Source organism: Neodiprion fabricii, chromosome 1, assembly GCF_021155785.1.
Source record: "Neodiprion fabricii isolate iyNeoFabr1 chromosome 1, iyNeoFabr1.1, whole genome shotgun sequence".
NCBI classification, from domain to species: Eukaryota; Metazoa; Arthropoda; class Insecta; order Hymenoptera; family Diprionidae; genus Neodiprion; species Neodiprion fabricii.
This window is the reverse complement of record NC_060239.1, coordinates 4,824,879-4,946,774: the sequence shown is the minus strand read 5'-3', so window position 1 is coordinate 4,946,774 and position 121,896 is coordinate 4,824,879. Positions and strand designations below refer to the sequence as shown.

General features: G+C 39.5%; 1 protein-coding gene, 2 long non-coding RNA genes and 3 other non-coding genes across 6 annotated transcripts; 4 read left to right on the top strand and 2 right to left on the bottom strand.

Annotated features, from left to right (window-relative positions):
* Positions 1–5,079: 5,079 nt before the first annotated feature.
* Positions 5,080–114,725, top strand: LOC124185745 (sestrin-3). The gene is made up of 10 exons (XM_046576814.1): positions 5,080–7,155; positions 7,640–8,705; positions 13,602–13,667; positions 34,307–34,336; positions 107,645–107,815; positions 110,719–110,901; positions 111,402–111,651; positions 111,764–112,026; positions 112,139–112,513; positions 112,717–114,725. Exons 1-10 carry the CDS (start codon positions 6,926–6,928, stop codon positions 112,801–112,803), a joined length of 2,721 nt encoding a protein of 906 aa, XP_046432770.1. The 5' UTR covers positions 5,080–6,925; the 3' UTR covers positions 112,804–114,725.
* Positions 18,993–19,817, bottom strand: LOC124185758. The gene is made up of 2 exons (XR_006871465.1): positions 19,658–19,817; positions 18,993–19,294 (listed from the first exon to the last, which is right to left on the bottom strand). It is a non-coding gene; the product is annotated as an uncharacterized LOC124185758 (long non-coding RNA).
* Positions 19,918–30,304, top strand: LOC124185752. Its single transcript, XR_006871463.1, has 2 exons — positions 19,918–20,188; positions 30,261–30,304. It is a non-coding gene; the product is annotated as an uncharacterized LOC124185752 (long non-coding RNA).
* On the bottom strand, positions 55,122–55,194 carry Trnak-cuu. Its single transcript has one exon. It is a non-coding gene; the product is annotated as a tRNA-Lys (tRNA).
* On the top strand, positions 59,822–59,894 carry Trnak-uuu. The gene has a single exon. It is a non-coding gene; the product is annotated as a tRNA-Lys (tRNA).
* Trnaa-agc lies at positions 80,304–80,376 on the top strand. The gene has a single exon. It is a non-coding gene; the product is annotated as a tRNA-Ala (tRNA).
* Positions 114,726–121,896: the final 7,171 nt, after the last annotated feature.

Below are 121,896 nucleotides of genomic sequence, written 5' to 3'. Positions count from 1 at the left end.
GGGGACGCCGTGGAGGGTAGGAAAAATCTGGTAAAAGAGTATAAAAAATCGCGGACCAAATCCAAGAGGGTGAGGGTCAGACCCCAGTCGCATTGACTCGGAATGCCCCATATGCAAAATAGTTATCTCGAGCCTTGAGACGAATAAACGCCGCCGCAGCAATGATTTAATCGGTATCGTGTCAACGTAACACGGGTGTAACCCATACATTTGTGTATTCACGCCTGCGTGTGTGCGTAATTTATGCATGCATGCGTATATATGTATGTATGTATACATATACATATATATATATATGTATGTATCTTGTTACAGGTTAACCTACAGGGTAAAGAAGTTCCGTGTGTGTCTTCACCTTTTCTCTTTCTTTATCAATACCTAATGCAGAAAAGTGTTTGTCGGTTTCTTCCAACAATTTTTCCATAATTATTCATTGGGTTGTATATTATGTACGCAAATGTACTTTTAGCGTGAAGTATTCAACGACCATCGCAGCGTGATTACGCGATATGCTCGTATAAGATCGTCACACCCTTTGAGTTGTTTTTACTTTTTTTTCTTTTTTTTCTTTTTTTTTTCCTCTAAGAATCCAATGACGATAGAGGCGGAAAGGTCAGTAACGCGTTCTACTTCTCGTACTCCGTTCTATATTCTCCGCAACGTTATACGGCTGCAAATGAACGTTGTCACGAAACATGTACTCACGTATAATTGTCATTCGGTTTTTACGACTATCGCGTGATCTTTCATCGTCGATATTTTTACGCATTCGAATGTGTTATATATATATATATGTATATGTATATATATATATATATACACAATCGATTTTTATATTTAAATGAACGAATCACTCGCGGTTCGTCGAATAAAAGAGTGTCTCAATTTGTTCTGACGGAGGTGGATTTTTTCTAGCTTGTAGTAAAACATTAGTACCACAAAATTTTTATACGGGTAGAGTCGAAGCGCTTTTATTTGTTTCATCGGTGTAATTTCAAGCGAAAACCGAGTTCTAATGAAATCTTGTGCAATTTAATGAAATCCTTTAAAATCTCTGAAATCACAAGAAATTCCATGAAATTTTATAAAATCGCGTGAAATTTTTTGAAACGTTGCAATCCCGAAGTCCGGTGTTTCACGCAAACAAAGTGGTCAACTCTACGTTCAGAAGCTGTGATAAATTATTTTCCCTCGCTCTTAATGAGTGAACGCAGGTTTGGACGTCATTATTCTTGCCAGGGATATTCGATCGCAATCCCCACGTATCCTCACCGGTTTCGATCTTGGATTATTATCACCGATAACCGAGCTCGTCCGCGGGGAAATTTTCACGCACGACGTATAATAAATCAGTGCATGCGTAACGAGCTTTAAAATCGTGTCTCTGGTACATCCTACTTTCCGTATCCTTCGTCTCTCCTTCATATCCGCGCAATCTCGTTAGTTAGATACACCGTATCCGTAGAATGTGTAACGCGTCCCTCCCCAAGGATAAGATGTACTTACGATGGGAAATTCGATCTTGAGGAGAGAAAAGAAAAAAAAAAAAACGATTACATTGTAGATCAGGCATAATGTAAGGGTTGCATTCACTTCTCTCCGTCGATCGGTTTTCTAAGCTTATACCTACATCCGGAGCCAATTGCGGCTATGACTCGAACATGATTAATCGTCATGGATGCAAATTAGGAGATCCTTGCAATCCGTGCAAATGCAGCGCTGCACGAGAGACGTGATATTTATCTATCTATCTATCTATCTATCCATCTATGTATAGGGGGCATGCCACGACACCTCGATCAAGATCCTACGTCGATGTCTCAGATTGGCTTCATAATTTTTCGTATGAAATTACACGACGAGAAACGCGATTATAATATTTTTACTCGAAATATTTCGACCCAGCGTATCTGTAGTACCATGATTTAAAAATTTGACGAAAGAAACTCACTTCTTAATATGTGAAAAAATTGGGAAAAATATTTTATATTTAAAACATTTTTGACAGCTGTTAGAAGATGGAGATTTCGTGACTACGATAGATAAATAAGAGAAAAGAAATGATAATTTAAAGCCTTATTATCGGATTGCATTTTGGTCGCAAGAATGAACATTATCGGAAACTGGTTCTGTTTTTCAAATTTTTAAATCATACCTTACGTACGCTGGGTCGAAAAATTGTTGAAAAAAAATTGCGACCGCGTTTTTCGTCACGCACTTTCATAAAAAAAATATTCCAAAGCCAATCTGAGACATCGACGTAGAATCTTGATCGGGATGTCACGAAATGTCCGACAGGCAATATTTAGCCGAAGTCGAATCCGTCCGTTCGTCGTCCACCTGTATCGAGGTGTATACCTGTATATACACCTTGCGCCTATCGCTTAGTGAAATCAATACCGCAGCAGCTATTGTAAATACGTTACGCACACATAATGGTACAGAGAGACCTATACGTGACGTACGAGTACATGTAGCTATGTATGTAAGGATCGATGACGTAGGAGAATGTGCCTGCAGAAAATGAATCTCTGCCGAAGGTGAATTCGAGGCGATTCGAGTTACCGGATGAGATTTGTTTGTACCTAACGTGTTTCTTTTTATCACGATTGTTCTCCACTTTCGCGCATAAACGTTCGCCATAATACACCTAACGTTATATATCTTGAAAAGTCATTCGTTCGCTTACATGTATTGCATGAATAAAGCAGCACTTTTCTCATCGATCGGCAGGAGATAAATTGACGGATGTAAAGTATGACTGATAAGGGCGTTTGAACTTTAATGTCGCACGCGCACGTACATTTTTGTCGGTTCTTTCATTTAGTGATCGTTCGGTTCACCTTTTTCACACGGAATTTTGTGGCCCTGCGTGAAAGATAGAAAAATAAGTAAAATAACGGAAAATGTCATGGGAATTTACGTATCTAACATAGATTTTTGGACATATCGTCTGTATAGGTATTTTATACTACACGTACAGAAAAATTGTTAAACGCGTTGTTTTGCCGTTTACAAATCGATTGCAACTGTAATATGTATATAATGTATATACCTATATTCAATATTTACACACAACAATTGAGTGTGGATATGAATCAATTAACAGGCGATATTGATTTACGGCTTATAAAAGTTCTTATCACAAGCTGACCCAACACGTTTTCTTCCTTGTTATCAATGCCAAGGCAATATACGTATATAAACTATATACATATTTGTCTAATACCGGATCGTAACGTCACGAGAATGAAAATTGAACGAAGTGTTTACCTAAACATCGATACGCGAATGATGCATCGAATCAATTTTTGATATCCCCCCTCCAATCGCCGCATCTCACTTTGTTTTAATTTTAACACATGCGCGTGTTGTTCTGCAAAGCAGGATTTCTCATCCCCAATATTTCTCGTTCGAACTGCTCGATATATAAGGTATCTACGCGCGCGTGCGTGTTTTAAAAACATACACCTGTACCTCAAAATGCTTGTAAAATTGAAAATCCATATTGGAATATTGACTGTTGGGTTATATTTATAAAACGGCGGGGTTGCTGAATATTGGCAGTTTCGGTTATATATCCTGCAACCCTCGACACCAAGCTCGGCAGATGATAACCTTATAAACACGTACATCACATGCGCGCGCACACACACACACACACACATATATATATATGTATATATATATATATATGCATGAGAGGCGTCCTGATTATAGGTATAACGTACAAGAGAAATCGATAAACCCAGCTGACTTTCCACCCTTTCCTCAGGGCTGTACCGTGTGTGTGTATGCCCGCATACCTATACACACGTATGCATATTCTGAAAATGAAAATGGCGTCAAGGTTATAACGGGCGTACCTACACGCATAGATATCTACACATCCACGTGCATACAGGTATGCGGATAACAATACAATCCGCGGGGGGACGCGGGTCCCGTCTGTTATCGACCGAAACCTTCCTCTCCTCTCCTCTCCTCTCCTCTCCTCTCCGCTCCTCGCCGTCCCGGGGGCAGGTTCAGATTCGATCGCGGTGACGTCGGTGCCGTTATCTCTTCTTCCCCTGGCAATATCACTGGCGCGCGCATCGCGCGACCCCCGATACCGACGAACATACCATCCACCCCCTACCCGGGCTCTCGGCGATACGTGCGGACGTGAAAACGTGTCCGTGACGGGGCGTGAAACACCCCCCGTGAACCTTAACCTTGGTCACCTTGGCCTAGGCCGAGGACGGCGAGGAGGATCGATTCCGAGGGTGCTCCGCCAACCCCCCCGGCACCCTCATACGCTCCTGCAATTATAATATATCGTACGTGCATAGGTGGGCGCGTTGACGCAATGTCGCAGATTTCACTCGAATGCACGCCCGTCGCTTCTACCTGACAATAAGATAATTTCGGTCACGCGACACGCGCCTATCGAGTATCGAGTATAGGTTATCTTATACCTATTTCGTTTCAACTTGCTTCAACAATCGTCGTTTACGCGTTGTACGTACCCATGCAATGATACGCACGATGTGTTTAAATACGCGACGTGATTTATCGTCATTCATGAAAAGGGAAGAGAAAAACTTGCAAACCTCTCTTTTCGAATGAGATGTTTTTTTTTTGTTTTTTTTTTTTAAATTTTTTTCTCTTTCTTTATTTTGTCAAGCTTATTAACATTGATCATACGCACTTTCGTCTTGACTTTTACATCGACGACGCTTGTACGCGGTATATGCTAATCGTTCTCTTTGTATTATCTGTTTCAGATATCAACCGTTTCTATACTCCACGTAATATGATAACAGTATAAATAATCCGGATACAACATGTAACGTTGTACGTATAATAATAACAACAACAACAAAAGTATATTAACAACAATATGTATACATATGTATACACACATATTCTTGAATAACAAACAAGTGGCGAAAAGCGTGCGGGGTGTATTGATGTACAACGTACAAATAAAAAAGTAAACGAGCTGAAAGCGTTGGGACGATACTGCAAAAAGGAAGAAAATAACGAATGAGTCGATGATTGGTTAAACAAATAAATAAATAAATAAATAACGACGCAGTGACAAAAAAAAAAAAAGAAGAAAAAAAAACGTAAACGTAAACGCAAAGAGAGTATAAATCTGTAGTATTTGACATGTATTATATTTATATATATAAAAGATCGTATTATTGAAGAGATAATTGTTCGAAGCAAATACATGTGTGCAAGGAAAACAAATATCTACAGCGAATATATATATATATATATACATATACATATACATATGTATATAAGTATATACGGATATTCGTATGAATAGCAATTTTATTTAATTTATTGTTCGAATCGTTGTGTTTGTGCAAAGCCTGTCAAGACTGATCAGGGCCTAGTCTTTTGGGAAGAAATACGATAAAAAAGAAAAAAAAAAATATATATATATATATGTATATATATATATGTACACATATAAATAGCGAAGAGACGATATAAAACGAGTAATGATAACGAATAAAGACGATAAATCGATAGTTGATTGATATATGATATTTTTAAATATTTGTTGAAATTGATGAGTTTTAATTTATTAGGATTTTTCAATTGCCGTTGTTTTCCACTCTCTATAGTATTTTCCATTTCGGTGTGTATTACGGATACCGTTTAGTATTTAGAGATTTTCAATTCTAGTTTTTTTAATTCCTACTCTCGCACTCGCGAATCTACGCGAAATCTGTAACATCGATATTCTAAAATTATATCTTTGATCTGTAACACCCAAACATATACATATATATTACAGATATAAAGAAATATATAAATATTTAAAAAGAAAAAACAAACAAACAAACATACAATAAAAACCGTAGCAACAAAACAAACATAATATATAATATAATTATATAATTAGAAATTCAACTAATAACAGATAATAAAAAATTCACTTCAGACGTAATTAGTAATCGAGACCAATTCGTATTATACATAGTGGTACCAAATCATCATTTTTGTATCGGAGGGGTGTAAAAATTGAAGTTACGATAAAAAAAAAAAAGAAAAAAATAACCGTAGTAAAGAACGAAACTAATGAAAGTCAACGTATTGCCCTGTGAATAAAAATTCATATACACGAATAGAGAAAATTTTTTAACCATAAATACAAATTATGTTAACGTGTTAGTGATATATAATAATCTGTGGACTAATTCTTGTTATAATTTAAATTTTTTAAATACATACATTTACATACGTATATATATGTGTATGGCTGTGTGATATATGCGAGCGCCTGCGTGTACGGTTTGTGATTCTGTCGGAGCATTGTACGCAAAAAAGTAGACTTTTCTCTTGATTTACGTCGTATATATATATATATATATACACCCATATATATGAACAATATTACTCATTTGATATAACAGTTAACAGTAACAATTCGTATAAATTTGCGTAGCTCCTGTAGAGGTGGCAGCTTGTTGCGGAAGAGTGGAGTTCGTATAATATATTGAAATAAATCGATATATAATAATTTAAAAAAAACGACAACAGTAACAATAATATATACAAAGTAACAATCAAATAATGATATTAACATACATCGTGAATTGCCGAATTAAAAATCGATCTCAAAAGCCTTTGTGAAACAATTAGCAAGACTTTTTACCGTGTGTGATATATTATATATATATTATATAACATATATATATATATAAATATGAAAAATAAATCGTAAATGAAAAATTTAATCGACGAACAAAGATACGATCGATAACCTTACGATATCACAAATCATATATCATTGAAACGCCGGAAATCAACGATAACTCAGTATTCAAACGAAAGAGAAAAGGAAAAAAGAAAAAAAAAAAAAAAACAATAAGAAGACAAAGAAGAAAATATACCCACACACCCAGACGCACACTCCTGCAAAATGTACAAGGATCAGAGTAGCTCGTCTTCGTTGGAAGCAGCGTCGAAAAACGGGGAGGTCGAACTTGTAAGCAGATTTTTAGCCCCGCTATGCGCCAGGGACGAAGCTGCGAGAAATATCGCACTTGCAGCTGCTCGGACGACCGTCGAGGGATGGCTGGGAGGCGTCGGGAGTCCCGACGTCGTCGAGGGCGACGCGAGGACTGCCATTTTCCGATACGAGGATAACACGTTAGTTTTTCACATTTACTTATGTCGGAGTAGTAGATTTAATATCGTCCAACGGGGATGGAAAATCGGTATTCTTGGGCCGAGCGTAAGTTTGCAATTCGAAGACGAATATCGAACGTAAGCGAGGCGAAAAGACCGTCGGATCATACGCTATTTTATTTATTTTTTTAAGCAACCGTAGAAGGTAAGAAATGTAACAATACGAGTATAGCGATTCAACGGATGTAGATCAAGGACGTTAAAGAGGTCCAGAGTCGCAGGCCTGATGTAGCAATTCCCAAGTAACCGACGATGCGTAAAGTCCGTGCGTAAAATGAAATTATCGCGCCAAGTGTGTAAAATAGCGAATTCCAGCCTTGCGCATGCGCCAATTTCGTTTTACCGCACCGATTGCTGTATTTTTCTTTCCTCCTTTTTTTTTTTTTGAAACAAAAAACGTGCGCATTCCGATCTAATTTTTCACACGTCGTTTGCACCTTCGCAGATCGTTGTACGAGACGTTGCAGTTGCAGTCGAACAGCGTGAACGGAAGTAATTCAAAGTCCGATGAAGTTTCAACGGCATCGATACCGATGCGGCAGCTCATCGATCCGTCGTTGCGGTACAATATAATCCGCGACGATTTTCGGACGGAAGAATTTTTCCCCCAAAGCGTGACGGACAACGGTATATACCTGCAAAAGGATACGAACTACGATCCGGGCGACGGTGTGACGTCCTTCGATATTCTTCAAGGAAACAACACCGGGGATCATCACCACCATCATCAGCAGGTGCATCAGGGGGATTCGGAACCCTCGCCGCACCATCACCACGGCGTGAAACCCATCAAGATCAAGGGCGCCAAGCAGAAGGTCGACCAGGACGACGTCGACGTTGGCGCGGGCAAGGTGTACGGGAAGAGTCCTAGATTCGACAACGAGAGTCTGACGGGATTCGGACGCACACCGCCAGCCTCATCGGGCTATCCCAGCGGGCACTTCGACCTCCTCAGCGGCAACTTCGTATCCAAGAACGACAACTTCGTCGCCGGGATAGAGTTCGAGGGTGGGAACGAGAACTCGAACGTTCGCCAGGCCTCCTCCTACCGCAAAAACGCCCAGTTCTACGGAACCGCCGACGAGGTTTTCTTCGACGACGATCCCGTCAAGACCGGCGCTCCGGAGGCCGGTGGCGTAGTATTCAATACCCTCGACGGTTTCGAAGGCAGACGGGGATCCGAGGACCGACGCGAGTCCTCCGGCAGCCTCAGGAAGAGCGTCGAACGAAAGGTCAGCGCCGGACAGATAAAAAGACCCTTGTCCCAGGACGACGACGTCTCCTCGAAGAACGGACCCGGCGCTTTATCCCAACAGCCCGAGGTCACGCCCGGCGACGTCGGCAGGATGCTCAACCTCGGGAACGCTCTCGATGGTCCGAAACTACTCGCTCAGCCCAACAAGTATCTCAGCCTCGTCACTCTTCACTTACCCGTCATTCTGAGGCTCAGCGTCAATTGTCCGTTTCAAAATGTCCGCACCAAGTGTGCCGAGATACTCGAGATGGTCAAGGTGAGTCTTGGTTTTTTTTATTTTTTTTCATATTTTCGTCGCTGGGGCTTTTTTGTTTATTCCTTTTCTTTTCAGAGGGAAAAACCGTCGAGTCGGGAAATCTTATGGCAACGATACTGTTTTTTCAAATCTCGTTTCTGTGACAGTTAATGAGCAGTTTTCTTTTAATACCGATCGATTCGGCGATTCGTTTATTTAATACTTCAATTGGTACCATTGGTCACAATTTTAGTCGGGAATAATCTGGGAGTTTTTTTATTCCGCTACATCCAATTGTCATCGTGGCTACATGCGGTTTTTCTGCTATAATCTGGGATATTTTTCAACATTTCGGTATAAAATCAATCGGTGTAAAGCAAAATACAATCATACGCGTATTTTGAAAACTTGACTTATTAGAGTATTCGGTATGTTTATATCTACTAGGTAGGTATAATGAAATTGCAAAATAGTGATTTATTTTTAGAAGATGAAAAAATAAACAACACCAGCTTCGATTTTCACATTTTCATCTCTATCGGTTTTCAAGCTTTCCGAATCGCGGAGTTTGTACCCTAAAACCTCTTTATTCACACCGTCTTATTGCAAAATAGCAAACATCTAACGCACAGTAGCGTGCATCAAGTTTTCACTTGTCTAAGAAAGGGTTGTAATAACTTTGACGTCAAGATCCAGACTCGAACTCGACGATCGCACATCAGAGGTGATAAACCCAGTGGCTGTTCGGTGTGGTCAATGTTCTTGGAGTCGATTTACAAGTGGGAGTACAAATATATTCGTACAGAAAAACAAAATTCATTCGTTTGAACCTATGACGCACGGGATTTCGTACTCAGTTACTGTCATTATCGTGCATTTAATAATATACCGCGGTATAATAATAGATCTAAAATACATACCCAGGTGATCGAAACAACTGTTACATACGTTTACGAGATGAATAACGGAGAAGCACAGAAAACGTGATTCCAGTTCGGCTCAAACGCGGGCGTTTGGTATCAACGAACGCCTGCAATCCCTGTAATTCGTTTACTTCCATAAATGACAAACTTCGTTGACCCTCTTTTTTTTTTTTAATAACTTGATAATCAATTCCAGCTCAGCAAAATTCGCCGATCGAATAGATAACACGCACAAAAGCAGCCAAGTCTAATTTATCCACATCATTCGAATAATGTGTGGAAAACTTTCATACGTATTTATTAAAAATAAATTTTACGCTCGAAGTCTTTAAATAAAATCAAAGTAAACATTTTTCTTCCGAAGAGCTGCAACGGGAAGTCAGCGTGCAAGTCGCGGTATCTTCCGACTTGTAATTTTGACGCGTTCGTTGATCGGTGGATCGGAAAAACGTAAGTTTAAGGTACGCCAGGGTGAACGATTATTATCGTCATATTTGACGTTGTGTTTATTTTGTCTATCGTGAAATCACGGAGCGAAAATACAAAACTCGCGAGCTCGAACCCGCCGTCTGGTGTTGCGTGTATCCTTATGAATAATTGATGAAGATGAGAGGGGCGCGCTCGAAGATGATGCCCACCGATATCCCAAACTCTTTTCCTCTATCCTTCCACCTCCCCTCGTACGCGTCGTCGTGTTTCTTTCTATCGCAACACCGCGCATAACCGTGTCGTTAATTTATATTTCACAATGCGCGGCGTGTCGTTGTTCGCAAACAATTTGCTACGAGGAGTCGAAGTAGGCGAAGGAGGCGAAGGAGGAGGAGGAGGAGGCGCGTCGAAGACGATCAGGGCACGAGCGATCGAGCCTCGATCACCGTTAGCCGGATCGATCGATTCCTCTCTTCGCCCGCGTGAATCCGTGTCTCTTTGTAATACGCCCGATAGAGTCCGGGCCGCACGTGCGTTACGCACACCGAGCAAGAATAAATCTGAAAAAAAAAGAGAAGGAAGGAGAGATAAAAAAAAAACTTACAGGTGTATGCAATGGTAGGTAGGTAGGTACGCGAGACTCGCGGGGCCTTTTTAACCTGCCGCGAGATCGAAACTCGATCTCTCAATTCGCCATGTTTACCGGTACATTATATATTATACAAATGCCAACGAACGCGAAACCTTGACCGGTGCCTTTTCTATTACTTTCTTTTTTTATGGTTTCTCGAGTCTTATTGTTTGTTTGTCTGTTTGTTTTTTCTCCTTTTCCCTTATTAATTCTTCCGTTCTCTCTTTTCCCTGTGTATAGTATATATACATCATTTTCATTTCTCGTTCTACAATCACGCGTATTATTGGCGTGTGGTAGGTTCGATATGTAGGTATATTATATATATATGTGTGTGTGTGTGTGTGTGTACATAGATACGTAGTCATATGTAGGCGGGTAATCCGATCACGGGACTTCGATCGCAATCGGTGCCTCAAATCGTCCTTGAAATTTCAATATCTGATACATGTATAGAGGGTGTTGCAAAATTCACGCAAGATGTAATTTTGACGGAAAACGCAGGCTTACGATTATTGAAAATTGAATTTTTCTTAACAAACGGCCGCCACGACTCTGCTGGCACGTACGAAATCTGCTTTCGAAATTTTCCACGACCGTTTTGCGTAAATGTGGCTGAATTTTGTTGATACAGCGCTCGATTTCCTCGTTTATGGCGTCGGTGGTCGTGGGCTTGTTCACATAAACCTTACACTTCAAAAAAAATAAAAAAAAAGAAAGTCCAGCGGCATTATTTCAAATTTTCACAAAAATTTCAACAAAATAGTACTCAAGTGCCAGCAAAGTCGCGGCCGTTGGTCATTTGCCCGATATGCCGTTGCCTGCATAACCCAGCGAGTAAACAAAAATTTAATTTTTAGTTACAAGCCTACGTTTTCTATAAAAATTATCACTTGTTGCGTAAATCTTCGGACACCCTGTATATATACGCACACGCATGCACGCACGCATTCGATTTTCAATGCAATTTTTCTACCGTGCAGCGTCTCGTCGCACCTTTCATTTGCCATTTCGAATTTCGCTCAAAGTTTGTGAAATTTTTTTTATCCTCTTTCTTTTTTCGCAACTTCGTTTATTCTTTGTCTTGATTTCTTTCATTTCCCAAGCAACACGAAAACGCGCAAAGAGGAAAGGTTATGAAAAAGACAATATACAACCCCCGTACAATATAATAGGTATTATTATTTACTGCTACTCTCAGTATGCCAACGGTTTTACCGATGATATTGTAATAGAAGTAAAGGAGCTGCACCTACAGGTATAAACGTTGCATGCGTGCTATTTATTACGTGTGTTTCCTCGTCACGGGCTACGGCACGCTTGCAAATTTACATTGGTTGTTTTTCCGCCCGTTTTTCTCGTTGGTTGGTTATTTATTTTTTTTTTTCTTTTTCCTTTTTTATTATCGTCATTGTTTTTATTTTTTTCGTTTTTCTTCTTTCCTTTCCTTTTTTCATCCATGCTTGCGTCGTCGACTCGTGTCAATGACCCGATTACGTTCTTATGTGTGTCAAGAGTGCCATGATTCCGGTATACCTTGTACACCTTGTATACATATTCTATATACATATACATATATACATATATATATATATATGTATAGTAACGATCTAGGCGTTACAGAGAAAATAAACAGGTTCGTTCGTGAGCTAATGAAGCGAATTAACAGGCAGCGAAGTTAAACGACGGGGAAAATGATTTAATTGCAATTCGTGTTTACAGTTTGAGGTCCGTGAAACAGGACTGTTTTTTACAATTTATGCTATGAGTCGACGCAGCAACCTCATTCGTTTGGTAACATGTGAAAGCTTTAAAGCTTCTTTTATCTACGATTACCGACCGCTAGATGAGAAATGGGGGGCTAGACGGGTGATTTCACCCTTTGTAACAATGCGACGCAATATGTGTTATGTATATAATTCACACGGTCATAAAACCAGCTTAGGTATATATGCACACGTTGTGTGTGATTTATAAATTCGTATGTACGTGTAAAATTATATCTATATACATGCGTGTATATAGGTGTGTAATCGCTTTACTTGGCCACGCTATTTCTTATTTTTAGCCAGCGTGCTTAACCTTCATGGTTTTACATGCGCGCGCGATGCGTGCGTATGTATTGTTAATGCATGTATACATACATTATGTATATGCGTGTGTATACGTATGCGTATATAGACACACCCACACGCGAGCCGGCTTTTAAATTGTCAGTCAAAACAACTCTATTGAAATACTTTTTTTTTCTTTATTTCTTTTATTTATTCAATTTTTACACTGGCCAACTGACGTTGCTCGAATGTTGTTTGCGCACTTTACGTCCTGTGTACTATTTTCGAAACTTACCACCAACAACCGCGCGCGATCGCGTCCGATGTATATAAATAACTCGAAAGTTTAAGTTCGATTTTTTATTTTTCCACACTTCGGTTTATTTTTTATTAATTTCATTGCTTTTTCCCTCGTTTCCTTTTCCGTCGAGTCGCGTGATGAACGAACGTTGTTCACAATACGGAAATGGAGAGGGAGGGGGGAAAGAAAAAGAAGAAAAATGCAAACTTCAACGAGACAGCAAGGAAAAGTAACGATTGCCGTTTGACGTTTTTTTTTTTTTTTTTTTCCAACGCTTAGTTTATTACGCGGTGTACAGGATAGAATTATTTAATTTTTGTTGCGATAGTGAATTGATTAAAAAAAAAAAAATATCCCACTTATGAATTGCATTGTCCCTATAAGATAAAGAAACGATATTTGAAAAAAAAGTTTTATACAGATGATACGCAATACCGAATCTCATATTGCAGCAGAAAATTATTAGATTTTTACACTTTTGAGGACAACGTGACGAAAATAATTATTCCTTGTGTGTTAATTGCGATTGATAATCGACCGATTGTTCGCGTTTCATTTTTTGTTCTTTATTGTTTCAAGGAACGAGGACTTCCGGTACCAGAGCCAGCCTTCGACGGACCGAGCGCCTTCGTTCCGACGTCAGAGGTGAGTTTTTAATTCTGTTTGAAATTAAATTTGAGCAAATCATCGAAAGGAGAAACGACTACGGATCGAGAAATGCTTCTGCAGAGAAAGTATTTCAATTTATTTTGTTAAACGATTTGAACGAGATATTCTTGATCTCGGTTAACCGTTCGGCATGTAGCGATTCCTTCCAACATCAATGCGTAGGTTATTGCCGGCGATGAGAAGACCTTTAACAACACCGATATAACGCGCTTTGCAGAAGATCTTCTCAACCAATTAAACGATACGCTATATCTGTATCTGTATCTGTATCTGTATCCGTATCTATATCTATATCTATATCCATGTAATACACATTGAAGAAGTGATGCTGTTCGTAAACAAAATAATTATCGTCGTAAATCGGTCGCCATATCGTCAGAGGCTACGGTATCTGCCGACGGAAAATTCATATTTTATTCGCATTTATTTATTGTTAGTAAAACGGTAACTACATTTGATTGTTAATCTGGATGCGGAATAATTTACGTTTTACATTTTGAATCGCAGTCGCATTTTGCAGGTCGATATTTCAGTTACATCGGGGGAATAAGGAGGATCACGAACGCGGGTTAGATATTTACTTGCCCTTTCGTAACCTTCAATTAACTTTAATTATCAACAATTAGGGGCGGTTATCGTTCGAATCTCGACCTTCGTCGCGCGGCCGCGAACGGTTGGCTTACGTTGGGATCTGTTTTATCATTATAAGTTGTCTTCGACTCTTGTGTTACCGACCTGACACCGTCGGTATATTAATCGGTCTCTTCGTTATCCACTCGCTTATTTCTCAGCTTGAACATTTTCACCACCAGATAGCGCTCGCTATTCTTTCGCGTTTGTTTTTTTCTTTCGCTGCCAGTTATCGTCTGTTGTTTCTCTTTCTAAAATTGGTGCACAATTGTCTCTACAATTATCATAATCTAACATTTTCGCGAACAATCGAAACAAAAAATCAGAATCATACTGTGAACATGGATTGTCAATAATTCTATTAATGTTCAAATTCTCCTCAACGTTGATGCGAAATTGTAAGTATAAAATATAGTAGTAGAAGATTGAATCACGGGTTTGTATACAATAGAATTTTATACTCGCAGAGATTATCACGCACGACTTGATTCGAAAAATTGTCTTCCTTTCGTTTTTTCTCTTCTTTTTTCTGTCCATTCAACCAGTTTCGCTATAATGAATATCGTAATAAAGTGACGATGTGTGTAGTTTTCTACTTTTGAAGAATCATCGTACATCGCATTGATGACGATTGACGAAAAAAGGTAAGTGAAATTACTGTTATTATTATTATTATTATTATTACTATTATTATTCATACTATTAATTTCGGGGTTATGAGATTTTGTATACGTTGTACAAGCGTATTATGTTCAACCGGGGATTAATTTTTTATTTTTTTTTTTTACCATTTGGAAAGAATTTCTTTTTTACCTCGAGATTTAAATTCAATTCTCCCTCAAAACGGGTCAAGGTAAAGAATAACAAAAAAAAAAAAAAAAAAACAAATTGTTCGATAATTTTCTTTACTATGCAACTGCTGTATAGATATGATAAGACACCGGTACGTAATACATATTACATGCCATAGATACATGTATAATCGATCGATCGGATCGACCTTGACGGTAACGTACGCAGGAAACAGTGGCCTTTGTTACATATACGTACGTCGTTTCAAAACCCGCGGACACGAAGAAAAATTAAGACGGAAAACCGCTCCGTTACAACTCAAGTGGGTAAATTTTCACTGGAAAATTTTATTTCAATATTATGTGCATACGTAAAGTTTTATGGTTAGGTACGCGATATTCGCTGATAGTAAATTATTTGAAAGTTTTACGCGTTAGCGGTAAATACACCTTTATTAGTACGCGAGATCAATCAATCAATTCACTCGTCAGTTTAACCTCTCTTCTTTTAATACACGAAATAACATTTTTCATCTCTGTGTATAATTATACTAACACATTATATGACGCAATGTGCCACATCCGCTGTAAACATCAACCTTGTCTTTGTTTTTTGTTTTTACTTTGGTCCTACATTGATACCGAGACGATTTCAGTTCGTCTTAATATTTGCTTCTTTTTTTTTTTGTTTTCTTATCGAATTGTTTTGTGAAACGGCGAAACGATCCAGGCAACAATACGCGTGCGTAATGTTTTCACGCTACTTACGTTAATCTAGTTACAACGGCGCTTATCTGCAAAAGACCCGTGCAAGCATTGGAAAAAATTTTCTCGAATCATATTTGCTGTCGGCAAATCTTTTCAGTTTATTCAACATTCGTTTACAGTGTACATAAAATTGACGGAACAAACTCGCAACAACTTTAATACATACATGTGTACTAGGTATACTTAGGCGTAGAAAACAGCGGAGGCAGTACGAATCGAAAGATAAAGAATTTGTTTGAATTTGATAAGAATAAAATATTATCAGCCGAGACATTTGACCAATGTAAAGTAAACATTATTCCGTTTAATATTCCTATCTTACTGGTGACAGGAATTTTACTATCCCTGTTCCTGTATTATCTAGAATCACCCCACGCAGTTAGTCGTTTACAGTACATTTACACATACCTACGTACAATATTCAAACGCGTTTATCGCCGTTATTAATTATTATAACGATAAAAATTGCGTAACGCAGCTCGATTCGGCTGTTGTAACGAAAATGTCACTTCTATTTTCATTATTTTTTTTATCGTTAGAACGTTCATCGATTAAAAAGTTTGAGAAAGAAAAATCCAAATTCCAATTTTTCTTTCACCGTGTTAAATAACAACGAATCGAAATTACAGCTCGTTGACTCGATTCAAGACTTTAACCGCACGGTATTAAGATACAGCCGTTATATTTCCGAGGGAAGCTTACAACAATGGGCTACTTGACCCAATGAATTTCAATACACGAATTAAACACGTTTCGTGCGGCACAGTTGTATAAACGACTTACGCTGTATATCATATGCGTAGAGAACCTCTGCTGCAGTCGTCGCCATTTTAGAGCAACGAAATAGCCGCCGGGTGTTCGTGAGAGATATAATTATAATAATTGTTATTATAACAGATATAAGGAGCCCTAAATTCCTTTCAATTTTTCTCATTCACGACAAACGAGACTCTCATTCCGCACGTCGACGACGTTTCGAACTTTACCGCAGGCTATTTTATCCTGTCCCATTCGCTTTTTTCTCCACTGCGGTGTACAATCTTGAATTTGTCGTTCTCTACGATTTTTTCGAGATATAACGCGTATCAAGTAATTGTCGAGTATACGAAACGAGGGTAAAATTATCTGACAAATCTATCACCGCTGTATATCTTGTGGAATTATTCTCACATTGCGAGAAAAACGGAAATTTTGAGAAAAAAACAAACAACTTCATTTCTGAAACATGTCGTAAACATGTTTTTTGAGTCAATATTTTTAAAGCGAACGGAATGTACTGTACATATTATTCGTATCAACGAAAAAATCGTGTCCGATACTGCAAAAACATGCAACGAAGCGAATGAGCTGTAAAATATCGCGTTATTCCGTTGAAAATTTGACTTTCTCGAACGTTCGTTTTACGTTATAAACGCGGTACGAGTAATAATACCGAAACGTCGCTTCCTGCCGCAACTTTGTTATCGAAAATAAATGGTCGAATCGATTAACCGTATCCGCCTATGTCTAATTCAACTGCACACAAACGCACAGGCAAAGCCATTTCTAACAATCGAGTTTAATTTACAGGAGAAAAATAATAGTTCGCGTAGAAGGTTAATTTAAACATACACGCATATATATGAGTATAATGAGAGGAAATTGTAGTTTATGTGAAACTGATAGGTTATATTCGCGTATTATCTCAAGAGTATATGTAACATGAAATACCATTTTAAGAAAATTTCATTGAAAAGAACACGAAAATTACGCTGCTGAATCGAACATATTTCTGATCGTGAAAATGCGCCTATTGCAGTACAGACGTTGGAAACGACTTTATTTTTGGGAAACGGAAAAATTTTAATAAATAAATAAACGTATCGCGTGCAACGTTACTCTAAGAATATGGATTATCCGTACGATTGCGCAATGCGTGTAATCAAAAATTCCAAGATGAATCACTCGGAATATCAGGTCTCGGTCGCCTTTGCTTTCGAGATTATCCATCGTCCGTTTCTGCGTGTACGTTGTACGCGTTACATTTTGTAGCTTACTTTTCCGTCCTTTACTCATACGGACTCGTTGGCTCGTGCGTTTCACTTACACAGTGACTCTTACAGCGATTACTGACCACTCTAGAGAGTCGCCCGAAGAATTTCTTGCCTTTACTTTTTTTATTTGTAGAGAAATTCTTTCCCTCAACGGTAAGGTACGTTGTAAAGGTACCTGCGTCCAATACCTTGCGGATAGTTGATCAACCGGCGTACAAAGTTTCGTTTCAAAATCTTTACATTTTTGTACAACGAACGGGTTGATGATATTTTTTTTTCATCATCCTTTCAATTGTATTTTTTATTTTTCCGTGCTCATATATTAACAAATTCTTGTTCAATGTCGCGTAAAAAAAATTACTGCAGATGCTAACGATGTCGTTTCTGATTTCTGGGGAGAAGTATAAGAATATGTAAATTAAAAAGTTAAAAAAATGAAGTCAAAGAAATCGATGAGGCATATGTATTAATACCTTGATTATGCATCGTATTGCTAAATATCGCGAATCCTCGCATCTTTCCTTACCTCCAGACGTACAACGCAAAAACGCTGAGCAATCACAGCTGAGACGGGGGAAGAAAAAGGAAAAAACTGCGGAGAGTCAAGTTTTAGCCACCGCTGTTAGCAATAAAAGTCTGCACAAACCTGTAAATATACGGACGCTGATTGATCGCGGCCTTGATTTATTCCCAATATAATGCGATGATCGTGGTTATACATACGTATAAAGAACAAAGTGTGTATAAACATATATATATATACATATATACAGGTAGTCCTTGAATAATTTTCTACTTTAAATAAGTTTTGAAAAAGCATTCTTATCATAAAATGATAAAAGACCATTTTTTGTAGAGCGTTCAATTCCCTACAAAAATACGTCTGTGAATTTCCCGTACGACGCATCGTTAGCTAGTTATAAAAATCCGAAGGAGCAAAGACCATTTTTCTCATGTTATTCTTATGGAAAGTAGGAAAGTGGGATTCGCGACATCTTAATGTTAATATTAAGAGCTCAAATTTTAAATTATTAGGGTGTTTCAAAAATAAAAAAAATAAAAATTTTCCTTATATTCTCTTCTACTTTCTCTATTTCTCTATATAAATAGCATATACACTGTGTATTCGTACCATTTCTGACTAGCAATTAAATTGCATAATTTGCATCCGATGAATCACGAGACTCGATGAATAAAAAGCCTCGTTGCGATAGGAAAAAAAAAAAGAAAAAAAAAGTTCAACGCTCTGCAGACGCGGCAAGTCGAGTTTGTCCAGCCAGCAGCAAAAAAATGCACGTTTCACTTACGTGCAAATCGTGTAATACAATGCCAGCAACGGAAAACGTCTTCTTATTATACACATACGGTAAATAATGCTGATCTATTAACAGAAGAAAACTTTTGTTACAAGTAGAGATAAGAAAGAAAAAAAAAAAAAAAAATCAATCGCCTCGCCGGCTGCTTACACTATTTCAATGTTACATTACGGTACAGAAAATTCGATGCGTGTGCAGTTTCGACAATAGTGAAATAAAAAGAAATTAAAAATTAAGAAATTAAAAAAAAAAAAAAGAAAAAGAAACCGGATATCAACAATTTTTCTTTAATCGCGCAGCTAGTTTTGTTCGTTCGTAATTATTTTCCCACTTTTCCGCATTCTCGCATCAATACTGTACGCAATATTATCTTCGCAGCCGATAAATTCAGCGGCACGAGTTTCCCCGACGTTTATATCTGTACGTACGTGTTGAAGGAATAAAAAAGAGGCTCGTCTCTGAAAGCAGCCGTTCGCGTGGCCGCGCAAACCGTCTTTGGCCTAATCGCATCTCGGCCCGAAGAGAAACCGGTCAATCACAGCGTGGGCGCGTCAAATTTTATCGTCGCGACGCCGACGTCAACGGATCAAAGGCTGGGGTGGGGGGTAAAGGAGGAGGAGGAGGAGGAGGAGGAGGAGGATGAAGGCGGGAGGGGTTTTGGGGCGGAGAGGGGAGGGGAGTACGCATTTGTCGGTTCGTCCTAGAATCCCATCATTGGCACGCTGAACGCGCACCGCGACGCTTCGTTTCGGTTCGATTCGGTTCCCGACTAGCTTCGTCTTCGTTTTACTTCGTCAAGTTCGTACTGGGGAGGAAGAGGATAAGGATAAGGATAAGGATAAGGATAAGGATAAGGATTCGCATGTCAGCGCTCGTCGACTCAGTGATCTTTGTTGTGATCTCCGTTCTGCCGCCCACGCGACAATCGACACGTTAGTGTTGTAACGTTGTTAATTTCAGTGAGTATATTTTTGCAAGGAAATCGAATCAACTTCTACTCTAATTTTTGGCATCTGCAATTTTTGGGATTTGGGATCAAATTGGAATTAAAAATATTACACGCGTATATTGTATGTATTCAATGGGGATACAAAATTTGAAAGAAAGAAAGAAAAGAAAAAGACAAAACGGCGGGGTGACTGTAATATTATCGTGATCGTCCCTTGAAGCTGAACCGTTGAAACAGTATCGGTTTTCGATGTTTGCGGATTTTGGTATCGATATCTTATTCCAGATCCTCGTTTTGTTTTTTTTTTCTTCGTCCTTGTACTCCCGTTCCTCTTCCATTATTTTTCTCATTCAATTAACGCTCACCGGGATAGGATGTTTATTGAAATCGAAACGCGAATCTTTGCTCCCGCCTTCTCCTTTCGGATCGAATTTCTCTGCGCGTTGGTTATTGTATATAAGAACGCCTTTTGTTTTTTGTTTTTATTTTTTTTTCCAGTTTTGCAGCGAGTTTTTTGACATTGATATTTTCTCACGCTGTTGCTTTTATTGATTCGCACGTTACATCTTTTCCGCGGGAAGCGAAGCTGAATCGAAATTCAAGTTTTTTTTGAAACCGGGTCCAACGTTTCGTGCACGATTTATTTTTTCACCCAAAAACGTTTCACGGTCGTTTTCTTTGTCTTTATCTCCTTATTTTATTCATCGTTTCAAACTTTGAACTCTCTGCAAGCTCTCGAAACTCGCTGACTCAACATCCTGTCGAGTATTAGGTCGGATTTTCTCGCATAAATTGAGTCCTATATATATAATTTTCGTAATGTCTTTTAGGTATTAATATAATGTTGAAAATAATTCAAAGTCAAACTTTTCATCAAACTCTGAGATCCCGGCGTGTGGGCAAAGCTTTTCTATTCGTTTAAAATAAATTAATGTAAAGAAATGATAACCCGCGGTGTAAAAAATATCTGTTGCAAGAGATTTGTCTATTATTATACATATATCGTTGGCACGTGGTGTCAGGGAGTAAATCAGTTCGCAAAACACGTGGGTAGAATCGACCCGGCATCGTCGATTGTATTATTAAGCCTCGTGTCCAAGCAGCAGCTGTTGCGCATCTCGATCAATTCTCTGCGTATGTAATAAGAAACTCGAAGCATCGATCCGCGTGCGAATGAACAGTCACGAAGGATTGTTCTTTGTCAACGCGATGTTAAAATATATCTCACATTAATTATCGTTGAACGCACGTTAAATTCCGTGTGTAACATGTTTGTCCGCATGTTCTTATTGAATTAGAAGAACCTGCGGTTCAACACGTGACAGTAACAACAATAACGATAATTTCGTGTTAATTTCAAGACGTAAAACGGTTTGCATTTTTATTTTTTCCGGCTCCTTCCGCATGAATTTTGTCGTTTTCTGTATTCACGTGGGTACCTTAATATCCAACCGCAAAATATTTCATTAAAAAAAAATACTCCACATGATTTGCGTCGCCGTAAGTTCAGAGTCCGGATAAACGGTGCATTTATGAAAGTACGCACAAGACAAGGTACAAAGTGCAACACGTCGCTGATGCATCGTATGCGCCAATGAAACGATATACGTAGCGCATAAATCAATCGGGAATTACGTTCGATTTACCTGTATAACTGTAAGGTCATCCAGTACTCCTATCCCTTTACCGACCCCGCAAACTCGCCCTTTTTCTTCCTACATTAAATAAACAAACTAACGGAAGGGGTTCAAATTTCTACGATGCATCTCGCTATTGAGTTTAGTTACGAAGAAGTGACGCACCGTCGAAATGTCGACCCTTTCAGTTCGTTCGTTTGTTTGACATAGGAAGAAAAAGGGTGAGTTTACTCGGTCGGTAAAGGTAGGAATACCACGTGACCTTAAAGAAATAAATACGCGGCAGGGCGATAAAATCAATAAAAATTGTTAAAAAAATTTTGGTAAACGTTTTGTCGTTTTAAATGGTTTATCGGGGTGCCGTTAGCAAGGTCGGGAACGATTTCCGGCGACGATGTAAAAGTACAAAAATTCGTTTTTCCGCCAATATCTCGTTTTCTCATAATCGTACGGCCAAAATAGCTCGGTATGAAAATGAAGGTGATAAAAATCTGTACAAAATAATTCTGTAACTTTTTTGTCGCACGATCCACAATTTTGGAGCAATAGTTGCGCGATTTTTGACATATGCGAAAAAAAAAAAAAATAAAAACATCGATTTTTGTCGACCAAGTTCCACTCTTTAAATTACTAAATTACTTGCTGCCCGACCTACGAATTTCGAGTACAAAAAATATTCCCTCGCTCCTATATAATTAGACGTTTGTGATTTTCAACTACTCGATTACGTTCTCATTTCATTATTTTTTTTCTTTCCCGTCAAGGGTGGGGGCTAGTTTTTTCTGTTACTCGATTCTGCTTTACTTTCCTTCGTATTACACACTACGCCGTTCAGTACCGACATTCATAAATTATATCCCTCACGATTCGCGTGACGGAGGCTCATTTTCAAAAAGTACACTTACACATACGCGTTACGTGCGACATAGGTATATTATAAACCTTTGCTTTTGCAAGCGTAGGTTGGTTCTTAGGCTGATTAAAATCGATCGTACAGCTGTTGGCGTTTTGCTCATGGTTTCTTGTTTCGTTAGCACCTCCTCATTTATTCGTTTATTAATTACTCGTATTTTCTTCTATCGTTATTGTGGCTATTTTCAAATTTTAGGATTTTCTCTCTCTCTCTCTCTTTCAACTTCGCATACCTATTTACAGTTATTTCGTTCGTATATATCTTATACAATACACAATACGGGAAAGAACTATAATTTATGATTTTAACAAATTTTCGTATCTTATTATAATATGTTATGTATAATATGTATAAATCGAGTCACGTGATGTTGGCTGTTAAAATTGATATTATGAAAAATTCAAGAGAAATTCGTTTTTCCTGACAACTCGAACGCGGTTTGACTCTTAAAAATCTTCTCTTTTGCGTTACGAGGCTTTTAAACACCCCGATCCATCAATGGCATGTAAATAAATCACTTCACTGTTAATCACGGTTCGGATTGATTACTTTATAAAAGTCGGACACCGTCATTCATTTGTCTCGCGCAATCTTTATTGCACGTGTAAACTCTGCGCGCAATTAGCAATACGTTAAGAAAAAAAAAAGAAAGAAAGAAAAAGAACGTTGAAAAAAAAACGACGACCTAATTGTCTGGAAATTTCATTAATACGTACGTGCGGGGTGTAAATCTTTTAGGAATGGATGCGCGACAATTTCAATCTCCGATCTGTTTTCGCATACCTGCTTTATAATGTTGTTATTTATTGCTCGTAGTGATAATAAGTGATCGAGCGATTATTTATTCCGCAAATCGATCACACAAGGTGTGTTGTCCCCCCACCGTAGATACACGTAACTTATATTTACAACACATCGAGTAATTGCGCATTTATCATCGTAAGATCGATTTATTAATCGTCAGATTACGCGGTTTAAACTTTCGTTCGTCGAACGGTTATTTCCGGTCATTTGAACGTTATCTCATTTTATGTAACGGTACATAACGGATGTCGCGAGTATTGCCAGATTTTATATCGTTTCATTCGTTTGTTTAATCTTTCTTTTTTTTTCTCTCTCTCTTGCACTTTGCAGCATTGCTCGCTTCGCATTTCATGTTTAACAATTAAACAGCTGTTATACACGTGATCTCGGAACAAAGCGCAAAACTAATGCAAACCTATACATGTACACTCTACATATAGAGAGAGATAGCGCGTCGTATAAGAGTCAAGGATAACACATTTTTTTTTTTTATTTATCATACCATATGCTTATATTGTTGCAGAAATTTAGCATAGGAATGAAAAATTTTTTAATAGTTAACCTTAGCTTCACATCGTCAATCTTATACTTATTATTTGTAAATTGTAAACTGCATTTGTCTATACAGATCGTAATATTGTGCATAATTCAGGTATATTTGCAGTAAGTTTTTTTTATTCAATTTCGTCGGTTATACCGCATTATTCTTACATTCGTTCCGCAAAGAATTATAATCTACGAACGCGCTTGAACCAGGTTTACTTACGTACTACGTATCGACACGTGTTTACTCACCTAACGCTATCTCCTAGCGTGTATAATAATATAATAAGGTGATAAGGAATAATAATTCCTTGGTCAGGGTCAAGTTTAATTCGAAATTCCACACGATAAGATGTTCCTTTCAGGGCCAAATCAATTTTCACCTACTCGCTATTGCTGTAACAACGTTTCGCAACATTCCTCGTACGCGTGATTGTAAGTTTCGTTTATACTCTCTACCGCCAACTCAAAGATGTACGAAGGTATGTACGCGTATTTTATAAACTCAGCTAACGGAATATTCCGTCTCGTTACTCTAATGGTTTTTCAATATCTCGACGAGCGACGTTATAAAAACGATCGTCTTCCTCTACGAAACTCCTCGCAGATTTATACATATATACATATATATATATATATATACACACACAAGTATATTTTTCTAATTTACAACATGCAGAGATATTGACGTATACCTACGCGCGTCATATTTTTCCCAAACCTTATGCCTATTCGTGTATAGATTTATAATATTGTTACAAAAGCTGAAATCACCCGCCTTACCCGCCCATTAATGATCTAGTAGTCATCATAGATAATAGAAGTTTACAAACCTCTTATGTCTTTAAAAAGAATAAGGTTGCTGCGTCAACCAACGTTATTGTAAAAACAGTCTTGTTTCAGACTTTAAACTAGAAACACGTTCTCCGCTATTAAAGCTTTTCCATAACATTTTATTTGCGCCTTTAATTGACTCACTAAACAAGCTCGCGAATCCATATTTATTTTGCAACGTCTTAAAACGTCGCAATATATTATACGAATAGAAGGGGTAAAAAACATTTTTCATCGTATCGTAATCGCAACGAGATCTATTTTTCGATCCTATATTCGTGCCTAGTTAAAAAAAAAAAAAAATAACTAAAAAAAAAGTAACGCGTGTATTTTATGAATTAATTTTTTTATTCTCTTTATCTCGATTATACGTCCATTCGGAGTAAACGTATCTTTATTTTCTCGTTAATTCCTTATCGTCAGTCACAAGTTAACCGGATCTGTCCGCGATTTCTATTATTTATAATTTATCGACTAAGCAATTTTTCCTTAATAGTTTTCATTTTCATTTCTCTCTCATCTTTTCGTCTTTTTCGCGACATATTCCATCTCTCCCGACGTCATGTGAACCTATATCTCGCGTGATATGTACAGAGTCTAGCGTTTAAGTGGCCTTATGGATCGATCTTAGACCACTTAACCTCAATAATTACAGACCGTGCACCGTCTATAGATGTAATAATGTACAGGTTTAGTGCGTACATACGTTTGTAACGGTGCTGGCGGTACAACACAACTGTAACGGTAATCGACGATAATGAAAATTATGTGAAAAATACCACTGCCGTATAGAATTTAACATAAATTACATGCGTATTCTGTAAACTGTGTTTTGTCAATTGGGTCGTTGAATCAAAGAATCCATTAGGTGCGTCGGGTAAAACGTCGAAGATTAATCGACAAGCATTTTTTTCTTTTTTCATCTCCACGTTTATTAACAAAGATATATAGACAGTCGAATTAGCGTGACGTCATAATGTTCACATTGTTATCGACCAGATTGTTATAATCGTACAGCAGGAGTATATTGGATTATTATTCAGCAGAGGATAATGATACCGTTTATACGACAATGTTTATTGAAATCTGCGTGTCGGGGTTGCGTGTCTAATTGCGTTACATTTATGTATAAATATATATAAATAAATATATATATATATTGTATAGCTAGGTGAGAAAGAAGAAGAAAAACAAAATTGCAAGTGAAGAAAAATCTAGCAAAAATTTGACGATATTCTTGTCATATATACCTTTATAAATATAATTGTGAGTTTAGAAAAAGAGAGTGAAAAATTTTTCTTATTACATAAATAATAATAATATATAAATATATCTGAGTTGTTCGTATTTAAAGGTGGAAAAATCCGGGAAAGCAAGGCTGCAGTCAATCTTCTCTCGAAGCGACACAAATTCGCGTCTCCACTTCTGCTTTCCCTCCTTCCTTCCCACCTCCCTCGTTTCCTCTCTTCCTCTCCTCTGCATCTGCAAGATCCAATTCACTCGGCTCTCTATTGAGCTCTTTTTGAGACAATCCTATCTCGTTTTGCCACATCGCGCCCTATACACAATACACATACGTACATACGCACATTCATGCGATAGAAGTACATATACATGTATTCAGCAATTCGTGTACTGAGAATAAAATCTTCGAATTTTACTTTTTCACTGTTAAATGGGTAAAAATTTCTTCGAAACCTTTACAATATACGTAGGTACGTAATCGACTTTCTTTTCTAACAGTTTCTCTTAAACATACAATTGCAATTTATATGTGTGAAACATATTTTAAAATCGAGGATGAAAAACGTTACGACGCGAAATTTCGTTCCTTCATTTATTTACCGATTTAATCGCGAGCTATTTCCTTTCAACGAGGACGAATTATATAACCCGTGTATGTATGTATTATACCTCACCCTCCGTAAAGCTCAAAGCTTTACGTCGCAGGTGAGAGAGCCGAGTTTCATATTCGAATATTTTCCTAGTCCGTTGTAGACAGACGGTGAACGTTTAAGCTCTTTAATTAAATTCTTCAGTCCGAAAACAGAACTCTGCAAGCTTCCACGAAGCCCGCTACAGGCAATTCAAGTCTGTAAGTCCTTTTTCTCGAATAGGTTGGATCGTTTCGCGTTACGCGGTGAACGCGAATAAACAAATGTTAATACGCGCTGCAGTTTACAGTTGAACGTACACGCGGTTGGTAGAAATATTGATTTACCGAATAATGTCAACGCGACGGTTACTTTTTTCATTAAAAACGAGACGCGATGATTGTTGTGTTTATTGCATAACTTTTGAATTTTGTCACTTCGTCGGTTGAACGGGGAGTCTTTTTTACAAGTTGCCGCAGGGTATTTGAGGAGAGTCTCGACAGTCTACGCGTATCGTACAATTCACTCCTCGAAATAATGCCTACGCCGGGGCTCTAGACGTGTAATATAATTTCACGTTGAATATCGTTTGAAATTTAAATTCCTTCTCTGATTTAAATAATAATTCGAGCCTGCCAAGCGTTGAACCCGCATCTTTAACCCTCGGGGAAAATTTATACACACCGGCGATATACTTTTTCAAGATGTAAATTCTTATAACAATTCATTCGAGATACGATAATTTTTTTATCCTGCGACGGAATAGAAATATATATTTTCGTTGTGTGTAAATTAATAATTTTTTTTTTATACCACAGACGGCTAAAGTTTATCGTCTTTAGAATTCAATGTTCGATCATTGATTGATAATATTATTCTAATTAAATTATATTAATTTTTATGCTATGCGTCCTGGAAATTTTGTATTTTCTTCCTCACGTGGAAAATTACTCTCCGTGAGAGAATTGAGGGGGTTAGTGTGAAAAGGGTACAAGTGACGAAAAATATGGAATTGATAAAATCACGATAGGTGCGATACGTCTTCTGTATCAAGTGTACGTTACAATTAATTCAACGACGCATCAGCGTTGCTAAACTAACGTTTCCTATATTTTCAAGGTTGCGAAAGTACAGGTGAAAGTATCGTACAATACATGTAACAAAACGCGCATGGAAAGAGGTTGATAATTATTCCGCCTAGGGATACATTCAGGTGTCGTTTTATCGACTCCGTTTCGGTATAACGTCGTTGTTGCAATCTTATTTTTTATTCCTATCGTTTTTCCTCGTACAGCGTATAATACAGTTGCATTAAAGTTAGACGGAGAGAATAAAAGAGCAGATTTCTAATCAAATCTGAAGGAAAAGTGGGAAAATTGTCAAGTTTTTTGCTAAAATATATTTCGTAAAATGTAGAATCTGTCCCTAGAAGCACTGAAAGTCACCGTGTGCATATTCAAATCTGCTAAATTTTCTAGTAAAAAATATAGGTGACGCAGGTATGTTTTTTTCCAAAAATTAGTAAAATCTGTTGTCGTTTTTTTTCTCCTATCCGTGTATTTCTGCGTATTGTCATTTCCACTCTCGCTTCGTCACTTTCATAACTTTTCTCGAGGCAAAAGTTGAGTGTAGTATTTTCGATTACAATATGTACAATGTTACACACAGATAATAAACTGTGCACTGAAAAATGACGCCCCGGCTTGAGCTGCGCGATGATAAAGAAGTATTACCTACTTTTGTTTATTCGTCACGAACCCTCCGACAATGCACGGAGATTATTCTTTGTAATATATGCACAACTTCATTGTATACACATTATTTTCCACTTTTTATTGGGTTCCGAAGATGATTTTTCTCCTCGCACATGTTAATACGTGTCACGTGTAATTACCACGCGTTGCGAGGCGAATTAAACAAAAAAAGACACGAATTTGCAATAAAAATATTTCATCCCGGCGATTTTTTATTATTAAAAAATTAACCACGCGCTTTCTTCATTCTTCACTCTAATTCTTTCTAATTTCCATTATCGTCCGATGGAATTGTACGGGAATCGTTCGTTCGTTTTATTTCGCACAAGATATCATTATGCGGGCGCCCGCGGCCATCCGGCTCCGTAACGAACATACGTTGCCAATTTGAAATTCTAATGATCACGACGTTTTACGTACAGCGAGTACTTTTCCGCAAGGTTTTGCACCTTCGTTTTTATAACGAAGATTCGCCTCCGCTGCACGTCGTGTACGTTGCGGGTATATGTGTAACAGCTGCGGTAAAACGAACGTCAAGCCGGCAGTAACAGAAAATGAAAATAAAATAAATACAACGTAAGAAGCAACCGCAAAAATCGACAACGTCGCGAAACGAACTTTGCTACGTATTCCGAAACTTTTTTACCTTTAGACTTCGCGTTATTCGAATTCCTGTGCTTAATGAATCGCGTTAGAGGCAATAACGCGAGTCATCCAAGTAGTTCGGTTTCACCAAATTTTTACCGCCGTTCGTGCACATTTTCGCATCAGGAACATACGCGCGGATACGTTGTATGTAGCAAAAAGAAGGAAAGCTATAAAATAAGAAGAGAAATGTATCCATACTTATCAATTATTTAAGTCGACGCACTTATTACTCGCGCTTTTTTTTCGTGTAATAACCTACCTCAACCTATAACTAATCAAAGTTGAAACAGACGAAGGAGAAATTACACTCGCAGGGTGGGGATATTCTATTTTAATACAAGTTGCAACCGAGCCACCGCACCGCAGTGTAGATTGATTTTACGAAATTGACGAAAGGTGAACGGAAAGCAAAATCGCTCGATCCCCGTCATTTCTAACTCCTAATTCTCCCTTGGCAAATACCGAGGATGGAATCTCTCTCGTGCTGACGCTGATCGACGACGCTTGTTTATTTTATTCTACTCCATATTGTTGTTATATACGTATACAATATTCCGCTGCTGCCGCAGAGTTGAAAGGTCGTGTAATCGGGTCGGTGAATTGAATGTTTCTCAGCATCAATTTCTACGTTACGCCTGTACGCGTCAATTCCCGATGCGATTGTGTACACGCGTGTATAATACATGTATTAAAATGAGCTTCGACCCGTTATCGCCGTGTAATCTTTAACCCCGGAGCTTTTTATTATACGTTATATATTTTGTATTACTCAGCGTGCGAATCTGCTGCCACTTTATTTGTCGTATGCTAATTACTCTTTGACGTTTGTGAACCTGTACTTTGAGATTTCCTTTCCTTTTTTTTTTTTTTATTTCTCTTCTCTTTTCAACGCACGAAACGATTTCTGTTATTCGAACCGACGAAAAACGTGCTTGATTCTCAGTCCGGTTGAACATGTACACGCTCTTGTAATGTTACAAAAGTTATCTCATGGGTAAAGAATCATCTTATTATTATAGTATAGTTTCGGTAAATACGTTCTAAATCTGACAGTGTGATATGTTTTATTTTTCAGGCAGCGCCGTATCGCCTATAACCGAGATAAAGAAAGACGAAGAAGAAGAAAAAGAGACGATAGGAGGAACGAGCGTCATATTATATGAAAAAAGAAAGTCTGAGCCTTGTAATTATCAGTCATTTATGAAGACTGACTTGTCCATTGTATACTGAGAAAAAATTTCTCCCCCTCTTCACCGTGGTCGAGGAGATCTCTTTTCAACTCCCTGACTTCGATAAGAATATATCAAAAGAAGAAGAAGAAGAAGAAGAACAAGAAGAGGGAACAGGGAATAGAAAAGCGAAAGATAAAAAAAAATTTGAACAACTTACGGAAAATCTTATCTCGAAAGGTTGAGACTGTAAGCTTTGAGGAAATATTTGATAAGCCGAAGGAGAAAAGGTAATTACAACCGTTTCCAGGGATGATTAGCAGAATGCTGCTTCAGGAACCGGGCTGGAAGTTGGACAGAAAGGGTTCTTCTCTTTTTCTACGCAGGGACAGCACTCACCTGAGATCGGGTCGAGTTAGGTTCAGGTGCGACGTTGAAATTCGCGAATTCGAACGGGACGAGGAGCTGATTATTGAGGGCAACGAATCTGCGGAACCGGCTGCAAGCCCATTGGCGATGTGCGCGAGCTGTGTCGCCGCTATTTGCGTCACGGTTATTCTGCCCTGGCTTTTGATCGGGGGTTAACGAAAGGACAGTAAAAGGGGAAGAAGGAAATACGGAGAGAAAAAGAAACGGAAGTGACGGAAAAAGACGAACGACGAAGGAGAAATTTTGAAAATCAGAATTTTTTTATCACGATCCTGCGAAATGCGATGCGAAATTCTCTCGTCGCGGGTTTACGATTGAACGATGTTTCTCTGCGGCCGAAAACTTTTGCGAAGTGATTCGCTGAACAAGGTGATCGGAACTGTATGATTTGCGTACGATTTTCGCCAGGCTGAAAGCACGACGAGCTGTGTTGAAAGCTCATTTTTGAGAATACTTTCAAGTCTATCATTCCTCGGGGCAGCTGGATATATTATAAGCATAAAGCTCTCGCGAAATAACGATAAATCGAATTTATTTCCCTCCCTCTCTATAGGTGGAGAAAATTCTTTGCTTACTCTGCGTGTAATGTAAGGTATATGTTGTACAGGTTTGTTATCTCTCGTATATTCTCTGCAACTTTGCAAACCCTTCTTATTCCCGTTATTGCTTATTGCTCGCTTCGTTCCTCACGAAACGCGTACTTTACTACGAACTTTCAAGCAATGGAAATTGTATTCGTACGCAGGGATGCAGCAATTTTTCTTTTTTTTTTTATTTCCACACGAGGAGGGCTTAGAATTCGCGTATAACTCGTTTTATTTTGACGGTGAATCTTGAAACCGCAAATCGGACAACGTCGATTTCAAGTTTCAAATTCTCGGGGATTCGGAATCCTATCTGATGATAAAATTTACATTTCTCTCTGTGAAATTGTAATTTGTGTTTACGCATATACATTATATACGTATTATACGAATTGCAATTTAGAAGGCGAACCGATCATTATCATTATGAGCGCCTATTTGGCTTCCGGCGTAGCCTCGACGACGGTAAAATAATAACTAAATTTGCCGAAGAAGCATTAAAATGATCGTGTGTCGTGGATCGTGCAAATTCAATTGCCGAATACAGCAATGTGTACGGTAATAATATTGCGAATATTTTGTTGTTATATCGAAGCTAACGTTTTATACCAATGAATGTATAAATATTATACATACGTATGTATAATTAACTTGACGGGAATTTGCAGGGATTTATGGGTATTAATATTACGATAAACGTACTGTAAAATTGTCTCAAGAAAAGTATTTCGTAAATTTATGTATCCGCATATCGAACGTATTAGTTGTTGGATTAAATTTAAGCAATCAAATGACAAGTGTAAATATATTTTTTAATAAAAACTCTGACAATAAGTGTAAATTATTGAATAAATTTAATTTCTCAGGTATAGCTGCATAACATATGTGCACCTGCGTATAATGATCGGTTATCTGTTTTCAGAAATACCGTGTACAGAAATTTTGAAAGCATTTGACTCAATTGTTGAAGAATGTGAAATTTTAATTATCACAAAACATCATATACGAGAAAACTAAAAATCCGATGAAATTAAATGAAAGTCGCACGGAATATTCCAGTTACTATAAAATATTATATATACGTAGGTTAATAATATGCGGAAAGATTCTGTACAGGCGCATACATATGAGTATATGTACTTCCTCTTGCAAAAACTCTCATCTCTGCGCTGCTGCACAAAAATCATTATTATTCACACCGGAAATTATTTTGAAACTGGTTTACGCCGCCCTGAATTCAATTCGCTTCGATTTGGTAATTTTAATTTGTGATCTCGCGGCACACGCGTGCCGATATTGAGGCTTGATGTTTGCACGATCAAAGGATTACGGTATTTTAATGAAAGGTGGAGTTAAAAATGAAAAAAAAAAAAGAAAATTCGAGAAAGGTTCACCAAATTTCGCGTAAAATGAAAATCTTTTGCCTCCATTTCTGTAAATAAATATTCATGCATGTAAAGCGGCTTCACATATTCTACAAAAAAAAAAAAAAAGAAACAAACAGCCGATACAAATGATTTCCGAGTCGTGCAATGATAATTCAAACTTCGCAGTTAGTAAGTTTTCCCTCGTCGGTAAGAACAACGGTTTTTTTGCTTACCGATCGAGGACTTACCGACAAAGTTCGACAGTCTTACTTCGAGATGTCGCTGTTACGGACTTGAAAACAAAGAACGTCCAGAAAAAAAGAAGAGCGGTAAAAAACAACAAACGAAACGACAAAAGCACTCTTGATAACTGCAAGATGATCGACTATCCAAGGTTGCATAAGCCGACTTACAAGTACATATATACCCTCTTATATTGACGTTGCGCGTGTAAATTGACACCCGAGTGTTTGGTGTATGAATACACATTTCAACATAAGTACAATGTTGCAGCTGCTGGGTTGATTGCATAGACTCCTTTCACGCGTTTATTTGTTCAATCGCCCTCCCCCCTTTTCGCCGCCCAACACATTTCTGTACAAATATTTTGTCGCCTGTAACGTCTGAGAATGAAACGTTTTTCATTAAATACAGATTGCGGCAATCAATCGATTTATTATTTTGATTTTGTTTCACCGCGTTTAACAACAAGCCGCATCCCGATATTTAATTAGAATATTGCGATATCGATCGTTTCATGTATCCAAGGCACATTCACCTCGTACGTAGGTTTAGTTGTAACATATTTTAGACACACGAGGAAGCGCTTATATTTCGTATAATTTTTTTTCTTTCTTCTTCCCGCTCATTACTGTACGAAGCCATGTCTATCTGCATAATAGCGTTTGCCTACGATATTCCAATTTATTTATTTAAATGATATTTATAGTACATAGAGACATAGACAGAATGGTGGTCGAACGAAAATTTTCAGACATTTGTCCGCGCTTATAAGCCCCTTCTCTGTTTTACTTACCCTATTTTACCATCTACCATATACTAATATACTTGACGATAATTAATATCGCTTGTTCTCGGAAATAATTGTCGTTTTTGTAGCGTAACATCGTGTAAAGCTTGCGTAGGTGTGGGGAAAATGCAGATATAATTGACTCGCGTCGTTTTGTTTCGTGTGTTTTCTTCTTATTGGATCTTATTTTATTATATTTTTTCTGTCTCCTTTACAACGCGATAAGAGATTGGATTGTTCGCTTGGACTATATTCGTTCGTTCGGTATTTTGAATTTTTATTCTTCTCGTACACAGTGCACAATCAGGGCGAGAAAATTTTAATGTGAGACTCAATTTTACAATTTACAACGCGTCCGTACTTAGCTTTATTCTAATATTATTCTCTAAGATTTTCTCTCTTCAAGCCGTACCTTTTCAAATACCATTTGCACGTAATACGTTGCGATTGTAAATAAAGAAAACTGGTGTAGACGGTAAAATTTTTGATCTTCCACATTTTATCAATCGATCTAACCCTGTGCTTTTTCTTTTGTGTTTCAGCTACCGGATCTGGGAAATCACGATGATAGGGTGAGTGCAAAAAAAAATAAAAAAATATATCAAAATCAAAAATTCCTCTTAACCCAATTACACGTTTTTGCAATGCAACGATCAAACCTTCGCCCGGAAGTTTTGTGAACATTTTTTCTCGCCTTTTAGCAAAGAATCGCGATTATAATCCAACTTTCCGATATTTCTCATCTTTGCCGTCGCAAAATCCCGTCCATAGAATACATAACGCAACACCGACGAGTCTCGAGATTTGATTATCTAAACGAAGCACCGACCCGGTGGATTGAAATTGGATATTACGGGATTATCGTCGATTAATAGGCACACGAGATCCTAGACATCGATACCGCAGCAAACGGCGAAGAAAAAAAATTCAATCACCCGTTTATCTATCGGATACGGAAAACGTCGAACGGGTTATAGAATATGGACAAAAGGCAAAAAAAAAATTTTTTTAAAACATTCACACACATACGGGTTTGCGAATCGATCGATCTTTGCCTGTCATCAACTGTGTTGCACAATGTAAACTTGCGAGACGATTAAACGCATTAGCGTTGATCAAATTCGTCTTATCACAATTATTCATACAATAAATCTCGATAGCAATAATTGCCAGATTGTGTGACAGCGCGTTAGGAAACAGCCGTTAAAATCTAACGAATAAATAAATGAATAAATAAATAAATAAATAAAATTATTTTATAGCGGGCTTCTGCAGTAAAAACAGTTTTGGCGTGGTTATTTTTTTAAATAAATTAACTGTCTGTATTACATAGCCCCTGTTCACCGCCCGAGAGAAGCGAATTGGTTCCAATCCTTCAGGCCAGATAATCGTTAAATTACAAGTTTATCGACTGCACATTTGAATATCGCGTTAAAATAGAGAGAGATAGATATACTCTCTCGAGCTTCGGAAAGTGAACGGTTATAATCCGCTTTTTCGATTCCACAGCTAAGTCATAAGACGATGGAATAAATATAAATGGAAAACAAAGTAAAAAAAAAAAAATGAAAAACAGAGGCTCAGCGAGTATTGATAAATTATATCCACAAAAAAGTTTTAAGTTATGGGGCGCGAGTGAGCGAGCTTTAAGTACCACCGGTCGCTGCTTTATTACAACAGCAATAGATACACTCTGCAATCTAGGTCAATAGATACACGCGTATAATGCGAACCTACGGACACGCGCACGCGCGGGCAGATACGAACATTTTACATAGACGCGTGCAAGTGTATCATAGGTGATAAACGCGTCCGACAATCCATGCGAATTGACACGATATCTATAAGCAGTGAATCGTTGCTAATAACGGGGGAAAAGTTGCGTTTGCAGGCGAGATGATATTCCATACGTGAAAAGTTATTTAAACGCGATGTTTGCTGATTTTCAACGTTTCATATTTATCTCACAAATCTAAGAGCTGCGGTAATGTAATTGTTTGAGAAACGAGACGCACGCTTCTTTGACAAAAGTAACGCATGCCGTATTTTTGGCTGGAATGCACAGCGGTTCTTGATACGCACGTGTATTATCGAGGTTAACGTATCGTGTTATACATTTACGATTTAACCACCTACACATATGCATATTGTTGGTAAGAATTTATCGAACTCGATACGGACGAGGTCGTTACATATACGCTGGGTGAATAACATTGTGGGATGATTTACTTGCGCAGGTGTCTACGGCTGCCGTATGTATTTGATACACGTGTGTATTATACATGCATATGGGTATAGGTATACATATTATAATACGGTATTATACACGCGCTTTTCATTTCATTCAATCAACTCGAAGAATGAGGCATGTATTATATGTATATTGAAAAGACACGCGATTTTTATCTTATTCACGATCGTTAATCAATCGTGTCTTACACTAATCGTGGATTTACGATATACGTATTATACGCGGAAAATAGACATGCGGGTATTTTTACAATGTAGGGTACTGAAAACGGAATAATGAGAGAAGACCTCTGTCCAGTCGTGAAAAAATTGGTCAATCCTGCGAGTTCGTATTAACGAAACGAGAAGAAGGTAGAAAGGGGAAAGAGAAACGAATGCGAAAATTCCGTAAACGCTGTAGATATTGAACCGGAATTAACGAGTCTTTTTCAATTCTTTGACGACGGTTGGAAATATCAAGAGACGATGTTCGATGTTGGGAAAATCGAGATAGGTGGGAAAAGGAGTCCGGAGGAAAAATGGTAGAAGAAGAAACTGATACGTCTGATATTCGTAGTAAATAGGTACAATATTTATACGCGTTACGCAACGCTGTGTTTTTTAGAAGAATAAATTTTCTCTGCTTTCCTCTCCTTCTTTCTCGCTGTTGTTTTATGTGATAATACGTGTATTTTAAGGAAACTGTATTTTTAATTATTTGATAAAGATTTTCGGGGTGAGAGTATGCGTTAAAAAATTGGTCAACATCCTAAATGCGGGAGACCCTGATACGTGTACAAAATTATACACCGTCAAAAGACTCGAGGCGTCGGATTTCTCACGCGCGTCTGTCGTGAAACGAAATGCAAAAGTGGGACACAAATATTTTGGAAACCGTCGCGTGTCCTACGCGGTTTTGTGCCATCTAGCTTGTGCGTCGTCTAGCCGTAGAGTATGAATTCGGTTGCTGCTTATTACGTCTGTGTACATATAACTTATATTATGTACACCTCGCGTTGAATTAATTAGCGTTCGTTTCATTTTTTATGCATTTTTTATCTCGTTTCTTCAAAAACAATTTTCCCAATTTGGGCACGATCAGGTGTGTAAAGTTTGAGGACGACGAGCCGGTTGAATTAAAAAAAAAAAAAAAGAAAAAAAAAACAAAACTTATACACCTGACGAAATATTAATTACAGTAGAGAAGTTGCCTGTAAGATATTACGAAAGACGTTAGAAATCCCTTCGGCATCTCAAATAATCGCAGGTCTGAAGTAAAATTAATATACGTTACTTTCCATCCCCATTCGCTCGTTCATTTCGACTTTCTTCGGTCTTATTCACGCGGTGTTTGTCTCTTTTGCAAAAATTTAAGTTAACAATTAATCGACAAAGTCGGACGAAGAATCGTACCAGCAATTTAACGTAATGGAAAACGGGGGTTTTGTTTTTTTTTTTCTTTTCTTTTCTTTTCTTCTTTTTTTAAAGGTGAGCCGGAATGTCGCTGGTATCATTAGACGTATCGCACGTACAATTATACACACGTATTCAACGAGGGATTTATCATTCATCTCTACACACATGCGTAGAGAATAATACACGTTTATTCCGCAGCCTTGATGTTTAGTGTTGTTTACCGCCCGTAAACACAACTACCGACATTATCCGTGTGTCGCATACCTCTACGTTTCTATTCACGAACGGTGTTCCATGCCTGCGTGCAAACCTCCTATCCAAACGTTGTCGAAATATCGTCGCTTGCACATGTACGGAACATACGTACCTATACTAAAATCCTCGAGATTCCTCGCTCGTCTGAGAGAAACGCGCTTGTTGCGCCCGAATTTGCTCACGTGACACACGCGCACAAACATTCGTCGCATAAATTAGCAAGTGTTATATCGTTGCATATATTTAACTACGCTCTTCGTCGTCGTTTATGGCTGTGTCACCGTGGTAAACAGCAGTGGTGGTCAAGTCACGGATGATCGTGAGAGGAAGGGAAAAAGCAGGGATAATTAAAAACAAAAACAAAAAAAAAGAACATCTTCCTTTTAAGGGTTATTTTTTGTGGGCACGCGCGTGCTCGAATTTAAGAAGCGGCAATTATTCGGAACGCTGATAAACTCGGATGGGGTTTCAAAGCGTACCTAATTGTTTTAAAAGGTCTGCCGTCGGTTCGGTTCGCGTTTTCCTTTCCGTGTTGGTTGTATACATGATTCTTCCGTTTCACATTTTCCGTGCGTAAAATATTCACGTCCAAGCCGGTTTACTTTTGAATATTTTTAGCACACGATTATATTGATTAATTTGAACCCGGTGTGGAAACATTTGTGGGTTAGATGCGAGGGATATAATAACCAGCAGCACCGCTGCCGAGATGCACCGATCATCCGCTCGAATCCAATTATACACGATTTAAGTCAGACAGTCCGATCGAGTTAAGATCACAGCGGCTCTCGGTCGGGTCGAATTTGTCATTATAATTATCCGTTTTTCAATCTGCGCGTATCCTCGACTTTTCGTATTCTCTAATTATACGAGCTGATTTTCACGCTTAATTTATGCTAAAAGAAGTCCGGATCTTTTATGCTTTTTTTTTTTGTTTCATCTCCTTCTCGTGTTATATCGACATACTAATTGCCTATTTCTAATTTTAACGGTAGATTATAAACTATAGGAAAAATGAACGTGAAATATGTTCAAAAATACGTGCATACCTTTTATACGATGATTTCATACTTAAACTGTAAACGTCCGTCTGGTTTGTAATAAATTGTCGCGGTCATTAAAAACTGGAACAAAAAAGTACTTTGGAGACAAATAATGGAAACTTTTTCTTTTCTTGATTTGTTTTCAAATCAACAAAATAAAATTGAAGTCTCCCGCCAGGCAAAGAATCCCTTGAAAATCCGACGTCGTTACACTTGCATATCTCTGGTTAATAATTAATGGTCCCTTCCCTGCAAATTTACGTCATCTTATTAAACACGCGTTTCGATTTAATTTTTGACGCTTTTTCTTTCTTGCAAATTTTCAAACAAGTTCTCACACGTTGCGGATGAGAGCTCCTCGTTACCGCCATGTGGCAATTGAATCCGCTCGAGGAAGGAGAGGCGAAGTTATTACATGTATAGAGAAGAGAAGGCGGCGTGCCGAGTGTATTATGCCCATAAGGTATGCGAAACAATTCAAACGACGGAAAGACCTTCGCGTTTCTATAACCCGCGTTATTTTCGTTCCCAGTCGCATTTATCATACACCCGCACGAGTATCGCTCAAGTGTTTGTGTCATGGTGGCGCCAAAGTGCCAGGAGAGCATTCGACCAAACTCTACGCCTGTTCCCATTACCGATTCAAGGACAAATTTCAGGCCTGATTCATGCCGGGCGGCGAACACGCGTCTTGCGCCAACAATTCGGGGTTCTACTGTACAACGAAAATCGAGAAACTCCGATTTTAGCGGTTTTTTTGAAAATTTTTCCACGTCTTACGAAACAATTTTACTGTTTGCAATTTTTTTTTTTTTTTTCAACGGAAAAATAAAGAAGACAAGAAATCTGGTGTGAAAAAGAAATTCAAAAATCCGGTCTGACGTATGAAAATGTTTCAGCAACCATCTGTGGTAAAGTGACTCCCGCTTCTAATTTTTGTTGACGTTTTTTTCGGAAAAAGCTTGAAAACAGTGATAATGAAAAATTTCGCCCCATTCTGGCTCTGAGCTTAAAAATTTTCACACCTGATACACAATTTGTCAGAATTTCTTCACATATTTAAATTGTGTCGATCAATAACATGGTTGTGGAAAATTGTAGTAAATTGAAATCGCGTCGTTAGAATATGAAAAAACGCCGAGCGCCTTTCAAAGTGAGAATAATCATATAAAAAATCGCGCTCCAAATACGAGAGGTCAAGGATCAGAGCCAGATCGAAATGATACGGACTGCCCTGTGTATAAAAGAATATATAGACGAATGGATAAGACATTTTTTTTCACACTAGTTACATTCATCGCGATTGTTTACGCGACTCGTTTATGCACACATATAATCGTCACCGTACAAATGCGTTTAGTAATGATGCGTATAAGCGTGACGTGCACTCTAATATAATATACGTGTACGTAGCGGATGGGTTAAAAATGCCCCAGAAGAAGAAGAAGATGAAGGGAAAGAGAGAGAAAAATAATGAAAACGATAGATACGGAGACCAGATATATGACCGTAATGTTACGTTAATTAGGTAATTAACCTTGTGAACTTTTCTCTTCTCTTGACGTTACATTATACGTCGGATGTGCCACATATGTATGATATATGTAATAGATGTCATTATTTTGCTGGCCCAGTTCAGCGCGATGATCGCTAACTGATCAATACACTCGATCGATCGTTTCAAATTCCTCTACAATGCATTATACGTATGTACCTATGATACATATGCATTATACAGGAATGGTGCAATGGTGTATGGGTACATATATTATATACGATTGAAACACGTTTCTTACTTCAAGCATATCAATAATTTTACGCTATCAAATCGTTGCCTTTTTTTTCTTTTTATCTCCTCCGTAGAGAATTCTTTTTTTTTTTTTTTTTATTTCTCCACTACGGTGAATTTATCGTCGAATTGGTTGTAATTGACTATCTTTTCGTTTTTGTCGTTTTTTTTTTTTTTTTGTTCCTTTTTTCACAGAGCCGGGGCCGAACTTTTTTCAACCAAGTGCTTGGCTATAAATTGTTCATCGTATCTGTCTAATACAATACGTGTATACCTAATACATGCAGGTACATACAAACATGTATAATTTATTCGTAAGCGTGATTGAGTAAAAATCACGAGAACGCGTCATCGCGCACATTCTGGATTATAGTTCATACGCTGATATCGGCGAGGGTCAAACGGCATTTGAATTTTTGTAAAACAACACCGCTGCAGCATTGGCTGTTGATCGGCTGTGTGCCGCGCGTTAGTTGAGCATTGTTGAATTGCGATTACGGTGTTATTTGTACAAAAATATTATCGGTGGACGAAATAACATCTCCTATGTCCTGTACGCGTGTATGTAACACGTGTAGAGGCAGAAATCACGGCTCGCGCGAGGAGAAACACGAAACTTGGGTCATTGTGAGAAAAATATGGATTTAAAATTGAAAAGAAAAGAAAAAAAAGTAGCCAACTCGAGGGTATAACGCGCAGGTCAGCTGGTTACGTAATCGTTTAAAGCTTGCATACGTGCACGGCTTATATTCCATCGGTTCGACGTATAAACAATCTAACGTCACCAGATACGAAGAGAAGTTACTAATTTTCGTCACAGTTTCGCAATGATAAATTTTCCGTATCAGTTGTGCGAAAAGCGATGTTGTATTTTCAACATTTCCTATCCGCTACCGTATCTCTGAATTCCATCGATGTAGGAAAAGATCCGTTTTCACTTCGGTTAATTTTCACGCCTACGTCGCTGTTTTTTCTACCCTCTCTCTTTAAAATTTGAATGAAAAAAAAAAGAAAAAAGAAAAAAAGAAATACGTACGTGCATATACATATAAATAGAAGCATAGAAGGAAAACGAAAACAACAAACGAAAATAAGTCGGACGTTCGTCCGCGATAACGACGACGATGTTAAGTCGGGGGTATTTGCATCGATCGGGCAATGAGTCAGACCATCGTCTGTATCGCTTAACCAAGGTATGCTGAATTTTTATTAACTCACAGCCGTTGTACGTGTTTATCAACTATACTAGTATACGTTCGTTCCAATACACGCGATTGTTCCATCGTGTTTCCCACGCACACAGAAACTGCGCGTTTTCCTTTTACTTTTGTTTTCATTGAGCAAACGTTACGTTGGTGTGTAATATGCGTTTACAGAACTTGTGCACCGTACCTGGTCTCTGCCTGATTTATAATTAGCCGAGTGAAATAGGACGCGATGATCCTTTCGTCGTTGCAATGTGCTAAACTCCTACGCGAAATATTTAATTAGTAAGATTGGATTCGAGTAAGCAAACTCATATTTACACGTACATATTTACCATGTTGAAGTTGGTAACGTTGACGTAACGAAACGTCGTGGAATAAATAAATCGTTGTACAATTTTAGAACGACTTTTAAGCAACTGGCTTTTCAAAGTATGAACATGTTTTTCTTTTTCACAACTCAGGCTGCGAAGTGTGTAACGGTTTTCTTAAACTTGCATCGTTGAAGTAACCTTACCAACTTCAACCTCGTACATGCACGTTCTGTCTTATTTGCTGTAGCTGATGGGAATCGAACGTAATAGAAAAAAAAATAAATATGACGGTGCGAGATGATTTAAATAGGTTGAAATTCTGACAATAAACAAAGGGAATCTTTGCCTACCGATTATCACGACCTTTTTTCTATACGTACGATAAGCGTCTAGTTCAGTGGCTAAGAATAAACCAAACCTTGGATCGGATCGTCGCGGCCGTTCAGAGTTTTTCTATATTTTCATTTTATTTTCTCACGATATAAAGGAATCCTTTCCCGGAGTACGGTTCTTGATATTCAGCCAATTGCAACCGACGTCGGAGGTGAATAGCGATATATTTTGTTAATTGTTTATTTTCGATCTCGACGTTCGACTTTGCGTTGTTACAACCAACCGGCCGGCCGGGTCGCTGCAAGACGCTTCGCAAGGCTACAACACCGGCTTGCAGGCATATACGTATCGTGTATAAAGCACACATTGTATGTATCTGGAAGCGGATGAATTTGTCAGACGCGCAATTTACCGGCACGTGTCGTAAATACACATGGCTCTACCGATCTGTACGATCGTTGCGTCTCGTTGCGAGAGACGGGGACTGCAAGCTGCGCTTGCGAGACGAGCGCGTGTCGCTGCAAGCTTTGCTAGTGGTTGATCAAATCGACGAAGAAGAAGACGAAGAAAATTTTAATAAAAAGTAAATATTATAATATTAAAATAAAAAAGAATTGCACGAACTATCTATATTTATAAATCTAACAATTTATATCGGTGGAAAGAAATCGCCTTGTTTGTTCGTTTCGCGCGGCAGTTTTCGCATTCATCTCGAACAAGATTATTCAAATCTTTTCCTAGTAATAGAAGAGGATAAAGGATGATATTATCGGGCGGCGGTTCGCTGCAACGGTTCGGTTCGTCGTTGTTACGTGAGAAAACGGTAACGTTACGAAATATCTAAACAGCTCTCTGGTTGTGTGCGTACAACGAGGCATTTACGTACGTACGTATGTATGGGTGGTCACATATTATCACATAGTATCAGTGGTACAGGGCTATCAGCACACCCCGGCAAATTAACCGCACACGGGTCATCGACCCGGCATCGCCGTTGCGGGAGAGGGCGCAACAGGCGTCCTCGTTTCACTTTATACCTATAAATATAATACCGATGTATTTATACGGGGGTCGCAACAAGTAAACCCGCTGCACCGCGGATATAAGCGACGGGAGGCGGGGGCGGGGGCATTTTTATACATATATATACGTACATATATATATTATACATTTATTTATTTATATACACGTATAAGCGCCCGATATACTCCACGATCAATCGAAAACGATGATAAAATCTCTCGTGTTTTACACTTGTCGGCGTTTCGTTCTTCGATCGAAACTTTAAATAAAATAAAATAAATTATAACAAACGAGTGAGGTAGGTAAATCAGACGAGTCCTCATTTTATTCATTTATTTCTTTTTTATCGTCTATTTTTCACACGAAAAAAATTCGATAATATTTCCGGATAACCATTCATTTCCCGTATTCCTTAGACTTCTTCTTCTTTTTTTTTTTTTTTTACTTTTTTCTTTAATTTTTCACCCGATCCCAAGGTATACAAAAACGACTCGATTAGGTTAATTCGTTCAAAAAAAGAAAAAAAGAAAAAAAATACGACGAAACGGAAGTAGGGAAAACCGAAAAACCGTTCGATCCTTCTAGCCGTAAAAATTTTTGTACGGTCGTTGAGAGTACATAAGGTATGTTGTATTATTGTATGGGAGACGCTGGTCGCAGGTGGCGGTGGCACATCGCGCGAGATTCCTCGAGAGTTTAATAATAAAAAGGAATCTAGTCCAAGCATCTGAAAAATAATTTACCCCTTCAGAAATAAAACTTTTTTTCTGGCAAGACGCCAGGATTGTTTAACGCTTGGTAATACGACAAAGAATAAATAAGGAAATGAAAATAAACGGTAATAAAGTTTTAGAAACTACTGTCTGATATTGCGTGTTGTTGTTGTTGTTGTTTTTTTTTTTCATCTTCTTCTTTTTCAATTTCTTTTATTTTTTCATCGCACCATTAATTTATTACACACTTACGCGCATCGTTGTTGTTTCTTCGTTGTCGTTTATCCGAGATCGTTGAACTCGCCGCCGCCACCACCGATGTTATATCACGCCTGTGTGCATGTGCATCGGCGTGTGGAACGCGTCATAACATTGTACGCGTACGTACACGGATGTGTTATCAGAAAACAGAGGAGACTGGTCGATTATTTTCAGACACTCGTTGTTCGTGTTATTATATTACCGCAGTTTTTCCAATTATATTACAGAGTCCGGCGCAAACGCGACGATGCTCTCTGCAAAATGCATCACTCGCTGTGACTCGGTACTGCGGCGTATTTCTTTCATCCCTCCGACGTATTACCGACAAAGTTTTCTCACGAACTTTATTCGCGGAGGCAAAATTTTCCGATAAATCGGTGATAAAATCGGGCAACAATCCCGACTACGATGAAACGTGTGAAATTTCTGTTGCGCAGCCGCGTTTCTGCGTCATCGTTTATTTATCCGGGATCTAGTTTGCTCTAAATGTTAATCGATAGGAAGTGTACGGTAGTAAACAGTACAACAATTATCTCGAACCTGATATTCCGAACGCACGTAACAACAATCCCATGCGTCGTGTGTAGCTCTGTTATACCTTGTTACGCGAGTATTATTTTCGCGTATTTTTCCTCGCCCTGATCGAGCAACGCGTATAATTATCACGTGATAAAAATAATCATCGGCATTGTTATAATTATATAGAACATGCATCGACGGGGAGAACGATCGGCTGCGGTTTGTTATTTAATCAACGAAAACAAGAAACGCGCGACGTGACGCAACTTCGATCATTGTTCACGGTCTGTTTGAAATTCCTTCGCAGGTATATCATTCGTCGCAACTCATTTCGAGGCTAACTTTCCGCCCACAATCATCGCGTCGTGTCTGAACAAGGTTCTTGTGTACCTACCTACCAAAGTCGGAGATAAGAAAAGGCTCGATTTGTGTGCACCGATATAAACTAGGGCCTCTGATCGTCGTTAAAACCGTTTCATCGTGGGAAAGTTGTCTCAAATTTGTCTTTCGTGTTCTTCTTCTTATTTTTTGGCTTTGCAAAGGAGGCCCGTAATAACGAATACAATTGCGAGTATCGAGTGACGCACAGCCACGTGGAGAGACGTACCGACACGATAACCGCTTGGCCGATTGCCCTGCACTTCTCGCGTGGAATCGTTAAGATAATAAAATACCGCGGCGGTTGAGTGCAAACAACGAAATAGACGATAAGTCGGGGTTGGGAATCGTCCGTTGAAACTGGGTTATGATACCTATACGTTGTAATCTCTTCCTCGTGTCTTTGTTACATATGAAATTTCGTAACGTCACATTAGCAATATGCAATATTACAATCTAATCGAGACGCCGACCGCCATCCCGGCGAAACAAAGACCGGACGACATTGTTATCCTTATCATTTCTCACGGAATAAAATGCATTCGCTTCGATTCATTCGCCTCTGGGACATTCGCATTGGCGCAAACAACTCTGCGCGGTTGGCGTCGAATTTTTTATTTTTTTTTTTTATACCGCAGTCACGTTTCACCGGACTTTGGTCGTCGTCGATCGCTGTTTCGTTTCCGCTGCAACCGTAGTCGCGTGGACCCTTTTTTACGATCATCGCGTACAGCGAGTCGTCTACTCGCGTGGAACAGAAACACCTCCGATAATTGCCGAGCAAATTGAACCTTCCGTGATGAGAATGGCACCCGTTGATCCTCCGCAACAAGAACAAGAACCGCAGTCGTTCGTCGGCAATGGCGAAAGACGGCGAACGAATTCCTCCCATTGCAATACATGCTTCGATAATGCGAATCGTGGACCGTGGTGTTTCCCGAACGACGATCATCGTCGCAAGTAATAAGTTTGCGCAGAATCGTTTTGTTCCAGGGCAAGCTGCAGGTCAGAGAACGATAAGGCATCTAACAGATTACCCCCAACACCGTGTCTCACATTCTGTTTGAACGCGCGCTAGCGTTTCAGCGTCTTGTACGACACAAAACAAAAACCGCTGATCCCCAACGTTTGCCCTAGATGTATGCTCAGAGATTAGACCTATGATAACGCGCTTACAGTTTACTCGAACAGACTCTTTTCTGGCAGCGGCCGCGTTACGTTCTCCTCTTCTTTCCCCCTTACGCACCGTTTTTCATCCATCCCAGCTTTGATTCTCCTCATTTTATCGCCACGTTGCATTGACAGACTCTTCGCTCACACGCGTACTAAACTCTAACGCGGTAGAAAACAGACGTGAAAAATAACGTCTGCGACTCTTAAATCGGTCTAATCTTATCGCTTCGAGAAGTAGGTAGGTACGATATTATGTATCCAAGTGTGCATATATATGTATAAGTTGTTGTTCGAGCATTATAACATTGAATGGATGGAATTCAGAGGTTTTATTGATCTCCTACACCCTAATTGCCGAATAAAAACGATAACTCGAGTATTTGACTTGCGAGTTACGCTCGTCCACTTGTACAAGCACACTCTTTTACAGGAGGACTGTATTTTCTCAACCTATATACACCGTGTTTATACAATACATACGCAAAGCTGCTAGAACGTTGCTAGTTTTTAACGCTACGATATCTCAATCCGCATGTCTGTAATACAACTCACAACCTACCTAAGGTTGTCGGTTTCTTTTTACTCCCTTCTTCGCACGTACGTTGCAAAATTTTGCAAATTCTATCGAGCTTAAGTCTGCACGGTCTAAATTCCACCGTGGCAGGTATAAGCGACGAATTGCCTTGTATATGCGTATACTTTGTACGAAAATAAAGGGAAAAAAATCGACACCGAGAGTCTAATATTTTTTAAACGACAGAGCTTTCGAGCTTTCGAATCACGTCTTCTGACCGTTCCGCAGGGGATGATCGTCGAGTCTCTCGTACTTATCTTCGCCGAAAAAAAATTTGGCTCGGTTGCTCTATTTTTTCGTTTTCTTTTTCTTTCTTTTTTTTCCTATCCACGTGCGTTTGTATTACACGATACATGCAATTAGTACGCGATTGCGATCGCATCGCCCCCGCATGTGAGGTACACGTGTGCGGGATGACGTCACGATTGAGGAGGAAGAGTCGAAGAGCGGTGCATGGCTGCTGAAATCTAGCGATGGAAAACAGCGCGGCATCGCCGTGTTACAAATACAAACTGGCCGAACCCACCTTCTGCATTATTCCAAGCGCGTCTGACTGTTTTCGAATCTCGTAAGCACCGTTCTCTGTTCCTGCATGTTCAATCTTCCGCGTTATATTCCTCTTCCGTATTATATTTCATTCTTAATATGCTCGGCCGAGAGACTCCCCGACACCGCGTATATACGCGCGTGTGTGTGTGTGTGTATACATGTATGCACGTTAACGTACACGAATGTACGTACACTGTGATAGAGAATTTGATGTAAATATTCTCAAGGCTTTTACCTCCACCACGCACTGTACGTATGTACGTAGAAAACAACGCCGTCGCTGCTTTTCTCGATGCCGCGTATTCGTTATTCACACTACGTATCTTCGGGCACCACTGCCCGCATTTTCAAATGACGTAAAACTACCCTCGAAATACGTAATGCGAAGTTGATACCGCACGGAGAGCCAATAATGGTTGACGTTTTCACTCGACTTGTTACATGTACTTGTGCGTTTTTCGTCCAAAGTAATTCGTCTCTTTTCCGCATCATTTCTTAACCGTGTTTCGTGGCAAACGGATCATCGAAGCGTTAAAAGGTACAAAAACTCAGAGCCGTTCTTCATTATCTTCGGATCGAGAGCAGATGGATCGATAAAACGTTCGGCGCTGATCGATACGAGTGATTTAGGTTCGCGGGTGAGTTATGTACCGATCCGACGAATGGAGTCGACCGCTTGCGGGCTAATTTACGTCTCGTTCTCCGGTCCCGTTTCCTGGATCATAATTATTCGGTCGATTATTAAATCAAAAGACGGGGCGATAAATAACGTCGGATACCGTGTCGCGGTGCAGGGGAAGCACCTTCGGCGTTTGACCGATTTGTTCTCGTCTCGTCTCGCCACCTTTTTACCAACGAAACGTGAAGCTCCTAAATTTATGGATCGCCGTTCGACCAGCCAACGCGCCAGGCCTCGGTCAGGCAGGAAGCCTATTTATAGGAGGACAAATCGGAGAGAGAGAAAAAACAACAACAACAAAAACGAAGCAAACAATCCGCCGATGCAGCTTCTTTCCGGACCACTTAAGATCCACTCTCGGCATCCCTGCAGAGGCTCTGGGGTTTGAAAAACAAAGGTAAAAAATCTGCCGGTAAATTCCTCGCTCGATTTTGTCCCGATATCTCGTATTCACCTGTGCATCGGGGACGACGATGAACCGAGAGAGAGAGAGAGAGAGAGAGAGAGAGAAACCATCGCTGACCTGGGCGAGGGTCACACGCGTTTGCAATTAGGCGGGTGAGCACGGCATCAGCAACAGTTCGTCGTCTGATCGTTTCACCGTGTTTAGCTGCTTGAGCACGTTTCACGCTGCGGGGGTTAGCCGAGCGTAATACCAGAAGCAGAAGTAGAAGTAGAAGTAGAAGGAGGTGGATGAGGACGAGGAAGAGGAGGAGGAGGAGGAGGTCGATCTCGGTTTCGGTTTAGTTGCCGGTTATTAACGGTTCGCTACGTGCTCGGCATCGCTTAGAATCAGAATTAAGCACGGCTTGGCCGCAGTCGAGACGTGTCGTGGTGTGGATAAGGCACGCCACGCCACGTCCGTGAACTACGTACGGCTAGAGTTGAACAGAAGCGACGTAAGCCGGCTTTTACTTTTGACCCGTGCTGCGTTACCTACAGCGCGGTGTGCGTAGATTTATAATTTATTGGAGCAATTTGTTACACCGAGTGAACGATCTCTGTTATCGTCAAAGATCTTCGTCGGCTATTACGTACGCGTATGAAATTTATATTTAGAATTCATCGCCCAAAGTCGAATGCACGCGTGCATGGTTCTCGGTTGCGTAACAACGCTTCGAGCTCTTGAGAAGCTTCGGGAGCTTGGAACTAATTTCCACCCCGTAACGGTGGTGTTCGTCAACCGCTGCTTCTCTTTACCTTCTTCGACCAGGTACGTGTGGGAGACTTTGAATTAGAATACGCGGTTTTCCGTTTCATCGTTCGCAGGCGTTTCGACGCAAGCCGCGTAGTCGCGGTTCGATCGGTATTCCACGACCTCCCTTGAACCCGTTCGATGTTTTCAATGCCCTCCGGCTTATCGTGTACTTCTCGTATTTTTAACAACAGTTTACAAACGCCGCCGCACGTTCACCCGAATTAGCAACGGTCACATCGGCTCCTGTGGCTTTAACGTTTGTAACCCACGTTACGCTTACACGTCACTTCAGAAGCGTTGCTTAGCCCGGCCGACCAAAGTGTCGGCTACTTCTTTGTGACGCTTGCGATGATGGGCAAATCAAACGTTGTTATCGGGCACACGCGTTATTTCCGCCTGTCGCACAAACCCGCGATGCATCCGTCTCGAAACGTTAAAAATTTTTTCCAGTCTGTGAACAGCCAGGCATTTTCACGTTCAAATTGAAAGTCCCGCCACTCTCGAGTCGACGTGACGTCACGCGGCTGCAGCCAATGCCTGGGCGTTCCGAGCGTCGCTACGATGTTTGAAATCTTCTAGGCAAGCAAAGTGTCGCTTTAACGGATAGACAAGCAGCTGGATAAACTGATCGTGAGTAATACACGCGAGGTAAATATAACATCGCGAAACTTTCCAGCAAGCTGTGCGGTATGTACGAACCCGAATCATTTGTTATTGTTCCATTTCAAAGTGTCGGACGATCACGTTGAAAGTATGACAAAAAATATACATATATATATGTATATAACAATAATAATAAAGGAGACGCGTTACGCATCGCAAAGCAAATGCACTTGTACAGTGACCCAATTTTTTCTCTCGCAAGTCCCAGCGACACGCGTGCCTGTCTCGTCACACGAGGCTCTCTTGTGGTGCAAACGGGGATTAACAACATCGATTTATAAATATTTGTACCAACGCGAGGGTTAATATTATTGTGTGCAAAAGAATAATGAAAATAACTGCGACGATATCGGCATGCGATAACGTCTGTTGATACAATAAATGGTAAGAAAAAAAGATGGAGAAATGAAAAAGAAATATCGCAGCCCGCAGGCACCACGTGCTTGCACTCTCTCGGGTCCATCGCACCGGGGAACGAGGCGATATTCTTAGACGCGTGCAGGAGCAGGCATTCGAGGGTGTTGTTGCATAATTGGTGCGACTCTGCGCCGCGGCCTTTGTGCGGTATTGGAATGCAATATTCTCGAGGAGAAAAAATGAGCGGAAGAGAGAATGAGAAGTGGAAACGCCCGCCTTCTTACGTTTACCGCAAACTCTGACTCGGACCAAAGTTTCCATCCACGTGCATTGTACCTCGCACGTTGTTGAGCAGAAAGCCGCATCGGCATTCGACACGTGGAGGCGCATCTACACGAAATATCTCTACATGGTTTCTATTTAAAGAGCCACTTGTTTTCAACAGCGATTCCTCCGTCTTAACGTCGTTCTAACGTAATACGGCAGTCGCGAATTTTACGCATTCGTAACAAGGTGCCATTCTTGGCGCCAGCGTGTCATGCAATGTATGAATATAAGTATAAGCGTATGTTTCTCGATTTTCACGGGGTCTGTAAAATAGTTTGGCAGAATTTCAAAAAATTTCCAACATACAATGCTTAAAAATCGGACAACGCGTCGAACCAAAATAACGCATATGGCAAACCACCGTTCGCACCCTGCGTGACAGCGATGTGCGTACGCGTTGATTGATCGATGAAAATGACATTCCGTAATTTGTATAAACGTGTTGCGGCGGCCTATAAGTATCTTTCGGAAACGAAGAGAGTGAGAAAAATAAAAAAGAAACACAGCTTTTCGCGCTCGCATTTTTTTTTTTTTTTTTTATTTATTTATTTATTTATTTTTTTCTCTCAATTTGGCAAATTGCCGAAATAGTTGAGACAATTATAACGTGTAGCGAAAAGCAAAGCCTCATCCTTGCGTATACAGTGGAAATTGCGCACCGGTTGATTCTGACCCCAGATTAATTGGCCAAGCTTTGTCTATGAATAGAATTCTTCGCCCGTTGATACAGACGTACGTGGTCGGCGTATTTTTGTCGATGGAAAGGAGAGCCTCTGACCCCAGGGAGACATCTATTCTATGACAACCCGCATGCATACGATACTCCGCCGATCCTCCTTGCGTATAATTTTCAACCTGCGGAGGTGAGTGGGTGGATCTCGAAGGCCTGTTTAGAAAATTTAATACAACCCCGAGGCTATCGTCGTATGCAATTCGTGATAAACTAGGTCAAGAAGAAGAACCGACCCACGGCTGGTTTGTCCGAGCCTTGCTTCGAAAATTATGCGACACTCTTTATTTTTGTAACAATTTTGTTCGTTCAATGTACCGATCGGATCGATCACCGCGAACGGTTGAAAAAACGTTTCCCTTAACGCCGCGAGGTTACATGTCGAATGATCTACGCACCGGAGAGATGACAACAATGGACGACACTGTTAACGCGGACCAGACCGCGTTCCCTGTTTGCATTTATACATATATACGTGCGTACGTGTACACGCGTTACACGTGTAACACGTTGACGGTCACGCCTTTTACGCTCTAAGGCTGCAAAATGCCTGTCGATGTTGGTACCTGTATTTGCGGACACGGTATTCCACGCGAGAAGAACGGACTCTCGCGTTTTTAGGCCTGTGATCCGTGTTTGTGTGCGTTTGTGCTCGTGGGTTAGGTGTGTAGTGATGTCCATATGGTCGAGATCACGCGGTGGCCATGTGGCTCTTGCATGATAGAAGAAATGTCTTTAACGGCTCTGAATTAGGGGGGGGGAGTGCTTTTTTTTTTTACGAAGTTGAAGGAAAAACGTCTTTTCGATTTTTACGAGTTTATTCACTGAGAAAAATTTCATTTGTTACAGTAACTAGAAAAATTGAGTAAAACAGGTATCGTTAAAAAAACTGTTTGAATATTTGTTGGAATTACGAAAAACGAAAATTAATTTTCATTTTCTACCTAGAACTATATTTTTCGGTTGTGGTAAAAAACGAAAATAGTCGAGGACTGAGCGGTAAACGTAACTAAAAATTTCTCTCAGTGTTGTAAAACAAATACATTTATACCAGATACTGCGTAACGCAAAATAATGAAATTCGAGTGGTGCACAGAGAAAATTGAATTCGTCAAACTTCGCTCCTGTTATCGTTATTACCGTATTAGGGTGGTTGAGTCATCCGTTCGAACTCGTTAGGCTCGGCATTCGATAATTCTCTTGTTTTCCTGCCGCAAAATAATAATAACAACAACAATAACAATAATCATAATACAACGCAAAACTGCGGAGCAGAAAATAAAAAATAACCTAGTTACCGTGTCCCACAAAAACACGTTGCGTAATATCTGTATGCATAACTACCTCGTGCGTAAATATTCTTCTAAATTTGTTTTCTTCGCACGGAGTAATTTCCGATCCTTCGAGCCGGTTGATTGCTCGTTTCTTTCCAAGCTCATTCGCTTTTTACCTAAATTTTCACAAAATTGTCCCAGCTGTAATTTGATATCTTAACTACAAGTATGAATGATTAAATGATTTTCGTTTTATTTTCCGAGTTACTCGTTTTACGGGGAGAGTAGAAAAATTACGCCGGTAGCGTCGAGCTTTGTTCTCTTAACCGTGGAGCTGCATGTGAATTTCGCCGTTTGTTGACCATCTTCGTTACGAATTAAGACGGGGAACAGATGCGTTGGCACCTATTTCGAGTACCGGGAACGGGGAATGAATCAGAGGAAAACCGACGCGGTCATGTTGCCAGTTCAATCGTGACACCGGTTACATTTCAGGTGTAGCACGGATTGCTTTGCGGCGAACGCCACGACCTAACAAAGCTTACGTACGATTCAACGGGAAGTACCTTCAACTAGCCCAGTTTCGCAAGGGATCACGCTGTGTGCCACACGGAACACTCTCGTCGAACGATGAATAATTTCATGCGCGATATTGTCACGAATCAAGAACTCTTTTTTCGTCGGCACGTGTCTCGGTCCACGTGCACGTGCCAAACGAATAACAAAAATGACGTATGCGTGTTGCCAAGTCGACCAAGGATTCCCGTCTTCGTACGCAAACGTTCTTCGTACCTCGCGTTGTACTTTTCTTGGCCTGCAAATTCAGGTGCTCGAGTCACGGGTCTCTTGAACGGCACGCGTAAAAAAAAAGTAGACATCCAATGCATCTAAAAATGGGATTCTTCGAGTGCCGAAAGTTTTTCGTGCTGCACAAATATCGCCGCGTAACTACCGCGGGATCTTTTCTTTTCCGCGATGAAGCTTTCGTCGATTGTTACAATATTTAAAAGATTCGAGGGGATGAAACGACCCTCGACGAACCGCGAAACGATCTTTTGTATCATCGATTATAGCGCACAATAAGTATAATACAGATGATCCGTAAGTCGGGATACGAATTGATTTGCAGTCCCCTGTGTTACCGACCGTTGTTACGTAAATGTCGGTAAAATCGGCGTAGATCGACGAATAGCGTATTTTAATTGTAAGTGGAAAAGCCAACACGCGTACGTCAGCTTTTTGCGTTTGACAAGAATTGTAAAAAAATTTAAATGCCGTCGCTCTTGGGTCTCTCCGCTTTTAGTTACGATGGCTTTTGCGTATCACGCGTGAATGCCTGCGTTTGTTACACATGCGACGAAGCGTGAGAGAGCAACGGCATCAGCAGCAGCATCGTGTATATTTAATGTTGTTGGTGGGCATACCTACCTAGATTCACGAGTACACGTGCAGCTCTCGATTATTTCAGTGGATTTAGGTTAGCCACGCGTACACGCGTTGCGACGTTTTCCCCGCGCTTCTGGGTTTTTTTTTTTTTTTTTTTTTTCAAATTTTTGCTCCACTTTTATTTGTTTTCCCCTATCCGTTTATCACTTCTGTCGGCAATCGTCAAACTCCGCCCAATTGTAATCGCCTCGCATGTTCATTGCTGCGTGAATGTAATTAAATGCAACGGATCGAAGCGGCCACCGCACATTTTAAACCAGAAACCACGCAACAAACCGCCGGTTCCGACAAGCTTCGTCGTTCCGCGAAAAAGCCTGTCTCGCGGTACTCGAGATATCGTATCTGTACTCGATTTATACTCGTTTATCGACCTCTTGGTCCCACGGACAATGTTGCGGTATTCCACATTTTTCCTACACCGCAGCTTCGGAAAAATATTTAGATAACGTACAATTCTCTTCTTGCGTATATTCGTTTTAAAGAGTCCGTTGTGGCCACCGCGTTAAAGTGGCATGCACGTTTCTCTCTCTCTCTCTCTCGTAAGATAAAACCGGGGTATTTGATAACGGCTGCTTTGTGCACCAGAATCATGGCGCGGGCATCTATACAAACGGGGGAACTTAGAGTCTAATGAACGAACTCTCGTCTTCTCCGCGATACTAAGCGCAGATAATAACGGAAGAACTCCTCCTCGTTCATAGTACGGCGGCGAATCGCGATATTATGTACGTGTAGGTATAACGTCGGAGTCGGTTAAGTCGGCGATGGATGAGATTCGTCTATTTTTAGCGAAATAACGAGATAATCGAGCCCTCGCCAAAGGCTGCTGTTGTTGTTAAATCGGTGAGCAATTAAAAATTGGGTCAATGAACTTTACGCCCTCGAGAATCGGTGTGGAAAAAATATCATCGCCCAACGTGGGGCTCGAACCCACGACCCTGAGATTAAGAGTCTCATGCTCTACCGACTGAGCTAGCCGGGCTTGTGGAAAGTACGTCACTGCCCAATTTCATAGCCCGGATACGATTCGCCTCAAGGGTCGCCTAAATCACCGTGCAATTAAGGCCTCGTCTCGCCTCATCGTTTTCCTCATCCTCGGACAAATTGTGCGGAACGACGAAAATTCGCACGATATTAGTGCCTCGAGCCTCGTGTTTTCACGACAGGACGAAAATATGCTACAAACTAGCGTTGCACCGCTGCACCGAAGCGAAATTATCGTCTCTGCGACAGATGTTCGCATCGTATTTTTAAAATACGCTTTTCCGTTCAATGTACAAAACTGAAACGTCGTGCCGAAGTTCTGGAATCAAACGATCCCCGACAATCCTTGATTACCAGAGAGTAAACCTCTTCAAGCGTCCGCAAAGGACGTTCACTTGGTTCGCGTCCTACGCTTTCTTCGAGATGCTTCTCAGTTTTAATCCATATATCGGAGATCCGTCAAGGTGTTTCCATCAGGCACTCGACTCGTGCACCATGCGCAAAGAATTCCCGAGGGATTTTGGGGCTGCGGATGGACGAGCGGGTTTTCTAACTGTGGGACCGAAGCTCGGACCACGAAGAGTATATTTGAGACTCGTCGTCTCTGGCTAATGGCCAGGGTAAGCGGTCAGTCCGAGCATGCAGCAGCAGCATCGAACCCCTCGTTCCTCGTTGAGGATTTCACCGCGTTGCCGAGCCGCGATGCGGAGGGTCGACACTCGGTAGATCACACTGGACTTTCTGGGTTAATCACCCTCCTCCGTCTTACGAACAAAAGATTCAAATTTAGACTCCCCGCCTGCTGTTGGTGCCGGTCCTGGTGCATGCAGAGTTCGGAGAACGGTGAGATCGTAACCCTGCAGCCTGCCTTTCCAGGCGAGGACGCAGTGCGGGAAAACAGAATCCGCGTCGTTCGTTATCGTCGACGAGACTCTTCCGTCATGCTGGAACGAGACTCGGACCATTCAACTCTGTCGTAATTCCGTTAACTGAATATCGATTCGCGAGTGGTGAACATCGACTCGTCTATTAGTCGTTCGATCTCCAGTTTTCGTGCAACGGGAGTTTGCAGATTTTATAATCCTTGCGGCGTTGCTAAGGAATACGGAAAGTATTCGCCATGATATGTGGGATGGTGCAGCTGCAGGGAAAGACGATTCTCGTCGCATTGGCCCGATTGGGAATGTCATATGTTTGTACCTGTAATATAAATGTGGATTTGTCAGAGGTTTGGTATGTTGACAATAAGTCCTCGTCGAGAGGCTCTCTCCCTCCCTCTCTCTCTCTCTCTGTCTCTCGTTAGGTTCCAGATGCGAACTACATAGTTTGGCTTCTATTTATCTCTATAGAGGCATCTCAAGGCGAGATCAGGTTGGAGCTCGGCCAGGGCATCTCTTTTTCTTCTTCTTCTTCTTCTTCCTCCCCATGTGTCAAGTTCTCAATATTAGACTGCACAACAACTTGTGTTCATGGTACGTACCTGTATCTACGTCGGTACTCCGTGTCCGATGTAGGTAAATAATAAATTGATTCCATTGACAAAGGAATCGCCCGTCGAGGATCGGTTACTTTTTTTTTTTATTTATTTATTTTTTTTTTTCGCCAAATTTGCCTGATGAGAAGAGGAGAGGTTACGTAGAGATAATCGAGAGAACCGCGGATAAAAACGAAGAGCCTCTGCGGGAAGGGAGAGAAATTAATCACTGTCCGTTGATCGAGGCTTTTCAATCGGAGCTGAACGACGAAGAAAACAGAAAAAGAGAATCAGAACAAAGAAATTGGGAAAAACTTGACGTGGTCAAAGTTCGTATCGGTCGGCGCGCGTAGAATGACGAGGAAACTTTTTTCAACATTCTATAACGCTGTCTAATACACGTCACAGATTCTGTCAGCTAATTATCACGTAGATGCAATTTATTGCTTCGAATGGAAAGATTTCCAAACAATTGCGTACGTCACGGAACTTTCTCGGGGTGAAATTGTAAGCGAAAAAGCTAAGCGGCTGTGTCTCCGCGGCTTACGAAAATATTTATTCAAATATACATATATTTTTATATATTACACGTATAACGTGTATCTTACGTGCGCGTGTATGCGCGCAACTTGTACAGGCATATATCGAGCACGTATTTACAACGTGCGTGAAATTTTTGGCAACGTTTTCGCCGTGTACAAACGAAAAGAATGCGCGGTGTTGGAGGGCGAGGGGAGGAACGGGATACGGGGGAAGATAAGAGTTTAAGAATCAAGTGTAAACAAGGGAATATCTAGGCACATGGCAGGAGCCGGTGATGATAAAATTTAGTGTGACGTCGGTCCTGCATTCCAATAATCACATGATAATGTGTCGCGAGAAACGTTGAGAAATGCACGTATGCTTGTTTGTAATAAATTCCTTGGTTTTCCACAAATTCTTTATCCCGTGTAAAGCAAATATTTGACGTTTGATATACATTTAATTTGCCGATGATGCGTTACCCGTGTAAACTTTCCGTTTCGTATAAACGTGCAGTAGTTTACGCTGGTTTGATCGACCTTCTTTTAAACGCGGAATCTATCGAGCTTAATATACATTTAATTATTAATGATGAGTTCTCTGTAAACGTTGAGCTTCGTATAAACGTGCAGGAATCTAAGTTGTACCGATTGACCTTTTTGATACGCGGTATATATAGACGGGCGTCAAATTTTGATAATAATATCGTTTTTCATACACGTGCGCATATTATTTTTTTATGCATTTTTTTTTTTCTATGCTTTTAAATCTTTTTATCGTTTATCAAACTTTCAGGATGATTACACAATTGTATGCTTATTGCTGGCAATATTTCGTGTCAAGGATAAAAACAATTCTGCCTTTCTATACATATACACACGCGCGGAGCGTAAAGATTCGTCGCGGTAAACTCTGCGGAAATTCGTTTAAACCAGAGACAAAATTTACCCATCAAATCTACCAAGAAGGGTATTTTTATTTATTTTTCTTTTTTTTCTTCTTTACGTAGTTAAAAAATCTTTTACCACGTTTTAACGTTGCATAGTATCGAACGAATTTATATTAGCTTAATTTAACAAATTCTTTCTCGATTATGCTATGTGCAATAACTCAATTATAAGTCTATCGTATCGTGGAAAAGCAACAGCAACGACGACCTGGAAAATGAAAATACGACGTGTCTCGCCTCGAAGAATGTAGATACCTATCTACTGACGTTTTTTTTTTTTTTTTTTTTTTTTTTACGACCAGAGACGAGGAGGTGCGGATGAAAAAATGATCGAACCTTGAAAAAAGTTTCTTTTGATCTTGGGCATTAGGAATAGATTGAAATAAGGTGAACAAGAAAAGATTTTACGATTACATGTGCACCGTGAATTAGTTTGAACAACCCTCGGAATAACCTTACATTTTTCGCACATTAATATACGTCTCCTTTTTTTTTTATTTTTCGTCTTCTTTTTTGCTTGTTATTCCGTTCAGACTCGTAAAGATTGCAGAAATATTTGTTTGAAAATTGGCAAAATTTTCAAAACATTTGCTCGCGTGATCCGATGATTATAGAATTCGCTATGAATGTTGAATAATTTTTTAACTTTCAATGAAATGAATCACATTTCTGTAATATAACGATTTGTAGTAAATTTATCAATCGGCACGATTTATCATTCATAATTTTCCGGGTTCTTTTCTTCCAGCGACCGCTTCGAGAGTATCGAGTAACAGCGATGTTGGGTTGCATCAGTTACGACCTCTCGCTGATTCTCTGATTCTCAGTAACAAAATCGTCTCATTATTTCTTCCATACGTAGCAACGGACAAAATTTAGAGATCACGATCAAACGAGACGTGAATAATATTAATATTGTACGTTATAGGTATAAAGGGTATAAAGTATCGGATCGAGTGCGAGAAAGTTCTATTTTCGAAATGTGTTTATCATTTGTGTGCCAAATTTCGACAAAATCCGTTCGGCTTGATCGTCACATTTTATTTACCGTGTTATTTCTCGTCTCTTATCTATATCTGTTTTATTTCAGTAATCGTCGTTGCTATTATTTTGCGATCGTTACTCGAAGAGAGATTCGTTTCTCATCTCGAGAATGAAGAAACCGAGGTCGAAGCACTGATTCGTTATACCTACTGAAATAATCCATAAAGCTTCTCTTGCTCTTTTACAATTACAATTCTCAACCGACAACTGACACTCACACGACAAAACTAGAGCGAGATACGCGTGGGTGGTAAAAGTACGGCTCGTTACCTCGTCAGGATAACTTAACTGTCGTTTGAGATGAAACTTGGCTTGCAAAGCTTGTAGCTTTGGTAATTGTACCAAATAATTATACTAAATTGTTCCAGAATTAACCGTCTCGTTAAAATCTCATATTTCTTATACTCCCTCTCTCTTTTTCTCTTCTTTCTTCGGTAAAACAAACTCGGTAGATACGACGCGGCGTGTTCTTCAATTCCCCCAATAAATGATGTGTGAAATATTATAAATAATATAATATGACATGTAATATAAACACGGTGTTCGGCGTCTCGGATCGATTCGTAATTTTTTACAACTCGACGTTTAGAAAGCGAGCAAAATTATACTGACCCAACTGACATCTTGTCCTCAACGGCCCGGATAGCTCAGTCGGTAGAGCATCAGACTTTTAATCTGAGGGTCCAGGGTTCAAGTCCCTGTTCGGGCGGTAATTTTTTTTTTTTTTCTATCGCTTTGTCTTTCATTTTTCAATATTCCTCTCTAATCGCGGTCTATTTTACCCTATGATTATGATTACACGGTAAACCGCTCGTGTGAAGCAAAGATTGACGGAAAATAAATATTGAGAAAACGACCACGTTCGACGATGCAATCATCGATGAGTTTAAATGACTCACTCGTTTTTTCATATTATCTTTTATTGCGCGAGTTTGTGAAATCGAATTAGTTCATCCTTGATTCCTATTCTTTATACGGCATCGTTACGTCACGTGTAATGGATTTATTTTCTCTCCTTCGTTCTCTTCCTCCACGATTTTCGAATTTCCAAATTATCGTCGAAGATTCTACTTCTTGAACTTATCGCCGTAGAATGGTATACGGCTGTTTACAACTCGCCAATCAGTGACGTAGAGGGTGAAAAGCACAGCCGCTCCCGTCCATGCGATCACCGATTTTGTCCTGCGGGAATTTTCGTCGATAATGCAATTACTACGTATGTAATGTTCGTATAATTTACCCGTTCAAATTGTAGGGTCAAAAATAGTTCGTCGAAACCTTCGCGTGATTGAACTTATAAAAATTTACAGATTTTTTGTTCTTCTTGAGCATTTAATTTTTGGAGATTTTATTTTCGTATTAAATCGAACGACTCGATCATCAGACCTCGTCTCGTGAGGATAAAACCAATTGAAATTTCTCTTTCAAAAAATACATGACTAATGTGAAAATTCTTCAGTCTGTGGCTCGTAACACTGCATCAAACAGGTATCCGTAAAAATTTCATTTGTTACAGTAGCTGGAAAAATTCTGTAAAACATGTATCGTTAAAAAACTGTTTGAATACTGTTAGAATTATTTTAGCAGGTTATTTGGAATGGTGAAAACGTACCAAACTAGGGCTTTTTCACGATAAACCGATCCTCTCCCACAAATGACGGAGAGCTTCTTAATTGGGGAAGTCATCTCGCCCTAACCGATGATCGTTTATCTCACCCGAATACGTCATCACAGAACGGCTAATTAATCATCTCTGCTCCGAGGCTGGGACGCGGCGATTTTATCCTCGGCCCGCTGACAGGTCAGTCAAAGATTGTCGACAAACTGCCAGCCGGATTCGTTCTTCTTTTTTCTTTTCCTTTTCCTTTTTTCTTTTTCGTCATCGTCGGCACAGCTGGCGCGGAGGACGCAAAACACACACCTACATCCATGCATTCAACGTATAACCGTCACACTTCAACGTCTTTTTGGTTATCTGATGAGGGGAAAAAAAAAACAATAAATAAGTAAATAAAAAAACTGCCGGATGAAATTACATCATATTCTCATTTATTCACGCGTATGCGTGTCAACGATATCGAAATTTGTTAATATTCAAATTCACTCGGATAGAAGAACAAACTTTGATGAGAGGATGAGAGAAAAAAAAAAATGTAATAATTAATAACGAATCGATTATCGATTAGGAAACTCCCAGTGATTATGATGGTCATCTTTATGCACAGAGAATGGATGTAGCATTTTGATGGGTTTGTATGTGTTATACTCCTTATTTTCGTCACTCTTTGCATCGCAAAGCTACATGCTGTAAAAAAGCTGTAATGCAACATGTTATACAGTGAACGATATTGTAAATGATGTACATAAATGACCGGGAATCGTGAAAATGACGTGTTGGATTCTGATGACGATGTATATGTATATGTATTCATATATATATATATATATATATTTTCCTTCTACCCGGGTCATCGGTCTCTAATTAGGACTTGATTGCCGCTTTTATGCAATTTCAATTTGTGTAATTATATCGAGTTTATTGCCTCGACGCGTATAATGCACTTTTGACTGAAAGCCGGCGTTATATCGTGCACAGAATCTACAAGTACATACATGGAAAGATGAGTCAACGGGTTAAAAACAAATTAAGGAAACGAAGAAATAAAACGATCGCTTATACGATCTATGTTTTACGATTTAACAAGACACTGTGCGGTCAGAGAAAGAGAGAAAAAGATACATGTATACGTAGGTAAAGAGAAAGATGTATTTTTATTTGTTCCTCAATTCACCCGCGAAATTATTACAAAAATAAATCAATCTAAATATACACCGGCACATATTACAAAACTCACAGAGCTATTTCTTACGTACCAAGCAAATGGCGACTTACTCTTTTAACGAGCTCTGCCCACTCGTATTTATTTATTTTCAAGTAGTTGCAAGTAAACATACGTAGATATTAAATGTATGAAGAAAGTATACACGTACATGTCGTATACAACAAACAATAAAAAATCGCGTGTATAACAAAACCCAGAGCCAGAAATCGTCGCAAAAGAGTAGACGTTGTGTTTGGTTTTAGAATTTCTATAAAAATTGAAAATCAAACGATAGTTGTTTCACACCCGATAACGCGCTTGTATAATTATCAAAATGCCGTCGTTGATGAACCGACGACTAAAAGTGATTCGCTAAGGTCGGATAGGATGAGCGATACGTGATCAAGGAGTTGAATTACGATCCGGTTAGTCGTGCTAATTTATTGCACGGTGATACGTCGTGTATCGTAGGTACGTACGTACGGAAATAGCCTGCAACCAACAATCAGCCGCCGATATTAAAGAGCGTTCGCGTCATCCGCGTTGTCGTGCAGAATCTCGAATGGATAATCGTCGTCGTACGAGCGATGGATGAATATGTGTCGAAAGGAACCGGCACACTCTGTATATTACAAGCAAACGCTCGAGCGAATGATCGTGCTAACCGGCAATTACCAAGATATCGCCTTCGAGGCACCCACACGCCTGTAATTCGCACGTATCGTCGCGTCGCGTTGCGTAACGAGGCGAGAGAGAGAGAGAGAGAGAGAGAGAGAAGAGAGAGAGAAGAGAGAGGGAGAGGCGTCCGAAGAGCTGGTTGGAGGAAACGGGCAGTAGACCACGGGGTCTTCGGGGCCTTGACAGAGACCTTGAAAATCGCGCTAAGCCCCGGGGAAAAGTTGGCCTTGAATAAACCGGCCGTGTGGCGAAAATTCGCAGACGAGTGTTGTCCGAAATCGCGGATTGAGTTTTTTTTTATTCTTATCCCTGCCGTAGCTTTTATCAACGTTCTTTTCTCATTCTCAGGAAATTTCCGATCGTTCTAATAATATTCCGTACGATCGTTACGCCGATCGACGATCTATCGCGATTTCTTTACACGTTTCAAAAAAATGAAGAATCGACAAAAAAATAATTTTTACCTCGCAAACGCGCGGTGTTTTCTGTTGTTTTTTTTTCTACTTTTGTTTGTTCTCCTTTTTTTTCTCTTTTTTTAAATCTCAGTTCTTGGCACGGAATTACGAATTCGGTTTCGATTCGCGTTATTTAGCCGACGGATTAAGCGCGACTAATTGACACGCGAACCGCCTCGTGGTTTGGCAAAGTTTCGCTTTTTAAATTTACCGGTTTAGGCGTACCTCGCATACGCGAAATAGTCTCTTGGTTATCTCAATTAAGCGACACGTATCGTACCTAATTCTTCTGTTATTATCGAGTAGCTCCGGCTCTTTCCTGGTGACTTTTCGTCACGGCTCCTCGTATTTTTTTTTTTTTCTTTTCTCTTCATTCAACTCTTTTTAGACGTCCGCGAAATGATACTTGTGTTACATACAGGATGGATTCTCGTCGCTTGCCTATTAAAACAAGACTTACTTTTGTGGCTTTTTCAGAATCAACGACACCACGTTCGTCCAGCATGCAAATTAGAGAGTCTTCCGAAATATCGTTGAGCAAAGATTCACTCGGTTATAACTGTGCACCAAACATCGTTTCGTTTCTTTCAAAGTTGTATCGAGAATTTTACGCCTTGTCATTCGCGTTTCGCATACTTGTTTCTTTTTTTCTATTTTTTTTCCCCACTTCTTCACGGTTCGTTTCATCGGTTACGGACTCGGAGTATTCGTTGGTTGGATATAACGTGTAAATATATAGGAAACTTGATCTTGTATCATAATATGCCTACTCTTATCATCTTGTCTTGTTTTCGATACCGTATAACGAACCGTCAATTAGTCACTGGTGTAGACTATTCCTAGTTACTTTCCACTCCGTCATTGTTTGCCTCCTCCCGGATATAATATTTGTTGTGTAACAACATTTGTATAATATAAAACGACCCTGATAATTGTACGGAACACTGTCGCATCGTTAATGAATTCTGAATATTGCCTGTTTTTTTTCTTTCTGCCAATCCTAATCGAAGAAATTCGCTTTTACTTTCCTTTTACGGCAAAGAAGAATAAAATAATATCTACGCGGCAGCTCTTCTTTTCTCCGATCCAAACCTTTTTATAGATACAACGTTATGCTGCATTCTATGTCTGAAAGAATATCTCGTCGCGAATTTCTACACAAATTGTCGGACGTTGTTTTCTGTCGACAATACGAAACTGAATCTCGAATCGATGCTAATCACGTATAGTAGGAAAACATAGGGACCTAAGATTTCCCGTTTCCAATCCGAATACGGTTTATTACTCGTAAACCATGCAGGGGAAATTCTTACATCCAATTACAACTAACCCCTGCATCGCTGTACAATAAACAAATCAATTTATCACAATATTTTCTTCTTCCTTATCTTGACTCGTATTATAACGATACTTTATATGCTGACGGCTACCGCGAACCGGGGAACCAGATTACCTTTCGTTTGTCTATCCTACGGAATCGAGCGAAAGAGAGAGAGAGAGAGAGAGAGTGAGAGGAGGGGGGATCGAGTTTCTTGCTCGATCACGCGCCCACAAGACGCAAGATTGTTTTAAGTGGGACAAAAACAAAAAAAAAAAACCAAAAAAAAAAAAAAACAAGCAAAACGAAATAAAAGTCGAATCAAGACATCGATCGACATTTTTGGAGATCAAGTTCCAATGCGACGCATCGTTGAACGATTTATCAATATTTCATGATGATAAATAAATTCTTTGGAAAATAACAATTGTTTACAATGTGAGATGATTGTCAGCGGTGTTATCGTAATTTTGGCGTGATACGTTACGCCGCTCGACGATCATCGCGTTGTCCCGGAAATGAATCGCGTATATCGAATATCCGGTCGGCAACACGCCGTTTTGCCTCGCCAATTTCAGGGTCAAACCGCAGCTTGCAAATTGTTGCCGGTTGTGTCAGGTTGTCAGATTTGCATCGTTGAACGAGCGAGTCGCGGGTGTATAAAATGTCATTTCGCCGGCTCGAGGAGATGAAATTATCGTTATTATTATTGTTGTTGCTGTTATTATTTTTATTTTCGGCGTCCGGTTTGCGGTTTCGGTCGGTTTTTGCCGAGTCGAAGATATCCCGGCCTGCATCCATGCACAAGCTTCCAACTTTCGAGTTGAATTATACGTGACATGGTGGCCGAAAAATTTTTTTGGCAGAAAATTCCATAAACCAAATTGTACGGCTTGTTAAATATACATTCGGTTGAAACAAACGGATACCAGACTTTCCGGTAACAGCTAGAAAACAAATTTTCATTTTTTCCCTGAAACCATATTTTTCGATCGTGGTAAAAAATGAAAATAGTCAAGGACTGAGCGGTAACCGGAAATAAAGACAATCTCAGAGTACACGTAAGTAAGTAAAACGATGACAAGTATTGATAATTTAATCACCAATTGATATTGTATCGGGTCGTTCGTGTTCGGTAAAAAAAAAAAAAAAAAAAACTGCAACCGATTTTTAAGAAAAATAATCGATCGCTTTTGCTCACCGCCTTGTTTGATTTTCATTCCCGATTTCTTACGTACCTGCACCCGATCTCTGGGACCATGCGGCTTAGCTCGCGGCGGCCGCGGCATGCAGCGAACAAACCGTTTCTACTCGCTAATCGACTTGGCGAACCTCTCGCCGACTCTGACGTAATTCGAGCGAAAGACGGCAGACCGCCTGGTGCCAAGGCGCGTCTCTCTCGGGGAACGAATCGAGATGAAATCCGTATTACCCGCAAAGTTTGTCGCGGCTCGCCGCGGGTGAGGCATTTTTTTAATCACCGACATCGAGCCGCGCGTCGTACGTTTGTGATATTCGTTCGGGATGCGAGTCGGTAACGAGAATGCGCCCGATACGCAAATACGCAACGAATGGTCGTTCAACTTTCGTACCTTCGACGCGAACGGCCGACCCGTAAAAGAAGGAAAACAAATAATTTAACGATCCGACGTTCGTGCGGATAGGAGGCAACGCCTGCAGATATTCGCGGCTTCGTGTCGAAATTCGATAATGTACGGTCGGGGTAAAAAACAGTGAATTTCGATACGCGGTTTGCGCCTGCATCGTGAAAAAGAAAAAGATGATGGAAGATTAAACAACCGGCCACGCGTTATTTTATGCACACTGTACACTGAGAAAAATTTCACTTGTTACACTAACTAGAAAAATTCAGTAAATCAGGTGTCGTTAAAAAAACTGTTTGAATATCGTTGGAATTACGAAAAACGAGGTACGCCTAACCATTTTGCGCTGTCGTCGATCCTTTTTTGGTTATTGCAACGCAAGATCAGTTTGTGAGGTTTATTCTACTTTTTTAGTCAAACAAGGCTTTAACGTCAATTTATCGTTGCACGAGCGTTAAATTTTCCCAACAGTTGCAAGAAAATATAGCAAGTGTGATCGTGATGAGAAAGAACAGTAACGGATACCAGACATTCCGGTAACGGCTAGAAAATTAATTTTCATTTTCTACCTCGAACTATATTTTCTACCTCGAACTACCTCGAAAATAGTTAAGGACTGAGCGGTAACCGGAACTAAAAAAATTTCTCTCAGTTTAGCCGGCTGGCACGGAACGACCGTAAATGTGATGCGGAATGCCGGTATCTATATATTATCATGTATATTTTTTAAAAACCGTCAACAGCTTCTGCTGCAATACGAAGCTGCAAAAAAAAACGTCCATCGTCAAGGCAATTTGTAACACCGCCGAGCCTTTTATCAATAATAATCGCGGTTGTTGTACCCGCCATTGCGGAGAGTAAGCGTTGGACAGAATCGCACGTTGAAAGAGGTCACGCAGATAATTTATACAAAATTCTTGTTTCTCCACGTGCAGGGACCTATGCGCGCGTGTTTACGATGTACACAAACGCGATCGGCGATATTATACTCCTCTGCATATCGCAGCGATTGGCTCAAATCTCTCGGCTGCACAATGTCACGAGAAATTCATATCGCATGTTTTCCTATCGTAGAAAAAACAGAAATAAATTGGATGGTGAAAAAAATTTAAACAAATCACATGTCCGCGTATCAGGAATATAATTGAAACAAGTGAGCGAAGATCGCGGAGTTTATCCGCGACTTGAGAGATGTAACGACGATAAGCTTGGTTCAGGGACGTCGGTTGTTTGCAATTATTATAGGAATCTGAACGTGTAACAAAAAAAGTTCCCCCCCCCCCCCCCCCCCCCCCACACACACTTGTTTACATACGATTAATTATACTCCCGTTTTTGTATTTTTTTTTCTTTTTTTTTTTTGTTGTTTCTTTTTTCCTCTCTCAAGCTTCCTCCCTTTGTAATCTCTGGTCGAAAACGTTTTCACTTAACGCTGTAAGGATGCTTATCTCTGCACGCTAATCGATCAGAGGCCAGCCGACTCGTGACTATCTCGTCTCTTTTAGATTTTTATTTCGACTTTATATCGTACACTCTTAACGAACAGTCGCCGTGACTCGGATAGCATTCACGGTTCTTCTAATGGATTATTTTTATATTTATAAGGGAAGCAAAAAAATAAATACACAACGAACGAGGAAGAAGAAATCTTTGTGCGAACGGAGATTTAACAACCGATAAAAGAGACGTTAAAAAATCGGATGTTGTAAAAATGTTTGAAAAAAAAAGAAAAATTAAAAAAGAAAGAACCTGTTTCCTTGAGAGCCAAGATTTTACAACTTAATAATAATCGTCTTGTTGCAACAGCGTCGCGCATCCCTTTCCGTTATTATAATCATTTACAAATCATCAAACTGTGCGTGATAAATGCGGAGAATTCAGTCATCGTATTACACGCGTTTACGTAGATGGATGTACAAGTATTTTATGTGTGATCGTGTACCGTGTTATTTCACTTGTATTTATAGCAGGGCTTTGCACTATTTTAAAGATCAGAAACTCGCGGTAAACAAGTTATGTATGTAGCGGTCAATTTACGTAATTCGCGCCGAAGGTTATTGCGAAACTGTATAATAATTTTTATTTAACGTTCATTGATCGCTCTCGCATCGCTGCTGCTGCTGCTGCTGCTATTTAGTATCGCTTAAACAAATTTCGCGCAATCTCAAATAATTCCGAAAGAAATTTTCGAACCGCAGTATAATGTATAATTGTGTTGTAAAAAAAAAAGAATAAAGATAAACCCCGGGTTTATTACGACGGCATTAATTGTAACGTTTATGAATTTTTTTTTCTTCTTTGTTTCAGGTAAGGATGACGATTATAACGCTTTTTATGGTTATGTATAAAAATACATCGAGCGTCGCTCGTTACTTCCCAAAATTAGAAGGTGGAATAGTCTGGTAAACTTCCGTACATTAACAATACTGCAGAATAAGGTAATATCATTACACCTACGATGTTTTCTACTATATACTTATACAAGTTCCCACTGTTTTTTGAATCACTTTTTTTTCCCTCCTCATTTAACGCGGTCCGACTTAACGAAATACTGTTCCTTACGTCTGTTTTACCTTCGTACGCCACCTTGTGCTCGCAAGATTTTTAATCAAGAAGTTCGTTCGCGATGATAGGGATAGAAAACAGGTGCGTCGTATAAATGAAATACCTACGTAAAGATGAAATCTTTGATCGAAATTCCCAGTTCACGAATTCGGCTTGACAATTTCATATTCATTGATATTTATTCATATGTTGTTGAACTCCCGTCATTGTTCATGTAGCGATCATCGTCGATATTGTTTATTTTCACCCGCCACGTGAAATTGGTGTTTGCCTTTTTCACGCAGAATTGATTAGGGAAATTGATGTTAATTTATTGGCAGACCTTAAACCGCAACTCGGATCAATGAATAATTATTCAACATTCTTCATCCGCCTTGCACGAAACACACATACCAGTCGCCTCTACTTTCAACTTACAATCAGTCAATACGGGCACGGTCTTCTTTTCCTTTTCTTTTCTTATTCGTTCAATTTTCATCAACGATTTCCATTTCGCAGCTCGCGCACAGAAAATTAGGGCGAAAACCTTGTAACAGTTTCGATCCGCGTGAAAATAGAATTCGCGATGAATGTAACTAGGCGCCAAATCGATGTCAATTTCGCGTATCGCCTATATGCATTATACATCTGTGCAGCACGTTACTTACAAAACATTCGTACATCTGTCCAATGTAAGCTAAGTATTTTTTCACAACCGACACGGGGCGGGGTTGGGGTATCGATTTTAATTGCGAGGATTCCGAAAGTAAAAATATCGGAAATCCGAAACGAAGAAAGATCAAAGTGGTGAAATTTCATTGCGCCAGAAATTCACGAAACTGAAAATCTGATCACTTAAAATTTCGACGCTTCGGATATTGAAATTTTCTCATTTTCGCACCTTCGGAACTTCGGTGTTTCCTCGATGTTTTATTTCTTTACTTTAAGTTTCACTACCAAAAAATTCGGAAATCCAGTAGCGTTGCATTACGTGCAGATATATAATAAATGTGTTTTCGCGTGTACGTGTACGTATTACGAGCACATGCGCGTAATGTCGCTTAATTCATCCCGCGTCGATACACACATTATTGACACAGTGACTGACTGTTCTGGTATTACCGCCCATTATCGTTTCGGTATCGCCCATAAAACAACCGCCCAGGTAATAATGTACGCATAACACACGTAATTGACTTCTTGATACGAGACTTTTTGCCGACGCGAGGACTTCATTACCGAATTGTCGAAGTGTCGCCAACAGCTGCCGGGAAAAATTATCTAAGTTAACGACAGTTGCACGAATTGGAAATCTCTCGACTTCGTTATAATGTATAACATGTATGCACTTACCTACGTAATACATTACTCTGTATTTGTTTCGGAAAATAAGAGCAAGGTATTTACATATCCCATGTATATATACATATGTGTATGCATTTATAACGTTTGTCGCATTTTTTAAGCATTTAAAAATATTCGTATCTAATTATAAGTTGTACGTGTTCCTGAAGAGGACAAAAAAAAAAAAGAAAAACTTTCATAAACCAACCGAATTAAACCTGTGGACTTTGAAGGTTGACTCACTTTATATACGCTAGTTAAACATAATTCTTATATGTATATATATATATATATATGTACCTAAACACACACGTGAATTATTCCGCAATTGCGTTATCAGTCTCAAAGTCCTTCGGTATAATGATAGTAACAACGTAGAGTCCGTTCTTTGTCCCGAGAAAAGATTCGTAATCTCACGTTGCCGAGAGGTGTCATAAGCATCGAGGAAAAATATAATTTCACGTTGTTTTTTCGTTCGCTTTTCAATCGGACGATACTCTGTTCAGAATTTTGAGAAATAAATTTACACGCCGTGTAGTCTGCGCATGTATATATTTGTACGCACGTAGACACGTCGTAGCTCACATATCGTTGTCGCGTATATATTTATACCGGGTAAATATGTCGAGGAAAGTAAAGCAAACGCAGACAAAGTACAATATAAGAAGACAGGGATCGTCAAAGGCACGTGCGGTCTGTAGGTACGAAACCACGCGATACTCGTAACGCCGAAATTCTTATCATCAAGTTTTTCGTCTAGTCAAATATCGGAACGAGGATAAGGATGTTCGCTGGTTCGAACGATCGTCATCGTCTACTCGAACCGCGAATACCGCAGAGTATGAGGTTCGTACCGGCGGCAGGTATCGGACGTCTCGCGATGAACTTGCGGAAGAAAAGATCATCAGGCGTAATTTCTTCAGGCCGCGACCGCGTTGCGATTGTGCCGCAAACCGCGTTTAACGCTATCGCGGAATGCTTTTCGCTGGAAGTGATACGGAGGACTGCGGGTAGGCGAATGCTACGAATCCTCGACTCCCGTCGTGCACGCCAATCGCGTTTAACCCGTTGGAATTTTACCGCAGGGTCGTAAGTCATCGTTTACTCACTCTCGACTGACTTTTCGATTCGCGATTAGCCTCTCCTTCTCTCTTTGCGCAGACAGCGTTTTAACGCGCTCGTCGATTTGTCAAGCGCGGAGAAAAACCGCCCGACGATTAGATGAAAGTCATTGTCAAAATTATACAAAGCATGTATTACATGCGGTAGGATAAGAAAAGTATTCCTATCGAACAAGGTTAATTAACTATTTCGATGAAATTATTCTCGAATAATGTAGTATCTGCTAAATATTCCGACGTAATGTATCGTGCGCATAATCGACACTCAAACTCTCGCTACAAGCAGCGTGTGTAATTAAGCATATCACGAGAGAGAGAGAGAGAGAGAGAGACTGATAACGAAATCTTTCGGAGAAAACAAAACTGCATTCGTCATTCCTCGCGTTGAATAAAACTAATTATGTATTGTACGTAAATGTTCCTTCTCGATTATTACATATTTATACAAATACTAGGAATAATTAGTAATTTTTCGAAATTGACTCATGTCCGTTATTTTATCGACATTTTCGCAACAAAGAAAGGAATTTTGTTGCAAATGTTGTTTCAAACAGTTCTCGCGCATTTGGCTCGTAGCATTAGAAGAGTAGAGTTTCGAACCCCTGGTGAGCGAAACGATGAGGCGTTTCTATTCCTCTCCTAGCAGCCTCCCACCGGGAGTAACGAAAGACCAAAAAGGTCCTCGACTCTAGTCGTGCACATGGCCGAAGTTTGTGTAGAGTGCAGGCAGGCAGGCGTGGTGTTTTGGCGGGGGAAAATGGCCCCGAAGATGCCCGGAGTGCAGGGTAAGAAACGAGTCGCGAACGTGCGTACGTCTGATGTATGCGGTGCGGGTCGCTTGCAATTATACGCTTGTCAAAAGCAGTGACGAAGAAAAGTATGGAACGCTTGGAACTTGATTTTCGAAGCCGAAAGGATATTCGCACCGCGCTTGCGTTTGGGGAGGGACGCCACGGTTTTCGGTGTTTCGTTACACCCAAGGGAAAAAAAGAGAAACAAACAAACGAAGCAGCACTGCTGAAGACCACCAATGCGGCAAATTTTTGGGAAATTTTACCACATGCTATTTTTTAAATTTTCTTCTTTAACCTACAGCTGCGCAACTAAGGAATGTAACCAAGGAATATTATACCTACGCTACGTCTTTCTCTCTCTTTCTCTCTTCATCTTCGGCGTCCTCCTGCTCCTTGGCTGGACGACGACGGTATTAAGACAGTTGTGAGGAAGAGGGATACTCTGTACAAAGCTGTTCGTATAACCAGATCGCAGCTCGTCAGAGACAGGTATGAGTCGTTGCGCAATCGTGTCAAGGTTATCATCCTCGCTGCTAAAAGTAAATACTTCGTGTCAAAGTTTAGAGGGCTCAAAAACCAGAAGTTAATGTGGCGGGAACTTGGGAATATCGGGATAACCAATTCCAACGAAGTTGGCTTGCCTCAGAAATAATCACTGGAAATCCTATATAAACTTTTCGCTGAAACGTTTGAACGTAACGACATCAAAGTACCTCGGATCGGTTAGCTGGAATAACGTCGCATCTTGTACCTTTTGGAGACGGTTACTTTCATCTGAACACAGTTACTACGGAATGTACTTGCACTGTTATCCGCACGAGCTTCCTCAGGTTGTGGAGAAAGTTAACGAGGACGTTGCAACGATCTCCGGCTGGTTGGTAAGGAAAATGCTCTTACTCGACACTTCCAAGATGAAAGCATTCACAATTAGCTGTGCTCGTTATCGCGGATCAATCCAGTCATCGATTGTTCCTCTAATTTAGGTCAGTCGTGACCGTTATTCCGTGCGTCACCCAGGTCAAAAACTTGGAGGTCGTAATTAACAATACATTAAATTGGTCTGAACTATTTCTAAGAAAGAAGTTATACCGAGTCGCTTACGTTCCTCGTTGGTAAACTCAATAATTCTACCTCGCTTTGACTATTGTTCATTAGTTTATTGTGATTTGACAGCGGGTTTAGAACTCAAGCTAAATCTGCGTAAATCTGAACATAGTAGCCCGTTTTAGCGAACGCTTGGCTGACTCCCTTTAGCGGATACACGCAAACACCTGTTGGGGACATTTCTTTTTAATATTTTGTTTCTTCAATGTCTTAGCTACATTTCCGACGGATTGGTATTGTTGTCAGCATTACGCCAGCGGGCTACCAGAAGTAACGTAAAAGATTTGCTCGTTCCCTTGCATCGCACAGCTGTATTGAATAAATCGTTTCTGGTGTCTGCTTGTAACATGTGGAACTCCTTGCTCACCTCTACTCGGGAGTCATCTTCTCTAGATACCATCAAGTCAAAGTTGCGAATTTATCTAGACAGCCTGAGAAATTCTTACAGCTACATCGGAAGCACTCGTGCCTTACTTCCTATTTTTTCATATCCTCTATTTTCTACTTCGGAATTTGGTAGAGTAGTATGAGTTTGATAGCTTAAATTTCATAGACGGTAAGAATATATGTAGTACAAATTTATTATATATTTTGTTTATTCATTTTCTTTTTCACATACATATGTCACGGAGAGTATACCATTCATTGCGTACCGGAGTTGTCCTCAGGGGGTGCACCGCTCCGAGACATTCTTGAATAATGCCTTTAATGCCTTTCTCCCTCATCGTCTCCTTCCCTCTCTTCATTCTCCTTTCCTCCTTCTTCTCTCTCTTTCTCCCTTTCTCTCTCAGCACTCCCCTTCGGTGGGTGTCGCCTTATCTTGAGGGTAGGACCCAGAGAGTTGCCGTACCTGATGTGGCGTCGTCTGTGTGGGCCCAGCTGGATCTGGTGGTCCCTCAAGGATCCGTTCTCGGTCCGCTCCTCTTCACCCTGTTCACGAACAACGTTTCCACGTCACTGCGACACTCTGACCACCCGATCTACGCGGACTACCTGCAGATCTATCTCCACTGTCCCCCGGATAGCCTCGATGAAGCAATTGCCAGGATTAGCGAGGATGCTCGGTCCGTTCTTCGTTGGTCTGCGAGTCGCGGTGTCCGTCCGAATGCCACCAAAACTCGGGCAATCATCTTCGGAAGCGTGCCTTACATCTCCTGGCTAGACTTGGCGTCACTTCCTCAAGTTCTCCTCGGCGGCGTTCCGGCTTCGTTTTCGGATTCGGTCCGTAATCTTGGAGTCATTCTCGCGGGCAAACTGACCTGGACCATCTCTAGTCGAGGTCACTCTGCGCTCCGTCAAGTCTCCGCTTCAAGGCAAATGCTCTCCAAATGACTGCGTAGATCGCTGGTTATGACCTTGATATCGTCGCTCGTGGACTGCCTGTATTGCTTCGTCGTCTTCAACGACTTCTCGGGTGTGCCGAACACGAAGCTCCAGTGAGCTGGGGTGGCTTCGAGTACCGGAATCGTCGAAACTACTTTCTCGTCACGCTTCTCTTCGTAACCATTGGACGAAATGGTCGTCCTGCTTATCTCCGGTCGTTCTTCATTGACCGCGACCCCGCTGCCCTTCACTTGGCAAGGCACGCTCGCAGTTATTTCGTTTTACCTGAGGTTCGGACAAAAGCTCTGGCACGGTTATTGCAGGAGTTCTTCCCGTTGAACCGAAGGGTACGCGCACATCGCCCAGTTGAAGCGCGTCTTGCGCACAGGACTTTATTCTCTGCAAGCTAGTGCTCCGTGTATCTCATCGTCAGCGTTGCCCTGTCTGCTGTATGTGAATATTTTTCTTTTGCTCTTATTTTTTTATATTTTTATATCTATCAATTTTATTTTTAAGTATCCGTCTGTTTTCTGTTCATCTCTACATTTGCCGATATTGCTTTGGTGATATATACTCAATCGTGCTCTCTCTCTCTGTTTCTTTCTTTCTTTCATTTTACACGTGTCGGTGGCGAAAAGTTACATAAACTATACTTTTTCGCTGTCGCGATATGCACACGCTATATCCACACTTATGGAGTGTAGTATACGTGTGTGTACGGGTGCGATGTGCGAGCGTGTGTGACCTACACGATTCATCATGAATATTGAATTGTTTACGCACAGCTTTTAGCGTTCGAATAAATTGAAATATTTTACGATTAGAGAAGCTCGTGTACAACCTGCGAATGTACATACCGTGCGTAGGATACACGCAGGCGTGCGGCATCCAAATCTCCGAAATCGGATTACTTTTGCAAAGTATAGATGACGTTTCGATCCATAAATAGTAACACAATCCGTGCATCAAAGCCTGGCAATACATTTCTACTTATCATTCGGTAATTAAGGATTTCACGATTGGCTAAATTACACTCCCAAGGTCTCCGGAAATAAATTCATACATATGTATATAAATCGTAGGAAATCGAACGTTTTTCAGAGAAATCATGTTACACGCTCTTACACAATCCGTTGCAGTTTAATCACTCCGACCGATTTGTATATCTAACCGAAGTGATAAATCGTATCGCGTAATTCGTTGGTAAGAAGATTCGAGATTGGTAATCGGCTCGAAAGGTGGAGATATATTTTCTCGGGTTCATTGTGCCGATTGGAGAACTGCGCACGTGCAGCAATTCCTTGTCTGCAGACGCATACGCACAAAAGAGTGGAAGCACGAAAAACCTGCCGGGAAAGTACCTACATTAATTTCTTTTATTTCCATCTCGTCTTTTTCCCCCCTCTACTTCGTCTTATTCTAATACCCTCCTTACAGGCATTCGTCGCGTACAATACGGAACCGGATTCACGAACCAAGGATCACCGCGATATCTAGGTCACGGCACAAAGGTTTTATTTAAATGTTGTCGTCAGATGCGGCGAATTTGGTCATTCGGACAGCTAGCTTTATATATTATACCTGCTTCTTTATGCCTCATACCCGCCTTTCTCTCGCGTACCTTACCTGTATACCTTGTACGTACGTAGGTATGCCCCACCCTTTTCAAGGATCAGGACCGCGCGATCATCCGTAGGGGTTCCTATTTCTGCCTCCACGCACCGGCACGACGGACATTTTACTATTTTTATGCGTCATTGCGGTAACGGGTGGCTCGATCTTTCCCACCGGTTTGATCGAGCTTTCTAAGACTTGGTCTTAAGGGCTACCCTGATCGATTTCGACGTTGACGCACGTATCCCGAAATATCGAAGTTCGCGTGTGTCAAACGGAAAAGACGATTAGACAGTCCCGTTCTATACGAAATTCTGAACAAAAACGCTCCAACACCTTTTCACGTTACGCAGAAATAACGAAATCGCGGTAGTGAAATCGTAAAACACGTTTATTTTTTCTTATTTTGGAAAACGCACGCAGAGTCTGATCGTATCGAGTTTTCAGAATCGTAAAGAGATGTGCAAGGTGAAATTCGTACGGATTGAACCAGATTCGACAAATACATCTTACAGTCAATTCACATCTCGCGAATTCTGCAGGTGGTTACCCGTATACTTGTTTTGGCGGTAGAAATATAATAACCGGAAACTCGTTTAAACCCGTAACTCTTCTTTCATCTCTACGTACCTTCAATCACGTGCATACGGAGAAATGTAGGAACACTTGTGAATGATAAATTTATCGGAGAATCAGATTTCCCTTGTGGCTGCTGTCGCCGATGCAGAGATAAGTGGTGCAATTTTTTTTTTCCTTATTTCTTTTTGCTCGCGTCTTCCTCCTCCTCCTCCTCCTCCTCCTCCTCCTCCTTCTTCCTCTGCTTCCTACATAATCTTTCGTCTTCTCCGTTTATTTTCATTCTTTATGGTTATGTTGCGTAATAACCCGCGTAAAAAAAAAAAAGAAAAAAGAAAAAATGAGCAGCTGTTTGCCTGCAGGCACCGCGTTCATTTCTCTTTCTGTGCAGTCGAACACTTTCTTGCTGCATTATGCGTCGCGTCTAGCAGAGCCGTACACCCGACACGCAACATGTACCAGTTCCTCCTCTTCCATGCCCATTGTTCCACGGGAGACATGCTCGACCGGGATATTCGACCTGCTGACCCATTTGTCGACGCTCCGTTTGTCCCTCATCCATCCGTGTACACCTCTGTAACATACTTGTCGTAATGCCGTAACCATCGCTCTTATTGCGCGCGTTCTGCCCCGCGGACTCGCTTTTATTTAGAAAAAAAAAAAAAATGTCACCGTTTGACGTCCCACTCTGTATAATGTAACCAGATCTTCAACTGCAAACTCGACGTTGAAAAGTTCAACAACCGCGTATGTGAGAACGGATTACTTTCATACTCCATCCGGACGAAGCATCTTTTTTATTCATCTATTTATTTATTTATTTATTTTCATTTTTCTATCCAAATACCATATCGTCATAGAGACATTTTTCCGCGCAGTGGAAACAATCGATGAACATATTTCTGTTGTTAATCCGATCGAGTGTGTAAACGTCCGCAGGATACTCCCGGAATTAACTATGATTCGAGGCTGGATTCATTCGACATATTTCGGGAAAAGTGGTTGAAATTTATTATATAGGTATCGGTTGAAGAAACAGGCCGAGAGATATTTTCAGTTTTCGTTGCTATCGAGTACTTGATTATACGTATACGTATGTAATATTTTATTTTTATTTTTTACGACAAACCGAAGAAACGCGTCCCGCAATGTTCTCGGTTATGAAAAATGAAAACGAACTTCCCAAAGAATCTAATTAGATATTCATTTATTTTTCCTTACATCCGCGCAAGCAGCAAAATACCGGATCGCACCGATTGTGAGAGTGAAATCTTTTCTTCCTTTCGCATCTATGCCCTTCCACGTGTACAAGGACGATGATGTTAATAACTATGGTAATAATAATAATGGTAACAGGGTGGGTAAAAAAGAAGGGGCTGGTTATACGGCAAAACGGGATCCATTGTCACCGTCGGACTGACATTTTTACGACGTGAATTTACTATTTTGGTTAAACAGAATTTTCGCCGGGCTGTAAAGACTCTCGACCAAATGTACGTGCCTGCTCAGGTATACCATACCTAACCTACACAGAAACCACGTCGCGGCTCAATCGGCGAAACCGACTCGTTTTACGACCGATAAAACGCCACGGTAACGCGCAACGACCCCGGGCTCTCTATTGTTTGCGTTTTTCCTCCTCATCTTCATCATTCGACTCGAGTCGACTAGTCCTGAAAAATTTTCGTGCGGGCCTTTCAAACCCCTGTTATTGACGGAGAGGGGGAAAGGAGGGGGGGGGGGGGGGGGGGGGGGGATATATGAAAAACGTTTCATGAAATTTGCTTCATATTGAATTTTCTTTTTATCGCATACACATGCACGCGTACGTCTCGACTCTCGTATACTCGAATTATTGGCACAATATTTTTTCATGGGCAGAGGTGATGAACGAAATAAAAAAAAAAAAAAGACGGATAAAACACAGAACAGGAAAATCCAGAGTCTGCATACAATTTTATACTATCGAGACGAATTCTGACGATTCTACATTTTTTACGTTCTATACATATTCCGACCTTCTATGTTTTTTTTTACCTCTCCATTCTTCGACTTTCTACATTTTTGAATTTTATAAATGAAATTTTCGATTCTTTGAATAATCTATATTCTGATCCGTCTATTTCTTAATCTTTCTGTATTTTCACCCCCACCGTTTATCCATTCTCGTCATATTATCCCTCTTTCGAGTCGAATATAGAATTCTTTTGACACTCGGTATAATTTCATACCGTAACCCCTCGTGATTCTGAACATTCGTTATGTGCGAGTGGCGAATAGGCGCGTCTGTGAAATTATATAGTGTCAATCGATGCTCGTTCGATACGACCGAGATTTTCCTTCACACCCTTTCGTTCTCTTTGTTGCAATACCCCCGCGCTTTGCAAAACGTGGGAAACCGGTGCTAGATTTTATAACAGGTATCATTGATCGGCGTACCTCGTACGTCGATTCGATGCAGTGGGGTAGACGAAACTTTTAATTAACGCCTTTGGGCTTGTTTTCCTTTTTCTTTGTTCATCTTTCTTTTTTTTTCGATTACGTCGCGTCTTAGTTTTGCGCCTGGGTTGTCATCGTAGCGACTGTCGTTATAATCTTAGTTTTAGTATATTATTTATTCATTCGCTTATTATTCTCTGTTTCCAAACTGTGTCGACTTATCTTTCGCGCTCGTTCCACTCTCCTACTTCCTTATCTATACAACATATCTCGTTATAGTCAAATTATTATACGCTCAAAATATCCACTATTTATATGCGCGAGACAAACAGAACTATCAACGATCATATTTTTCGGCTGCAGGCTGCTCGATTGTCTTCGAACGATTAATTTGTAATAACTGGCTAGGCGTACAATCAGAGCAACCGGTTTATTAATTTCTTTCCGCTGCCTTGTGTCGTCTCTTTTCAAACCGCTAATTATTCCCTGCATTCTCATCGATTCTACTCCACTAATCGCAAGGTGACTAATAAACGGCGTGACACAGATTTGTCGCAACTCTCAATGAATCACTGCAGCTACGATTCGCTTACCCCATATACCCACGTTACACGTACCTACACGTGCATACGCATTGCTCCCGAAGAATCGATACGCATCGTTTCAAGTTTGCGTAAATATAATTCATATCACTCTGTGACTCTTTGAAGCAATTGTACAGGAAAACGTTACATCCGCGCAAAGGTTAACAATTAGGTAACAAACGTGCGTCCTGTTGTTTTGCGATAATCGTACACAAATCGCAGCACTTATTCGCATGCTTGTATAATTATTTACGTGTACATTTTTGCTGTATTAATTTTTATTTATTTTCTTACAACAAACACCAACGAAAAATCATTGTTCACGATCTATTTATCGACTGTTGAATCAGAGTTTCGAAACAACATACAAATTACAAGCTTCCGCACGCGACGGACGAGAAAACTATAATATGCGTAACCATTTGATTATTGCATAGTGCCGCTGCACCCTGGAGTGCAGAAACTAACTCGTGTATTTATAACCGCATATGAATAAATTATTGTATCGGCCTCGTGAGCGCGACTTACGTAATTCGATAATGTTATACCGTAACCTATATAAAATATTTCGAAATCGCAATCCCGATTTAGACACATCGATGCAGAAATTATTCATTAGCGGTAAAGTTAATTCTTGAATCTTTCACCGCCTCGTAACAACGACCCTTTAGTATTATTAATACTAAAAATGGTAAAAAAATTATTCCCAAGCTTCGTTAAAGTCCGAGTTTTCTTTTAAAAATTTTTCCAAGCAGTGAAAATTGATAAACAAGCAGTTTTCACAAGACCTGTAACACCGGGGGCGTAGCTCAGATGGTAGAGCGCTCGCTTAGCATGCGAGAGGTACCGGGATCGATACCCGGCGCCTCCAGTTTCACTTTTTTCATTTTCATTTCAATTAATCACGGGAAGAGAATAGATTTGGCAAGAAGGAAATTCAAAAAAAAAAAAAAAAAAAAACAACTAAGAAAAATAAGAAAAAGTTGACAACAAAAGTGAAATGAAGAAATAATAAACGGAAATTACGAGGTCGGTGAAAAGAAAACCGTCCCGAGCTTGCGGCACGATAACGTACGTTATACGTATAGGTAAACGTTGAGAGACGTTGACCCGTGAGTCATTGGGTTAGTCGCATTGAGAATTCTCCTCGTATGTATATTTATACACATTTATACGGAGAATGCAGAGCTAGAGTGTATTACAAGGTACGCTTACGTATTTCCTATACCTATACGTGCATACCATGTGTCTATGAATATATACGACAATTTTATACACGTGTATGCAAACATACACGTGTTACATGTGTCATGAGACGTTGGCGCTTTATCGAACCAATTAAAATAAATTCAAATGACAAATTTGAAATGTAAATCACTGTATTCGCGTTTTCAATCCTGAGAAGCCCGCATTTTCCTATTCGATATATTTACCTCACCTCTTTTCCCCCCTTTTCCTCCCTACAACACAATAAGTTATACATTTTATATTATAATAATAGGTACCGCTCGGTATTTCACATCCGCACAGTAACGCGATTATATTTTTCCTTTTGTTTTATTCACGTACGTAACATACTACCACGCGGCAAGGAATTAGGCAATAATTTTTTCACCGGAAATTGCGGTTTCATTTCTACTATCTTCCGGAAACGTCGAAGAAACCCACGGTCGCATAATGCAACGGTGCACTGCATGAATTGAATTTTATTTTCTTATTTCTTAGTCATACGTGTTATAAATATTTTAGGCACCTGCCGAGTTTACTAATTGAAACAAACTTGTTATCCGTACGTATTTTCATATTTCCAACACGAGTTTATATGTAGCTATACGTATATTTTCAGACCATTTTTCGGAGTATAGATAAACTACGGAGACGATTTTTGATATAATTTTTTTGTTTCAAGATACGTATATGAATTCAAAGAGGTACGTAAATTCGCAAAACCGATATCACAGAGATAAACTCGCTGCGTAGATTTGTTAATTAGGTATTTTTACAATTTATCTCATATTTTTCAGTTTTTCACGTCTCCTTCTCTGTTTTCTTAATAAAAATGACACCGGATAAATTTTCGTATATGAATAATAATATGAATAAGAATAATGGTAATAACTCAACTGCTCTGTTTCTTCCGTCATTATAAAACGTGTATATTAACAACGTGGAAAACCCTGAAATTTTCTCAATCTCGTACGGCAAAACCTGGCTGTAAGTAATAGAAGTTTATTATACGCGTGTAGCGTGTGTATAGTTCAAATCGGTGATTATTATTGCATTCACTCGTCGAAAACATCGTATTATTGAATCCTGGCATAATTTACTTCGCTAATAACGAAGAAAAGAAAAATACCTAACACTATGAAACACACTGAAATCACCGGCAGTTTATTGTGACTAAATTTGCATACTTGCGCATGGTATAAATTACAGATAAAAATTTACCCTGCGCTTTTGTCAAAAGCACAAATATAACGCGGTGTCGTCGGGTCTAAAAATGACCAGAAATAATCGATTATTTTTCCTTACAACACGTTTTTGACTTCTAACACCCGCGAACGACGCAATACAATATCAATTTATGCGATTACAGTATCAATTGTTATCATTGTCTTATTTACCGAGTACCTATTCGACGTAACAGGTGAAAGATGAATGAATATTTTCACCCTATATTGAAAAAACTATTTTGAACGAAACTATAAAATATCAAAAAACTTTACCGCCAACAAGACTCCGTACTGAAATTTACGAGATTTTGGTTTCAAATACGGAATAATCGATTAATCGATTAATTCTTAACCGATTCAATCGAGTCGTGTTCGATTATTTTCTTTGGACTCGATCGATCGATGCGTCGATTATTTCTAGTTTAGCTTAGTGAAAAAAGGACGTTTTATAGGTTATTGCGGCAATTGCGCGAATCAACAACACCTCGCGTGCCTATGAATTATAACACGGAGAGTGAGTGCACGGCGTGGCTCGAGGAGAGCTTTTACCGATCGTTGAACCCGCCGGTTCTAATACTAACCTAGGCTAACACCGCGGCACGACGTTGCCGGGAATACAAAATAGCGCACGAAATTACCGAGTCTCTTCGTCGGACTCGCCCTGCTTTCGGGCTACATTCCGGGTGGAAAATTAATAAAACGCGTACCGCATGCCGGACGAGTCGCGATGATTTCGCCCTCCGAATAAGGGAGAGGAAACTTGGAGGCAGCCGCGGGGTGAAATCGGTTCACAAATTTCGTCATTCGGTTTAGAGCCATTTTTTTTTTTTTTTTACCTCTTTAATTGACGGATTTTTGTCTTTTCGTGTGTTTTTTTTTTTTTTTTTTTTTGTTGCACTATTTATATAATCGAGCGAACGACGATTAGCTGGGTAATTGATCGCTTGGCAGGCGGTGAAATTTTTTTACACCGAAACCCGTAAAACCTACGTATCGTTATTTATTACCACGAGTATCTATCGCCGTACAAATTTTTAACCGAGTAAATAATTCACGAGACCAGCCATTCGTCGACACTATATAATTTTTATCTCCAGAGTTATAATTCTTTAATTTGTCGACTATCACATTCCCAACGCGATGGTATGTATCTGGTGCTATTTCTACTTCTGCCGCTACTTGGAAATGTTGGAAAAATAATACGAAAAATTGATATCGCTCTGTTGTCATATCGTTTTTGAAAAGCATTCGCCGAAAAGACGGTACGTAACGATCAGTCCCATGAATTTCTTTAACCGATACACAGTAGTTGTAAATTTTCAATTTAACGATAAATTAACGAACGACAAAATTGGTACGTTTTCGTTATTGTATAAACAATATGCAATGGATCATATTTCTTCGTTGACCTCGTTTTAGAAAAAAAAAGAAAAAAAAAAAGAAAAGAAAAGAAAAACCTAAAATTTATCGACAATATTTCTCTCGGATTAAATTGTCACATTTTTATATTCATTTATTTGCATGTACGTATTAATTCGTTCGTTTCGTCGTGGATGATTGTAAGAAAGAACAAAAAAAAAACAACATCGAGAAGGCGAAAACTTATCTCAACTCCGATGAATCAAACCTCGCGACAAAACCGACCGATATAAATTTTGTACAAAGAATATGACACTTGTATAACACAGCTGATCAAAAAATAAAACAATTTTTTTTTTTATCGTTGCTCTGCTTTTTTTCCAAGAATTTTCGTCTTTCAGAACGTAGAACTTACAAATAAAATCAAGATTATATTAGATTTGCTCTAGTTTTTATGTTATTGTAGTATAGCAGGGGGCGTTTCTTACGTAATCATGATCTTGTTTGTAAATTCTTTGTTCTCAAACAGCCAAATTTCTCGAAAAAATCAGAGCAATACCGAAATCATTTCTTTTTTTCTTCATTAACTTCAGATATCACGTGTCTCCCGAAATAAAAAAAATAAAGATATACCCATTCGCATTTTCCTTACACCGAATGCACGCATGCACTCGCCGAGTGTCTCTCTTCGAGTGTATAAAGCGTTGCGCAAGTAGTCGTCGTACCTTATCTACGAGCGTAAGGTATAACAAGGTACTTAATTGAACAGGTTGCAAGATTGTCTGCACAGGCGCGTACTCTCTTATGCGTTACCCCCTACTTTTTGATTCCCAGTTTTTTTCCCGTCTGCTTACGATTGTGCATCGCGCGATATTGTGGAATTCCTTTTGCGATAAATTGGAAAAATTGTTGTACTACGATAAATTTTCGTACTCGGTTTGAAAATCCTTGGATTCGAAGCTCGTTGTACGTCGTACCTACTCGAGTTGTTCGATTAGAATAAAAACCGTTGTCGTCCCAAACACGTCTCGTGTAGTGTAAACCTTCTCCGAAATGAGGATGTTTCTCTCCGCGCGATTTCCAACGTCACCGCCACACGCGTTGGGCATGCGAGATGAAAGAAATCAACGCATTGCGTGAGACGCCGAGTATCCTGCGTTTAGGAGGTAAGGGAACGTGACGAAAGATCGTTGACTGAATAACGACTCATCAACGAGATCGAATCTACATGTTTTTATCTCGCGTCAATTCTCCGTTCACCTGCTTCCGAATTACAAAAATAAATAAATAAATGAATAAATAAATAAATAAATAAATAAATAAAAAGTCAAAGAAAGAAAGTGAAACCCCAACGCGTAGACTTTTTTTGGGACGTTTTACTCCGATCGTCTTGGCTTTCCTCATACGATACGTATGATGCAAGAACGCCGAGGTGTTTGCACTCTGTCTCCATATCGAGGATATAAAAACTTTTACTGCCGGGTATTTGTGTGCATGCACGCACGTGTGAGGAACACATCGAGCAAGCGGACAGTGGGCAGTGTCACTTGCAGGCGGTGAAAGATACTCGCGTGTCTGGTTGTGAATTTCAAGGTATTTGCGTGGAAGAACGCAACCCAAGGACTACGATAAATATAAAAATATGCCCCCTGTATTTTGTCGAGTAAAAATTCGCAATGTGACGCAAGAAGATGATACGTTTTCTCATGCCATGGGCATTGTAATATCACGTACAATATCTATACGCATTGAATATCGTAGGTGGCACGTATAACGGCGTCGTCAAGCGCTCGACGACAGACGACGAATGACGGACGTCGAACCGAAAGTGACGATTGAAGAGAGAGAGAGAGAGAGAGAGAGAGATTGAAAAAGAAAAAGAGAAACTTGGCTCCTCGACAGACGGCGGGCGAAAAAATAGTCTATGGGGAAAAGTTGAAAAGAAAAAAAATTGCAATTCGAGTTAGAAACGCAGTGCGGAAGACTTGCGGGAAGAAGAAACAGCGAATGCAATGTGGAATATAACCTGTAGAGAGAAGTTGGATGTTCGAAGATAATTATAGGCAAAAGTCGAAAAACATCGCCTTATTGTCTAGGAAGGTTTTATTTCGGGAGGTAGGTGCGAAAGGTGTGGGTAAATATTGGATCTAAAATTATAATCGGCACGTGCGAATAGTCGAGTGGAATATTTCGGTGATTATGTATGACGTGAGTTTACTTAATTTAAGCACGTATATATACATACATATATATATATATATATATACACACGCAATAGTATACATAGTAGTAAAAACGGTTATGCACAGACGATATTTGGCTAGCGAGTTTTAACCTATATTGTACGCCTCTCATAACGATCTTATTATACACACGTATTTATACGATAATCGTCGTATAAGCACGTTGAAAATTGCCGTATTACTTTATTATCACAGTCAGTATCGCCTTATCATCCGCATTATTAGCGAACGCGCGGTAAGTACGCGTGTAATTTTTTTCTTCTCACCCTCGTCCCTCAGCTTCATTACACAGTCATGTTTATGTATGATGAAAGAAAATAAGAGGTAAAAATTAAAATCCGTTTACTTGCCGATTTAAATAATGTTGCATAAATAATACGTAATTATTACAGGAGAATAATCGATGGTATTTTATGTCGCACGTATACCCACCTGTGCGTAGATAGTGCAGAATAAATTGGATCTTGTCTATAATTACAGCGCCTATTTACCTCGGTCCTACGTTCAGGGTGCTATTAATAATCGTCAGCCAGGTGCCTAAATTCGCTGTTCGCGGTGCAAGTGCCGACGGGCCGCATCCATCCGGTCTTTTAAACTCGCATTGTGTCACCCGACTGCCACCGGGTTACTCGAGGTCGATATTTTTAACTCCGGTAATAAGACTGTTGCTAAGGTATCAGCTGGTCGTAGAAGCTGAGACCTCCTTCTATCGCAGGGCCCCCTTAATGACCCAGGGCCGTGCCGAAAACTCGGGGCGCTGACGATTTTTGGGGAGGAAATTGAAAATCAAAAATAATAAATAAACAAAAACTCCGCAGCTCTAGCGACGTTCGTTAAAACATTGACCATTGTTCGTCGTGTCTGATTCGCTATTCGATGCGAAATGGAGAAGAGTTATTTATATTTATACGCGGATAAATGTAAAACTTGTACGTACACTCAACGTGTAACGTGTGTATAAATCGTGTCTACGTACGTTGTGTTAAAAATAAAGATCTCGATTATCGCTTCTCGACAAATCGACGACGCGGTTGTTATTCGACGCGGTGGCTGCGATTCAAGAAAAGCATTCGTCTATCTGTATTGTATAGCCGTACGTAGGCGTGTGCACGCTGCACAACGATCGAGTGCAATTTTATTCTTATAATTAAATACGTGATTGACGATGTTGATACGTCAGAATTCGATATTCATAATTCCGATCATTTCTTCCTCTCACTTTGCTTCTGCAAAGTTTAATCGACTCTGCATTGCGTGTATTTCACATTCGACATTTTTAACACAGTACCGCATGATGCAGCTGCATCGGACACGTCATTATACGCGTTACGAACAAAGTCTCGTCATTAATAAGGAAATTTTTACAAATGCTGAGCATACATTTGTGTGTGTGTGTGCGTGTGCGCGCAAAGTGTCGCAAGTTACAGGAAATTTAACAAATATCGCGTTACGTATGATTGTTTTATTTATCTGATTTTCACGAGAGAGGGAGAGAGGGAGAGAGAGGGAGTAGGATAAAAAAAACCACTTTCGGGAGATTATTCACCTAATACGTTTCGTTTCCGTTCTATGAATTTTTTATTACACTCCAAGCACAACGGACTTCCGTATTTCGTATCCTATATATATATATATATATATATATAGGATTTTCCTTCGTCTTCAGTTGCGTCAGCTGTTCTATAATTCAACAAAAAGTCCGTTTCTTTCTATCCACGCGCTGTTTTTAAAAATTTTTTGTTCCGTACAATTCGCTCTCTGCATCGCCAAGATAATTCATCGTTTAATTAACGTTTTTCCCATTTCTATATACCTATATTATCATATTTACCGGTACAGTCGCGAAAGAGATTTTCGCATCGATACTTGATTATACGCGAATGATACAGTAATTGAATCGTCGTCGTACGAACAATTTCATGATTGTAACGTAGTAAGAAAATGAAAGAAAGGAAAAACACCAACAGCATTATATAACAATTAATTATTTATCGCACGTATGGTATGACAAACGATTTATGATGCTTGTAATATATATCATATACATATATATATATATGTATATATATATATACATGCGCAGTAACAATGCACTGTACTCTAGTAAAAGGATTCTGGCATAGAATCTTCCCTGCAGGGTCACGTACACGTAACACATAAACCAATATGTACATACATCATATGCATTCAATTAGAAATATTTATATCTCACGACTTTCGTCACTCATGCGCTCTCTGCCCGAGGATAGACTTTCTTTGTCAATACGTCAGTCGAAGATGAAGCAAAACGAGAAAGAGAATAAGGAAAATTAGACCGCGATTTACTCTTTGATAACGATTGAAGGACAAGTACGCGACGAATTGAGCCTGTGAATATCGAAAAAAAAACTCCAGGCTTCCGCAAATCGATTTCCCGATACACGGTATTACAATAACGGTACAAAGGAAATGAGGAAATCTGTGAAATTGCAGGAGGAGGGGAGGGGTGGGAGTTAGTGGTCGGTAGGCACGGCCCTGGCCTCGCCTTCCCCTCCACCTCGGCGAGAGTGGTTATCCCCTCCATCGCACCACCGGCGTCCAGATGAGCCTCGAGAACCGGCGTCGCCTGCTAGCCGGCGTTCAGTTGTTTCAGTTAGCAACCGGCGTTCGAAGAGCGAGGGTGTCGACGGTCGGTAAAACGATACGCGGAACGAAAAGAAGCCGGGTAAAGGACTAAAAATCAGCGTTGCCTACCGTCGTTGTTGTTGTCGTCGTCGTCGTCGTTACATGTATTTCAGTGAAACAAGGACGCGTGATTGTTGTTTTGTGTTTCGGAGGAGATAACATACGTACTGTAATAAAGAAATGAACTATCGACGTCCCCTCTGATATATATGTATATATATTTTTATATATATACGCTAGTTGTCCGTCTCTTGTAATATTTCTACGCTTCCGCCTCTCTTGTTTGCAATATTATTCTTGTTACCACTGTTTGTCAGTTTTTAACACCGGGGGAGAAAATAATGACCGGCTTAACTTGATCAAATCCTCGTTGAACGTCTGATCCGAGGTTCGAGTAGATTTTGACGGGCAAACAGTTTCTTCTTCTTCTTCATCTTCTTCGTCATCTTCAAGCTTCGGTACGTTTCGTTAGATACGGCGGAGAATCGTTGTCGTTTTAATATCCCGTACCACCAATCGGCTTTGTGATATGAATCATCGTTTTATACCAGTTATCGTATACGGAAGTGAAAAATTTCGGACGCATCTTTGTTGATGTAAAAAGGCAGAGAGACGTAGAAAGAGGGATAATCGCCGAACTTGCGTACAACATTCGTCCGCGGACGTACTTTGTGCCATTTTTCCAAGCAATATATCAAAATTCCTGTGGCCGAGGGACTCGCAGGCAATCCGGAAACGGAGACGGGGACGATTGACGTCGGAGCTGCCGCTGCGAACAACATGGGTCAAATTGGAAATGACGTGAGTCCTTCTTCTTACAGCCTCCGACTTGCCGCGATTTAAACGCGCGTATTAACTCGTGTCGCAAGTCTTTTTCTTTCTTTCCCTTCGCATTCGCGTGTCGTTTGACTAAACATCTCGCGCGACAATGCTCTGTAATGTACTTAAAAGAAGACGCGATTGTCGTCGTCAAGCTTGAGAAAGCTAGCCGAGAAGCTCTCGAGTTCTTTGCCTTCTCGGCTTTATTGTTAGGTTCAATTGGTTTTGCGTGCGCGAGAATTTGTGTTGCGCTTGGGCCGACGACGCTCAGTCTTGCTTGCGTTTTTCCCCCTCGATATTCTTCTTCTTCTTTTTCTTTTTCTTTTTCTTTTTCTTCTCCTTCTTCTTCTTCTTCTCCTCCTTCTTCTTCTTCTTCTCCTCCTTCTTCTTCTTCTCCTTCTTCTCCTTCTTCTTCTTCTTTTTCTTTTTCTTTTTCTTCTTCTTCTTCTTCTCCTTCTTCTGCTTCTCCTCCTTCTTCTTCTCCTTCTTCTCCTTCTTCTCCTTCTTCTCCTTCTTCTCCTTCTTCTTTTTCTTTTTCCTTTTTCTTTTTCTTCTTTTTCTCCTTCTCCTTCTTCCTTTTCTTTTTCTTTTTCTTTTTCTTTTTCTTCTTCTTATCCTTCTTCTCCTTCTTCTCCTTCTTCTCCTTCTTCTCCTTCTTCTCCTTCTTCTCCTTCTTCTCCTTCTCCTTCTTCTCCTCCTTCTTCTTCTTCTTCTTTTTCTTTTTCTTTTACTTCTTCTTCTTCTTCTTCGAGTCCTCGGGGACAGTTCGACGCCTTGGCACAACTCTGTCCATCTTAATATCTCATCCCACGTACCGAGGGTTCAAGAGACCGTAAGACTGAGCCCGTTTTTCAAAGATCGTACGTATGATAATTGTACCTACCCGACTTGCATACTTGTGCCGTAACATCATGTGTTTTTAATCGTAAAGAGAAAGAAGCTGCGAGTAACGTATCGGCAATTTTTCCCTCACGTGCCGCGCGTAGAGAAAAAAAAAAGAGAAAAAAAACCGGCCTGTCAAACGAGAATCAATCGATCGATAGATCCTATCATACCGCTTCTTTCTCGAGACCTCGACTTACAAAATAATATAATCTTACGTAGACAGCGTGTATCAAATGTATAAATGTGAGAACAGCCAGTCAGTCATATCGTTCGTACATTGATCGGTATTACAGGTAAAAACGCGCGCATGCTGCTCGATTTTATTTCCCTTCTCTTTTCTTATCGTTCTCTCTCTCTCTCTCTCTCTCGTAAAGTTTACGTTGTTATGTTATCATTATTTCCGATTTGTCCTTTCTTTCGCCGTCGACTTTTCTCTATGACGCGTAGAACTCTAAAACCGGTTTTGCGAAGGGCCGATAAACGAGCCCGAGGAAAGGGCGGGCGAGATGGGGGAGGGAGGGAAGCGATAAAGCTGAGAGAAAGAGAGGAAAAAAACCGTAATAAACAAACAAAGAAGAGGCGAGAGTCTCTCTCTCTCTTTCTCCCTCTCCCTCTCTCTTTCTCTGTTATGTACTCGTGTTATTCCAGTCGGGTCATAGCTCTCTTGGATCCGTGGATCGGATCGGATGGATCTCGGAAAATCGTGGGCAGTCCCTTTTATTGCTACGTGCGTGCTTCTCATTTCTTTTGTCCCATTTTTTTTTTTGTGTTTTTCTTTTTCTGAATTATTTATGGCTCGACTCATTGTTGCTGTTGCGTGGACTGTTGCGTAATTATTGTTGTTGTTATTATTGTATTATTATCTGCCCAGCCAGAGTAAATAGGCGTATACCTCATATAATCACGCATATAATCTGACATAACGAGGTTTAATTTGGCGATTTACGACGCGCGCCTCTTGACGTCCTACAACTGGGATACACACGCCATTCGACGAGAGAGAGAGAGAGAAAGAAGGAGAGAAGCCGAAGGTTTTTCCGGTTTCATTTACATTTGACATACATATGGCGAAAGCGTTATGATGACAATTTGCATAAAGATGATATTATCGGCATCTAGCCGACAACGCGTTGCACATGGCGGCGGATAGATGTTATACATAATACATGATGTATGTTTGTAGGCATGATTGTAATGAACCGCTGCCCAGCTATGCGCGTATTTGCATCCTTCGGAAAACACGCGACTCTAAGAAAGGGTTTGATAAAAATTTGGCGAATTAGATTTTGCCCCTTTTGCACACGCGGTGTAATAACGCGTACGTACGTGTACGATTACGATATCGCGGATAAACACGTGCCGGTGAAAAAAAAAAGACGGAAAAACTGGGCGATACGGAAGCGGAGGCAACAGAAAATTAAAAGTCAGATGTCCTTATTTTGTCGGTCATGTATTCCTGTTTATGAATATTCATCTGTAGCAATGCAATTCTGTAGATGCTGTTGCAGAACGCAGAACCAATCTTGCGTTTACGTACACATGTATCCTCAAAAGGCACCTCAGCTGTAAAAACTTGGCGCCTGGTACATTAAAGTGGAAACTATCGAGAAAAGTTTACTTTCCAAATTGGAAACGACCAAAATGACGATGTACCGTGTCCCGATAAGTATCGGTATCGAAACCTTTGCCTGCAAATAATATGGAAATCGAAATACTTAGCGCCAAGTTAGTATCAGATCACCGAGTTAGATTTTCGTGAGCATACACGACGATGCATGTAAGAAAGCTAAGTTATTCGTTACGATTTTTGCGTTCCAACATTTTCGACATCGTAGATATGTAAATCGGTGTAAATGCTATTTAACGGTTACTGTATCATCGGTTCATCACATTTTCGAACGTGGCTTTGACTTTCCCCGTCGCTCGGTCCGTTGTTAGTTGATATCGTACGTCACACGCCTGATGAATTTCTTACGAAATTAACTCATGTACGAACCGCACCGCCAAGTTATCGTAACTAGACCAATTATACCTCTCTGTTAATTTTTTTTTTCAAAAGATATTTCTTTACTTTTTACATGTTTTTCTTCCAACGTACAACGTACGCCTTTACCTATGAGACTAGGCCCGCGATGTATTACCGCTAAATATAAATATATGTATAAATATTATATACAAACAACATGGCCACCTTGGTAATCGGCTCCTATGATAAAATTATACGAGCGAGAGCGGTGATATTATATTATGCATTATTAGGTATACATGCATATGCGGGCTTGACAGTGTGCAAGTATATTTATCGCCTAGGCTCTCACGGTGAACAAAGTTTTGAATATTTAAAACTCGTCCGTGGCGCCAGGCTAGATTATAGCCTCTTTAGCTTCCCTTCCGAGCAGTCTGATCGCGCATTATACACGGTGCAGCGACTACGAAACAGTTTTACGGATTCTTGACTACCCGACACACGGACACGCGAGCACTGGGTGTGTATATCAATTTCAAACTATCTCCGCTTCCAGCTCGCTTCGTGGTTCTTGTTTTTTTTTTTTATTTATTTATTATTTTTTTTTATTTTTCGCTTTCGTTTTACACCGAAAATGGATAGCAAAAACTGTGTATAGAAATAATTTCGAATATTTTTCTTTCAAGCAATAAATATCATTTTTTTCATTTCCAACGAAAAGAAAAAACAAAAAGAAATAAAAACCGATAATAGTAATTGATTCGTATATTATACGTTTCATCAGATTCGATTCAGCGCGATGAATATATATATATATATATTATATATATTCGTTAAGGTTAACGATCATCATAGTCGGGTCTGTAAATTTTGTTTGGCGTTTCGATAAAACTTGCCGAAGCATTAGATTTCTTGGTTTGAATTTTATTTTTTCTTATTTCACCTGTCACATAATTTTCGAACCAATTCCCGACCGTTTGCAATCGAGTAATTACAGCGTGTAAGTAAATTGAAAGAGAAAAAATATATAAAAAATAAATAAAACCACGTATGTACATTAAAAATTTATCTAGTGATAAAAATATAATAACGAAGTAATTAACTTCCGTCATTACGGCAATGGGATATCACATGTTGACTACCTACACGGTCGTAATGATTTCTTGAACCTCTTTTGCAGCGGACAAATAACGTGTATTTAAAATAAAATTACATCAATTAATATGCGTGCGGTTGTAGGTACCAACGTATATTCGGTATCCGTTGAGCATCACGACAAATTATCTTTCCGATCAGTTTCCGTGATTCGCTCCGGGGAAAAACATCTCGTCGTCGCCTATGCTTATTCCCGTTTGGAGAAAGTTATTGTTTATGACATTTGTTTGTTAACGAACGAAGGGAAAGGTTGTTACGTGCGGCCGATCGCGCCGATTCCGTGCATGTTATCCTCAATTCTTCCCATCTTAGTAATTCTCACTAATTTATCAACTCCCATTTCATTATTCGTGTCCAGTGTAAAGAAGTGTTTCCCATTCATGCACAAATATCTGTGCATGATATATTTCGAAGTTGTATACGACGCGTTAGAAATCGAGCCAATGCCCTGTCACGCGTTATGGCATCTACGTACTACATAGATACCTAGGTGTGCGTGTGTGTGTGTGTCTATTATACATATATATATATATACATATACACATATATGTATGTACGTACAAAATACATGTATAACTACTGGATGGTAACAGGATTATCGATTGTTTGCGAACATGTGATATCGGCATTGATCGACGTCAGTTTGACGAGGGGATCGTGAATATGTATACATCCAGGCATGCATACATGACTACTTGTAGCTACGTCGAAGGCATATACTAGCTTATTTTCGGTGACGCACAAAGGGATTTGATAATAATAATAATGATGACGATGATATCGAAGCGAATGGATATACATGCGCACGGGGTGGTGTATGCGTATATAGAATACATGTACGCATGCGGGCACGCAGATAAATTCGTATAGGTATAGAATGACTTTCGCAGGAGGTTACATACATATGCTGGGCTGATTTCTCTCTCTCCCTCTCTTTCTCTTTGTCTCTCCATCGACTCTTCAACGGATTCGTAATTAATAATCCAATTTTACGCTATATTATACATATATACACGCGTGCGGACCTACATGTGATATAATACATTATTACATTACATATTATACGACGATAACAGGAGAGATGATTGGATTTTGTCTTTTTTTTTTCTGCTTTGCTTTTTTTTATCTTCATTTCTTTCTTCCTCCTTGTTATCTCGACGCAATTGCTCGGTCTGTGAAAAAAAAAAAAAAAAAAAAAGAAGAAGAAGAAGAAATAAACTGCACGCGGAAGTATGCTGCAGCAACAGCGGTAGGAGATGAAGAAGAAGGGCATGCAGGGGTAAGAATGTAAGGTTCCCGGTTGAGGATGGGGGCGGGGGTGGAGGTAGCAGCAACAGGGCAAATGTATGTACTTCGCGTGTGGTCACGTGGCAACGCGGGCCGTGGGGGCGATAATCGATACGGTGACGTCAGATAGGACCCGTAAACCAATCGCGGTTAGACCCGACCGACCGACCGACCGACTGCCTGACTGACTGATAACAAAGGAGCGACGAACTCCAGAAGCCCAATTTCCCTTTGTTTCGAGCTTTGTTCACATCGTCGCCTTCTTTCTTCTTCTTCTTCATCATCTTCGCATTACCTACGTGCGATTGGTATACACGTACATGCATACGCATGTACACATGTACACATATGCATATATGATACTTTTACTTGTTGTATGGCTTGTAATTGCGGTAATGTTGTATACATTACAGATATACAAATTTGTGTATAGTTATCGTATATGGGATAAGTGTAGCAACTATAACGTGTCACATACGGTGTAGAAATTGGTTTTTCTTCTATCGTAGGATGTATAATAACTCATCTATGAAATATCGCATGTATCGGATTGCTTCAAAAAATATACATGTGGATGGATACATTATTTTCATTACAGTCATTCCTTTCGCATAGTTTTTGTTATTCAATATCAATACTAAATCGATTGTGTTTTTATTCTAATTTTTTTTTTCTCCAATTCTCATGCAAACTTTCAACGTTATTCCCGTAGTATCGATTTATTTTCTTATTTTTCATTCACGCACACACGGAAGTAAGGCAGGAACGCGCGGTGTTGTTCGTTATCCGACAAACGAGCCAGTGTGTACACAGACACAAGAGAGTTGTATACAAATTTATGTATATATGCACGTATGTATACTAAATAGTCGTAAAAAAAAGCTCGTATGCACGAACCGGCGCGAGTGTGTGTCTCTTTATTTATGATAATTTGATGTCATTCGAACGAATACGACGAGCGCCAGATTCGGGCTGATGTTACTCTGCTGCTGCTGTGTGCTCCGATGGTGCAGTGGCGTAACTATTGATAATACGGATTGCTTGTGTTGGCTTTCTTGCGAGAGGCTTGTTGAGTTTAATCGAAACTCAACCTCAATCTGTGAGGAATAATATATTCCATATTATTTATTTTAATATTTCAAGATGTTGGAATAAAGTTCACATATCTTACGAGGAATTGGCGGTTTCTTGTTATAACTGCATTATGTTTATTATTGTTAGTTTCCATCTAGCTTTTATTTATTTATTTTCTTTTTCTTTCAACCTCTTCTCGTGACATTCGATTAACGTTGCGAAGTATATGCTTATGGTTTTGTTTACGCAGTCACGGCTGCCGACGGCTTAGTTAGCAGGCGTGTAACAAATGTCATACGCGTACGTGTACCGGGTGATTCGAATATTACGCCCCTTCCCTCACTCCACCCCACTGTCAAAATACAGCTTAAAAAACCCCTGAAAAACAGTTTTTGTCTGCGACGCAGGCGGGCCAACGTACGCAAAATGTGTAGACTTGAATTTTCAAAGAGCAATAAGCATTAAATTCCGACCGTTCTTTGAAGAATCAACTTTCCGACCCAGTGAAACAAGTGCCTCCCAAAACTTCCCGAGTCGCTACCTCAATTATTTGAGATTCTAACCTCGAAAATTCGTATCACCACAAGCAGTTCGACGGCTGAAAACTCGGGATGTGGCCAGCCTGCGCGAAGAGCCGATAAAACTCGCGGATGCGGGATTGATTTTCAAGTTTCAAGAGATTGTCCCGGCATGTTTTTACGCCAATGCACGTTGTCACATACGGCGAAGGTACGTAGACCGTATCGAAGTTGGAGACGATGATAGTTACGCCACTGCAAGAGCAGTCTGTACTCCTCACTCGTGAGTCGGGCACTCCCACTTTGTGATGAAATCCCATAAAACTTTTGACCCCCTTTGGCCTTGCCTGCCCCGCGTGAGCGTACGTATTCATTCCGATCCGACAACGCCGTCGTACAATTTATATGTACCTATATGTACGTACGTACACATCGCGGTGCATCGGATATAGTTTTGAAAAACGCGTCTTACGCGTTGCGGTGCGATGCGAGTGTCGAAAGAGGTTCGGAGCGTGGGTGAGGCTTAACACGTTTATATTTGTGCGTGTATCTCGCTGTTGATTCGAGCGAGAGAAGAAAAAGTAAGACGAGGAATTATGTAAAAAAAATAAAATAAAAAAAAGATGAGAAAAAAATGAAGAAATAAGTGAATAACCTGTACATAGGATTAAAAATAAAACTGTACGCGCGGTTTTTCCAATGTGTCTCTCTTACGTTGGCGCGGTACTTTTTTTGTTTTTTTTTTTATTTTACACCAAGAGAAACCGCCGCAGCAATCCAAATCTCAAAATTATGACTCGGGAAACCCGACGCAACCGATCGAGTTTCTTTCTTTTCTTCTCTCATTCTTCTTGCTTTTTTCCTCCGTATCCAGAAATACTTTTCTTCTGTACCGTGGAGATTCCACGCAGACGTTAAGTTCGTTAAACTAGCTTTTCTTACGTTCGTTCTTTGGGTGTAGTTGACTCGGATTTTTCGTGTTTTTTATTTTTTATTTCTTATCTCTTTTTCTCGTAACTCGTGTGCGACTGCGCGTGCAACATCTAAGGTTGAATTTTAAGATTCTTTTTACTTTCGATCCAAGTGTAAACACGTGGAAAACACGGATTGCGGTGTGATGCGGGTTATAATTATGTTCGCCGTTGGCAAGGAAACTTGATTTTTGTTGTTTCGGATCGTTTCGCGCCTAGTCGCAAAAATTTTATATCATGCAGCAGCGACAAGTCGCGAGTTACAATTACGCAACAACGAGAGAAAAAATATATCGGGCGTGCCTTCAGACGTTAGAAAAAGACAAGTTTTCTCTCAACAATTACTAATTTTTGGTTTCAACTCAGTTTTTCTAACTCTGAACGGAATACCGATGTCTCGACCTGCAGATTGTGAAATATTTTAAACCGTAATTATTTCGTGGTCATTTTTATTATTCTTCATTTCTGTTAAACACATTCAAGTGTGAGGCCTGAGTATGGTGACGTCGTTGGCATATTTTTCAAACCAAGTATCGATACGCCTTATATTTCGACGTATATTCGCCTCGTGAAAAACAAATCATTAGGATATAGAAATGCGTTTACGGGACTGTTATAACGTACGCGGCAACTTGTCACTGTATCGGATATTTTCATCTTTATTCGTGTTTTTTTCAACAACAATGTTTTTTTGGCGAGAAATACCAGAGAAGCATTTATTATACCTTGTGTACAACACGATAATACATCCCTGTTACATGTACACACACACACACACACACACACACACACACACACACACACACACACACACACACACACACACACACACACACACACACACACACACACACACACACACACACACACACACACACACACACACACACACACACACACACACACACACACATGTATGTATTCCTGTATTATTATTGTATATGTATGAATTTTCAATACCAACTCGGATTGATCGTGACAAAATTTATACCTATAATTAAAGCACGGTTTAATGTCTACGTTATACAAAGCATACCCATAATATCGTTATCTCGGTATATCGGTCAGTTCCAATGAAATGTCACCTTAATTGTCAATTATATTCCAATTGACACAATTTTCAACGATTCACCACTTCGTTAGAAATATAATACGTATGTACGTGTACATAACGTATACGATATATATATATATATATATTAGGGTAAATAAAAATAAAATGACTGTTTTTTTTCCCTCGATATAATGAAAAATTGATTGTATGGCATCTCAAAAAAACCCTCTGCAAGTATTAGCCCTTCATATTTAAATTAAAAGGTCCCTCATCGCAGATATGTATTTCCCATTTAAATAACATGGGAGAATTTTTTTTTTTACTTTGGAATTTTACGAGGCCTTAACCGTCGAGGTTAGGAGAGTCTTTTTAGTACATTTCTGTAGAACTTTTGATGCTCTACCAAAAAGCTCTCTTGTGTCTAATCGATAAAAGTAACCGATTATATATATTTCTCATATCATTTTTCACTTTTATTCCATCAGCAGTACAATGCACTTGAACGCAGTTTGTTTGAAATTACGTAAATACATGAATAATTATTGAACAATTGAATATTCAATACCGTACGCAATTCGATGATGTAAAACGGCGTTGACTTGTCCCGCACGATTAGCGGTTGATTTTTTTTATTTGTTTTTTCCTTATTTATTTTTCTTTTGTTTTCAAGTCAGAATTCTAGGCATTATTCATGTCAAACTGCGCAGCAGAATGAAAACTTTTCAAGCTGTAGGTATGTGTAACGATACTATCTGCCTTCGTGATCTCTTCGTCTAGGCGCGTCTTCACGGGAAGCCCGAATGTGCATTATGTATAAATATTTTAGCTGTGTGCACAGAGTATAACAATGCCCGCGTTATAGTGCCTCTACACGATGTTAATCTGGACACATTCATGGCTCATGGGGAACAAGGCTGACGTAGTTCTCGTCATTAACATTTTTATAATCGTTGCTTCGCCTAATTGAATGAACACGGTAGAATCCGGGTAAACATGTTGACGTGATAAGAGGCGGGATGATCCTCTCTCTTCTTCCCCCCTATTTACCCTTCAGTCCTCTAATCCAACTGTGTAACATTCGTCTTTGTTTAAAAATTTTGAAAAAGCAAACAAAAGAAAGAAAGTGAGAAAATTTCGTGATATTGGCATCGAATGTGTACTTAATTGATATTTTAGCAGCGCAGAATCATCAATATCGTCATATTGATTTATTGGCTATTGTTATTAATATTATTAATGTTTTTGTCACGATGATACTTCAACTTCCGCATCCACGTGTCGGTATAATAGTAAATAACAATATGTATTTATCGTTATTCCTTTTCCTTTTGTTTTTATTTTTAATTGCCTTCTCTCTTTCTCCCTCTCTTCCAGCCCACCCTGCGACTACTTGTTTTTTTACTTCCAAAACTATATCAACGAAGAAAACTAGCGCACCGGAAATGAGTGTTACTCGACTGGTGGAAGCAGATTATGAGGCGTAAACAAGTCAAGCTCAACTCTCGAGATATTACATTTATGGTGTGTAGTTGTAGTTGAGCCTTTCTCTGCGTGGACGGATGCCCGCTAATTAACAGCTCGAACTTTTTTTTCTTCCTCCTCCTCACCCCCCCCCCCCCCCCTCCTGCCACCCCTCTTTGTTTTTATTACATCTTTTATTGTTGTTGATCATTATTATCATTGTTTTGTGTAGACGTACATTTGTGTGTTCTCTTTAATTCTGTTTTTTCTTTTTTTTTGATCGTATTACGAACCGCAATTTGTTATTCTTGTAGATAAGCTCAATTAGGCAAGCATTGTTTTTTAACCGACAGGCGTATCAATTATTTCGTATACGTATACTGTTATTATACATACCTATACAGACACATATTCGCAGATGTGATGTAACATGATGCCGCATTGTTGTTACCGCCAGAAAAAAGAAAACCATAAAAAATGTGGCGATTTGATAGTAACTCGAAATGCGTAATGAAATTCCTCTTTTTAGACACATGATCTTTTTTAATTTGTCACATTTCTTGCTCTTCTTTTTTCTACCATTTTCATTCGAATCCGTTGGCGTTTCAACACAAACAAGTAAATATGAGAAAAGAGGGGGGGAACAAAAGTTTTACACGATATTGTTATACGATCAACCAATATCTGTCTATACTTGTGAAAAATAATTTCACTCGCTCTCTTATCGAAAAATCTTCAGTCAGCTGATACGAATCGCGTTTTCGCGTACCAATGAAGGATCATCTCGTCTCACGGACGTTACAGACGACAAAATCTTAATCCATTTGCCTATTGTCTCATTTCCACAATGTAGCGTTTAACACGTGACGCCACCTGCATACGTACAATCCATCTGTCATATACGTACGTACCTGATTCGGCATCAGGATTAATCATTATTATCATCATCGCAATTGTTGACGAATGAATTTTTAAACCTGCCGACGTATCATTAAGCAACCGTTAACACCAGTACCTAATCATGTTACGTATTATATATATGCATGATTCTTTGGTAATCCAGGATCAACGAATCGTTGCTTAAAATCTAATCTCTACGTTGCATTGCATTTTCGCGTATAATATACATTCGCATACTTTACGCATTCGTTATTGCTTTTCTCCTCTTTTTACCACTCCGGAAACTAAAAATGTATAATACTTTTTTACACGCACGTAGATGCACTGTTATTGTTTAAACCGTTAAATTAAATAGAAGAACGCACTATGTGTAGAGATAAATTCGATATCGTGTAAATATATGACGCATAGAGATGCAGTAATAGCTGCACTTTGTCGTCTCACTTCTCTATGTACGTGTAAAGACGCAAGGTACATAAACCGTTGGCAAGCGTCTTATCGAGATTAATATTCATCAACACTTTCTCAAGGATTCTCTCCGCATCTGTCAACCAATCGTATACCTATAATACACATCTGTTTACCTTGTTTCTTTAATCGTCGTGAATATTTTGCATCGTGGACAAACTTTTTTATTGATACTGTGCAGCTGATCTGTTTTATTTAATGGCTTGGATATATATATATATATTTTTTTTTAAACTTAATAAATCATTCGTACCGTGCAAGTACAGCAATTTTACGTATCATTACAAATCAAATATAGTTAATATAGGTGCGAAGCGTATATATTACTTATAACGCGAGTGGAAAATTTTTGTCACTCCGGTGAACGTTGATATCGTGTGGCTTGGATGTAAATGCGGGAAGATTAGAAGAACGTATTACACGATTCGCGTCTAACAGTCGATGTTTCTACAAGTACATTGAAAAACAAAATGAAACGAAAGAGGAAAAAAAATAATAATAAAAATAGAAAAAAGAACGACCGAAGAGATTAGAGAACTTGATTCGGTTTCGGATCATATTTTACAATCTATACATAGATGTTTATTTGATTGCGTGTGAGATTAGCGAGGCTGCTGTTTTTATGTCGAAATTATCGGAGTAGACAGATACATCTTATTACGAGATTGTATTAGAGATATCTGCATTGATTTCTGTCCCCCCAAAGCGTTTATATTAAAGGAACCGGTGTTGAAATTTTAGACTCATAACCTTGGAAAATTAGAAAAATACAAGTATATATCGTACGTAACGATGATTATGGAAATAGACCGTAAACATTAAATTTTCCGGATAAATTGACTCGATTTTAATTCCATTATAGGTCAAAGTTGTGTTTACAAAATATTGGAAATTCGTTGAAATCATTTGGATAAATTATACACAGCTTTAGAAAATTTTTTAAATACCTATCGATCGCTCGACTTCTGTAAACCGAAGAATCGCGGTCGATCTAAGACTCGAGGAAATAATTTACTCAAGATCATTCTGAGAAAAATGAAAAGAAAAGAAGCGATGAAAACGGCGTGCCGGCTCAAAGAAACGATACTTGAGCTGGCAGCCAAACGTTCTATCGTTCATTCGAATAAGTTAGTGAAGTCCAAGAATCAAAATTTTGTCAAACACCTTGGACTCCCTGATACTTTTGTACCGTTGTTGGTACAAAACTAAACCGTATTTTACTATTTCGAAATATTTTAACACGTCTGGCTGCTAACTTCGGCTTCGTTGTAAAGAAAAACGTACGATATGAATGAAAAAATCGCATCCCAGATACCTAATACGGTTCGGAATGAAAGTTTGTCGATTTGGCAAGGAATGTCCCTAAGCATGCAACGACGAAGACTGGATTTGCAGTTCGGACCGCAGCAGCAGCAGCAGCAGCAGCTTTCGGTAAACGCGATTCAAGATAACGCGAGGCTGCAACACTGCAGTGGCTGTGTACGAGTGTTGAATCCAAGGCAAGGAGAGGAAAAGAAAGATAGCGGGAGATAAAATAAAGCGAGATCTCGGTGGTGGTCTCTTGCTTGTTCTTACCGTTCTACAGTACGTACTTGAAATCAGCTGAAAGGCGTCTGTACACCTTACACCTATTCGCCAGCATTCGAACATTGTTGTAAGGTCGGCTGCTGCAGTTTTGCAAGAGAGAGAGAGAGAGAGACGACTTCGACGAGAACGGATTTAGGTGTATCTATTGTACTCCTTAATTCCTCTCTCGAAGCTCGCTTATAAACAAGTACATTAATTTTAATAGAGAGACTTGTACGCATGGCCTACACACACACACACACACACACACACACGCGCGCGCGCGCTCGAGTGGCCGTATCTTTTTTTAACCTGATATCGAGACCCTGAGACGCAAACCGAGATATACGACTGATCTGAGAAAGAGAGAAAAAACGTGCTAGGATGTACAGGGTGTTCATTCTCCTCGTATGCGTAGAAGAGGTACGCCAGACATTCAAACTGTATACACGTTATGTAATTTTGAGAAAGCGAATAAATAAATTCACGTGCCTCGCAGATATCTCTCTCTCTCTCTCTTTCTCTCTGTAACGTTTGTATGAAATACGCGTATCTATATCGGCAAAAAGCTGCATCGTATGCACTATATCCCCTGCGACGTTACGGTATGTATGTATGATAATATCATGTATTACAGAACGTACAAATGTGGTTGATACCGTTTTGCATTCGTCGGAGTTGAGCAATTTTTCATGTATTTCACATGTTAGTTTCGGCGTTACCGATTCGTTATTTTACAATCAATATCGACGTTGTGGGGTGTGTGTTTTTTCATGCGTTTTCCTATCAGCGTGTAAAAAGTATTGAGCTGATACCGAGATCCCGATTTCTTGAACTTCATACCTCTGCATGTATTTATATTTAATTGTACGAACGACTCTCGGATAAGTTTGTTATACCTGCACTTAACTCGGACGACTTAGACTTAGACTTAGAGTTTGGTCTGCTGCCGATGAATCGCGCGGGGATTAATGCCAAATCTCATTGTACGCGATTTCGCGATAGAGTCCTACTTTCGTTGCAATTACCATTTGGCAACGTTCTTCGTATTCGGTACGGGGAAAAGAAGCCAATTGAATTTCTGTCCCTGCGGTACCCGGATGCAGGTATCTGTCGTACATATATATATATAAGTACGTACATACATACCTCGGTCAGTGACGATTGGACAGAGAGGCAGCTCTAACTATAAAATCCGATGTCCATGCAGGCGCGCAAGGTGATGTGATGCGATGTGATGTGATGTGATGTGTAATGGACGAATTGATTTTGTGGTGCGCGTCCGCGATAAAGATTCAAATATTGCGCGGCAAGCAAAGGGTGAAAACAACGTACCTGCTGACCGTGTAAAACGAATAGTTGGAAAGCTGTGATTTTGTCTTCTTTCTTTCGCTTCTTTTTAATCTATTTGTTTATTTTGTACTTATTTATTTATTTTGTTTTCTTGCGGCGTTCATAAAACTCAACGGGGCAACAGATTTTGATAACGGCGAGGATAACGAGATGTGGAAAAATACGCGTCGTTACTAGCGTGCGAGTATATTTTTTTGTAATTGTGTGTACACGTTTCGTGTGTTACATGTGTAATTTTTGTCGTTACTTTTATACTTAACACGAGATAATAGTTATATCTACTCTATGTGTATAATATGGATGTCCGTTCGTGTAACGTTGTTTTATTTATTTGTTTATTTATTTTTTTATTTATCGACGATCGAGTGGGTGGCCAACGCCGATGATGACGACGACGACGATGGTTAATATACCGTACACGGCGGTACTTGACAAGTTGTAAAAATTGATGGCGAGATATACGTGCACGAGTAATCGAAACGGTGAAGAGTGATAAAAAAATTATAGAAAAGTAAAAGAAAAAGGAGAACGAGTTCGTACTATAGCCGAATGAGCTAACCAAATCGGCCCGCTTGCGTCACGCAGCCGCTTTACGAGTTGGCTTTTAATCGTCCTCAAAGCCAAAGAGATCTTCTTTTCAAAGGCGATCTGCCAAGCCTCCGTGCCAAAACAAAATTGTTGGAGCATATTCGCGCTTGACGTCACTTGTTTTTCTTTTTTCTCCCCCTCCCTCCCACCTCGTCAAATCCTTTTGCTTGGCAAATTTCGTTTTTCCAATCTCCGATGCACCGTACAGGATATCTGTGAAACCGCGGAATTTCAATTTGATCGAATTTCACACGCAAGATGACAATATTTTTTTTCTCTTTCATCCGGTTTGTTGTATATAATAACTTTGTTGCTGGATGGATTCGACGGCAATTTATAATTGTAGAAGTGATAAAATCTCGATGTTGTTTCTCTTGTCGTGGAATAGTTTTTACTTCGCTTTCTGATTATTTTTCTCTTTATCAAATAATATCATGAAAAATGAAGACGGTTGTAAATCAGAATATTAGATACTTAAACAACTGATAACGTAATGTAGTCGAGACAAACAAGTTTAAGGCCGTTTTAGGCACACTGTGAGAGTTGGATCCGATTCTCGAAATTTAGTTATTTTCGTATAGTTACTTATAACATGCGTGTTCGGACATTTTAACCTCACCTTTTTCTCCTTCGTTTTTATTTCCTCGATTCTCTAACTAATTTATCGACACGTTAAAAAAAAAAATGTTCACGTTTTGTAGAATATAAACGAGTCTCGTTATGTTTTTTTTTTCTCTCCGTCATTTCAAGCTTTTTAAATTCAAAAAATCTTCTTTTTTTTTCGCTCCGTTTGTTTGACTACGGTTAAAATCCAGTTTCGGAATCGTTCAATGACTCGTACTCGTGCGCGTACAATATAATTTTACTCATGTCGCGATGCGTTATAACAGGGCACTCGGCTGGTAATAAATTTCGTTGTAATAATCGGCAAGATGGAATCGAGGCAATCAAATTTTACGCAAACGTTACGTTTTCATACGTGCGAATAGTTTCTATTTTTGAATCTCGGATTGCCATTTGTCATGCTCTCGCAAAACTTGAAACACACGCGTTTGAGGACGAACGTTATCGCAAACACGTTAATTGGACAAAAAAAAAAGAAAAAAAAAAACAAACAAAAAAACGAGCAAAAAAATAATAATGAAGAATCTTGACCGTGGTGAAAATTACACAGAATCCACAATTGTTAAATTTTTGTCTTAATTTCGGGACAAACGCTTGATCAGGTACATATTCTTGTCAACCGTATCTTTTCACCGATGTGCGAAATCTTTGGTACACAAGTGTCGTTTCTCCTCGCCACGAAATGCGAATACGACGATGTTTACGGCATATTATGGGGTATATCCATGTAATTTATAAAATCCTTGTCGTTACAGTTGGTGACCTTTTGAATTTTTTTTTACGCCGAGCAGGTGTTGTAGGAATAGCTAGATCAGCTTCGATCGGTACTTAATGAATACGCGTATACACGTATGTACTTGTATCGTACTTTCGTATTGTGAAATGAGATATTTTGAAGTTCAACTTTTGTAGACGAAATATACGGTATACGGTTATAAGAGGTGTTTGCGTTTGCGTTTGTGTGCGTCAAGTGGCGCCTAAAGTTACAACACGACGAATGCACCGAACGGTCGAAACGCAGTCTTGAGACTTCCGTTACACAGTTTGCGAATCAGCTGATTTCTCCTACCGCTTATTCAATACTCGTGCCGGCAGTTTCGTTTCGCGTCTCGTCGTCAAATTCCCCTCTCTATTTACATTCCTTGACTCAGCCGGGCGATTGGGAGGGAGAGGTTGACAAACCGCACGAGAAACCCGAGAAACTCTTACCCGTGTTATAATTTCGACCTACGTACGTATGCCTATCTCATAGATTTAATGTTATGTTGAGCTGGTCGCGGATTTACTTGGAATTGCTGGATCACCGCTGTCTCTCTGTCTCGCTCACTCCACACGTCGGTACAGTGCGGTATTTATTACAGGCTGTACTAAAAACGTCATTCTAGTCGAACATCTTGTCGTCATTTTCATTCGTCGTGTCTTCTTCGAATTAAAGGATCTGAGGAAGAATTTTTGTCTTTTTTTTTTTCTTCTCATTCGTTTATCGGACTTTAAAGTTACTTGGAACTTTTTGACACTTGTTACGAGTGTCTGTTACTACCAACAATCTATTTACTGTACTGTAGTGATATCTACTTGACAGTCTCCCGCAACTGGGTATTTGGATTGCATCATCTCTGTGTTGTTGTACACTATGTTATATGTATATTCATGTGTAAACGGAGCAGTTTTGATACGCGTGTTATGTACGGCGAAAGTCTGACGTCGCGAAACTCGTACATGTATAATGTATATTGTGTTGTGACAAGTACGACATACCTGTATATTACATGTATAAAAACGTGGATATGCATCGCGTCGCGTCTGATTGTACGATCTTTCGGTATGTCGTATTGGAAAATTAATATTGCCCGCACGTTTGTATTATATATCTTATATCAAACACACAAAAGTCATGCAGTTTCGACGCTACTCTTCCATATTCATTTATTCACTTATTTTCATCATTATTTTCTCACCGATGAATCTCTCAAATTATGCACGCAAATTCAATACGGTTGTTGGATCAAATTTTTGTAAAATTTGTCGTATTTGATTGATAATTGAGAGGGGGGAAAAACAGTATGCCATTCGAACGCTGTTTTGTATCCCCGATTTGTTGATAATACTTCGCCTTTCGAAACGTTCGAGTGTACAGTTAGAAAAACGCATCGCTGCGTAATGGATAGAAGGAGAAAAAAAAAAATGAAACAGATAAGAGTAAATAGAATGAAGGGAAAAACAAACAACGATAGGTCGGTAAAGTTCACCGACCTAGTTCGTTGCTCTCTTAGAAGCAAAGAGTGTCTAATAGCATGTGCAGGTGGACAAAAAAATTGGTTTACCAATCATTTCCACAACGAAAATAAGAGAGGGAAGGGGGCAAGGAAAAAAAGCTTGGCCCGTATGCGAAGCAATAATGTCAATGCATCGAGTGTTAGAGCGAAATGACAGGTTTAAATATTCCACACTATAATGGCAAACTTTTATTTAACAAATGCTATGCTTTCTTCGAACACGTCTTATCGTATATTTAACACAGTACAATGTTTTTAACGTATTTACATACCACATGTTATTTTACGTGCCTCTTAATTCGCTTACAGTGCCGCTGAAATTGGAAGAGAAAGGAAAGATAAAAAAACTTGTGATCGATGTAGCGAGCATAAGCTAGTAATAAGACAATGTAACAGGTATTGCAATATTTGGTTAATTTCTAACGTCTAATTCTTTACCCCTTTTATGGTTTCAGGCTCACATGCTGTTGATGGACGCATTCTTGCAAAACAATAGACTCGATCATGTATCTCGTGTGATGGCTGGGCACCCAACGTACTTGGAACACTTTCTTCGCACCCAACATTTCATTTTGCGTGGCGATGGGCCCCTCCCATACGATTATCGCCATCTAATCGCCATCATGGTGAGTTTAAACTCTCTCTCTATATATACATGTATCTTAATTAATTGTTGAAAATTTCACCTTAAAACTAATACGAATCGGAGTGAAAGAGATTTTTTGTTTTGGAGCGCACAATTGTCTGTTTAGTTTCAAATATAAATAAAAAAAAAAATATATAGCGCTCTAAGCCTTGTGATATTACAAGGAACAAACGTAAAGACTCGTGCGACACACATTTTTATACAACTGTTAGTTCTACGGAAAATTAATTTTGTGATTTCGTTTCGTTTCGTTTTTTGATTCAGTGATTTTTTTTATTGTCTCCCGATAAGTTTTGTTGTATAACCGAGATATTGTTACAAATTGCAAAAAAGAGAATCGTCCTTCTTCGTGCGATGTAACATGCGTTATACACTCACATGATTCAGGCACAATATTAACATTGAAACATCTATTCGCTTGTCAAACACACCAAAACGAATTGAATTCTGGCGGGGCAAAAGGAGCAAAAAAGCTGCATCAAAAGCATGAAAAGTTTTTACAAATAAAATAAAAAAATATAAATAAAAATTAAAAAAATAAATCGATCAAACGGTCTCCTTCTTTTGTTTTTAGTATCATATGTAGGCATGTATCTAATCGATCTCGCGTGTGTGCGTGTGTGCGCCTTGCGCAGGTTCTCTGGGTGGAAAAATACACTTGCTTGTCATATGCCTATACAATATGACACAAAAAAATGTGCGCAAACGTGAATCAATTGTCGTTACTTATAATGCTGATAAGAGACATCGTTAACCTAGTTACGATATAGTTTTCAAATATTGTTGTACGGTGGCCGGTACGCTTAAAATTAGCCTCAAGTATCAGCCGCGGAATCCTCCAATCTCGCCTCTAACAACGTGTGTGTGTGTGTGTATAGGAAAAAAACCGTCTTGCGAGCAATTATCGAATTTGTCGAATTGCTGTTACTTCCAGTAAAAATTTCTCACAACGATGACCGTACGATTAAGCAAGTACCTACGAATCAGCTTTCGTATTTTAATGGGAATTAATGACCCTTTCTTTTTTCCACTCGAGTTTTAGAGACAAATTTTTGGCTCTTACAATATCGCGTTGAGAAATTTTCGTTGCTCATAACTTGTGCAAGTTTCGTTGTTATTCACTGTTCAATTCTCATTTATCCGTACTGCTCTATAACGATAACGAGCAATTTTTCTATTCCATTTTAAAATACGTTAAATGAACAAACGTCTTTGAGATAGAAGAACAAAGAAGCTTTATACGCTTTGTTCCTTTGTACCATACGATGAGAAAATCGCAACATGATTTAGATCAAAGCGCACTTGCTGCTTCGCTCTGAAATTCTGCCTAGATACACTTACCGTAAGGAAACGCGTGAAGAATAATATGGTACAATTCCCCCCCCCCCCCCCCCTTTTTTGTCCTTGATATGTTATCAATTTGGTCAAATATGCGGGTCACACATCCACATGCGCATGTGTATACGTAACGAGAAAAGAAGTGGTGAAAAAAAAATTTCACAAATGGGGTTGGGGGGGGGGGGGGGGCGGGGGTTATAATAAAAAAAAATTGCTTATCGTCTTATCACCTCTATGTATAATTACAGTCTTGAAATAACTAATTTATCTACAATCATTGTTGTCAGACACTGGGTAAATGAAGATATTTCAATGCTTTATGTAATATTTTTTTTTACATGCTAACGTGTTCCAATGCACGGTTGCCGACTAGGATTGTGATTATACACGCAGATTATGTCATGAAAATACTTACGGTTATTTTAATGGTGCAGTTATTTAATAATGTACAACGATGAACTCGGCATCGCGGTTTTCTATCCCTCTTGCCTTTAAAAGACAATCGTCGAGAGCTTTTTTTCCCACTATTATTTTTACCTTTGTAATTTGCCTTCTTTTGACGTTTTGAGAAAAAATAAATCGTATACGGAGTTGGCAAGTTCGGATGCAATTAATCTTTGCACGTATGTTATTAGGATGGAAAAACAAAGACCAACTAAGCATTTCGTATTTCTGAATGTAAAACTGAAGGCATACAAACGTACGCACGCAGACAGGTGTAAATTTTCCCGCATCTTCTTATTCTTCTTCTTATTCGTTCGAAAAATGCTGACTTTGCTAACAATATAATACTCGCGTCAATCGTTAAAATGGCACGTGTCTTATCATGTCTCTGGTGAAAAATAAGATTTAGTATGATTTATGTATCATGTACACCGAAACGAAAATCATTATATTTCATGTTTAACAGTTACGATCATTAGTTGGTGTAATTAATTTTAATTTTGCAGTCCCGATTAGCGGATGTTTTGATTATTTTTTTCTTTTTACATTTTATTTTTCGTTAAACTTGGAGGCCAGCTTTTCCATCATATTATCAATTCAAAATGAGCGATAATTCATTTAACATATCAAGAATGTTTTAAATTTATATAAATCATGTCAATGATAAAAAAAAAAAAAAACATCCCGCATTGAAGCTATGAACTCGATCGTTAAATTCTTATCTCGATCGCAATGTAGGAAATCGCATTAACTATGACCTTTGCAAAGGGCTGAGGGGAAATAAACGAGTCGTTATTGTATTAGCGAGCAATTTTCCTCTTGCAATTTACTTTTTTTTTATAGCCCTTTACGAGCCACAGCAGTAAACATGTTTACTGCGAAAAATGATTGTACCTACACTTTGCATGCCTGCCTGCGTGCGCGGATAAATGTTTATGGATTATTTATTGTTGATTATTATCGAAATTATATGCCCTTTTCCTCACAATCTACTTTCATTATTGAGGAGAAGTGATAAAATGAAGGATACGTTTTATGATTAAAATAGAAAACCAGGTGGAGAAAATATCGTTAACATTTATGTTTTGGGTTTGCCAACAGGCCGCTGGAAGGCACCAATGCAGCTATTTGATAAATTTGCAAAAGGGCGAATTCCTACTCCAAGGAGGTGCCTCGTCCTGGCTTCAAGGTCTCAAATCCATACCGAGCAAACTTCAGGACCTGTACGAGATCAACAAAATTCTGGCTCATCGACCTTGGTTGTTAAATAAAACTCACATAGAGGTAAGCCACGATGATTTTATTACGATTTTACCTTTTATTGCAAAGACAAATTTCAGAAATGAATTCACGATGAAACTTCCATAACTCTTTCAACGATAGAAATTCTCTTGTCTTCGATTATATTTATGTGTAAGAAATTAATCTATCCATTGCTGATGAAATAATGTTAACTAGACACTGGACTTACAATTATTTTAAAACTCTCTATAGTATAACTTATTGCGGTATATGAGTAATTTAGAATAGTTACTGGTTAATTTCTTGAATTCTTTAAATTGCGTAACTAATTATTCGAATGTTGACGAGGTCATATTAATGCCATAACTTATCGTCATCTCTTCACGATTGTATACTGTGATAATTATTATTATTGTTATACTGTTGTGACATTGCAAGATTGTCCGATGAAAATGTACATTTTTTTTCATTCTTCTTGAAACATCGCAAGAACCTAGGATAAATATAATCGTTCCTTCTTAATCTGAATGTAAATTTTGCAGAAACTTACGAAAGGCGCGGACAATTGGTCCCTGGCTGAAGTTGTTCATGCCATAGTGCTGTTAGCCCACTTTCACTCGTTATCATCGTTCGTATTCTCATGCGGTATAAACGAGGAGCTAGACAGCAGTTCGGGTCATCACTACAAGGAATGCAGCGGTAAGGATAATGGAAAAAACGTACAGCCGGTTAAGGATATCAAGGTGCCGAGCAGTAGTCCGACCAAAATACCCGGAAGTACCGATAAGACTGGTGAGTTTTTGGCATTGGTCTCTTGTTTGCTCCATACTTTTGGGCGATGATTTATGATTGTACGAAGTTCCATTCGCATCTCTGATGGTATTTCCCGTATTCGATATCGCAGACAATATGCCGTCGCCTCCACCCTCGCCTAGCATACTTGGTGAACAGGAAGTTGGCGTTGAGACTCTGATGGAACGTATGAAACGTTTGTCGGAAAAATCCGAGTCCTATCAAATAACCCAGGAGGAACTGTCGAAACGTTTTGAAACCGTTGAGTCGCAGTCTGCGGAATTGACTGCCGCACCGCAACGAAGCTCCGTTCTCGACTCCGACATCGGCCTTTTCATAGACGATCCGACGTTCATCTATCAAGATTTTGCCAAGGTACAAAAATGGCTCTTTTTTATTTCACTTACAATCGTAATAATTTTACTCTGCGATTCTGAATCCTTTTTCTTGATATTCTCTAATCTCGCGCTTATTTCTGATCCGACAGCGCGGACAGCTGAACGATATACCGACGTTTCGTGTCCAGGATTATTCCTGGGACGATCACGGTTATTCATTGGTGAACCGGTTGTACAACGACGTTGGGAATCTGTTGGACGACAAATTCAAAACTGCTTACAATTTAACCTACTACACAATGGGGACTCACAGCAAAGTCGACACGTCGCGTTTCAGACGCGCGATATGGAATTACATACAGTGCATGTTTGGGATAAGGCACGACGATTACGACTACAATGAGGTCAATCAGCTGCTCGAGAGGAGTCTGAAAACTTTTATCAAAAGCGCTGTATGCTATCCGGAACGGGTCACCAAGAGGGATTACGATCGCGTTATGAGGGAGTTCAAGCATAGTGAAAAGGTAAGAAACAACTTCGATCGGATAAAGTTTTTAGCTGCACTGGGATTCCAAATTGTCAATTTCTCAGCTAATTACTTACATCGAAGAGATTTTACGTAATTCGATTTAGTATCGGCTTACTTTCCGATTTCTGATTTGAATCGCATACGCCGGTTATCGCATTTTCATACTCATCTTTGATACGAGAAATATTTTTCTTTCAGATTCATGTGAATCTTATGATCCTGGAAGCTCGTATGCAAGCTGAACTGTTGTATGCACTTCGCGCCGTGATGCGTTACATGACCTAATACGGTTCTGGACATAGTCGACTCGGCCTACTCTAATAAATGCAAGGAAAACAACGAATTTTCACGTACCGTCGAGGACAAGATTTCGTTCCTGGGATCACAATCACACCTCTGTGCTGTGCCGTGTCGTTTCGTGATATGCTGTGCATCTATAAACACATGTTGATTACATACATATAGAAGGATAAATTGTTCGATCCTTAAATATTAACAAAAAGCTTTTACCGAAGATAGTGGGGTACGTCAAGCTATATAGGCTTTTGTTTAAAGAATAAGAATAAAGAGAAAATGAGGAAGCCGAAGGTGATGGACAAGGAAACCTGAGAAGACCATGAAATCGTCGTCGTCGATTCTCGATAAGATTGTTGCATACGCGTGGGTACCGTTTTCAGTAAGGAAATAAAAGATATTTCATCTAGTATTTGGCGATTTATATTGCCGTCTTGAGCGTGAATATTTATCGCACCGACTTCTGCAGGGATCCTTTTTATTTCTAGCTGTGACTAAAGCGAGTCAAAGGTTGTTGTTTCAAATCTACCTTGTGAGCAGCTAATCTTGCATTATGATGTAGCTGCGTTGCTAATCACTCTTTTTAAACGTATTATTCTTTTGAAACTGTTCAACAGAATGAAATATATATCCTTCAGCGTGTGGGCAAGTAATGAAAGTGAATTAAAATCAAATATTCAAATTTAAGAAAAACAAGGAGAAAACAAAAGAAGATCAGCTTCAGTGCTGTCACAATTAGTTTAAATATTTTAACGTATTTGATAATAACAATATTAATTTTAATGAAAATGATAAACTACGCCTCTGTTATTTTTAAAACGAATTTGGCGTCGATCTAACGAACAAACATAGAGTTCCCACCCTGTTGTAAATTCTTTATTCACGACTTGACGACAGGTCACGAATGCAAATACTATCTTAGATTGATTTGAACTACACAAATCGGACCCAATCGTTCCAACATCTAATTTTGACTGATCCCGCAAAACCGCGCTTGGACTATAAAAGTCATCGTGAATTATTTTAATTTATGTACTTTTTTTTTATTTTTTTATTCTACAATTTTTTATCCTCTCTCATCGTCGTCGTCATCGTCATTGTCGCCATATTATACGAAGAAAACAAAACTTGACAACAATAAAATGCAATTAGAAATAATGAAAACAATGTATAAAAATTGTGGGCTAGAAGAGTTATTGTGAAGATATATCTTATTTTGTGAAATTAAAAGCAAGTGGAAAAACGAAGGACAGTCGTATTAAATCGTTAAAATTGTATCATGGGCCCGGAGGTGATAATAGAAAACATTCAATACAGTCGGGTACATCATATTATTTTGTTCTCCATGCCGAAGAAATGCACTGTAAATATAAATGGATCCATTCATTTCTGACTAGAAATATAATAAATACAACCCTCGAATACAATACTGATATTATGTTATACTATGTGTGAATGTAAAAATTTGATGTGAAATATGTTCAGGAAAGAAAAGAGCTGGCCGTCGTCAACTGTAATTTAGTTGTTTAAACACTTAAAACTACAGGTCGAGTTGTTCAAATTGCATCGCCTTTTGCTACCAATAATAGAGTTTAAAATTGTAACATGACCTGTAATGGTCAGACCAATCAACGAATCTTATGCCTTTGGATAATACACTCTAAGACAACGTTCGATGAATGGAAATTGAAAACTACAACTGTTAACGCTGTCCACGCGTGAATGATTTTAGGAACCTGCACACGCAAGTCTTACGAATAACAATGATACGACTAACAATAATAGTAATAATGATAAGGTGGTTGAGGACAGTCAGCTGCTGATCCATGTAAGGATATTATTAAAAAAAAAGCGAATCAAACATAGATTTCCTCAAGTGAAACGTGAAACATTTAACGTGGCGCAAAAATTTATGAATTATGCATCTTCATCAAAGCAGTATCCGTATACGCAATACACTGTATATTAGCGTATTCGATATTGAGAATTTGAACGTATATGTTAATCATTAGTCGCACACAAATATATATCAATGAAACTCATGAAGGAACAAAACAAAAATCTAACGAATCAACTGATTAAGTATAATTACAAATCGAATAAGGTATATAGTATGTATAGGGTATTGTCTAAGTGAGCGTCTATGTTCTAAAGTCTAATCATAAATTACATTCGTGTGCTGCGTTAAAAAAAAAATGGAAGAAAGAATGACAAACACAACACGCTTCCAAATGGCATTGTGTGTTGCTCCTGGCGGTCATATAATAGTAATCCATTTGATTAACGAAACGTGACCATTGAGTAAATTAATAAAATTTGTTTGAAGCGGGTGCATCCGTAATGATTGGTTGACAATAAATATTCGATCCTGCTATAACGTTGTTGATGGAGGAATGCAAAATTTTGACCAAAATTGACCAAAAATCAATATTTTAAACGATATATAACCTGATCATTTTTTTAAAATAATGAAATAAAACAAAATATAATATATTCACATGAACTGATTGACTATATAAATAAATAGGGAAATTAACATATCAACCATTAACCCGAGAAAAAGATACATCAATATTCATTATACGGATTATAGACCAATGTTTTATTTCTTGAACGGTTTCCAGCATTTAACTAATGATTTCAGAAGAAAGATGTTCAATGGAGAGCAATGAATGATAAATAATGGCTTGAGTCTAATTATATCGTTCGGTGCTATCTCGACGAGGCAAAAGTAAATGTCTAATTTACCGAACAAGTATTATAACTTGGATAATTTTGATTGCATCAGTTCACTTTTATTCCTCGAAAAAATCTCTTTTTATTTATTTAGTAATTGGGCCGCGTTTTATGCATTTTTATCATTATATTGATGTATTGATTTTAATTATTCTCTGACTAGTGTTTCATCGCGTCAACTACCATGGATTCTCGTTTTCGATACTGTCTGAATAATGTCACAAGTTTTTTCATTTGATGAACGACGATAATAGTGATTATTTTTCTCACTAGCATTACAATAAGTTTCTTAAATCGCGTATTACTGAAAATATACTAAAATTTTACTCCGATAGAAGTGTTTGTCTAAATTTGAAATACGAGTACTATTATTGATGGTTGACGTGCATCGTATTTTTAATATTCAGTTCCACGTAGGCAAATGAACGTGTTACCACCGAACCTCCTTCCATAAATATTACTATAAATCATTGGAGCTAGCTTTTACGGCCAGTTGGATGAATGTGAAGATATTGTAACCCAACACATGTGTAGCATTTTTCTGTCGAGACAAATGAGTCAAAATTTTGTACATCTTCTATATTGAGCATGAGAATTTCTCCCTCCTGTTAATTTTCCAAGCATGCAACTGACTTGCCAGATATATTGTTTGGCGAGAGGTGTGAAAAAACCCGTATCTGTGGAAGAAAGACGAGCAAACAAACAGTTTGGATGGATACGCAGATGAAGAAAATAATTAACTCGATTTTAGAATATGTATAACGTTTATAAGTTTTATCAATTGTAATTTATTGTAGGTCAAAAAAGTATCAATTTGTAATTTGTATAACCCACTGACTCGCGATGTAGTCAGCATTTTAGCCTTCTATATTTTTTTATAACAATTGATTTGCGTGTGCTGGACTTTGAACTCTCGGGTCAAGCATACTCCTTCAACTATAGAAATATATAAAATTACAACATATAGTGATATGTATGTATATACGGTATGTGTACATACCACTATACAGAATATGTATATGTATAATATAAGTATGTTTCGTAACCTAGTGGGGTGTGGGTATATGTACGTTCATTTGTGATCAACAGCTATTACGCCACCCTCGAGCCTCTGCCTTCGCTCGATATTCGTTTTAAGTATACAAAAGAAATGTCGACCTCTGGCCAAGTTTTGCGCAAAATGGCAGAGCTTCAAACAAATAAGACAAAAGAGGACGCTTGTCGTCTTGGCGATACATCGCAAACATGGAGAGAAGACCCACCTTTTAAAGTCACAAAGCCTGTTTATTATACGTCTCACAGCAGTGGAGTGATTGTGTGATAACTGAAATGTAATTTGATGATCTAACCCTACCGATTACTGAACCGATTGCACTTTATTTCCCGAAACATGTTGAATCCTGTATGATATGCAATGCTGTAGTCACACAATTGCCGGTTGATACCATTTTTGTCCGATGGAATATGCATCCTCGTTAACTTTCAAATTACGGATTAATTAGTTACATCAGAATCAGTGGTCTTTTTGTACCGCGATGTCGCGTTTCATGGCTTGGTTAAACCTTGCGGTCATAGTCTAACCTTGCCTACGATTCGTTGGTGTCGCAGGGTAAATGAATAGATTTTGATTCTAGCTTTGTGTTTTAGTGGGAACGAGGAAGCAATCGGATCGGACGAGGGTCGTCATGTGATGTGATTTCTTTTATATTGTATTGAGTAATGAACTTTAAGAAATTTTATAATTTCGTATAAGTGATACGTTATTTATCATTTATTTTGCTCCCTGAATAAATGATGTTATGTAAAAGAGGAAAACAGATCTTGGGTGTCGTTTTCTTCCTGAATCACCCTTTCCTGACTTATTTTGATGTGACTTGATGCTAACGATTCTTTTTCCAGTTGAACGCGTCTAGTTGTTTCGTATGACAAACTTATTCACATCTTTTTTATGCGAGAACTGATTGTCTCAGATTCGATTGAAATGACCCTTTCCCGACTAATTGGACCCCCAGGAACTCAGAAAACGCAGCGAAAAGAGCGTGGGATCAACAGAAGAGAAATTGAGAAAAAAAATACACCTGCTGAAAAATGTCGAAAATTCAGGTTTTCGTTTTTTGGCTGTAACTTTCGATGCGTTGATCGCAGCGTATTGGGACTGCGCCCAATCGATTTCTCTCGCAAAATTACGTCGGAATAGTGCCACAATTAATTTATTCCAGCACTTTTGAAAATCGCGAAAATTTTCGCCAAAAATACAAAGGGGTTAACCTTCCTTTTTTTTTGACCAAAAAATTTTTCGTCTCAGAATTGATTCGTATGACTCTTTCCCGACCAATTGGACCCCAAGGAACTCAGAAAACGCAGCAAAAGGAGCGTGGGATCAACGGGAGAGAAGATACGAGGAAAAAAGCACCTGCTGAAAAATGTCGAAAATTCAGGTTTTCGTTTTTTGGCTGTAACTTTCGATGCGTTGATCGCAGCGTATTGGGACTGCGCCCAATCGATTTCTCTCGCAAAATTACGTCGGAATAGTGCCACAATTAATTTATTCCAGCACTTTTGAAAATCGCGAAAATTTTCGCCAAAAATACAAAGGGGTTAACCTTCCTTTTTTTTTGACCAAAAAATTTTTCGTCTCAGAATTGATTCGTATGACTCTTTCCCGACCAATTGGACCCCAAGGAACTCAGAAAACGCAGCAAAAGGAGCGTGGGATCAACGGGAGAGAAGATACGAGGAAAAAAGCACCTGCTGAAAAATGTCGAAAATTCAGGTTTTCGTTTTTTGGCTGTAACTTTCGATGCGTTGATCGCAGCGTATTGGGACTGCGCCCAATCGATTTCTCTCGCAAAATTACGTCGGAATGGTGCCACAATTAATTTATTCCAGCACCTTTGAAAATCGCGAAAATTTTCGCCAAAAATACAAAGGGGTTAACCTTCCTTTTTTTTTGACCAAAAAATTTTTCGTCTCAGAATTGATTCGTATGACTCTTTCCCGACCAATTGGACCCCAAGGAACTCAGAAAACGCAGCAAAAGGAGCGTGGGATCAACGGGAGAGAAGATACGAGGAAAAAAGCACCTGCTGAAAAATGTCGAAAATTCAGGTTTTCGTTTTTTGGCTGTAACTTTCGATGCGTTGATCGCAGCGTATTGGGACTGCGCCCAATCGATTTCTCTCGCAAAATTACGTCGGAATAGTGCCACAATTAATTTATTCCAGCACTTTTGAAAATCGCGAAAATTTTCGCCAAAAATACAAAGGGGTTAACCTTCCTTTTTTTTTGACCAAAAAATTTTTCGTCTCAGAATTGATTCGTATGACTCTTTCCCGACCAATTGGACCCCAAGGAACTCAGAAAACGCAGCAAAAGGAGCGTGGGATCAACGGGAGAGAAGATACGAGGAAAAAAGCACCTGCTGAAAAATGTCAAAAATTCAGGTTTTCGTTTTTTGGCTGTAACTTTCGATGCGTTGATCGCAGCGTATTGGGACTGCGCCCAATCGATTTCTCTCGCAAAATTACGTCGGAATAGTGCCACAATTAATTTATTCCAGCACTTTTGAAAATCGCGAAAATTTTCGCCAAAAATACAAAGGGGTTAACCTTCCTTTTTTTTTGACCAAAAAATTTTTCGTCTCAGAATTGATTCGTGTGACTCTTTCCCGACCAATTGGACCCCAAGGAACTCAGAAAACGCAGCAAAAGGAGCGTGGGATCAACGGGAGAGAAGATACGAGGAAAAAAGCACCTGCTGAAAAATGTCGAAAATTCAGGTTTTCGTTTTTTGGCTGTAACTTTCGATGCGTTGATCGCAGCGTATTGGGACTGCGCCCAATCGATTTCTCTCGCAAAATTACGTCGGAATAGTGCCACAATTAATTTATTCCAGCACTTTTGAAAATCGCGAAAATTTTCGCCAAAAATACAAAGGGGTTAACCTTCCTTTTTTTTTGACCAAAAAATTTTTCGTCTCAGAATTGATTCGTGTGACTCTTTCCCGACCAATTGGACCCCAAGGAACTCAGAAAACGCAGCAAAAGGAGCGTGGGATCAACGGGAGAGAAGATACGAGGAAAAAAGCACCTGCTGAAAAATGTCGAAAATTCAGGTTTTCGTTTTTTGGCTGTAACTTTCGATGCGTTGATCGCAGCGTATTGGGACTGCGCCCAATCGATTTCTCTCGCAAAATTACGTCGGAATAGTGCCACAATTAATTTATTCCAGCACTTTTGAAAATCGCGAAAATTTTCGCCAAAAATACAAAGGGGTTAACCTTCCTTTTTTTTTGACCAAAAAATTTTTCGTCTCAGAATTGATTCGTATGACTCTTTCCCGACCAATTGGACCCCAAGGAACTCAGAAAACGCAGCAAAAGGAGCGTGGGATCAACGGGAGAGAAGATACGAGGAAAAAAGCACCTGCTGAAAAATGTCGAAAATTCAGGTTTTCGTTTTTTGGCTGTAACTTTCGATGCGTTGATCGCAGCGTATTGGGACTGCGCCCAATCGATTTCTCTCGCAAAATTACGTCGGAATAGTGCCACAATTAATTTATTCCAGCACTTTTGAAAATCGCGAAAATTTTCGCCAAAAATACAAAGGGGTTAACCTTCCTTTTTTTTTGACCAAAAAATTTTTCGTCTCAGAATTGATTCGTATGACTCTTTCCCGACCAATTGGACCCCAAGGAACTCAGAAAACGCAGCAAAAGGAGCGTGGGATCAACGGGAGAGAAGATACGAGGAAAAAAGCACCTGCTGAAAAATGTCGAAAATTCAGGTTTTCGTTTTTTGGCTGTAACTTTCGATGCGTTGATCGCAGCGTATTGGGACTGCGCCCAATCGATTTCTCTCGCAAAATTACGTCGGAATAGTGCCACAATTAATTTATTCCAGCACTTTTGAAAATCGCGAAAATTTTCGCCAAAAATACAAAGGGGTTAACCTTCCTTTTTTTTTGACCAAAAAATTTTTCGTCTCAGAATTGATTCGTATGACTCTTTCCCGACCAATTGGACCCCAAGGAACTCAGAAAACGCAGCAAAAGGAGCGTGGGATCAACGGGAGAGAAGATACGAGGAAAAAAGCACCTGCTGAAAAATGTCGAAAATTCAGGTTTTCGTTTTTTGGCTGTAACTTTCGATGCGTTGATCGCAGCGTATTGGGACTGCGCCCAATCGATTTCTCTCGCAAAATTACGTCGGAATAGTGCCACAATTAATTTATTCCAGCACTTTTGAAAATCGCGAAAATTTTCGCCAAAAATACAAAGGGGTTAACCTTCCTTTTTTTTTGACCAAAAAATTTTTCGTCTCAGAATTGATTCGTATGACTCTTTCCCGACCAATTGGACCCCAAGGAACTCAGAAAACGCAGCAAAAGGAGCGTGGGATCAACGGGAGAGAAGATACGAGGAAAAAAGCACCTGCTGAAAAATGTCGAAAATTCAGGTTTTCGTTTTTTGGCTGTAACTTTCGATGCGTTGATCGCAGCGTATTGGGACTGCGCCCAATCGATTTCTCTCGCAAAATTACGTCGGAATAGTGCCACAATTAATTTATTCCAGCACTTTTGAAAATCGCGAAAATTTTCGCCAAAAATACAAAGGGGTTAACCTTCCTTTTTTTTTGACCAAAAAATTTTTCGTCTCAGAATTGATTCGTATGACTCTTTCCCGACCAATTGGACCCCAAGGAACTCAGAAAACGCAGCAAAAGGAGCGTGGGATCAACGGGAGAGAAGATACGAGGAAAAAAGCACCTGCTGAAAAATGTCGAAAATTCAGGTTTTCGTTTTTTGGCTGTAACTTTCGATGCGTTGATCGCAGCGTATTGGGACTGCGCCCAATCGATTTCTCTCGCAAAATTACGTCGGAATAGTGCCACAATTAATTTATTCCAGCACTTTTGAAAATCGCGAAAATTTTCGCCAAAAATACAAAGGGGTTAACCTTCCTTTTTTTTTGACCAAAAAATTTTTCGTCTCAGAATTGATTCGTATGACTCTTTCCCGACCAATTGGACCCCAAGGAACTCAGAAAACGCAGCAAAAGAAGCGTGGGATCAACGGGAGAGAAGATACGAGGAAAAAAGCACCTGCTGAAAAATGTCGAAAATTCAGGTTTTCGTTTTTTGGCTGTAACTTTCGATGCGTTGATCGCAGCGTATTGGGACTGCGCCCAATCGATTTCTCTCGCAAAATTACGTCGGAATAGTGCCACAATTAATTTATTCCAGCACTTTTGAAAATCGCGAAAATTTTCGCCGAAAATACAAAGGGGTTAACCTTCCTTTTTTTTTGACCAAACAATTTTTCGTCTCAGAATTGATTCGTATGACTCTTTCC

What these genes read in the sequence shown, in the direction of transcription:
- LOC124185745 (XM_046576814.1), top strand. Translation starts at nt 6,926, where the DNA reads ATGTACAAGGATCAGAGTAGCTCGTCTTCGTTGGAAGCAGCGTCGAAA. An exon ending in TTCCGATACGAGGATAACAC is followed by an intron (nt 7,156 to 7,639) that starts GTTAGTTTTTCA and finishes GCACCTTCGCAG; the next exon opens with ATCGTTGTACGAGACGTTGC. An exon ending in AGATACTCGAGATGGTCAAG is followed by an intron (nt 8,706 to 13,601) that starts GTGAGTCTTGGT and finishes TATTGTTTCAAG; the next exon opens with GAACGAGGACTTCCGGTACC.